The following is a 142,886-nucleotide window of genomic DNA, read 5'->3' as shown; positions in this document are numbered from 1 at the left end:
TTTTGCTATATAGGTGATTCTTGATTCTGATCCTAGTTCCTTTGTCTTCCAGAATATCATATTCCAAGCCTTCTGCTCCTTTAATGTGGAAACTATTAAATCTTCTGTGATCCTGCCAGTGTCTCCACAATATTTGAATTGTTTCTTTCTGGCTGCTTAAAGTATTTTCCCTTTGACCTGGATGCTCTGGAATTTGGCTATAATATTGCTGAGAGTTTTCATTTGGGGATCTCTTTCAAGAGGTAATCAGTGGATTCTTTCAATTTCTATTTTACCCTCTGGATCTAAGATATCAAATTTTCCTTGATAATTTTTAAAAATATGATGTCTAGGCTCTTTCTTTGATCATGGCTTTTAGGTAGTCCAATAATTCTTAAATGAACTCTCCTTCACCTATTTTCCAAGTAAGTTGTTTCTCCAATGAAATATTTCATGCTTTCTTTTATTTTTTTCATTCTTTTGACTTTGTTTTATTGTTTCCTGATATCTCATTGAGTCATGGACTTCCAGTTGCCCAATTCTAATTTTTAAGGAATTATTTTCTTCAGTAAAATTGTGTACCTCTTTTTTCTTTTGACCAATGCTGCGTTTTAAGGAGTTATTTTCTTCAGTGAACTTTTGTACCTCTTTTACCATTAGGCCAAATCTGTTTTTTAACCTGTTATTTCCTTCAGTGCATTTCTGTGCCTCTTTTACCAAGCTATAATTCTCTTCATAATTTTCTTACATCACTTTCATTTCTTTCCCCAATTTTTCCTCTATCTTTTTTAACTTCTTTGAGGAATTCTTGTTGGGCTTGGGTCCACTTAAACATTTTTCTTTGAGGCTTTGTTTGAGGCTGTTTTCACAGTGTTGTCTTTTGAGTTTATGTCTTGGTTTTCCTTGCCATGGTAGTAGCTTTTTATGATCAAATTCTTTCTTTGTTATTTTCTCATTTTTCCAGCTTATCTCTTGACTATGAACATTATGTTTAAGTTGGGCTTTGCTTGCCTGAGGGTGGGTAGGCACTATCTCAAGCTTCAGGTTTTCTTCATGATGTTGTTTTCAAAGCTAGTTCTGGTGTGTGGTAAAAATTATTTGTGGTAAAGATATATAATCAATGACAATTCGGAAACCCCTGCCACTTTGGCATGCAGAGAATCGGAAGTTCTAGCTGAATCATTTGAGAGATTACACATGCTACTGAAACAGCTTTTGAAGGACCTCTTTTTTGTGGGAGGAGAATTCGAGGAACTTCCGGTATGCAGACTTAAAAGTGAGGGCAGGAATGGAAATTCTCTCTCTCTGGCGACGGAGTGGGATTGAAAAGAGTGCACATGGTTTGGTGTTCAGTCTTTTCAGAGATTCATGGTCTGGCAGGCAGTTTGGGATTCGGTAAGTTTTATAAAGGAATAGACTGGGGCAGCTAGATGGCGCAGTGGATAGAGGCCAGCCCTGGAGTCAGGAGTACCTGAGTTCAAATCCGGCCTCAGACACTTAATACTTACTAGCTGTGTGACCCTGGGCAAGTCATTTAACCCCAATTGCCTCACTAAAAAAATAAAAAATAAATAAATAAAGGAATAGACTAAGCTTAGATCTAAGATTATTCATTTGTATTTCTCCTTCCTTATTTCCCTAATTGGTTTCAACTCTTATTGTCTAATTAATTCCCAAGCAATAAAATAAAAAAACTGATCCATCATAGATTAAAGCTCAGTGGCTCCTTTTTCTTTTTCTTTTTTTTTTTTAGTGAGGCAATTGGGGTTAAGTGACTTGCCCAGGGTCACACAGCTAGTAAGTGTTAAGTGTCTGAGACCGGATTTGAACTCAGGTACTCCTGAATCCAGGGCCAGTGCTTTATCCACTGCGCCACCTAGCTGCCCCGGCTCCTTTTTCTTAAGGAAAGTTAAAGAGGGAGATTAATGCTCCGTATATCTAATTTGGCTTTCACAGGGGATATGCAAGTTTTTGGTGCTTCCAAGGTGGTGTGATCCTGGGAAATATATGGTCTGTTGTGTTTTGTTTTTTTTTTAAGATCCCCTGCAACCATAGATTCAGACATTCTCTTTGCCTTGGAACTGTGACCAGAGCCTCTGCTCCCTTGTGACTGACCCCACAGTGTTCCTCTCTGCCCTGGAACTCTGACTTAGAACTATGTATGGACAATAGAGTTGCCAATCAGTGCCAGCTGTACCCAGTGACAGTAAAGGATCACCTGAAATTTCTCTGACTGCCCCCAGGGAGTTTAGGAGATTGAAAAGTATCAACCAAATAGCAGCTTGAGAGATGGCTTCTGAACGTGGGAGAACTGAATGCAAGGTCCACCTTTGAAACATACTAGTTGTGAGACCCTGGACAAGTCACTTAAACATTCAATGGTAGGTGAAATTCTTTAAGACTTTAAATTGCAGGAAAAGTGGCAGCCTAATTGGTAAAGGAAATCTCCTCATTTGGGAGATCCATATATCAATGCCAGGCTTACTATTCTACAGTCAAGCTGTAATTTGTTTAACTATTTGCTAGAACATGTTTAACTATTTGTTTCCTGTTTATTGTTACCACAACAAATACTTTAATGAATATTTTACTGTGGTGATTATCTTTCTGTTTGATGGATGTTTGCCTAATAATGATATCACTGAATTAAAGAAGATATAACCTCAAAAAGGGAAACTATCAACTGACAAGTAAATACTTGCATTGATTAAAAATTAATTTATAAATTGAACATCTACTATGTGCTTAACTCTATACTAGGTTAAGCTGTGGGGGATACAGGGTAAGAAAACATGGTCTCTTCCATCCAGGAGTTTGTAGCATGCTTGGAGAGGAGAGGGATAGGACTGCACCTGTGATTTCATTACAATAAGGAACTCCCACATGAAGAATCTTGGAACCTATCAATGCACATTGGTGGTGTCTCTGCAACTTTGTAGTCTTAGAGAGTTGCCTAGAGCCCTAAGAAGTTAAATGACTTGCTTAGGGTCACGAAGCCAAGATGTGTCAGAGGCAGCATTTGAACTCAGGTCTTCCTAGCTCTGGGGTTAGCTCTACTCCATCATGCTCCCTCATTGGGAGGACACACAGTCAGAAAACACAGGGGTTAAACTGAAGCTCAATCAATAAATAAGCATTTAAGTACCTACTAGGGCCAGGTATTTGTGTTAGTTTCATTATAAGGAACTACTAATGGACTCAAGGGGCTGGTGGCATTACCTCCGCTCTGTCTCCCTCAGCATCCCTCATTTCAGTGGCCCAAGAATCTAGTATGAATAGGCTGCAGTACTGAGGAAGTCTATTTCTTTTTCTTTTCTTTTCTTTTCTTTTTTTTGCGGGGCAATGGGGGTTAAGTGACTTGCCCAGGGTCACACAGCTAGTAAGTGTTAAGTGTCTGAGGCCGGATTTGAACTCAAGTACTCCTAAATCCAGGGCCGGTGCTTTAACCACTGTGCCATCTAGCTGCCCCAGGAAGTCTATTTCTAATAAGGAGATGGGCTCCCTTTTCTCACACTTCTTCACCTCGTTAACAACCACCCCAGAATCCTAGAGATGATTTACATATAGCTTAGGTTTAGGCTCATGTCTAAGGTTTTTCCAAAAGGTGAAGAAGATAATCAATGTATAATATGAATCAGATATGGGACAGATATTTATTTGCAACACACACAAGAAATTTCAAAATTAGAAAAGCTCTCATAAGCACTCATTAACAATAAAACTAAAGCTAATGACAGTGTTCTTATACCCATGCAGAAGAATCATACTTAAAACCCACATTTGCAGGACTGCTATTTAGGCATTTTAGATTTCACCTGGACTCAGTATTATTGTCCTCAAAGTCCAGGTCTTTTATCAAGTCAGGTCAGAAACATTCTTGTCAATGGTTTATTTCTCCAATGGGGAAGCTTCCTTTGCTGTTAGTCATCTCCACTCCTTGAACCCAGTACCTCCAGGCCTCACAATCCCTGAAACGGCCCCCATGTGTCCATTGAACCTCTACTACATCAGGAACTGGGAAACCAGAGACAAAAGTGAAATAACCCCTGCTGTCAGGGAGCTTATATTCTATTGGGGGAAACAACATGTATATATTAAATGCAAGAGGAGTATCCTATACCCCTATCCTAATTAATATAACTAATGAGATTCTATATGTCCTGATGCTGTTATCAAATGAGAGGACTCTGAGTAAGCTGAAGAATTCATTGAAGGTGTCAAATTGGTATGAATGATTCCTAAACACTTTTACTGAATCAACTGTTTAATCAAGGATATAAACCAGGTGTAAATATATTGTGATTGGTTGGAGAATCAGCTTGGGTCCTAAGTATCTTAGAGAATAAGATTCCAATAGCTCTAGAGAGTTGAGCTTTGGGGCTACTTATTGCCTGTAAATGCAGGGCAGCAAAGGGATGGAAAAGTAGAGGGTGGAAGAGAGGTGGAAAGTGACTCCAGAGGGAGTGTCATATGGGGAATTTGTTGTTTAGTTGTTTTCAGTCATGTTCGACTCTTCATATGTGACCTCTTTTGGGGCTGTCTTGGCAGAGATGCTGGAGTGGTTCACCATTTCCATCTCCAGCTCATTTTACAGATGAGAAAACTGAGGCAAACAGGGTTAAGTGACTTGCCCAGAGTCGCTAGTAAGTGTCTGAGGCTGGATCTGAACTAAGGTCTTCCTGACTCCAGGACCCACTGTGCCACCTATAACCTCACCCCCCCCTCCAACCCCTTCCCTGAATTGCTTATGTCTTTGGAATGACAGCACCATTAACAAGCCAATAACAGCAACCTTTTGGGAGCTGAAAGGGGACAAATTAAACACAATGAGAAAAGGTAGTGTGACCTCATTAAATGTAGAGAGAAGTTCAGCCTCAGGACAATGGTCCATCAGAGGCATATCCACACCTCAGGATAATTTTGTGAGAAATCTAGTGTTATGGGCTCAGAGCACCCAAAAAGTTCTCTGGGGTACATCAAAGAACCTTCTCCTTGAGAAACTAAACCAAAGGACAGACACACCTAAAGAGAGAAGTGGAACCAGATCATACTGAGCTAGCTCTGAGACCCCCACCCTTCATTCTAGTCTCCCTCAACCCTGGGGAGATAAGTTTGGGTGTGGCTGCTGCCTTGTGCCAAAAGTGGCGATGGTCCTCCCTCAATAGGGGAACTTTCCACAGTCAGATGATCACCTCATTGGACCACCATCAGACCTCTATAAAAGTATCTGCCTGTCTCCTACTTGAGGAGATTGGTATCTCAGAGCCATGCTCTGTGCCATGCCTTTCTCCCCATGAGAAGAAGTCCAAGGATTTCTCTCTTGGTTTCCCTTCCCCAGCCCCTAAATAAATTACTATCTTATTCTATTGGTTTTGTGTGCAAGAGGGTGCAATTCTTTTATTTATTTATTTTGGGGGGGGGTGAGGCAATTGGGGTTAAGTGACTTGCCCAGGGTCACACAGCTAGTAAGTGTCAAGTGTCTGAGGCCGGATTTGAACTCAGGTACTCCTGAATCCAGGGCCAGTGCTTTATCCACTGTGCCATCTAGCTGCCCCTAAGAGGGTGTAATTCTTTAAAGAGGAATTCCTAAGGACCCCAAACCCCTACCTCTATCCCAAACCCCCTACCCCATTTTCCCCACATCATAACTGGCGCCCGATGTTGAAGGGTACAGGAAATTTCCTCTTTCCTCTTGGCACACAAAACCTGGAGGTAGGAACCTCCCTTCTGGGTTTCTTTTCTCCCTCTCCCACCTGCCTTGCCCTCCCATTTGAGTCACGGAGAGGTAGAGATGGTCAGCTTTTGTACTCAACAGTGGATGGGCAGCCTGGGTCTCCCTCCCTCACCAAAAGTTCAGCCAGACATCTGAACCATGCTTGGACCCATGGACTTCATGTTTCTGGGTAAGAACTTTTGTGTTTATGTGTCTATCCCTTGCCAGCGCTCTGCTCTTCCACAAGATGGGCAGCCAGCATCTCCCTCCCTTGAGAAAGCTCACCCTAATGTCTGAACCATGTTCAGACCGTTCTCCTTAGACAGGATGATATCTGGGTACAGCCATGGGACAGAAAGGGAGTGTTCCGAAAGGTTCACCACTGGGGTGCATCCTAAGACAGTGGACTAAATTAGAACTTACAAACTTGAGAAACAAATGCATGATCTACTATTGTAACACTCTTTGGCCAAAATATCAGTTGGGATCCCAAGAGAACTGGTCTTTACATAGAACTCCTAACTATAACGCCATTTTGCAATTGGGCAAGTTTTGCAGGCATGAAGGGAAATGGACAGAGATTCCACACATACTGGCCTTTATGGCTTTAAGCCAGAAGTCAAAAGGAAAGGAACAGAACAGAATGTGGCCAACAAAACCAACTAAATCTAAGGAGGCTCAGGCTGGCACACCCTCCTCCTCTGGGACCCCAACCCCTCCTGCTCCTAGGCCTCATTCCCTACCTGTTCCTAGCTTCACTCCTTCTTCCCTGCCTGCTTCCACACCCATGGGTCAACCACTGTCATACCACTCCATGACTGAGACCGCTCTTTGCCCACCGGCTGATCTCAGAACCAATCCCGGGTGTCCTCCACAGCCGAGCTCCGGCCACATTGGGAGTAGATGTTAATATTTTTCTATTTGCCCCACCACCTATCCAGCTGTACCCCTGTCACAATCTGGGGGAGCTCCAATACATTCCCTACTCTATTTTTTTCCATTCAGCAGCCGCTCTCATCTGTATTCCATAACCTGCAGTTGCCTATGCCCATTCCTCCAGTCTCCTTTACCCCCTCCACCACCCACTCCACAGCCAAAGACTGCTACCCCTCCCTCACCCACTTCACAGACTAACCTGGCTCTTACCTGCCTGGTTGAGGGAATAAGAAAGGGATTGGGGGGGATCAAGAAACAGGTTAATTATGAGAAAGTAAAAGAGATCACACAGGGCCCTGAGGAAAATCCTGCTCTTTTCTTGAGTCGCCTTGTGGACTCTATGAAAAGATATACAGGGGCAGCTAGGTGGCGCAGTGGATAGACCACTGGCCTTGGATTCAGGAGGACCTGAGTTCAAATCTGGCCTCAGACACACCACTTACTAGCTGTGTGACCCTGAGCAAGTCACTTAACCCCAATTGCCTCACCAAAAAAAAAAAAAGAAAAGAAAAGATATACAAACCTAGACCCAGAGAAAGAAGTAGGAATTAAGGTCCTCAATATGCATTTTATAAGTCAATCTTCTCCTGACATTAGGAGAAAACTCCAGAAATTGTAATTGGGTTCCTAAACCCCACCCTCACAGCTCCTTGATGCTACTTTTAAGATTTTTAATAACAGTGACCTTGCAGTAGTCAAAGAAAGAGAAAAGATGGCTCATGCCCACTCCATGGAACAAGCCTCACTAATAGCAGCAGCCATCACGTCTGCTACCAGCAGATCTACAGGTGGCAGAGATTCTGGCAGCTGCAGTAAACTGGGACGCAGGAGTAGGGGATGTTCCTCAAAGATGAGGCCACCTCCCCTACCTCCTTGTTCTCAGTGCAGTCCCCAAGAGGTTGGCCTAGGGAAAACCAAGCTCCCTGCAGTCCAGTCTCCTGGCCAGCCCCTTGTTACTGACATCTCCAGGGCCAAGCCCAGGGTCAAGCTGGACATAGGAGGTAAATCTATAGATGACTCAGGGGCGACCCCTGTTTTACTCTCTCATTCAGGTTCTACTATTCCATCAAAGCCACAGGTTGTGAGGAGTTTAAGGGGAACACCCCTTAAGCGTAGGCCGACGTTGCCTTTAATGGGTGTACATGGAGATCTCAAATTCCTTCATCCCTCCCTGGTTTTGCCCTCTTCACCCTGGCCCTTATTAGGGTGTGATGTCAAGAAAAAGTGAGCTCAATAAGACGTTCCTAGCTTATGGGGTCTTAGTTCACTGCATAGACCGGAAGAAATAACCTGTAGCCATCTTACAGTTGTTGATCTGTTTACTGCTACTCTTAAAATCTTTCATGGTAGAATAGTTTAAATTGGGAATTATTTGTAATGTGTAAAAGTTGCAAAGAAAAAAATTTTTTGTCTAACTATTGAACTGCACAGAATTAAGCTTTGATCTGATTACTATTCTACCTTCTTTAAAGAGGAATTCAGAAGGACCCCAAACTCCTATCTCAAACCGCCTATCCTATTTTCCCCATGACACTAGGAAGAGGGGAAAAAGATTCTCTTTCAAGCAGGAACTGTGAGTTACCCCTTTACCACGTGTTCTTCCCTAAGCCTGAGCCCTCTTCAGTGTTCTTGTGGGGGGCATATGTCCCAGGCTTTTGGGGGGATGCATTTGTACCAGGTGTTACTGCTACACTATCTCAGTAAATACCTCTAACTAAAAGAGAATTAAGTTCGACTGGTAATCAATAAGAACACAACAGATGGAGGCTTATGAGAAATTGTACTAGAAAAAAAAAATCACCAACATAGTTTTACCCTCTAGAATGTAAGGGTAGAAGCAGCTGTTGCTCTTTAGAGACCCAACCTGCCCCTCTGCTACAAATGAGGAGAATTAGCCCAGAGTGTATGCTAGGGGCAGCTAGGTGGTACAGTGGATAGAGCACCAGCCCTGGAGTCAGGAGGACCTGAGTTCAAATCTGGCCTCGGACACTTAACACCTACTAGCTGTGTGACCCTGGGCAAGTCACTTAACCCCAATTGCCTCACACACACAAAATTACAAAGTGTATGCTATATAAAGATATGCAATATACGTACAAATTAGATAAATGGACATTTTGTGGGTGAAAGCACTAAGGGAATCTAGAAAGGCTTCATGTGGTGCTTGATTTAAGTCTTGAAAGAAAGTGGAGGCTCTGGTGAGGAGGGAACATATTCCAGGTGTTTAGATTGCCTCAGGAGACCTGTTCCCTCAAGGGGTTTTAACAGAACACCCGTTCAAGGTCAGGCTTGCTCTCTGGCTGTTGCTTCCCTCCCAGGCTAAAACTCTAGGGGAATCTCTTTTAAAAGCTTGGAGAGGGGCAGCTGGGTGGTGCAGTGGATAGAGCACTGGCCCTGGAGTCAGGAGGACCTGAGTTCAAATCCGGCCTCAGACACTTAACACTTATTGGCTGTGTGACCCTAGGCAAGTCACTTAACCCCGATTGCCTCACTAAAAAAAAAAAAAAACTTGGAGAAGGTAAGAGTCCAGGGTCACTCCAAAATGTCAGTGACAGGAACCCCACTGAAAAAATTTAACATGAATGTTAGGCATAGGACAGTTGTTTATTTCCTCCACAACAGATAATACTTATGACTCAGAGATAACAAGTGATTTTTCTTTGGCTAGGAGAAATTGAAAGTATAATTTCCTCCTGTCCTGACCCCATCCTCAAGGAAGGCTCTGGCCTCAGTAAATTCCATTCAACAATATCTTGATCAATCACCTATTGCACGTAGGTCCCTGAAAAAAAGAACAATCCTAGGGCCCATTCTATGGATCACCGAAGCTGTGGCCAGAAGTTTGCACCCAAGAGGAAACAGAAACCCCAAATCAGATAGGTAGGCAGGGAAAGTCTTTGTAATGAATCACCCTAACGCTTTTTGGGTGGAGCAGAAATCATGGGGCAATAGAGCAAATCTAGGGGATCCAAAAGAGAAACCAAGTGCTCTGTCCGCTGCACCACCTAGCTGCCCCTGGAAACACATTTTTTAAAAAAATGTTTTTTCTCTTTGACAATTCCTCAGTCTGAAGTTTTGGGAGTTTTTTGACTGTTTTTTCCTCACAACCTGGCTAATGTGGGAATGTTTTCCATGACTACTCATGTATAATTTATTTTGAAATGCTTGAGTTCTAGTGGGTGGGGGTGGGAATAGAGGAGGAAGAGAAGTTAGAACAATTTTTTTTAAAAACTGATGTTAAAATTTGTTTTTACATATATTTTGGAAAATAAAATTCTATTCTAAAAAAAATTTAAAAAAAAGAGTGAAGGTTTCAAAAAAAAATAAATAAAAAATAAAAAATAAAAAAACAAAAGAGAAACCAAGGAGGAGTCAGGATAGCTGGGGTGGGGGTGAGGGTGAGGGCATGTGGAAATGCCACAAGGACTGTGGGAAACATCTGCGGAAAGCCCCTGGCACCCACCCAATCCCAGAGCCTTCACCAGCCAGCCTGTGGGGCATTTTTTCTCCTCCTTTCCCTGCTCCTATATACCACAAGCCCTGTCCAGAGGTCTAGTGTGAGTGATAATATCATCACTGTGCTCCAGAAACTACTCCAGGAATCTAGGACAGGGTAGCGATTGGGCTTTAGGAAGTAAGAAAGAGATCTGGTATAAAGGGGCACAGGAAGTCCACAGATTTGTATTTCGAATTCTATAGTCTTGGTTGTTAAGGCCCATCACCTCAGCATCCCATGCTTCAGACCCTTGCTGACTTCAGAGACCAGATGAGACCCTAATAATGGTGGGAATCTGCCCAATGCTGGTGAGTAGATACCACCCAGGCAGCTGGGTAAATAGGGCTGACCTTGAGCCCACAGAGGAGAGATATGTCCTGGCTGAGGGAATGTCTCCCAGGCAGGGCTGGATCTTGGCAAAATTGTGACATCGGGACCTTCTCTTCCCTGCCCCTGGTTTCCCCTTTCTGTGCTTTATAGGGCTGTGAGGGATGTCATCAATGTCTCCTTCTTTGGGGTATGGTGATTTCTCTCCCTACCAATCCAAGAGTCAGGAAAAGATCTGAGAAACTTCTTTATGGGAAGAAAAGTCCTGACGTGCTGTCTCTTTCAGGAGATTTTTTTATTTTCACAGAGCAAAGCCTTAAACCAAAGGAAGGGTTCTCTAATTGTGTATTTTCAAATATCTGCAAGTGTACAGGGAAAAGATTTGGGAGTTGGGCAGAGGCCACTTTATTCTTGGTTTTCATTATATAAAATATGTTTATATGATATAAAGTCATATAAACATCATATGAAATATGTAACCAGCCCTGTCTAGAAAGCTACACAAATTACATGACGTATTCAGGATCTCTGTCTTCAGTGAACACACGCGTCTAAGACACAAGCATACCAACAGAGAGTTTGGCTTTTAGGCCAAATGTCAGATTGACCTCAAGGGATCCCCAGATGGAGAAGGCTCACAGTTGGTCATGTGGAAACTTGGCTTCTGGTCTCCCACTGACCTAGTGCTGAATGGGCTTGGGATTTTGGTATGATATGGCCGTCCCCGAGGGGTCCCATGGTCCTCCCCTGCTCTAGAAGAGAGGCAGGGGGCTGCATCAATTGAAAGAAGAGGCTGCTTTTGTATCTCTTTCCTCTGATTTTCCAGATAACTTCATGTAACTCCAAGACTTCTGTGAGGAATGGGAAAGAGCGGGAACCACTCACTGCCTCTGGTGACTGGGTCCACACAGCAGCTAGGGCAGGGGCAAGTGGGCTCCTGGGCCCCTGCCTGCCTTTTTTGTTCTTCTGTCTGTTTTTTCATGAACATGAGCGAATAAGCATCTATCCTAAGATGGACTTTTCCAGGCTTCATGGTGACTTGGTGAGAGGTTTAGTTGTTTTGGGTCCCATTGTCTTAGAGTGAATAGCAGCAGGGGAGGAATTCCTGGCAACTACCCCCGAGCTCTTAGATAGGATAGACACCAACCAGAGAACTGGTACAGGAGGCTTGGGTATTTTCCCAGCAGGAACTGTTTGGACAAGTACAGAGCCTAGGTGGCATCATGTAAAATGTCTTATTAACAGCCCTGCAGACTGCTTTATATTCTAATAAGGTTTAAGCATCAGCCTCCCAGAATGCTGTAATAGTAACTATAAATTCCTGAACCCTATTTTAAATTGTTCTCTTAATTTGCTCTCTCCTATGCTTAGCATTTCTTTTGCGTGTAGGGATAAATGACTTATTCCTTATCTGAGTCGTGTTGTACATGGATTACCATTTTTTCATTTCCTTCTTTAGGGAAAACCCCTAGACATGAACTATAACCTAAGCTATAATTAAATTAGTCATATGACACTGAATTGTGCACTGAACAAGAGGAAGAATGGGAAATCGGGAAGCCTACCCCTGTTCTTATTGGAGGCCAGGCTCCCCAGGACTAAACTTGGTCCAAACAGCATGCCTTTATACAGAACGGGGAGTGGAAATGGTATCCCAACCCCTGTGCATCAACAACAGTTTCTCAGAGTTAGATGACAAAAAATAAATAAGTTTATTCAACTAGTCGCCTCTATGTAAAAATGAGGGCTTTTAAATTTTTAAAAATTTTAATCTTAATTATATATTTTTCTAGTTACATGCAAAGATAGTTTTCAACATTTTTTTTTTTTGCGGGGCAATGGGGGTTAAGTGACTTGCCCAGGGTCACACAGCTAGTAAGTATCAAGTGTCTGAGGCCGGATTTGAACTCAGGTCCTCCTGAATCCAGGGCCAATGCTTTATCCACTGCGCCACCAAGCCACCCCCAACATTTATTTTTATATCATTTTGAGTTCCGAATTTTTCTCCCTCCATCCTTTCCCTTCCCCCAACCCAAAACAGAAAGAAATCTGACATAGATTACATATGTACAATCACATTAAACATATAAAAATGAGTTTTTTTTAAAGAGAAAGTTATTATTCCAGAGTCGAAGCAATGGATCATTAGGCCAAAAGCTGTATTAATCCAAGGCATGACATTTCTGTTTTACAGTGGGGGAAAATAAGGAAGAGGAATTTACCCGTCATCAAAGACTAGTTCCAGAAACTTCCAGGTGCCAAAGGCTGTGGTCAGTATCAGCCTTTAGGTTCAGGAAAATATGCCTATATAGGGAGCAGCCAGATCTGAGGGAATGATAAGAGAGGGTGGACCATGGACAGGGAGGTGAAGCACTGAATTGGTACTGATGCTGTCCATGTCTTATGGAGATCAGTAGTGGTCTGTTAATACTGGGGAGGTATGAAAGCCAAGGTAGGTAAGAGATGAATCTAGCAACTTCAGTCTCCTGTAACAGCATGAGAAGAAGGGTTGGAAACGGTGATGGGTTTATAGGGATCTTCCCACTGGAGTTATCCAGCAGGCCCTGCCCATCCCCAACATCTGCTGGTGGGTAGTACAGGAGACTCCACGGCCCACACAGTCCATCTGTGGCAGGTTAGCAGAGTAGTTTCAGCTTCTTCTAATGGGGCTGAAGCCATGAGTTTAATTCCCATAAAAGCCAGTAAATGTTCTGATGAGTCACTGAGGGATCCCCTAAGGCCAGCCAGTCGTCTTCTAAATGAAGGCCCTTCCAAAGGACACAAATAAAATAGTGTGTCTACACCAGTGCACACTCATAGCCTTTCACGGACAGGTTACTCTGAGCACAAGCCCTCATGGCTAGGCACCTAAAGGTCATCAGGAACTCACAACTGGTGTGGTGGCGAGAGGACAGGGCTTAGTCAGAACATTTGTGCTTGAGTCCAGACTCAAAGAGTCAGACTGCTTCACTCCCTGTGTGACCTGCCCCACATCACTGCCCCTGTCCAAACATCTGTTAGTTTCTTCCTCTATAAATGGGAGGGTTGGATGAAGGGACCTCTAAGGTGTCCCCCAGCTACATCAATTGGAAAGAACACTGAATCTGGAGTCAGAAAAGCCGGGCCCAAATCCTAGCTTGGCTACCTGTGTGAAATGGGGGAAGTCGTGTGTCCTCTCTGTGCCTCAGTGTCCTCATCTGTAACATGAGATAACCTTTAATATCCCTTCCATTTCTAAATCTATTATCATGAATGCCGGAATACTAAGAACTTTAGTATATGATGGCAGGACTTGTTTTGGGTCAGGAGCAGGATGCTAGGTGTATCAAATGAGAGAATATTGTTTAGCACTTTGAATAACCTTAAAGTGCTGTGTGAATGTGAAGTATGGTTATTATTATTACACTGAGGGTCAATAATAAAAAATGATAGCAATAGCTAGGATTTAAATATATGCTGTTTGAAGGTTTGCAGAGGACTTTACAAATGCTCTCATTTGATGCTTTTTTGGGTTTTTTTGCAGGGCAATGAGGCTTAAATGACTTGCCCAGGGTCACACAGCTAGTAAGTATCAAGTATCTGAGGTCAGATTTGAACTCAGGTCCTCCTGAATCCAGGGCTGTTGCTCTATCTACTGCACCACCTAGCTGCCCCCTCTCATTTGATTCTTACAACAACTTTGGGAGGTAGGTACTATTAGGATCCCTGTTTTGCAGTTGAGGAAACTGAGGCAGGCAGAGGTTAAGTGACTTCCCCAGGGTCACACAGCTAGTGAGTATCTGAGACAGGCTAGACATAGAACAAGAAATACTCCAGAGGAGGCATTAGAGATGACCAAATTCTGTCTTTTCATTTTATGTAGAAAGAAACGGAGACTCGGGGGAATGGATGGCATTTGCCTGTGGCCACAAAGCTAATTCAAGGCAGAGTTCAGGTTAGAACCTCAGTTTTCATGATGAATACAGAGAAGCCTGGAAAGACCTACTGGAACCGATGCAGAGGAAAGTGAATTTTGCCAAGGAAACAATTTAAGCAATGACCACGACAATATAAACAGAAAGAACCACAGCCCACAAAATCAACAAAAGTGAATGTGGCAAAATTACTGAGAACAAACAGGGCCCCAAAGAAGAGATAAGACAAGATTCCCCCCTCCCTCACTCCTTTGCGGGCAGGGGTCCACAGGTGTAGAACATTGCATACATATATAATCAGATTCCACCCCCCCACCCCCCCACCCTTGATGTTTAAATGTTTTGCTGGGGCTTTTTCTTCCTTTTTTTTCTTTAAAAAAAAAATCTTTGCTTTACAAGTGGACTCTCCAGAAGGAGGGGGAGGGATCCTGGGGAGAAATTTAAATGATACAAAAGCAAAAGCTATCCATAAAATTTTATTTTAGAAAAATTTTTAAAATGTAAAAGAAACAAACCAAAAAAAAATAAAATAAAATACTTTGAGTTTCCTGACTTCTGGCTTTTCTGATTCTAGGGGTGGAAAGAACACTGTGGTTAGAGCCACAAAACTTGGTTTCAATTCTGACTCTGCAGGGGACAGCTAGGTGGCACAGTGGATAAAGAAAGCACCAGCCCTGGATTCAGGAGGACCTGAGTTCAAATCCAGCCTCAGACACTTGACACTTACTAGCTGTGTGACCCTGGACAAGTCATTTAACCATCATTGCCCCACCAAAAAAAAAAAATCTATAGCTGTCAATTCTGACTCTGCCAGAAATCAGCCGTGTGACCCTGGGTGAAGCTACTTTTCTCAGAGCTTCAGTTTCCTCCTCTGTAAAATGGGGCAGTTGGTTCTGGGATCCTATCCTTTCCACTCCAGATTCGATCTTCTAACAAGAGGTTTAGAAAGATATCAAAAGGCCAGAGGGTGATGGCTGGGAATTCCTTTCTCGTTGCCTTCATCTTCTTCTCCCTGGAGTCTGGCATTGCTTTTGTGTGTGAGAGATGCAGCTCTCCACACAGACCGTGTCCCTGAATGACTCAGAATGGTCTCATCAAGCTGCAGGAACTGGAGGGACAGGGGGAATGCCGGAGCATCTTTGCTGACTGTAAACGCCCCCATTCTAGCTCTCTTTCAAGGCCTGTTTCCTCTGAAAAACCCTCCCTGACCACCCCAGGCCCATCAGTTTTGACTTTTGTTCATTTTTTCTCTTGATACATTAGTGATATGGGGGGAATGGGGTATGGGTTGGATCAGGGGTTGGGGTTCTTGGGAATTCCTTTTACACCCTCGTGCACACAAAAGTAGTTAGAATAAGGTGGTAGTTTATTTAGGAGCAAGGGAAGGAAAGGGTGGGGGGAGGGAAACCATGAAAGAAATCCTTGGACTTTTCATGGGGAGATTGGCATAAAGCACATAGCTCAGAGGTACCAAATCTCCCCGAACAGGAGACTGGAAGGTACTTTTATAGAGGCCTGATGGGAGTGGACCATCTGCCCGTGAAAAGTTCCTTTAGTCAGAGAGGACCATCCCCCACTGGTGGTAGCTGGGGGGATTGGGTGAGGGGTGGAGGACCATTCCCCCACTGGTAGTGACTGGAGGAATTCGGTGAGGGGTGGCTACAGATCCCTCTTCAGAACGCAAAGGCCGCAGCCACACCCAAGGGAGACCAGAATGAAGGGTAGGAATCCGAAGCTAGCTCAGTCCGATTTGGTTCAGCTTAGCTCTCTAGGCATTATCTGTCCTCTGGTTTAGTTTCTCAAGGAGAAGGTTCCTTGATGTGCCCCAGAGAACTTCTGGGGTGCTCTGCACCCCATGACATTAGCACAACAGAAATTTCCTAATAAAGGAAAAACAGAGTCCCTGATTTAATGAAGCTTACATACTAATGGAGAAGGCATCACGAATAAATCAGCCCACCCATTGATAAATTCAGAGTTGAAAGAAAGTGGCCTTAGCGGCAAAGGGGATGGTAGCTGGGGAGGGGGAGGGGGGGTTAGGAGGGAAGGGCGGAGACCAGAAAAGGCCTCCTGGAGGAGGTGGAGCTTGAGCACTCAGGAGTCTTAAAAGGAAGCCTGAGGGGCAGTAGTAAAGCAGTGGCCCTGGATTCAGGAGTACCTGAGTTCAAATCTGGCCTCGGACACTCGATACTTACTAGCTGTGTGACCCTGGGCAAGTCACTTAACCCTCATTGCCCTGCAAAAAAACAACAAAAAAAGGAAGCCTGAAATTCTGAGAGTCAGAGGTTGGGAGGGACCCGGTGTTCCAGGTATAGGGCAGAGCCAATGCAAAGGCCTGGAGATGGAAGATGATGGAAGATGGACTGTCAAGGGAGGGAGAGCAAAGAGGCTGGCATGTCTTGAGCATAAAGTGTGGAGAGCAGTAAAGTGTGAGAAGATGGGAAAGGGGCTGAGGGATGAAGGGTTTTTAATGTCAAACAGGGAAGTCTGTTTGATCCTGTGAGTAACAGAGAGCCCCTGAAGCTCCCAACAAAGTCATAAATGGCTCACACTTACCGCATATTTTAAGGTTTATAAACTCCAATACGTTATTTCAGTCCCCTAAAGCCCACTTCCTCTAAGCTAGCTTCTTAACTTTTCTGGCCTCCATCTCTTCCTTTAGAAAGTGAAGGGTACAGACTGGATGATCCCTATAGTTCCTTCTAGCTCTAAATTTGTGACCCTATAAAAACAGTTAAGCAAACACACCTAGGGGGGTGGGTGAAGGTGGTCGTACGCATGAGCTTCCATTTTGGTAATTTACGTACATATCGTTAGAGAAAAGATGTCTTCTGTGACTTGGGTAGTATGGCGTCATCACTCACCATTGCAGTGCACTTGACTCTGAGACATTTAATTTCCCTTTAGTCACCTCGTGGTCATCACTGTGCATTCTTTGGGCTAGGCTCTCTTCACTCTGAGGCAGTTCACCCAAGTCATTCTACGTTTCTCTAAATTCTTGAAAGTCACCATTCCTTACAGATATATTGCATTACATTTATACCTCAGTTCATCTAGTCGTTCACCAATTGTTGGACAGGTACCTTGTTTCCAGACTACCTTTATCTCCATCGCTCAGGTTCCTTTTCCCATTTGAGATCCACTCAAAATGTTTTTACCCAGTCCAAATTAGGGTGGTTGTAATATACTGATTCCAGGTCATTCATTCTCTCTCCTCTCTCAGGGAGTTTAGCATACAATTTGCCAACTTCCTTTCCTCCTCAATGCCTGCCGTTATAGAGGGGAACTTTAGCATTCAAATAAATGTTCCCTCAACTACCTAACCTTCCAATTTCCCAGTTTCCTTAAACCCCATAAGCTCTCCTTCTTTACCTCAACCACGCATAGGGTTGGCACACACTAGATCTCACCATTACCTCTAAGTGTTCCATACCCCTAATTAGAGACTCTGGTATCCCTTCATCTGACCATAACCTCCTATGATTCTGCTTCTCCCTGTGCCTCAACCATCCTAAACCTATTGAGAGAAATGATTATAACCAATGATTTGGGGAGATTCCGATTTCCCCTTTTTTCTATCCTCATTTTAAGACCTCAGTCTGAAGATTCAGTCTAACCTCCTCAATCTAGACCCCACCCAGGTAGGGAAGCCATTGTGCTCTCTTCAGATTTGGGTGGGGATAAATTGAATGGATTGCCCAAGGCTGGGGGGAGGTAATTTAAGAAGTAAATGACACATTCAAAGTTCAGCCCCTAGTGGTAATATTCATTCTCTCATTATTTGTTAACCAATCAGAGTTGATTACCGCCCTTAGGAAAACCCTTCTTCCAATGGGCATATGAGCCATGAGCCTATCACCATGATTGCCTTTGGTCTAAAAGAGTCATCTAAATGACCATCCTTTGATTAATAGACATGTTGGCATTATTAATAAAATGATCAAATTACACAGAAATTATGTCTCTTGAACCTGTTTAAATCTCCCCCACCCTTTCCCCTACCTGTACCTATCCTTTAATCCTTTTTCTTTTGTTGTTTTGGCTTTTGAAGCATCTCGAATCTGCTCGGGCTGCTCCACATGTCAATCTTATAATCAGCATGCTTTTAAGGCCAAAGCTTATGGAGGACGCCCTCTAGCATATACACCCTTTGAGCACTTGCAAATTGACTATATTACAATGCCAAAAGCAGGACATTATAAAATTTGCCTTGTTATAGTTGATCAAATCACGAACCACAGCTGCCTTTGTTGCCAAAATTCTTCTTAAAGAGATGGTACCTCATTTTGGCCCACCAGCCCACACTGATTCTGACAAAGGCACACATTTTACTGATTTGATTTTATCCCAAATCTACTCTTTCTTGGGAGTAACTCCAAAATTCCACACGCCCTACCACCCACAAAGTTCAGGCCAGGTTGAACATATGAATAAAGAGCTTAAGAGTGTGATTGGCAAATTATATACTGAAACCCATTTGAAATGGCCTGATGTTCTACCATTGGCATTATTCTATCTACACAGTAGACCAAGAGAAGAACTTCATATATCTCCTTATGAAATGCTTTTTGGTCACCCTCCTATCCAAGCTAAAACTTTTCCCCCAGTTTATACATCACTGGTGGGAGGTGATACTTCTGTTGCCTCCTATATACAGGAATTACAGACTAGGCTACGTGAACTCCATGAGGCAGGAGCTGTGGTCCAGGCAGGACCCTTAGACTTTTCATTGCATAACTTAAATCCAGGAGATAAAATATATGTAAAGAATTTTCAGAGAACCAGTGGAACCCAGCCCGCTTGGGAGGGACCTTTTCAGGTATTATTGACAACTCCTACTGCCATTAAAATTGGTGAAAAAGACTCTTGGATTCATTGCTCTCATGTAAAGCCTGCACCATTTATAGGTAAAGAGATTTCAGATAAACCTGAGGTAGACGCTAAAGAGCTAAAAACCCTAACAAAAGCAACTGTTAAAGAGCAAAGAGAGCCCAGCAGCAATGGTAGTTCCCATTTGATAGTCCCACTGATCAGTTAAATGCTTTGGGACTCAGTCTTTGTAAAGTATTGGGAGATGGAAATTGCCTCTTTAGGGCCTTAGCAGATCAGCTAGAAGGTCACTGTAGGAATCATTTCAGACACAGACAAGAATCTGCTTCTTATATGATTAACCATGGAACTGAGTTTGAGTCTTTTAGAATAAATGACTCCCCTTTTGAAGACTATGTTGACGAATTAAAGAAACTTGGAAAGTGGAGAGGAAATGATATGATTGTAGCGTTTGCTAGACAGCATCAGCTGAATGTGGTAGTTCATCAGTTGAATCAGCCCCTACTGAAAATCAGTGGCACAGACAAAGCTGATGCTAGAGAACTCCACATTTTCTACCATAAAGAACATTATGACAGCATTAGAAAAATCAATGACAATTCAGAAACCCCTGCCACTTTGGCATGCAGAGAATTGGGGAACCAGTTAAAACAATGTGGCATACCCCAAATTCTAGCAGCTTAAATACCTTTAAATTTAACAAGTATTTCCTTCTACAGGCAAACCACTGAAGCATATGGCCTGGTTTTCTGGCCCGCCTCAATCAGCACAAAAGAGTGCTTAGCAAATCTTTTGCTTTTTGTTTGTGTTTTTGGCTTTTCTTTGTTTTTTGACTTTTGTTTCTTTTGCTTTTTTTTTAAACTCAATTTTGTAAACTAAGTGACTTTTCAAAGACATTTTAAGTATATGCTGTGGGTGGGGCCATTGGGCCTCAGAAGCTACCAGAATTCTTTCTTTTTTCTCTTTCTTTTTGAGAGAACCATGAGTTCTAATGAGTTTTTTTCTCTTTTATGGGATTCTATTTAAAAAAGAGGGTTATTGAACCCTATTGCTTGATCTATCAATGAACATATTGAATATTGAATCTTGCTGATTGAAGCCTTATTCCTTTTTTTTTTTTTAGTGAGGCAATTGGGGTTAAGTGACTTGCCCAGGGTCACACAGCTAGTAAGTGTTAAGTATCTGAGGCCGGATTTGAACTCAGGTCCTCCTGACTCCAGGGCCGGTGCTCTATCCACTGCTCCATCTAGCTGCCCCCTTATTCCTTTTTGATAAATTGATCACCACTTTAAGTATCTGCTCTTAGTTTAAAAACTGAGGATGGAACAAGTTCGGGCTCTCTCTCTCTGGCTTTGCAGCTTAGCCTGGTGGCACACGCATTTGGTGGTCAGCTCTGGTTCTTGGTCTGGCAGGCAGTTTGGGATTCGGTGAGTTTTATAAAAGAATATAGACTAAGCTTAGATCTAAGATTATTCATTTGTATTTCTACTTTCCTATTTCCCTAACTGGTATCACCTTTTTGTTATCTAATTAATCCCCAAACAATAAAAACTAATCCCTCACTGATTAAAGCTCAGAGGCTTCTTGTTCTTATTGGTCTGGAAGATATATAAGGGAAAAGTTAAAGGGGGAGTCTAATGCTCGTATATCCAATTTTAAATCTCACATGCCACACTATTCCTCAGCCCAATCACAGCCCCCAATCCCTCTACCCCCTATTTTCTCAGGCTATTAGCCCTGTTTTAAGTTCACTTTCCTCCCTTTTCAATCCAATAATTAGTCATTTCAACTCAACCCTGTCCTCTGCTCTCAAATCCCTTGCCCCCTTGTCCTGTTGCTGCTTATCTCTTGCCAGACCTCAGCTCTCAATTACTCCCACCATCAGCCTCCTCCACTCTTTATCTCAGCTGTTTAATGCAGCTGGAGGAAGTCTCACAAATATGCTGACAGGGTACATTACAATTTCATGTTATGCAACCTCAACTGGGCCCTCATTGTAGCAAGGTAACAAAAAACAAAACTGAGCCCATTCGAAATCATCTCCTTCTTCTTGAGTTGGGAGATGGAACAGTAGGAAGGCGAGGGGAGTAGAGCAAAGGTGGGACTGGTGGGATGTTGCCAGGCTGTGAAGGCCTTAGATGCCAAACAGAAGACTTTATGTTTGATCCTGGAGATAAAAGGGAGTCATTGGTGTTTACTGAGTAGGGAGGTATCATGGGGAGATTACTTTTTTTTTTGCAGGGCAATGAGGGTTAAGTGACTTGCCCAGGGTCACACAGCTAGTAAGTGTCAAGTGTCTGAGGCTGGAAGGGAGATTACTTTGACAGCTGAGGGGAAAATGGACTGGGGTAGGGGTGGGGGGGAGGTGTGAGGCAGAGACACCACAGTGTGGGGGTGAAGAGATAAGGGCTTGTCCCAGGGTTCTGGCAGTGTGAATGGAGATAATGTAAGGGAGCCTAGATCCTCCACAAATGCCCCACCCACTAAAGTTCCAAAATTGGACCAGAAGGAAGAAAACCAGAGAGGACAGCTCCAAGCATTTCCAACCTGTTCAGGACTCCAGAAGACTTCCATAAATCTGCAAAGGCTGTAAGAAGACCCAAGCTAACAGAGGCAGAAGGCACAGGAAGAAGACAGGGCACAAGCAGGGCCAGACAAGAGTGGGGTTATTTAACAGCTCTGCAAACAGGAAATGAGCATTCCTGGCTTCTCATGGACTCTCTAGGACTGAATTTTCCTGTCTTTTGCCAGATGCACCAGAAGTATCATATTAGCTGTTTTGGGTGACTATGAGGTGATACATCATAATTGTTTCCATTTGTATTTCTCTGATTACTTACACCTAGGCAGTGGGGCACTCAGGCAATCACCCCCAGTCATAACAAGACACAGGGACAGATCAGCACTTAGAGACAAAATAGGAAACAGGGCCACGCTAGTGCCCAGGCAACCCATGCCCACTCCAGTGTCGAGGAGCCCATGTCCAAGAAGGAGATGTGGCCAGCCTGGCACCCAAGTAATTCAGTGCTCAGGTAGAAGGCACCCAAACCATGTTGGAAAGAAGACTAGACCAATGGCTATGCAGTCTATGCTGGAACTACATCAGGACCCAAGGCAGCACCATGGAAAGAAAGTACTTAAGGTTTTATAGGATACTTTCTACTAGCATAGTCAGCAACGTTGAATTTGGGCCTGTTAGCATCCGGGGAAAGGACAAACCAGTGTTGGGTCTGGTGCTACACAAGGAAAAGGAGATAAAGAAAACAAAATATCCAAACTAAAACTCTGTGCTGAGCCACGAGCAAAACCCAGCCTTTCCTGCAGGTGGTAGGGCCTGGTCTTTGCCACCATCTTTGGAACAAGTAGGGTTTGCTGACAGCATCTGAGAGGATAGGGAAGAAAAGACTCTGACCAAGTACAAAGTCTCAGTCCAGAAGCTGAGGTTGGAGATATGAGTAAGCAAAAGAAAATGCCCAGTAGCTTGAAAGAAACCCAAGTGGTAAACCCAGAGGAAAGAGAAAGAGAAGGAAGGAAGGAAGGAAGGATTAAGGACCAGAATAAAATATTTTAAAAGTTAGATATGATAAATTTCTGGCAATTAATGAATGGAAACAGAAAGGAGTGTATGTATTTCTCTATTGTGCATGGCACCTTTACAAAAATTAATTGTATTTAACTATTTTGTGTATATTCGTATGTATTCATTTTATATTTATAATGTATGTATTGTCTCTCCCATTAGAATGTAAATTCCTTGCAAATAGGATTTGGTTCACTCTTTGTACTTGTATTCCAGGCAACTAGAACAGTGGCTGTCACATAACAAGTGTTTAACAAATACTTGTCGATTAATTAATAAAACCTCACAAAAAGTGCAGAAAAGCAAAAGTATTAAACAAATTTTATTTTTATTTTTTTGTTTGTTTGCTTGTTTTTGTGGGTCAATGAAGGTTAAATGACTTGCCCAAGGTCACACAGCTAGTAAGTGTCAAGTATCTGAGGCCAGATTTGAAATCAGGTTCTCTTGAATCCAGGGCTGGTGCTTTATCCACTGCACCACCTAGCTGCCCCTTTAAACACATTTTAAAGACTTTACTGAACGCAATGCAATAAAAATTATATTCAATAAATAACTGTTGAAGAAAGTATTAAATATCAGAGACTAAACTTGATCCTAAGGAAAAGGTCTATTAAAGAACAAATCACAGAAATAATAGGAAAGTAGAGGAGCTTAAAGGTTGAACAGGCATCCAGCTGGTTTAGTAGAGAAAACGTGTTCAGTTTTAGACATCTGACAGGCACCTGGAAATTTGAGACTGGAGCACTGGAGAAGTGGGAAATATATTTTGCACGTGCATAAAGATAATAGAAAATATGGGGGCGGGGCAGCTAGGTGGTGCAGTTGGATAAAGCACTGGCCCTGGATTCAGGAGGACCTGAGTTCAAATCCGGCCTCAGATACTTAACACTTACTGGCTGTGTGACCTTGGGCAAGTCACTTAACCCTCATTGCCCACCAAAAAAAAAAAAAGTAGGTTTATGTGGAAAATATGGGGGCAGCTAGGTGGTGCAGTAGATAGAGCACCAGCCCTGGAATCAGGACTTGCTGAGTTCAAATCTGGCCTCAGACACCTACTAGCTATGTGACCCTGGGCAAATCACTTTACCCCGACTGCCTCCCCAAAAAGAAAAGAAAAAATAAATAATGGAAAATATGGGAGTGGATGAAGGAAGAAGCAAAAGGAGGTGAGTGATGGAGATGAATTTAGGACATGGTTGGAAGGAGGAGGGGAAGATGAAGAGTTAGCAAAAGATAGCGAGGAGTGGTCAGAGAGGTAGGTGAACCACAAGTCATGGACAATATCATGGAAGCCAAGGGAAAGAGAAAATACCAAGGACGGGGCAGTTCAAAAGAGCCAAGCGCTCTAGAGAGGCCAAGGAGGATGAGCACTGAGAAAAGACCACAGGAGCTGGTGTGAAAGGGGTTGCCGCCGGTGACCTTGGAGAGAATGTCTCAGCAGATTGACAGGGACAGCAGCGAGACTGCAAAGGCTTAGAGAGTTCCAAGGTGATGAGGCCATGGGTATAGACCACTCCTTGTAGGATTTTGACAGTGAAAGGGAAAGAAAGATGATCACTTCAAGGGATGCAGGAGAAAAGGATTGTAAGTGGTTTTTTTTGGTTAGGGGAGAACTGCCCTGGGTTCTATGTGTGAACAGATTTTTTTTTTTTTTGGTGAGGCAATTGGGGTTAAGTGATTTACCCAGGGTCATACAGCTAGTAAGTGTCAAGTGTCTGAGGCTGGATTTGAACTCAGGTCCTCCTGACTCCAGGACTGGTGCTCTATCCACTGCGCCACCTAGCTGCCTGAACAGATTTTAAAATATTTATTGTTGTTTGTTTTTCATTTAATATTTATTGTTTGTTGTTGTATTGAGACTTTGCATTGATTCAGTAATTCCTTAGCTCAAATCAAAGTCCTAAATTGTTTCTGGGTGAGTTAATTCCCACATCTTTGATGTCTTTTTCCCTTGGTTTTTTTTTTTAATTGATTATCTCTTTTTAACCTTTTTTAAAATTGAGTTCCAAGTCTCCCTCTCTCCCACCCCACCCCCATCCATTGGTGATACAATTATACATGTGAAAGCATGCAAAACATGTTTCCCTGTTAGCCATGTTGCAACGTGAACAGGTTTTTAAAAGTAACAAGACACAGTGCTTGCCCTGAAGGGCCTTTTGATCTAGTTGAGGAAATCAGAGACAGATTAAATAATCCCATTTATAAAGTGAAGTAAATTTACGTTCTGGATTTCTAAGCAAACATTTTAGAAAAAGCCTTCTTTCTCTAGCTCTTGCCAAAATAAACTTGGTCCACCTTGTCTTGGCTCTATCCATCTTGCCTCAATCCAGAGACTGCTTGGGGAGTAGTTTAAAAATTGCAAGCACAGGAGCAGCTGGGTGGCACAGTGGATAAAGCACCGGCCCTGGATTCAGGAGGACCTGAGTTCAAATCCGACTTGACACTTACTAGCTGTGTGACCCTGGGCAAGTCACTTAACCCTCATCGAGCCACCAAAACCAAACAAAAACAAAAATAAATTGCAAGCACAAGGAACAGCTAAGTGGCACAGTGGATAGAGCACTGACCCTGGAGTCAGGAGGACCTGAGCTCAAATATGACCTCAGACACTTACAAACTGTGTGACCCTGGGCAAATCACATAATCCCTATTGCCTCAAAAAAAAAATTGTAAGCACAATAATAGTGTATAAAAAGTACATTTAGGCCTTGGGGTCCCAGAGTAAAGGGGCCCAGGGGGCCAACAAAGAAAGGCAATTAAGGATTCAGTTGACTCTGGAGGCAGAAGACCTGGGGTGCTGACTATGTGACTTTGGGCAAGTCACCTAATCTGCTTCAGCATCAGTTTCCTCATCCATAAAATGAATAGGTTGGACTAGATGACTTTTTTTTTTTTTTTTGGTGAGGCAATTGGGGTTAAGTGACTTGCCCAGGGTCACACAGCTAGTCAGTGTTAAGTGTCTGAGGCCGGATTTGAACTCAGGTACTCCTGACTCCAGGGCCGGTGCTCTATCCACTTCGCCACCTAGCTGCCCCAGGACTAGATGACTTTTGAGGTTCCTTTCAGCACCATAATATATGATCGACACATTGCTTGCCTTTTCATTGATGGGGGAGGGGAGGGAGGAAGGGAGAGAATCTGCAACTCAACATTTTAAAAAAATGAATGTTAAAAATTGTTTTTACATGAAGTTGGAAAATAAATGAAAGATGGAAAAAAAATGACACTGCCTGGTTGCTGGCACCCTTGGCAAAAATTCAGAAGTGGGTTTTGGTCCTGCTTCTTGCTGTTAATTAGCTGTGTGACCTAAGTAAATCACAGCATTTCTCTGGATCTCTGTAGCTGTTAAAATAAGGGGACTTAGACTTGATGATACCCAAGGTCCCTTATGATCTCTGCAGTGGTTGCTGGGAGCTGAGGTGTCCTCTGGTGTTATTTACAGTCGGACAGATGGGATGGTTCCCACCCCAGCTCATCTTCAGAGATAGGAGGGGGAGGTGAGGAAGAAAGAACTGGTTCCTAAAACAGCTATAAGTGAGACAAAGAAAACAGAGAAGGGGGAGAGAGCGAGGCAGAGAGACCAAAAGAAACAGAACGAGAGTGGAGAGAGATAAAGAGAGAGGAAGGGAGGAGGACAGAGACAGACACAGAGAGAAGAAAGAGAGGAGAGGGAAAGAGAAAGAGAGACAGAGAGAGGAGAGAGGGAGAGGAGCGGGGAGAGGGAGGAAGACAGACTAAAAGAGACAGAATGAGAGTGGAGAGGCAGAGAGAATAAGAGAAAGGAAGGGAGGGGGACAGACAGACAGACAGAGACTGGAGGAGTCATGCTACTTTCTGGTCTGTAGGATCATCATGAGCATAGGATCATGGGATTTTAGAGGTAGGACCTCAAAAGTCTAGTCCCCCATTATACAGATTTGTATATGCTACACCAAGGACCAGAGAGGTTTGAGTGGCTTCCCTGTGAAGGAATCCACCAGATTCCATGACCCCTGGCAAGGTACCAGATTATTCTCCTCTTTCTGGCTGAAGGATCTGCCAGGAGCTAGTCTCAGCAATAATTACTAACATCCCTCCCATCTAGTATCATAGCAACAGAAGGGATTTTAAGAGATCCTCTAACCTATTTTCCAAAGGAAATTGAGTCCCTGAGAGCTGATGTGGAGGATTCCATGGGAAGGACCCGCGTACCCTCAGAGGCTGGCTGATGCTCATGCCCCAGAATTCCCTCCCCCCTCCCAGTGGGGCATCCCTAGTACAGCAGCCATTTAGGGGATGTGGCTCAAACTTCCGTTCTCTCCCCAAGCTCTCCTGGGTTTCCCTACAGGCTGGCTCTCTTGGCCTTCCACCCAAGGGAGATCAGCATCAGTGGGCTTAGTGGTTCTCCCCCGCCTGGGAAGGAACTAAGCTAAAATAGACTAAACTCAGCTCCGGCTGTGAGCCCTCAGTACTTCCCCTCACATTCCAAGGTAGGGGAAGAGGAGGAGGAGGAGGAGGGAGTACCTGAAGATAATTTTCTCATGTGATTCTGAAAATAACTCTAAAGCCAACTATGGAAATAAGAATCTTTAACAATGGCAGCATCAGGGGAATAGGTGACCAGACCTCTAAGGGGATTACTTGGACACTTTGGGTCCAATAAGCAATGAGAATGTTTTCTGTTTTAAACAAAACAGCCTCACTTTATGTTATAACCTCTTTGGACTTATTTTTCTTTCTTGGGTTAGGTTGGTTATGTGATAAAATAACGGGATCTGGCAGACACCCAGGGGCCCCACCTGAAGATTGATTTGGAATTGATTGAATTGGGTGATACTGAGAACCTACTTAAAAATGATTAAATTGAAACCACATCTGGCCCTGAGTGGCATGTTGTTCTCAGAGGCTGTGGACTACTACAGGAGACCACCTTCAAGCAATCAGCTTGAAGGACCTCCCCTTTCAGGGAGGGAGACAGGAAGTAGAAAGGTGAGGCTCGCTCCCTGGATCTTGCTCTTTTTCCTTCGGACTTCGACTTGAGGGCAGAGAGACAGAGAAAAAGAGAGGGCCTCTTTTCACGTGGTGGCAGAACTTCACGTGGGCTGCTAGGGCTATCCCGCATGGATCTAAGCTAGGGTTTTCCATTCTTTCTCTTCACTAATTTCTAATACACTTTAATAAATATTTAAAAGCCTAAACTCTTGCTGAATTTATCAGTAATCTTAGCCAGTTTCCCCTCCAAAACTGGGGGGGGGGTGAGGAGGCAGGCAAGGACCCACATTAGATTTTAAACATCACAGGCTCCCCCTTGGCCTTTGACAGGAGGAAAACCTTGAAGTTTCAAGAATTCCAACCCCAACCCCACCCCCAACCCCCATCTCCATGGCAGAGAGACACTGGATTTGGAGTATGAAAGCTTGGGTTCCAGTTCCAGCTTCCCCATTTGGGGGGAGGAGCATGGAACAGCATGGAACCCCAGTTTCCTTAGCTATAAAAGGCAATATTAATAGGGGCAGCTAGGTGGCACAGTGGATAGAGCACTGGTCCTGGATTCAGGAAAACCTGAATTCAAATCCGGCCTCAGACACTTGACACTTACTAGCTGTGTGACCCTGGGCAAGTCACTTAACCCCAATCGCCTCACCCCCCCCCCAAAAAAAAAGAAAGAAAAGAAAAGAAAGAAGGCAATATTAATACTTGCTCTACCTTCTAGGATGGCTGACAGAATGCATTATAACCACGTGGTATTGTGCATCACTATCAGCTAAAGCAACTGTTGGGAGTTGGCGGGGGAGAAGACTCAGGGGACTGTCTGATCCTCTGAAAGCTTTCCTCCCCCATCCTCCCATCCCTCTGAGGCCCCCTTATGCTGCCTTCCAGGGTCTGCCTGGCTTTGAGAAGGTCGTAGGGGGTACCTGGCTCATCTCAGGGTGAAACAAGGCTGGGTCCTGAAGGGACAGCACAGGCTGCAACCCCAATCAAAGAAATCCCCTGGAGCCAAAGGTGCTGGGAGTGGACTTGAGCACACAAGCTTTTCCCTTTATTCTCAAAGAGGACCATGACATGGTGGGTGGGGGATGTCATGACTTGCACTGAATTGGAGTTAAGTGAGGAAGGGCTGTGCAGGGTCACCAACCTCACTCTCTCCTCCAGAGCCATCTGGGTCCAGGGGCAAGGTATACAACTAGGACAACTGGAGATGGCCCTGGATGTTTAGGGTAATTGGGGTTAAGTGACTTGTCCAGGGTCACATAGCTAGTTTAGTGTCAAGTGTCTGAAGCTGGATTTGAACTCAGGTCCTCCTGGTGCTTTATCCACTGTGTCACCTAGTGGCCCCTTGTGTTGGGAGTGGAAGGGGACTGACACCCTCCTTTTGGAAGCTTGAGGAGCTGTCCCCATCCACCTCCCAATGACTCACCTGGTGGGATTTGTGGTGGTGGGAGGCAGGGCACCTCATGCATCCTACAAACCTCCATGCAGCCTAGGCAATGCCAACTGGGAGGGACTTGAAGCGTGATCTGGTCTAATCCCCTCATCTTACAGAGGAAGAAACTGAGGCAGAGTGGAGAACTAATCTACCCAAGGCCAGATAGTTAAGTAGTACAGCTGGGATTGGGATCCAGTGTTCTTGTAATTATACTGAGGCTAAAGAAGTGAGTAATGCAAAACACATTTCCTTATTAGCTATGTATGTTGCAAAAGAAGACAGATCAAAAAAAAAAAAAAGGTAAAAAAAGCATACTTCAATCTGCATTCTGACTTCACTAGTTCTTCTCTGGAGGTGGGTGGCATCTTTTATCATGAGTCTTTCCAAACTGTCTTGGATCGTTGCATTGCTGAAAATAGCCGAGTCATTCACAGTTGATCATCACAGAATGTTGTTACTGTGTACAATGACTTCCTGGCTCTGCTTGCTTCACTCAGCATTAGTTTATGTAAATCTTTCCAGGTTTCTCTGAAATCTGCCTGCTCATCATTTCTTACAGCACAATAGAATCCCATCACATTCATAGACAATTGACGGGCATCCCCTTGACTTCCAATTCTTTCCCACCACAAAAAGAGCCGCTATAAATATTTTTGTACAAATAGGTCTTTTTCATCTCTTTGGGACACAGGCCTAGTAGTGGTATTTCTGGGTTAAAGGGTAGCACAGGTTTGTTGTTGTTTTTAATCGTAAAACCATTTTATTACTCTCCAGCTACATGCAGATAGTTCTCAACATCCATTTCCATAAGATTTCTAGTTCCAAATTTTTCTCCCTCCCTCCCCTCTCCCCAAGACAGTAATATGATATAGGTTATATATGTACAATCACATCAAACATAACTCTGCATTAGTCGCAGTAGTACAATTTTACAGTCCTTTGGGAATGGTTCCGAATTGCTCTTCAGAATGGTTAGATTGGTCCACAGCTCCATCAACAATGCATTAATGGCCTTATTTTCCCACATCCCCTCCAAACATGCCATTTTCCTTTTCTGTCCTATTAGCTGATCTGATAGGTATGAAATGGCATCTCAGAATTGTTTTAATTTCCATTTCTCTAACAAATACTGATTTAGAGCATTTTTTTTCATGACTACTGATAATTTTAATTTCTTCTTCTTAAAACTGCCTGTTCATATCCTTTGACCATTTATTGATTGGGGAATGATGCATGTTCTTCTAAATGTGACTCTATACATTTGAGGAGACCTTTGTTAGAAACTTGCTTTAAATTCCCCCTCTTTTCCTTCTAATCTTGGTTGCATGGGTTGTTTGTGCAATTTTTTTTTTTTTTGCAGGGCAATGAGGGTTAAGTGACTTGCCCAGGGTCACACAGCTAGTTAAGTGTCAAGTGACTGAGGCCGAATTTGAACTCAGGTCCTCCTGAATCCGGGGCCGGTGCTTTATCCTAGCTGCCCCCGCAAAAGCTTTTTAATTTAATGTAATCAAAATTATTGCTTCTATGCCCCATATTGCTCTTTATCTCGTTTGGTCGTAAATTCTTCCCTTATCCACAGATCTGACAGGTAAAATTTTCCATGCTCCCTTAATTTGCTTATGACATCACCCTCTACGTCTAAATCATGTACCCATTTTGACCCTATCTTGATATATGGTGAGATGTCTGTTCTAGTTTCTTCCAAACTACCTTCCCGTCTTCCCATTAATTACTAATGGACATTTCCTTGTACATCTGTAACCCTTTACTCTCCAAGTCACAGAGCTCTCCCTGACCAGGCTCCACTTAACTTATGACAGGGGACACACTAACCCTTAGCATGATCTGCTGCCAAATATTCCAAAGAAAGCAGTTCATACCAGCCTGGCTGTGGAGGTATGCTCATTTTTTTTGGGGGGGGGGCAGGGGTCAAGGTGAGGCCAGTAGAATTTCAGAGTGGTCCAGTAAGTTCCTTCACTGTTATACTACATACCAGCCTTCAAATCAATTTGAAATTTTTTCTTTTTATTCCCCAGCCAAAGTCAGGGCCATACTATCTTGATTTACCTTGCCTCTGCTTGTGGGAAGAAGGTAAGAAACAACTTACCCTGAAAACTATGAGTATACTTCCCAAGAGTCCTCCCAAGTATTTCGGGCCTCTAGTTAATGTCAGCCCTTAAGGAGTGATCCCTTTCTTTAAAAAAATCAGGGATTCTAAATTTTCTTTGGTATGCCCCTCTTTGGCAATTTGGTGAAGCCTATCTAAGGCATTGAAGAATACTAGTTTTAAGTGTTTAAATAAAACACTTAGAATTACAAAGGAAACCAATGATGTTGAACTACAAGTAAAAAAAAATCAGTTGTAGTCATTGAGCTAAGAATGGTTTTTACATTTTCAAACGTAAACTTTAAAGTGTAAAAGCCAAAGCAAGCTGCGGCCAGTGGGCTATCATAGTTAGCCAACCCCTGCTTCATATACCATTGCTTTCAGGGGCCAGTGTTAAAGGCATATATTCCTACAGGCCTAGGATGAAAATACCTTAGCTTTAAAAAAAAAATTATTTATTTTTTGCAGGACAATGAGGGTTAAATGACTTGCTCTGGGTCACACAGCTAGTGTCAAGTGTCTGAGGTTGGATTTGAACTCAGGTCCTCCTGAATCCAAGGCCGGTGCTTTATCCACTGCGCCACCTAGCTGCCCTGGTACCTTAGCTTTTATTCAAAGAACAGATCATTTGGCCCCAATTAGGTCTCGTCAAAAGAAAATTATCCTTAGGGGCAGCTAGGTGGCGCAGTGGATAAAGCATCGACCCTGGATTCAGAAGTACCGGAGTTCAAATCTGCCCTCAGATACTTGACACTTACTAGCTGTGTGACCCTGGGCAAGTCACTTAACCCCCATTGCCTAAAAAAAAAAAAGGCAAATTATCCTAATGCATGAACTGTGAAATGGTCCAACTAGTCTGGATATTGATACAGAATTAGAGAAAACAATTGTCCGTATCCTTCGATTCAACAGGAGTGAAAGACAGAAACAAAGATCCAATAAATACCAGCATATTCATAGCAGCTGGTTTCCAGTTCTCTGTTGCCACAAAAAGTGGGTAACCAACCTTCAATTGGTGAATGGTGGAAAAACTAGGGTGGATGAATGGGTTACTGTGCAGTGAGAAATGACAATTTGGAAAATTTACAAAATAATATAAGAATGAAGGGAATACACACGATGACCATGTGAATGGAAAGATCACTAATAGAAAATCAAAGTAACTGAAATCCCAAATCAAGTCCCTGACAATAGATAATGAATAGAGCTGATCACTTGCTCATGGCTGAAACAGAATATCCTATAAATTATCAGATGTCCTTGCATCTTTTTCCTTGTCATTGTGAAAGGCTCATTCAATCTGAAAGTTTATTATTTTTTTAAAAGCCCCTGTGATCTGGCACAGGATTCTTCTCAATAGTTGTGACAGTGGAAATGTGTCCCCTGGCTCATAGCACAGTGAAGTGAAAGTAAGGCATTGGGAAAGGAAAAAAAAGGAGCTTCAAGTTGCTCACCTGAGCAGAAATAGATGGACTGGGACTGGGACTGGGACCTGGAAGCTTATCTAGCTAAGCTGCAGCTGAATCCAGCAGAGTCCCAGTTTATTAGGAGCAATGCCTACAAGGACAAGGGAAAGGTCCCTTTCTCGGGTCATTTAGAGGCCATTAGCCTTTCCCAGTTATCATAGTCCCCAAACCGCAGTCTGCACATGAGTGACAGGTCTGCTTTTCCCATCCAACCAGTGTGTGGCACCTCTGGGGGGCAGGTGTGTCCACCCCGCCCCCCCACACCCTTCTCTAGGTCTGCCTCCCCTTCGCCTCATACCCCTGCAGGCCCACCTTCCTCGGTTTGCTCATCACTTTTCTCCCACTCCCAGGATATAGGCAGCTCCTTTCCTGTCTCTCGACTATAAAGGCAGGACCTGATGAGGTAGTTGGAGAACATGCCTCTCCAGCAGGCACAGGGCACCCTGCCAACTTGCAGCTGGGCTGACTGGTTTGTTTCCAAGGTGGCACCTATGGTTAAAGGTGAGACCCAGATGATCAGATTTCCCTCAGACTTCTTTGACCAGCTGTGCAGACCCACACGGGGCCTGGCGGCATGTTACGGCTCTTGGTTCCAGTTTGCCTGGAAGGAGGGCACAAACAGGCTTAGCTCTGGCCGTGGGGTGGTCCCCGGCCTCTTACTGCCCAGCAGCACATACCACCTGTAAATCTGGAGCCAGGCCGTGTCATGTCTCTTCTGACAAGAGGTCCCAACCTTCCTTCTCATCCTTACTTAAGACCTTCTCACTAGGAAACTGCCTCAAGTTGTTCATACCAGGTCCCCGAAGGCTCCATCCTTGAACGGTGTCTCTTGACTTCCAAGAAGCCCAGAAATGGAAGGAAGGCCCAGAGTAGAAGTCGGAATGGACCTTCAAGGTCATCTAGTCCAACCAGGGTATGACCAAGAACATCTTCTTCCAGTGATCATTTCGCCTGTATTTTCCTACAGAAACCATTGCTCACTGTTCCTAGCTCTGCCCACTGGAGCCAAGCACCTGACCTCTGGAGCCCTGTGGCAGTTGCTCCAAGATCAACCCAAACTAAGATAAGCAACGTAGCAGCCACGGTTCCAGCTTAAATCTCAATTTGTGGAGGAATGTGTTTTTAGAAGAACTTCAAAAGGAAACAGTATCTGAAGAACCCCAGCTCAGGAAAAACCAAGAAAGTGATTTTGATCCTCCCTTTGTGCACTGTTACACGACTGACTGGAAGAACGGAACAGGAAAAAACAGACGAGGATACTTCCAGATACCAAGATGAGGGAAGCTTCAGTTTCCTACATCACTGGGAGACCATGAAGTTGCTCACTTATGCTAGATCCCACGTGTAACAGAGACAAGACCCTTAGCAATCCAGAGCTTCCTTTAGAAGAGAACAGGATGCATGAGTAATGGAAAGATTTGGGGCTGAATCACAGCTCCTGCTTTGGCTATTAGACAACTGTTTCCTTGCTCAACGGAATCCAGAGCTGGATGGAACATTCATATTGAAAAATTCCTTACAGCTGTTAAGCATGGGTTGAAGACAGGGCTACAATCTGCTCTTGTGAATGGGTGTATGGCTGGGCCCTCAGCTGAAGGAATAGCATTGCTGAAGCAGGACCCATCCCTTATATTTCCATTTTCCCAGATAGCTTCTAGTGATGTTAGCAGTACAGGCTGAAAGAACTGTTTATGTTTTTAGGCTGAAGTCATAAACTTAAAATAATTCATACAAACCAAATTCTCAAGTGAGGAAACGGTCTCCCCAAGGAGAGGAAGGGAACGATGGGGTGGTATTTCAAGCTCCTTAGGTCAAAGCAGAGGCAATGTGTTCCCTTGCTGCCTACACAGCTAATAAAACAAACATGGGGGAATGACCCCCTTGACAGAAGGAAAAATGAAATGAGGACCAAGGTCAAACCTTTAGTTAGCAAAGAGGCTGGAGTGACCCGAGACAGCGCTCAAGCATCCAAGCCAAATGCTTAAGTGGAGGTGGGTAACAGAGGTCAGAGGAAGACAATTTGTCTCTGCTTTCCTTCCTAGCTATAAATACTATTGGTCATGATGAGAAACCACCAACCAAGGAGAATGATGGGAAGGTATGTTAAAACACAAGGCAGTAACAGCACTGGGTTTTTTGGGGATGTAAAACTGAGGCAGGCTCCCTTAACTAATTCTGAAATCAAGACAGCCTGCCAGCAGAGTGGCAACAGTCACATAATGGCTCGGGGGCAATGCTGGTGTGGGCCATTCCACCGAATCAGAAAAGGTAAAGAGGATGGCCATCAGCAAATCTCCAGAGTCTATTTCTCAAAGGCCATTTCCCATTGCACCTGAAAACTGTACTGGCTGATAACTGGTTCTCATTACTTTTAACAGAGGCCCCTTTGTTTTGTTTTATTGTTCGGCGTCAGGTAACTGAAGTGGTGTGACTTCCAGAGCTTACCGCCACACTGAGAGCCAGTCACCGGCTTTCTTGAGAGCAATGCAATCTGAAGCTACCGTGCAGTGTGTGTGCAATTTCCTTCAAAGGGGAGCCATTGTAGAATCCAGGGAATGAGGAGTAGGGGGCAGGGGAGAGGGGGCGTATTCTCAAAAAGGGACCCAATGTCTCACTATGGGACCAAGGGAAGAGGTTGGTTTTGTCTCACCAAATAGAAAAATCAGAAGGAAATTAGGCTGAGAAAGAAGACAAGAAATCCACTTAGCTTATTGGATAACTTGGAACTCAATAAACCAGGGAAGAAGTCAAGTGTTGCTGCCCGATCTGCCTTACAATGATAAGCATGTTATAACCTCTGATCAATTTGCATTTTGAATTTGAGGGCTAGAAAGTAGTTTGTGGCCTATGTTAGACACAAAGGGCAGAAAAGTATGGAAAAAACTTAGAGAAGGGAACAAAACTGTTCATTCCAATTCCTGTAACCGAGATCTTGCTGATGGATCTCAGCCTTAAGCCACAAGGAAGACAATGCTTTTAAAAAGAATGGGCTTGTATTTCTTATGATCCAGAGTGGTACAATTCATGGTGTTCACACTATGCAACCAGGCCCACTTCAGCTCTCCCCAACAGCCCCCATTCACCCCCTTCTAAAGTCAACATTGTACAAAACTATATTTACAAGAAAACCAGTTAAAAATGAAGGGTGTGTACAAAAATGAAGGGCACAGTTGGGAGGGAAAAGCAATCCAAGCAGGGAATATATCTGGGACCGAGGGGATGTCCCAGGCTGGGCCAGGGCCACGCATCACCTCTCAGCTTAAATGTTTCAAGATCTTAATAACTGCCCCTTCCTCCTGTCCCATGGGATCAAATCAAAGTGATCACAAAGAAAAAAAGGAGGGAAGAGGGGGTGGTAAACAACAACCTGCATGTCCTCAGAACGCTCTTTAGAACACAGTCTTTGACATGCCTGGGGGCAAGTCCACTGTTGGGCTCAGAAGGCATAGCGGGTACGGATGTCTTCTAGCTTCTTTGAGACTTCAGGTGGCGTCCTGTCCAATTCTTCGGATACATTCTTCTGTTTGTTGGGCTCCATTGAGTTGAACTGTTCACAAAGGTCACCATCAATCACATTCTAAGAAAGAAGGAAGAGAAGATCAGCACCCTAATGCTGAATTTGAACAACTGCTATGAGCAAATGAAGACATGGTAAACAAGAAAGGCCTTTTCCCTCATGGAGCCCTTAATCCAAGACAGTTGGAGGACCCGGGTTCAAATTCCACCTCTGATGCTTACTACTTGTGTGTGCTTTAAAATTTAGCCTTTCTAGGCCTCCCTCAGTTTCCTCCCCTGTAAACCGAGGGGATCAGATTAGATGCTCTTTAAGGCTGCTCCTAGCTTGGGGGCGGGGGAAGACCAGCTAGGTCATACAGTAGATAGAGCACTGGCCCTGGAGTCAGGAGGACCTGAGTTCAAATCCAGCCTCAGACACTTGAAACGTACTAGCCACAGGACCCTGAGCAAGTCACTTAATCCTGATTGCCTCAAACATCCAGGGCCATTTCCAGTTTGCCCTTATATATATCTTGCCGCTGGACCCAGAGGGCTCTGGAAGAGAATGAGAAGGACGACTTTGCACAGCCCTTCTTCACTTAAATCCAATTCACCAGCTCTGCAGGCGTGATCCCATTACTAAGGATAGGGCTGCACGTTGGCCTTTTAACGCCCAGTCTGGATCAGTGTCTCTTGGGGTTCAACATAATTGTTTCTGGGCATGGGACAGAGAAGAGAAAAAGCAGCTCACAACTCTTGAGCTTTAGCTCGGGGGAGTAGATGTTGTAAACACATACGGATGTAGGCTTGTGTGCCCACAGCAGGACTACCTCTAACCACATCTGTTGATTCGGTTATTCAGCATTACTTTGATTCCTAAGGAAGGAGCATTCAGGAGGAAGAAGTCAAGTTATTTTGGTGACAGAATCAGAAGATGAGTGGTAAAGAGGGACTTCCCTCTCAGTGCAGACCCACCTTCACAGGGAAATAATAGGAACGGAAGCTGAGATGATCCCTTCCACAGAGAGGAGGATGCTCAGACCGCAGGTGCATCTCCACATGCTGGAAGAAGTCATGATCCTGAGAAAGAAACAAAGACTAGAAAAGCAAGTCCCAGGATTTGGCGTCCCAGCGGGGAGCCCGATTTCTTTTTGTCCCCCATCTCCGAGACTACAGAATAGTTGAACTCTGGCTTCAAAGAGCAACATGTTTCTCTTGGGTATTCCAAGACAGAGGAGCACAAACTTAGGGAGTACCAAGGTCAGCTGACTAATGTTACCTCTCAATAATGTGTGTGGGGGGGCCTAGGGTTCAGGTCTAGTGACTCTTTTCTACCCTAGAGGAAGTCAAACTGAACAGAAACCTACACCCACACAAGAGCTCACCCTTCAAACACCCAGATTAGGAGGTGTTTGACCCTACCTGCCAGAGCATCTTACCCACCCTACTTAATACTCCAGTGAAGATTCTGGGGCTGCTACCTTTGTCTTCCTGAAATGAACAGGAGGCCTAATACCCACCCGGACCTGCTCTCCTAGACAACAGCTTCACTGAAGACTCAGGAAATCCCTCAAAAAGAGAGAGAGATCAAGGAATAATGTGCTCTCACCTCATGGGATGTGAAAGGTACGAGGATCCCAATTCCGCCTGACAAGGTGGTGTAGACAAGGGATTCTGAGCCTCCTGGGATCAGTGTGGTCTTCTGTAAGGAAAGCACTGTCTCCCCTACATGATAATTCATGATTACTTCAGCCTGCAAAGAGAACCACACCAATTCATGTCCTTTTATTACAGTCTGCTCTGGCTTACTAAGAAGGTGGATTTTATACTTTACAGTTCTTCAAGATGAACAATGCACATGCCAAAGTCAAATGGCAAGACAAAAAGAAACCAAAAAACCACATGGAAAGATGTTCAAATCCCCCTCATTATCAGAAAAATGCAATTCCAGAAAACTGTAAGCCACCTTAGGCTTAGGCCTGCGTCATCACCTTCTGGTTGGTCTCTTCCTACTTGAGTTCATCCTCTACTCAACATGTCAGATTTATCTTCCTCAAGTGCAGGTCTGACTGTATCTCACCCCCCCCCCCCCCCCGTCCTTCTCGTCCGGGCTCACCAGGCTTCGTTCATTCCCTGCCCTCACAAGACCCTCCATCAGCTGACCCTGTGCATGGGATTCTCTGCCTCCCCCTGCCTTCCTTCAGGTTCCAGCTACAGTCCCACCTTCTGCAAGAAGCCCTTCCTGACTCCCTTCAATGCCAGTGCTTCCCTCAGGGGCTTCTCCCCAGCTTGGCCTGTCTATAGTGATTTGATGTTCTCTCCCCCATCAGACTGGGAGCTGCTGCAGAACAGGGACTAGTTCTTTCATCGATGCCTGGCATATATAGGTACTCAATGAAGGCTTAGTGACTTGAACTGTTATGGAATGCTTTAAAGTTTATGTGGGGGGGGCAGCTAGGTGGTGCTGGATTCAGGAGGACCTGAGTTCAAATCTAGTCTCAGACACTTGACACTTACTAGCCATGTGACCCTGGGCAAGTCACTTAACCCTCATTGCCCTGCAAAAAAAAAAAAAACAAACAAACCCAAAACTAAAAAAAAACCCAAACAAATAAAGTTTACATGTGCAAATACTCATGGCAGCTCCATTTGTATACTCTTTCCCCCACAGGGCAATGGGGGTTAAGTGACTTGCCCAGGGTCACACAGCCAGTAAGTGTCAAGTATCTGAGGTCAGATTTGAACTCAGGTCCTCCTGACTCCAGGGCTAGTGCTTCATCTACCGTACCACCTAGCTACCCCGGCAGCTCCATTTGTAAATGCCAAAAATAGCCGTCCAACAATTTGAGAATGGCTAATTAAACTGTGGCATTTTAATGTAATGGTTATCGGTGCCAAGGTTATAACAAAAACCTGTACTGGGTGGGACGAAAGCCACAGAAACAACTGTATTAGACACTGACTACAACTAGATATATCTATTTTAAAGGGGAAAAAAAAAAAAAGCAGGCAGGGAAAATAGCCAGAGGTAAAAGTGGCAGAATTTCAAGTAAGCATGTAAGGGGACCCAGGGAAGGAGAGGCAGCAAAGGCAGACTCAAGGCTGACTCACTCAGACCTGGATTCGAGTTCTACCTCAGAAACACACTAAACTGTGTGGCCTTAGGCAACTGCTTACCCTTCCAGAGCCCCACACAACTTGCCAAAACTCCAAGCTGGAAGACAGTTGGCTCACTGAATCACAGAAGAACCATGCCTGGGAATTCCCTACACTAACAAGACCACAGTTCTGGACCAAAAAAAGGGCCAGTACAGTATTATGCAAGAGAAGGAAATAAAGGTCACCATGCGGCATTCTGAAGGGCCCTCTCTAAGAAACTATACTCCCCTTTCCTTGGGAACTTGGATGACAGAGATTATTTCACTGACCCCTATAACCAAATCCATTTTCTGTCAAGAGACAGAAAAAAAAGCAGCCCAGGAGCTCAAAAATTAAAGGTCTACGTAGCCCATGGCTCTAGTGGCATGGAGGAGCAGGTGGCTGTGGACAGCTCCTAAGGTTTTACTACCAGAGGAAAGAAGGGCAGAAACATTACCTTTTGTGAGGCACCGTTCAGAAGTCCCCGGTCCCACAGGGCCTTATTTCCTGTCGGGTCTTCATCCACTTCATCATTGGTGTTGGGTGGGAGCCTCACCTACCAGGAAATAGGAGACACACAAAAAAGGGTCTCTTCTCTGCCCTGCAAACCGTGGCACTATCCTGAGCAGCTCCTCTAAGCAGGTACCTGGCCAGAAGGCTCCAGCAGCTAGATGAAGTCTGTTTCCAGAGTTTTCATATTCTTGAGAGATTGAGGGGCTCAGAGCTATTAGGGCTACAACAGTCTTAACATGGAGAACAGGCTCTAAGGTCACCGGGAATTTGAGCACCCACCCACCTTAAAGAAACCAGGCTGTAGACAAAGCAACAAAATGAGCCCAGTCAGTAATAACTCCATGAGAGTATAAATGACACTGGTGTGCAACGGGAGGTGACAAGAATGTCTCTGAACTACAATGCATTTTGAAGTCCGATTACAAGCCTGCTTTAAAGGTAACAGATCTCTCTTCTACTGTCTTGTCCTCCACCCTCCTGATGGTTCTCTTCTTCCTGGCTCAAGCCCTCAGGCAAAGGGACTCACCACACAAATGTTGCCAAACTTGTCGGCCCCAGCCACAGTATCGTAGTCCAAGAGGCTGGCCGTTGTGACCCAACGGGGATAGGTGTCATCGGCGAAAATGATGAGCTGGTTTTCGTTGCGCTTGTATCTGACCCAGATGAAACTCTCCTGAACATCGGACACAATGACCCGATGTCCAATCGTCTGAATCCCTGAGATGTAGTTTGCAATGTGCTGTGAGGAGACAGTGGTTTGAGTGAATTCCAAGAACTTGGGCAGAGCCCACTGCATTCCACCTTTCCCTGACCAGAGAACATAGACAGGGCCCCAAAGTTGGTAGCCAGGGACACTACCAGCCACGACACCTGGCAACATCTTGGAACAAAAGTTTTAAGCAAACAGTGAGTGACCAGAGCTCAGGAGCTCTTTTTGCAGCTTTAGGAAGGGTACCAATTATGATGCCACAGGCAAAGAGTCTTCCTGGTCTTTCTAGCACCCCATCTCTATCCAATCAGGGCCCAACACAGTGCCAGGCACATCACACCAAAGGCATGTATGGAACAGGACATTTGTATGTTGACAGACTGATTGCTTTTTTGCAGCTAGAAATACCACATTTGCATCTTAAACCCCATTACTAAGATCCTGAGCAATAGATTCCTAAGTATTTCCTCCTGGGATAGCAAACCACCTTGCTAACTTCCCCCTAAATGTCCTTTACCCTGCTGTCCCTGGGACTGCCTTTCAACAGAACCCTGGACTACTGCTTACACCCAGCACCCCACATTAGCCTCTCTATCATTCCTTACCCATTGCCCCAGTTTGATCCCCTCTACTCTGATCCCCCACATTACCTTATTCTCACATTTCCGGAGTAACTTCTTTTTCCCCAGGTCATAGACCCGCAACAGCTTTCCCACACCAATCAGCACCCTGCCCTGGAATGGGGCAATGGCTGCAGGGACTTCTTCCACTGGGGTCTGAATAAGACAGAGGGAGAAAACCCATTTCAAACACTACCTCCTGCAGGAACCCTTTCCGCCCTCCCTCCTCAAATACCTGGCATTCAGCTCCCTTGCATTTATTCACTAACCCCCCCCCCACTCTCTCCCTCCTTATGAGTAGAGAAGCCTTCTTTCTTTTCTCTGTCTTGTCAGTACCCAGCACAATGCCTGGCAGTGCCGACCACTTACTTAATGCCTGTGAACTAAGTGATGGCTGTTGTCAGATGTCCAGTTCCAGCTCTGAGCTCTGGCTTAATGTCCTCCTATGCATCCCAGGCACAGGGCACTAAGATGCACTGCCAACTATCATTTTTGCTCATTTGAGAAATAGGTCATTATACTTTCATGCTTTTGTCAAAAGGGGAATTTGCTTAATAGTCTTATTCTGCTTTAAGTCACATAGAAGGGAAGTGGACTTAACTTCTATTTTGCAAATGGGAAACAAAGATACTGAAGTTTCATACTTTGTGTGAGTCATCAAGGAAATTGATGGCCTAACTAGGAACAGAATCTGGGAATTCTGACCTCAATTTCAAAGGCCTCTTCTAGAGAGGAAATGCCAACTTAGCTGGGTTCAGCTGCTGCCTCCAAAGAACAGCCAGGACTAGGCTGAGCACATCTGGAATGGGGAGGAGGGTACTGATGAAGATAATCAGTTGGACGCCAGACAACCTAGAGGGGATCACGGACTTTTACTGCTCCATTTGGGCCTGGCCTTTTCTATCTGAGAATGAAATTCACTGAATCTTATTATAAAAGGGGTTAATATCACATATAGGAGAAAACACAAGATAAATAATTTCACCTAAGAATGGAACTAGAAGAAATAGGATTAATGTTATTATGTGTGTGTGTATATATATATATATATATATATATATATATATATATATATATATATATATATATATATATAAAAAAATAACCTATATCAGATTACCTGCTGTCTAGGGGAGGGGGGAGAAAAATCTGAAATTGTAAAGCTTGTATAAACAAAAGTTGAGAACTATCTTTACATGTAATGGAAAAAAAATAAAATACTTTATTAATTAAAAAAAAAAAAAGAATGGAGCCAGAGGCACCACATTCATTAAGTCTAGGCAAGTCTGATGATACCATTTCTTTGGAAATGCCGGACTTGGATCATGCATTGTTCCTGAAACAAGTCAGACTGGTAAACAAGGGACCAATTCAAACTGTCTCTCCCTGGCGTGGGCAGCTAACACCCAGCAGCTTCGGGTAGGACTTCCTGTAGAGGAATGGTGTTTGTGGGGGGGGTTGGTGAGAGGGTGAGTGAGTGAGTGAGTGAGTGAGTGAGTGAGAGAGAGAGAACGAGAGAGCGAGAGAGCGAGAGAGCGCCCAAGTGTGTGCTACAGTAGGAAAACCCCAGTATTCTTAAAAGTGCCACTGTTTTATCAGGAGAGGGCTTTGGTCAGTCACTGAAATAGTCCTAGAGTAACAGCAATGAGGCGTCAGCTTGGGAAAAAGTGTCATTAGTGGGGCTCTTTCTTACCTTGTGCAAGAACTCCAATTTCTCTCCACTGTTCACAAGTTTATAGGTATAGACAAAGCCTCCAGCCACAGATCGGGGGTTCAGAATGAGGTCTTTAGCTACTCCCACCAGCACATACCAATCGTCACCAGTATTTGAAAACCGGCACACTGCCACACTGTAGGACAGAGAAGAAGGTCTCAGTAATAATCTCCAGCCCCACCCTATACAATTCTACAGTTGCACAGGCTCCTTACCTAAAAGCAGCCTCATTCTGTTCCAGCTGGACAAGATCCAGTGTGTTCCCTTGTATGGGATTCATTACCCGGACCACAGAAGCCCACTGTCCATTTCCTGCTTTGGGGGCTCCAAAGATGGATTCTGGGAGATTTTCATTCAGGAAGGCAGCAGCCATCTCAGCTGCCAATTCTCTCTCATCTTCCCCTGCTGCTTCTACCATTTCCTATAGCACAGAATGGAAGGTAAGAGCCAGAAAGGTCAGTGGATTGATTTTTTTTGGGGGGTGGGGGGGAGAATCTGTTCAGGCACTATGATCTCCCTCAACGAGAGGCTTTTGCCTCCTTATTCCAGGGCACAGTATGGTTCTACTAGGCTGTTTGGAATTCTTGCCTGTGGAGAAAGACCCAGTCCTGAGGAAAATGAAAGCTGTCTGTCTTGATCAGGCCAGGATCCGACCTTCCCCCAAAGAGCAATAGCTTTCGCCTGCATGGGGGAAACTGTTGTGCTGAGGCCCCAGCCCCCTGCTCTACTCTATTCTTGGGTGATCTTCGACAAGTCACTTAAACTCTCTGTGGGCCTGTCATTAGGGGGCTGGTCCAGATCACATCTAAGACCTCTTCTGGTCCCAAGCCCTTTAGTGATTTGTTTATGAAGGCAACTGGCCTGAGGATGCCCCTCCATCTTGAGTCCAGCCATATCTAGCTGTCAGTGCTCCATTGCAGGGAGGGACCATTACCTCTGCCATTTGCTGTTTCCGCTGTGCTTTTGTGGCCTCGGTATAGGCATTGTGATCAGTCTCAATGATGATAAGGTTGTTGCTCTCAGGGTGGATGACAAACTTCCTTGGAGTGTACTGCAGGGGGAAGGCCACCTGGTTGAAGACAGCACCGAGCTTCTCCAAAGCCAAAATTCTAGAGGGAAAATACAGGGTAGCTAATGAACAGGTGACCTACTGAGGAGAAACACATGCCCAGAAACTAGGGTTGGATAGACCGAGATCTGCAGTCAAGGCCCAGACATTTATAGCTACCTCTAGTGCTTGCAATAAAAGTAACAAAGGATCCTGAATTGGGGAGTCACATGAGGCTATCCTGGGGATCCCAGACACCCCTGCAGTGCAGCCATCTTGTCTCTAGCAGTCCTCTCTTCAGTCCCTCTGCCCCATGGGAATCTTTCTTGAACAAGGCCATGATAACTGTCTCTAAGTTGGAATACTTTCTGTACCACTATGAACAAACACTGAAATTCAAAAAAACATTTTGAAACTGACCTTAACCATTAAGGTGACCTGAGAACACTTTGGCATTTGTGCTGACCGCTAACTCCTTGTACAATTAGAGCGGCTCTTTTGCTGAACACAAACTACTGCAGCTTTGGGACATCAGCCACCAATGCCACAGGGACCCACCAATTTCTAGTGAAGAAACATGGTGGTGTGTGACCCTGACCATCTCTTTGACAAGTAAGAGGACAAAGGGACACACTTTTTAACAGTGAGCATTTGTTCTAGCACTCAAGAATCAGCCCAAGGGAAGCACAGACCTAATTCTCCATTAACATTCTGTATTCCCTAAAGACAAGGCACTTGCCTCTTGGGCAAGTTGTCCAATCACTCTGATGCACAAGGACACTAACTGGGCTGATTCCCTATCCTTAAGTCATCTCAACATTCCCTGTCAGCCTAATGGGCCTCAATCCAGGCTTGATGACTCATCTATCACCTCAAACAGTCCTGGAATCTTACCATTCCAAACATCTAAACTGTTGCTCTATGCTCAAACTGGAAACACACAGATACTAACAAAGCTCAAATAGGACTATGGAATCCTGTTTCTGAGAGTTACCTCTGTGTGCGAGCGCGCTCGCGCGCGCACACACACACACACACACACCCCCGCCCTGACCTGGCATGTAGACATATAACCCTGTAGAATGAAAAAGTATCTATTTAGCCTCACCTGGGTGAAGAGCATCTTGCAAAAATAAAATACACAATTTCTGCCCCCCCCCAACAATGAAGAAGAAATCTCTTCAGATTAAGCCAGTGAGCTTTTCTTTAGTCAAAGGGCTCTTTAAAGAGACAAATCAAAAGACTCTATCCCCATGTTCCTTCTAGTACACTTACAAATTCAGTGAACCACACAGAATCCAGTGAATTTCCGAACTTGTGCTACCCACCCCGCCACCTGTTCCAATGGCCTAATAAAGGTTAATTCCTCAACCACCATAGACATAAGAACAGGACAAAAAAAAATAGCACTGACAACCAATTTCAGAAGCCACCTTATTACTTGTTCTTACAGTCTTTGGCATGGCTCCTCTACATCCACTAAGGAATGGGAGCAAGAGGAATGGAAATAATTTGTCAGCTCAGTCCTTCAGAAAGCACTTAAGAGAAAACCAATGAGGAAGACCAAGACTTGAAAGAACAATCCCAAGGCTCATTCTCTCTTTTAATTCTGTTGCTGTCAGTTTCTTTTTTTTTAAACAGTAAATAGTTGTGAGTTCCAATTTTTATCCTTCCTTGCTGTCAGTTTCTAATGACAAGTTCCCTCGTGTCCCAGGTAAAAGACAATGATCCCAATGTACACGAACTATTTGTGGACCTTTTGATTCAATAAAATCTGTATCAAGTGCTTTGGGGATATAAATAATGTGCAAGAAATTGTTCTCCTCAAAGAGCTTAGGATCCAATGGAGAAAAGACATGTAAATATATAACTAAGGGAGAAATACACCAAGTGCTATATGATTGGTTTCAGGAATTCAGGATGGAGAGATGCTTTCTGGCTAGAGAAATCCAGAAAGGCTGGAGGAAGAAGTTTGAGCTGGGCCTTTAGAGATAGATAGAATTTCACTAAGTGAAGTCAGGCAAATTCCTAGTAGAGAGGACAGGATGAGCAAAAATACTGAAGGCTAGAAAGCATGACATGTACAAGAGACAGTAATTAGACGTTACCTTTGGTGGTCAGTGTTTACACAGGAAAACAATGACAGATGTACTTGAAACGATGAGTAAGAGCTAGATTGTAAAATGGCTTCAATGCAAGCTAATGAGTTTGGTATTTAATTCAGCAGGCCATGGGAAACCATTATTAGATCCCAGAAGGAATGGACTGCCTCGTTAAACACTTGGCTCCAGGCTGCTAAATAAAAGCTGAAACTCCAAACACTGAAAGTTGGCTCCATGACAGTAGAATTTCTGAAGAGCCAAGGCTCTTAGGGTTTCAGCTACATCACTGGACCCTGGGAAACCAAGACCCCTTCTGACACTTTGAATGTACCAACATTCTGCTCAGCACTCTACTGGGTTGCAAAACTCACCTTAAAGTGTTCGTGGAGATGGCCACAATGCCCTCAGGACACTGCTCAGATGCGAATCCAGATGCAAACTCCAGGGTCTCATAGGACAGGGGGGTCAGGTGAAAGCGAGACTGGTAAGAATAGCTTAGCCATGAGCGGCTCGACATAGCCAAAACCTGAATCAAGAAAGCAATCGCTTTGAGCATCGGTCAGACTTAAAGCCAGGGAAGTTGCTGTAACTTCACTGTCAATATTCAAGCAGCTCATGCAGAAGATGGCAGAATTTAACTACTCAGATAAGACTTTTGAAGAATGTCCAAGAAAGCTAAGAGACCTATGGAAGGTACCCAGGCCTACCAGCTCTGTGTCCTCATATTGCTGAAGGAGCCCACTGAAGACAAGATATGCCACCCCACTAGAGCTGGTGCTCTAGGATAGTAAAGCAGGGTATGGGGAGCTCTCAGGAGTGCTCCCTCCTGGTGCTCCTTTCCCCTATTGGGCTGGATTTCTGCTTCACTTACCGCCTCTTGGCCCTGCATCCGGACTCGGAAAAGCTTCACAGGGCGAGAGCCCAAGTATCTTGTACGGGTGTCAGACAGATCACCAGTGACAGGGTCTAGGACAGTCCTTAACAGCACACCGTTCTGAGCAGAAGAGCAAAGGGAAAAGAGTACTTTGTAGTTATAGAGAGAAAAAAAATCAAATGATTTAAGGTAACAAGAAAACTTCTTTCAGAAAAGTCCCTCTGCAGACCCTGGCCCACCTTGGGGCTTATTTGCGTAGCTATTTCTCTGAGAGAAAAAAGCCTGGCAGGGAGGTGAAGACACAGGCTGTTCTTCTTGCTCATTGACATCCATGCCCAGCTAACAGACCAGATCCCTGGGTAAGGTAGCATGGACCCAACAAATGAATTTTTAAACATTTGAGCAATTTAATAAAAATGGAGAATCCAACTAACGTTGGCACAGCACCATCGTCCTTTCTGGAGCTTTGCTGCTCCCTGTGGGTAGGGAGGTCTGCTACATATTCTGGGAACTGCTAGTTAACAACCCAGCCACAAGGTAACCTGTTCTATGAGCCCACCCACAACCTAGGGGTCCTGGCCCCAAATGCCAGTGTGGGAACTCTGGAAGGGTCCCTGGGTCCCTTTACTCCAACCTGAACAGCCACCCCAAAACATTTCCAGTAGATGCTTTAAAACAGCCTTCTTTTAAAGGCGTGCCAAAGTTCATGAATACAAGCCTGCACCAGAATAGGGAACAAGTTATGACCTAAGTTTCTCCAGCCTCTTCAGCTGGGTCACTACTCCTAGTGATGGGTTACTGGAGACATAGAATAAAGAGGACACGTGCAACATTCACTTAGACGAGTGCTCAAGAACATGCATTCTGACCCCTCAAGCCCCTTACCTGCAGCCCGATGTTTAGGTAGAGGAAGCCAATGGATCCCCTTTCCCCCAGCTCATCTTGCTTCTCTGCTCCACCCATCTCAACGATACAGAGCGATTCTGGCTGGGCTGGGAGGGCCTGCATGCTCAGTGGTTGGAGGCAGTCCTACAGGAGATGGAAAGGATAGGTTGAGTCCAGATGTCAGGGAAAAGATGACACCAAGAGGGACTGTGTCTAGAGAAAGACTGGGGCTCTCTGGCACCCTGAGGAGCCTTCCAAGCAAAGACCAGAGAGAATCATGAGCAGTGGTCAAGCTAATCAACACGAGGGTGCTATGGACATGCAACTTTCCCAGTTCACTTGAAAGACAAAGGTTCCGTGCTACCTCTAAGAAGCAATCAGAACAAAGATAGGCTAACAGAAGCCATAAACTCTTTTTCACTCTACCTTGTATCACTGTCACTGATTGGTCCACCCCAGACTGGACCCTAGGGAGGTCTGTACCCTTAAGGGAAATTCAGATTTGGGGTGACCCCTTCAGTCAAGCTCCAATCGACTCTGGAGACAGGGGAGTCACTCACCGAAGGGTCCAAAGAGATGATTCGAACAGTGTTGTCTACCAGCCCCACAGCCAGGAAACGAGAGCGCTGTTCTCCGGGAGGCACGTTGGCCAAGCTCATGCACACCACGTCTGCAGACATCTCCTTTCGCTCGGTGTACTCATTCAGCTGTCCTGACTGTAGACATAAGGATAAGGGAATATCACTACCTTTATACGGGGATGGGAGAGCCATTCTAGCCATAACTACACCTAACAAGCTTGGTATCATTGGTACTCACAAACATTAGGTTCAGGCCCTTTGAAAGCCATTCATTTTCCCATAAATTACATTGACCAAAATTGGACACTGACTAAAAATGTTCTGAGTCTCAACAGTTATACAAGTGTGGGTACCTAAAACAAAAAAATCTCAACCTCGGCACGACTGCCAACAACTGGTTTCATTAAAAAAAAAAAAAATTAGCCAGAGTTATAAGCAAGGGGCAGCTAGGTGGCGCAGTGGATAAAGCACCAGCCCTGGATTCAGGAGGACCTGAGTTCAAATTTGGCCTCAGACACTTGACACTTACTAGCTGTATGACCCTGGGCAAGTCACTTAAACCCTCATTGCCCCACCAAAGAGTTATAAGCAAACAAAACAGTATGCACTGTGATGTAGCCATACCCACAGACCAACTTCCTTTCTTTGGGGAAAGGCAAGTGATTGTGAGAAGTGGGCCAAGTATACAGAAATTAACTGTGTGTCATTACAAAAGGCACACATACCTCAAGGTGCTGACTTCTCTAAAGTGGACAATTCACATTTTATTTCGGATTAATTCCTGAAATCTGTAGAAATTTTACTTCCAGGAGGAGTTCAGGGAGAGGGGTTTTCCAGCTACTCACCCTCCTGATTTCTCTTGTGCCACCCTGACATCAGATCTCCTACACTAAGCCCTATTTGGGGAAGTGGACGGCAGTGTTAAAGTGACCTACGGGATCCATCTCGAAGTAGACGAGCTCTCCTCCTGTCAGGGCAATCACCACCTGCCGCTGGTTGACTGCACACTTCACAATGGTTTTCTTCCCTGGGGTCTTCCACTCATTTACTCTCTTATCTGCTCGGATGTGTCGGATACCATCTGGATATACCTAGAGGCAAGAGCAAATGGAAAACACGTTTTAGAGTTACTCTGGCCACTGCCCAAAATAATCCCCAAGCCCAGGACTGCCAACTCAGGCCAATTACTTCTAAAGGTTATAACAACAGGGCTCATGGGCCCCAAGTGAAGACAACATCAAGTAACAGTTTATATTCTGCATTCCCAAGCTGAGATATTAAAATCTAATTATCTAATTTGAAGACAGCTTAACAGATAAGAATAATTGAGGCCTAGAGAAAAATTCCTGGTTCAAACTCTGCATACGAATGACTAAAATCTCAGTTTAAATTGTGATACAGTATCCTCTCTTGGGCTACTCTATTCTCCAGCAAGACCTCTATCCCAAGCCCATATCCCAAATCAGAGTGACAAAGGGACAGAGTAAACTGATTCCTAAAGGTTCCAAGTTTCCTCACCTGCACCAAAGCATCATCTCCCAACAAGGAACAGGACAAGGTTGGAGTGGTACCCAGGAAGCCAGAGTCTGTCACTTCTTCTACAGTCTCTCCAATAGAAAGTACCAGGGTGGCATTCACGAAAGACACGATGATGTAGGCATCAAATTCATCTAAGGAAGGAAGGAGAAGGAAGAGGGCAGCTGGTTAATTTGGTGCAAATAAGATTGGTAACCCCAAAAGAACACATATACAAGGTAAAGAGCTCCTCTTCCAGCAACCTGTCAAGAGCACAGCTCTTAGTATCTGTGGTCACCAGCACACAATTAAAATATTAAATAGCACAAAATGAACCAGGAGCAAATCAACAAAATGATGGAGACTGCCTGAACACTCAAGTTTCTAGGGGAAACTGCTTCTAACGTGACCGGACTTTCTCAATCTGAGCAGAGGCATCCCAAGCAAAGGAGATTTATTGCTATTTGCCTCTAATGCCACTGGAAACTAACACATCTCTCCCCAGGTATGGCTGCTTAATGTTGGGGAGAAAAAAGGCAACAGTGGCTTAAAGGAACCATAAAACATCCCACTTTCCATATAAGGTACATGTATCGTGTCTTTTTATTGGCTACAAGTAACGGCTCATTCCATAGGAGAAACTCTTAGAGATCCAGAAAGGATTCCAAATCACTTCTCCTGCTAGAAGCTAAGAATCTTTCATGAGAACACAAGCTCCAAAGGGCAGGAGAGAACAAGTAATTCAGTAATGGAAAGACTACCAGTCTCTTCCAGTAGGAATGACATGGCAACACTGACTGGGGTCACGGAAGGAGTTTGTACTGTTAGTCCTTGACCTCTCTGGGAAATAAAATCAGTATTTTTCACTATTTAAAAAATAATGACCTATTGGCCCAGACCAAGCCTACCAGGATAGTTTTCCTTTAACGAAACACAGTTGGATAAACAAACTCTAATGAGACTCTTTAGGAGGTCAGAGACCTTTAGGTACACATACACTCTAAAGGAATGCTCCTTCATGCAATCCAGTAAATTACAGGCCATTGGTTTCCCACATATTCAGCTCTTCTAACTTAAAACATAGAAGGCCTAAGCAATTCTGTACAAAGATTTTTCTTTTTCATAAGTAAATTTTGGACCTTATCCAAGCACTGAGGCAGAGGGATAGTATAAAACAGAAGGGTCTTCTGCTGAACTCTGTGATTAGAATGGCTACTTAATAACTAAAGCAGAAATTGGTCAAGGAATTTTTACCTGAGCACTTTTCAAACTACATTGATCAACTGTTTTTCTTATTTGAAGATGACCCTCTTAACAACAGTGCACATACTTACAATAGTTTCTCCATCAATGATGAAGGACTGCACTGAGCCCATCCACATTCCTGGCCAATCTACTTTGTAACTAACAACAAACACTTGTGGGATGGACAGGTAGGAAAAGCAGACTGTGCCTAAAAGACTATTTTTCTCTATGAGCATGTAGGTATCAAACCCACAAGTCTGGTCTCTGTGGCATTGTTCATGTCACCTGAGCTAAGATTATTCCAAAGACAGTCTAGTGCACCCATTAGAGCACTGGAACCTAGGATAGTTTCTTGGTTCTACTACTTCCTACCTGTGGGAAGTCAAACCATCTCTACCTTCTCTGAGCTTTGGCTTCCTCGTCTGTAAAATTAGGAAACTGGACTATACGCTTGCTAGGGTTCTCGATGCTATGAACACAACCAAAGTTTTATATTTGGCAGACAAATAGGAAAAAATGACAAAGCTTTTGTTATACACACACATAAGTATATAGAGGGGAAATCATTCAGTCAAGAAATCTATGAATATTACATCAGATGACTCAGTATCATCAGCTACAGTTGAAGGGAAAATTCTGAAGTCTCTTTCCCAGAGGGTATTGTCTGTGGTTAAATCAGGAACCTATAGGATTAATTTCTAACAGGACAATTAAGAATGAATGGCCTTGGACAAATAACTGCATTTCAGTACCTCTGATGTAAGTAGAGACAGATGCCAGATGCTTTGAGAGCTTCAAATGGCGCTTCATAAGAGCAAACTATTCCAAGTATTAAATGTCTTATAAATAAGGATGGGAATTTTCTCTATTCTGTTTTTAAAAGCAAAGGACACATTCAAAACCCTATTTATTATTAGCACATGCTTGAGGAACCTGGATACATGTAAACCTTAAAATTTCTTCCTTGGTCAGAGCTTCCTGGCACACTTTTAAAAGCTCTGGTATATACTTGGAATGGCTTAATTAAAAACAAGATTGACATTTTCTTTTTGCTAGTTAATGGCAGTTAATCCTAAAGGAGCAGTGTGTACAAGTAAATGAAAGACATTAAAGGGCTCTAATTGGGTAGGATTTCGAATCATGTGACTGGGCTTAGTAAAAGTCCATTCCGTGAAAGTAAAAGGAACTGCATCTTTGTTGCAGAGGGGACAAAGCACATTCAGGGCACAAAGCGGCCAAGCACAGGCTCAGAAGGCCTGGCTCCATGACCGAGGTCTCATGCTGCAGGAGGATCAGGATGAGATGGATGCTGCTGCTGCTGCTGCCAAGCCTTTACACCCCCACATTCAGTGAGCTTGAGACATTTAATTGGTATGGAAACAGAGACCACTGCTTCCCCCACTACTTCCAAAGAAGCCCCCATTACATTCCTTAAACTGAATGCCATAAGGAACAGTCCCACACCCTGAACTACAGCCAAGAGGAGCCAGTCTAGCCCCCATCCTCAGCTACTCCAAAGTAACAGTTAAAAGTTGTTAAAAGAGCAGGCTTCATTCACAATGGCTGACCAAGAAGGCATGAATATTTATGTTACCCTGCTTGGTGGGATTACTATTAACCAACCAATCAAGGCTGTTTATCTGTAGAGTTCAGGGCTCAGTTAAACTTCTAACTCCAGCAGCAAAACTTACTAAAAGCCCAGTCAGTGACCCCAAGGGGGTCAACTCTTAAGCACAAGAAGGGACTTGGAACTATCCGCCAATTCCCTGTTCAGATTCTGGTTGAAGGAAAAGACCTTGTCACACAGGCCAATGGAAAAGACTCGGTTTGGGTTGGTCTCTGAGCTATAAGAGCAACTAACCATTGTGGAAACACTTCCAACAGGAAATGTTCACGACTGCCCCCTGCCTAGCTGCTGAGGCTGAGCACTGAGCAATCAAGAATGGAAATAACCTTCTAGATGGTCCAATACCCAAACCCCTCTCACTCTTAGACAACTGCATTAACTGCACATTTTGCTTTTCAATTCAATAATCTGTGATAATGCTCTTTCTTCCTTTGCCTCAACCAAGTCCCTAATATATTCAACAAGTCTCCCCTGGGGACAAGTCTCAGCCTGTGCACCTGATGTTTTTTAGGGTTGATGAGAGAGCCAGATGAGTCATGGTCCCTAAAATCTGTGGGAGAAGAGGGGGCAGTAGAAGGCCGCTAATTTCTGCCTCTGACCACTGAAGATCTGGGCAGGTGGGTTCACAGTATCATTACAATACATGGATGTCCAGCTGCAAAGTCACTCTCTGGGAGTTGCTCTGCTGGCAGGGCAGCCCCAATACTTTTTGCATGTTCCTCTCCCTGGGGAACCTGTGAGACCCCACAGTAGACCCTAGCCGTAGGTACACACCTGTGGTGATCAGCACCTCCACCAGCCACCTGTGGAAGAGAAAAAAAGGCTTGGTATTGGTAGTGTGTATCACCAAGTACCAGCCGAGGTTAGTATTTGCCATGAAGACTGCAGCATGTGGCAACAGAAGGAAAGGTCACTCAACAGCAACACAACCATAACCTGGGGATTTCAGGAGAAAAAGAGCCTATGTGGATAAAACGGTTTCATTTCTGGTTTTCAGCCAAAAGAGAGCAGAAGGATGATGCCCACACCTTGGTCTTATCTCTTCAGCCTCTGAATCCTCAGAGCCCTCAGGACTCCTCCTATGAGGTATCACACATGGCCCTGTGTTATGCATCGTCTTATTTTCCCCCAGTGGATTCTGGGTTCTGTAAGAGTAGGGTCTAAGTCTCGTTCACGTTTCTAACTTCCACGGTGCCTACTAGAGAGCACTGTACACACTATGTATTCATGAATAAACAGGGTCTGGCCTTGTCACAGGCAGGAAGGAACGAGTACATCCCAAGTAATATATTGGAGGAAGGCTCGGGACCCACAGTGTTGTCCAAATTTACCATCACTAATACCCTTCTTCCATCAATTCCCACATCTTAGTGATCTGGGTCAGGTCAAGATGGTACAGACTCACATAGTACTTTTCAAAAAACCTGCAACACCAGAAAGTCACCATGTCAAAGGAATGGATTTTGTTTTTGCCTCGAGTTCTCTCCTAGGGACATCACAGACAGCATGAAAATGGCTTTAGAAATTCCTAGAAACTTTGAAAATTAGTAGAATTCCACCAGGTCCTGCTGCTTTCTGTGTTTCAAGCCATTTCTTGTCATCTACATTAAGTAGCCAAGAGAGCAGTGTAACAACAATACTCTGAAACCAGACATCAAAGATGGACGTGTCCTCCCTCCTGGCTAATAGCATGTCAGTATTTTCCTTGTGACAACCCAGTGAGGTAGACAGAGTGCAAGCAGCATTATCCCTCGTGCAGAGATGAAGAGACAAGCTCAGAGAGGCTGTGATTTGCCCCCTCCAAGAGTGACAAAGGGGCAAAGCTGAGGCTCCTACACCCATTCTTGTGACGCTCTTCTCTCACCTAGCACCTCTAAGTTCTCCCTCCACAAGAGGAGGGAACAACCTCAGAAAGAGTTCTCCCTCACTTATCCCCTAGGATGTTTTTCCCATGAGGGGGTCCACAGGGAAAGCCTGACAAGAATAGGTGGGCGACAAAGGAAACCAGGCAGGTTTGGGCTTGAGTGTGCAGGGCTAGAAACTCCCAGGAATGCTACTGCCTCTTCCTTCATATAAGACCTCTAGGCAAATAGTAATGATGAAGAATGTCTTCTGGAAGAGGTCTATTTTCAGTCAAACCATCAGCTCTCTACTCAGCCTCAGCAGAATGTTCTGCTCAGGCTCTTGCTTCCTCAACTAGAATCATCCCTGCTGAGCAGAAAAGACTCTTAGAAGCTCTGCCTACTTGCCATGTCACCAACGTCTATCAGGCACATTTTGGTTTTATGGCCAAATAAAGGCTATCAAACAGGCAGTGAGCAGGAGATGCAACGACTGCCTTGGAGCTGAAATTCTGTTAAAGGGAACTAGACTGTGGTGCATCTCACTGGAACCCTGGGGGATCCAACCCTACAGGGAAAGTAGGCCAGCGCAATGAGTAACATCCTGCACACCACAGCGTGAACAGGTGGCCATTCCCTTCTGAGCCACTAGAGAGCATCTGGTCTAAGAAATCCTCAATTACAATGGGAGCTGCCTCGAGACAAAAGTCAGAGCAAGTGATAATGAGAAGCATCATAACTGCAGCCTTCTAGGGTTGTGGCCTTTGCACAAGGGACCATTCATATTTGGCTGTTGGGAAAAAATCACCTACCTTCAATGTGCCGCCGGACAGTCCAGACAGCATTGGGGTTACCGGGCAGCTCAGAGACAGCCATTTCTGACACCTAGCAGGAAGAGAGACAGAAGACTGAATCTGGCCAGAAGGACAGCAAACAGCTCAGGTCAACTCTCAAGGATATTCTCTGTAATGACCAGGAGTGTTTCTGAGTGCAGACAAAGGAGGACACACAGAGCATGATCTGGTGTGGTTAAAAGCCGCATTCACGCTTTATTAACCCTTTTCCCTGCCAGGCTGCTCCAAAGTAACACAGATTAACAGTACCATAATGCTTTTTCTCCTTATCCTGAGGTAGAGGGAGCCCTGGCTTCTCAAAGGCCATTAAGAGCATGTTTTGTTTTGTTTGTTTGTTTTTTTTGCGGGGCAATGAGGGTTAAGTGACTTGCCCAGGGTCACACAGCTAGTAAGTGTCAAGTGTCTAAGGCTGGATTTGAACTCAGATAATCCAGAATCCAGGGTCGGTGCTTTATCCACTGCCACCTAGCTGCCCCAACAGCATGTTCTTGAAGGCCAACTTAGGTAGAAAGCTTTTGAGTCCAGTCCTAACCATGGATTTTGTCAACCAGATGAAAACCAAAGTAGCTACATTCAGAGGTTCATCACCATCAGCTCAGCTAGCAGGGAAGAGACTATCTGGGGCTAAAGTAACTCACAAAGAATATCTAGAAGAGCTGTGACCTGTTAGAAGGAGGAGCATCCTTAGAGCAATGACATATGCTTGGTAGAGGTTCTTTTAAAAATTAAATATAGAAAATAAATAGTTTTAAACTGTACTCTTCACCAGAGGTATCGAACACTATTTGGACAACATCATTGCCCAGCGCAGCCCCAACTAGATAAAATGTAGTTCCTATCTGGTTTTTTGTTTGTTTGTTTTTGCAGGGCAACGGGGGTTAAGTGACTTGCCCAGAGTCACACAGCTAGTGTCAAGTGTCTGAGGCCGGATTTGAACTCAGGTACTCCTGAATCCAGGGCCATTGCTCTATCCACTGCGCCACCTAGCTGCCCCCCCTCCTATCTGGTTTTAATGGATTAATGTATTAATTTTAAAAAATATATATATATAAATAAAAATAAAAACATGTAGTTTTCTAAGTTAAAGGGCAAACTCTTAGAATCCTTATGTATATTTCTGCAGCTCCCATTTCTATCTGGGCTTGATACCACAGCTCCACAGTAACTTCTACAACCAAGGGGTTCCCTAAGGCCTGCAAGAAAAAGAAAAAAAGGCCTGGGGGTCATTAAGACAGTGGTAAGAAAATGTACTAAGTCCATTTTGAATGCTATAAGGAAGAATTCCAACCTGCATCCTTATATATAATATCTAGCAAGAGGGGTGGCTCATGGTCCTCGAGATGATGATGCTGGAAAAATTCATCAAGAGCAATAAATCAATGGACCAGATTTCATTACAAAGTCAGTGACTCAGCCCAACAGAATAATGACCTCATTACAGACAATACAAAAGAGGCTAAAATTGAGTTTAAAATTTAGGGGAAGAATAGAAGGATAACAGGACTGGATATAAGCTCAAGTGACAAAGTGAGGGATGAAACTAAAGATAAACATGGACTTAAATGGTAGGAAAGTGTTACGGACAGAAAAATGTGCACGAGACCAATGAAAGTCAGCAGACTACTGAAGGGTTTTACAAATTCAAAGAATATTTCAATTTCTCTGAGACTAAAACCCAAAACTCGACAGAAGTACTATTCTAATGGAATCAATTCAAGTAACCCTTTCTAAAACCAACAAAAGAATGACTTAGGGCTCTTGATGACATTTTCCAGTGTCATCGTCTTGTGGACCCCGAGCTGCTGCTCTCCCTGCACTCTATGTATGTAGATATCATATGTAAGGACAGAGGTTGGCGTTCTTTCTGCAGCACTCCGAACAGACTTAGTCACGTTAGTGTTTAGTCATCAATACATAACATTTTCATCCCACTGTATCACTGACCCCAGGCCTAGGGAACCCCCCTAGTTTGGCAGAAGTTAGGCTAGAGCATTGGTGTCAAACAGAGATAGAAATGAAATAAGATAGATAGAAGAATTCATTCACCTGGAAAGTAGCATTTTTTTTCCTACACTCAACAGACCGATTCCTAACTCCCTTGACTATCACCAGAATAGAAGTGTATCCTATCATATCAGTGTTATCCCATTATCCCATCAAATAACCTGGCAACCCACCTTACCTCTAGTCCATGCCTCAAAACCCTTAGAGAAGATCGTGGTCCCCTGCCACAAGCTACATACAGCTGTGGGGTGTCTTCATTGGCGAGATCAGCAATCTGCACAGAGTAAGACGGTTAGGACACACTTCTCTATCACCCCAAACCAAACAGGGCCAAAGCTGATTCAGCTGGAGCTAAACGGACACTTTACTCAACCTTTCATTAAAAATGTCTTCAATTTCTGTGACCAGCACAAAATTCTTCAGTCAGTTAACACACAGGATGAAACTGAAGACAGTCTCATGTAGGGAAATTCCCTCCAATCTAGGGTGTGTTTAACTTTACTAAGGTAATTTTCCCTTCCTTTATTAAGTCTTCATTCATTTCCTTCAACTAGGAAAGTCTCTAAAGTGGATTTGGAACAATTATTTTGTCCAAGTCACTGAAGAAAAAGAACCAAGCCAATCAGCTAAATAGGAACGATGGTCCTTGGTCTGAATAAACCCCCAAACCCCGGAACTGTTTTGCACGTCTCTTCTTAGAAAAGAGACATGAAAAAGAAATCAAGCTTCTGGACCAAACACTAGCCATGTCCCGATTCTCTTGGTAGAGCCTGACTCAGATCTTGTAACTTTCATTTCAAATGCTAAAAAACCCCATTTCTGAAACATTCCTATGACAACCAAAACTCTCCATCTATTGTCTGTGTCCCTCCCTATGGAGTTGATTATTTTTAAGGAATAACATTCAATTTTTAAAATTTATAGATTAACTTTACAAATTAAGTGCAAGATACTGGCTGTAAGAATAAAAACAAATCTGCTCTCAAGAAATTTCTATACAATCAGAAGCAATGAATCCTATATACATACTCTCCCCACTCCAAGTAGTTTAAACCTAGGTAAGCCCCTCAAAGAAACCCTGCCACACCCTCCCCAGAAGAGTATCCCGTGGTTCTCTTCCCTTAACAAAGCCTCATCAAAGACCTGTATATCCCAGCCTGGCCAGGGAAAAAACAAGCCCATCTCCACCTGAGCTGCTGGCGCTTTCCCCATCACACTTAGGACAGAAGAGGACTGAGCTGTACCTGACAAAACAGGATAGGGGAGAGACTGTCCAGTTCATCCACCAACACTAAATTCTTGAGAGGCCGAGGCTGGAAGAAGAATGTGTCTCCTTCTTCCAGGGGCATGGCAGATGAGAACTCAGGTTCTTCATCATCATCGCCAAGATGGGCAATCTGATAGAGGTAACTGGAGGAAGGAGAAATGAAACTTTGGTTAGGGCATTTGTCAGAAAATCCCAAGAAGAATCTTGTCATGAAAGAACAACAACAACAAAACACTTTCTTGCTCCATAAATATTGTATATGAATTTTAGCAGAGATTATTACTCTGTGGAATCAGCATTTTTTCAAAAGTTTTGCTTATTAGTATTTGATTTTCTTCTTTATTATGAAGCAGAGGGAAGGACTGAAGGAATTTATTGAATATACACCAGCACAGTACAGTAAAATCAAAGAAGGAAATCATTTTAAACGCTATATACATAAGTATATGCAGGTTGCATAAATGTGACTGTACACAATTTTCATGAAATAGAACATTGCTAATAAGCAACAAACACAATTGATTTACCCAGACTCAGGCAGGCAAATTAATAGTGTATTGGTTTAAGGGAAAACCAACAAAAGGAAGAGAAAGCAATGACAATGGTAACTAGAATTGCCAATCACAACATTCTCTAACTCCATTCTACAAAGATGAAGTGTGCACTGAGAATTCACAGAGAGGTCAACTAAGTCAAATATCAAGCCCCCAAATCAAACAGATAATTAGGAAGCAAAACTTGGACTAAATCCCAGGCTCCTGAATCCTTGGATTGTGTAACAGAAAAAGCTCCCAGCTAACTCACATATAGGATGCATTCAGAACAGGCTGGATCTTCAATAACTCTACTTGTTAAGCAATAAGTCACAGGAAGAATTCTGAACTCCCTGAGTAGAATGATTTAATGAAAAGCTTCATTTTGGGAAGATTAATCTCAAGTCTGTGTTCATAATGGATTAGAGATGAGAAAAAGGTAAGAGGGTACACTGCAATGGTCTAGGAAAGAGACACTACAAAGAATTGGCGGGTACTGACCAATTTCTCTTATTCTTAATACCAAATGTTTGTTTTTTTTTTTGGTTTGGCAGGGCTATGAGGGTTAAGTGACTTGCCCAGGGTCACACAGCCTCAAGGGTCTGAGGACAGATTTGAACTCAGGTCCTCCTGAATCCAGGGCTGGTGCTTTATCCACTGCACCACCTAGCTGCCCACCAAATGCATTTTGGTAGCAATTTGGAAACTGGGTCACTACTGGGAGAGAATTGGCATGTTATTCACAGAAATGGGAAAATTAGGAGGAATTTATCTGGAGGGAAAACTCACTGCAACGTAGATCTAGAGCTCAAAAAGACCATTAGAAGTCACGCTCATTTTACAAATGAGAAAAACTGAGAACTGGAGAAGATAATTAACTTGGACATGGTCATATACAAGAGATAACTGGTTTAGTCGTATAACGTATGAGATGCCAACAAGACATTCTAGAAAATGTATTTCAATGACTAAGGATTGAAGGAATGACATTTAGGATTAAAGGTGATAGAGAACTAGGAACTGTTTGCATAGAGGCTAAAGGTGTGGGAGTAGATGAAATCATAGAAAAAATATAGACAGAGGTTAAAGGCCAGAACCCTGAAGGAGGCCCATAGTTAAAGAGATTCAGATGAAGAGGAAGCCATTAAGGACAAGCGAGAGTAAGCAGCAACACCACAAGGCAAAGTAGTGCCTCAGAAGCCAAGGGACAAGGGCTTCAAAGGGGAGCCTGTAATAAAGATTAAATGCTACAAAGATAAGGACTGAGAAAAGGCCACTGGAATTAGTGGAGTAGAAGCTAATGACTTAAAACTGAAGTCAAGGGTTACCCACCGATATGCTTTGCAACCCTCTGACTATACTTTTCTCTAGTAACACTAAACAAGGATAAGAATTACTCACTGATTTCCAAATTCTGATGCCACAAAGAGGAAGCCTGTTTTGAGCACACACATAGCAGCAGCCACAGGAACGGTATCAAAATACTTCAGCCGGATCTCAGTAACCTGAAAAGAGAAAACAGAAATGTGGCCATGCAGACAATGGATCAATGGCACAGCCCATTAGGGGACCACGGGGTTTTATGTTAAGTGTATTTCATGAAAGAACTCTCCATCCACTGCACCCAAAAACCGGGAGGTTGAAGTAAAGATCAGACAATTCTTCTAGTTGTTACATGGTACATCCATAAAGATAAAAGTAGGTAACATGTCATCACCCTCTTTCTGCCCAACGTAAAATGAAGTAGGGGTAGTCCTCTACTTCAATTTACTTCCATAAATCTGACAATTTCCACCCAGAAACAGATGGCTAGACATCCCACCTAAATACACAAAGAACTAGCTATATGAGCTTCAATGAAGTGAAAGATATAACCAGAATGTAGGGGGGGCGGCTAGATAGCACAGTGGATGGAGCACCAGCCCTGGATTCAGGAGTACCTGAGTTCAAGTCTGGCCTTGGACACTTGACACTTGCTGGCTGTGTGACCCTGGGCAGGTCACTTAACCCCCATTGCCCCACAAAAAAAAAAACCAAACAAAACAAAAAACAAACAAACAAAAAAACCAGAATGTAGGAAGACATGACAAGAAACACCCCAGCAAAGCACTTTCATCATGAACATTTATTTCAAGAGATGAGTTATTTCACTCCTTTCTTGATTTACTTACCATGTCTTCATCTGTCTCCAAAGTGATTTTGAAAATGTCTCCTTGCTCGGTTTGTGCCAAAAAGAAGAACATAGACTTGGTCTTATGGGTGGCAGAGCAGACAAAAATCATTCCTCTCTCAGGGTCATCCAAGTCATTCTAACAAAGGGAAACATAAACAACCAAGATCTTAGAAATGGTACTTTTCCTCTCTGAAGCAGAGACCAGAGCAAATACTACTTTGGATGGAAGAAAAACAAAGTAGCTACCTTTCCAAAAGACAACTGGACATTTCCTAGAAAAGGGGCCAAATTCTAACTCCATCTGCCCCATGTCACCAATAGCTGCCTCAACAATGATACTGATGAAGACGGTGGCCACCAGTGTGGCCTTATCTAACAACCTGGCCATATTTGGGCCTCAGAGCCTGATCAGATTCAGAGAGGTAAGTTGTTGTCTCCAGGGAAAAAAAATTCAGAGAAGAATCATGAAATGATCATCATTTCAGGCACCGGGCAAAGTCTTCATATACAATTCCCTTATGACACAAGGCCTCACTATCTAGGAATCACTTTTGCTTTTTGCTTGCCCTAGTTCTGGATATTATTACTGAGAACTTATGTCTCATTCAATTTTTTTTCAAATTTCTCCCACTAAGTTCCATTCACCACCCCCCCCCAATCCAGAGACCACTTTTCAAGAGCTTACTAAACAAAATCTCTTTTTTCCCAAAATGCAGGAAATACTCTTACTACAGGGGAATTAACCATATGAGGGTTCAATATGTAGTAATGAAGGGAAGACCTAGCAAGTGCTATCAATTTATTGTTATCTTCTGGTAACAAAAAATAAGTCCTCTTAACACATACAGTAAACTGTTTCCTTCCATGTTCTTTCTCTATTGCTATTCTCAAAGACCCCTGCCCCTCCCCTTGGTCCCAAAAGGCCTCACCCGCCTCCTAGGAATGGGACATCTGATATCAGGCTGATCACCAAAGTTCTTATAGGTGATGTAGTTTTCAGAACAGATCAATACACCACTTGGACCATCTGAGCCTCCTGGCACTGTGGGATGAAGCAAAACATGTTAATGAAGCCAAATAATGTCAAAATTATAACAATTCCCTCTCCCAAAGGCATTGAGGCTTGATGGACACAGTATGGTTGAAATGGAGAAACTTGCTGCTGAGTTATGCTCTGAAATTCAACCATAATGGTCTGTCTTGTTGACATACAAGTGCAACTTTCTTAAGGGTGGATAAGGACAGAGTCAAGCACAATGTTTGTGGACCTATGAAAAATGTGGCAGAACAAAACCTTCACAATCATAAAGGAGATGGTAACATGCTGAAGCATATAATGTGGATGTGTGAAATCCTTAACCTCATGCCAAGTTTTTATCTGTCCTACTTTCTAGGACAGTTCCCTCCCTTGTTTTTAAAAGAAAAAAAAAGAGCTTTGGGCTAAAGGACCTCTAAAGACTCTTTTCTAGCTCAAAATCTATGATTCTACATCTTATATTTTCAAATCAAAGCTAGAGACCATTTCTCATGACATGTACCTGAATCCCAAACTCTCTCCTCAATGCAGTACCTGGTCTACAAATTGTTCTGAGACCATTGAAACGCTCCAAATGAATTTAAATTAGTTCTTGCCTAATTCAAAAGAGATGGCAAGCTCCAAGGTTGAGTCACAGGACTGCACCATACTTCTTTGTATCCCTTATGGTACTTAGCAGAGTCTTACATACAGAAGGTATTTAAAAAATCATTGTTGTGGATAATGTAGATTTTCAAAGTATAATAACTTAATCCCAAAGAAAAGGTTCCTTTCTTATCTTCTTAAATATCTAATTCCTGCCTTCCCTTCCCTAATAGTTTCCTTACCTTTTTAAAAAATGAGGGAGAAATGATGATCTTTAAGGTCTCTGCAGCTCTAAAATGCTCATTTTAGCACCATTCCTTTTCACTCTCACTAATTTTCTCCTCTAATGCTGAACCTTCTACTTATACCCTAAGACTACAGCTCTTATCATCTACCTGACACATGAACATGGAAGTGAATTCCTCTTCCCTAACAGTTTCAAAGACCTTCCCTATGTTAACATACACACATTCATTCCTTCCACCCAACCTACCAACTACTTCCCAATTTCTCTCCTTTCACTCAATCACTCAAAATCTTTCTACCCATTCATTCCCCTTCTAGACTTTAATCTAGCTTCCATTTTACTGAAATCCCGACATCTCTGTGCTTGTTTCCTCCTCTAATATGAAGCAGTTGGGTTCAATAACCTCCAACTGTTGATCTAGGATACCGTGTTCTTCCAAGTGATCTTATTTTAAATTCAAAGGCCTCATCCCAGCCCTAATTTTCTGCTTTCTGCCCCACCCCCCATCTCATATGGTTAATTACTTCTTGAAAAGCTTCCCACATGGGTTTTGATGACACTGAACCTCCTGGTTCTCCTCTGTGGGCATCTTTTTTCCTTGGTCTCCCTCCTACCCTAAAACTATCTTTAACCCTCTGCTGTGCTTTCTTCATACTCACAACTTCAGGGAACTCACCTGCCAGGAATACTCCCACATGGAGGACTCCTACATCTAATTTCATTTACTTGACACTAGCCTGCCTGAGGCCAGGACAAGATATGAGCAATAAGCTGAGGAAGGTGATACCTGTGATGAGGAAGTTGCCGTGTTCCTCCAAGGGCTCGCTGTATTTTCTGACCACGTGGTTTAACCCTAAATCTAACTCATAGAAAGTGAGTGTCTGTTGGGTATTGGCTGCTGCTTCTCCTGTTGGATCATTGTCTGCTTCCTACAAAGAAGAAAACACACAGGAGCAAAATCAGGTTAGAACCACTTTGTACAATTCCCATGCAGAATGATGGTGAGCCTTTCTTCTACATCTCAGGGCTTACAATGAGTTTCTCCCCTCCACTGACTGCATTCTGAGGTAACGAAATCACCTTTCCTCTCAATGATGATCTCTAATCTCTTCTATCTATAGTCTGTACAGGTTGTTTACCTGTTGTCTCTCCTGTTAGACTGTAAACTCCCTGAAGGCAGGGACATCTTTTGTTTTCAGTGTGCAGAATATTGACTGATTTGGGTAGAACACTCAAATCAGAGCCTTTATATTAAAAGGCAAATCAATTCCTAAACATTTCAGGCTAAAAGGCAGCAACCCCCCTTGCAAAAGTAGGAATGGAGAGAGGGCATGACACTGGAGAGGCAAGTAGCAGGAGGCACACTTTTTAAAACATTGACCCAATCTGAAGCAAAGTAACATCAGGGAACCTAATTTACAGTGCCCTTTACCTCATAATCCATCTCCAGACAGGCAAACATGGGATTTTCAAATCCAACATCTACTCCCACCACGTGATAAACCAAAGTATTCGCCTTGTGAGCTTCCAAAGGAGAGGAAATGGTAAGCCGGGCAGCAGCATCTCTGTTCAGAATGTAAACCAGTTTCTGTTTCTCGATGGCACCTGAAGAGGAAGACAAAACACAAACGTGAGGTCCTCATATCATGAAAAAAGCAATTAAAGCACCAGAGAGCTCATGTATCATGAAGATTATAGGATCACAAGATTTAAAGCTGGACGGGATCTCATTTACAAATGGCCTACCACTATATCATGTTGCCATTCAAGTTCAAGAGCCAGTGAATATCACTTCAACCGTGTCTCTCCCACAACAGATTTACACCACCATACTTTCTGTTTGTACTAATCAAGCCCTTTGAAAAACTGGCTTTTGTGTTCCCACACATTTAAGGTCATTGGACCCCAAGTGAAAAGGTATCTTCAGTCTGAGATCAAATGTTTCCATTATTCCAGGAATACTCAGTGACAGTTCCCCTCTCAAAGCCTGATCAGTTATACACTCTATTTTCTCCAGAAGAAATCTCAGAGAAGAGACATGAATGTAAATCATCATTTCAGGCTGATAAGAACATCTATCTCCAAGGTCAAACGAGCCAACCTCTTCCCCATTCATCCCCCCTTCCTACCACATCTAAAATAAAAAACAAGTTTGTTCTAGAGGAGGGAGGATGACTATGAAAAATATAGAAGGAAAGGTTTACTATTGACTCTACTATTTAAAAAGACACTTTCAATCTACCCCACTGTTTGGCTATGATACATTTTACCCATCAGTAAGTGTAGACGTGAGACAGTAATTGTACAGTAGGGCAGCTAGGTGGCACAGTGAACAAAGTGCCAGGCCTGAAGCCAGAAAGACTCAGCTTCCTGAATTTAAATTGGACACTTACTAGCTGTGCAACCTTGAGCATGTCACTAAACCCTGTTTGCCTCAGTTTCCTCATCTGTAAAATGAGCTACAGAAGGAAATGAAATGGCAAACCACTTTAGTATCCTTGCCAAGAAAACCCCAAAATGGGGCTACAAAGAGTTGCACACCACTCACATACCACCCTGTAGAGTTGCATGACATCTTGTCAAAAGAAACCTCTCTAAACAGGTTAACTTAGCGTGAGAAACTAGAGAGCACAACACACAGCAACCTCACCTTGTACTAAGCCATCGGTACAAGCAGAGCTATATAGAACCCAGATGCAAGAATCACTTACTAATCATGACAGCTCGGCCTTTGGGATCAACAGCTAAGAACTGTCCAGGTACAATTCGGCGGCAGCCACTTTTGCCAAAAGTCTCCTGATGGATCTTCTCAAACATGTTCTTGGATGGTTGATACTCCAGGATGACAATTCGGCCTGAGTCACTGCCAACCACAATGTAATCTTTTGTACCACCTGTCAACCTGAAGGCCATGAGAGATCTGATAACACCAAACACCTCCACAGTCAATAGGGTGTGCACCTTCCCAGTGTTGGGGTCAGGGCGGAGCAGCTCCAAGATCTTCCCTCGAGAAACAACAATCTCCTGTTGTTTAGTTCCTAGATTACCAAAGAGGGGAGAAGATGATCATGAACAACCAATACAATCTATCTGAAAATGTAACACAGAAATGCTGACAGACCAAGGCAAATCATCTCTAGATGAAGATGCAAGTAACAAACTACATCAAAAATAGAATTTTATACCCACTCTCTTGAAGAGGTCTCTATGCCATTGCACTGAGTGTCCCCCAACCCATCTCATCTCCTGGAACTCCCTTCAAGACTCATTTCCACCTTCTACACAAATCCCCAGGGATGCAAGTGTCCTCCCTCCCCAAACTACCAAATTTCCACTCTAGATCTATTCTGTGTACACTATGCTATGCCACCCCCCCATCCCGATTCAACACATAGTAAGCTCTGAATTCTTATCATCTGACTTGTACATCTTATTTCCTTCAGCAAAGGCACTGGATTTTTCTTTCTCCCACAGCATGTTGGGGATCAATTCATCTCTGCTGAATTTCTGATGACTTTTGCGTTATAAAGGGAGACAGGAAAATACAACCTTGAGGTGACCTGGTACTACACCAGCCGTAGGGGTTATGAGATGTTTCAGACTAATTCACATTTGCAATGTGTTGGCTCTAACTAATCCTACAAAATGACTGAAAACTTTGCTAGTTAAACAAAAAGACAACTGTTTCTTTGTTTTTAAACTGGAAATAAATGCCATGGCTAGAGAACTTGCCTGAGAAGTTGCCATGAATGGCAAAGCTGATACCAGTGGCTCGCTGCAAGGTCAAGTTGTACAGGAACATGGTGGCAAAACAACAGGGTCACCCAGTACCTCCGAATTCAAGTTTTGGTATAGACCTGCTCCAGGATGCACTAAAGAATACACAAAAGTATAAATAAAACATAAGCCGTTATTTTCAAACCTTCAAAAATCTGAAGGGGAGGATGAATGAATGTAAACTGTTCCAAGCTCCCCACGTTTCCTCCCCAGAACATTAAGCCAAGCCTGCAGCTGTAAGGTGTTCCCAGGAGGAAGCACTTCCTCCTCAAGAGAGGATTAACAAATGAGTTCTAATTAAGAGTATGGCTGAGCTGGATCAAATATGAGCCAGAGAGAGGGAGAGCTCACTAGCAGCCATGTAGACCTGGGCGAGTCCAAGAACCGCCTCCGGCCTCGGTTTCCCCGTCTGCAAAACGGGGACAACAGCACCAATCTCCAGGGCTGTTTCAATGATGAAGGCAGGAAACAGGCCCTTCTCCCCCGCTTTTTGCGGGGCAATGGGGGTTAAGTGACTCTCCCAGGGTCACACAGCTAGTCCCCCTGACTCCAGGGCCGGTGCCCTCTCCCCCGCACCACCTGGTTGCCCCGAAAAAGGCCTTTTTAAAGTGGCTCTCAGCCCGTCCCCACAGCCCCGGGGAGCAGGAGCTATGGTGCTGCCCGCTTACAGAGGAGGAAGCTGGGGCCGGCCGGGGTGACGAGACGCGCCCAGTCCCCGCGCCCGACGCGGACCACTTTCGAGGCCACAGAGAAGGGCTTGGTTGGGGGATGCTGGAGAGCGGCCTTAGACCGGAGTCTCCGCCGCCCCACCCCCAGCCCACCCGAATGCAGGCCGACCCTGATGACCAGGTGCCGAGGCTGGGTCATCGCCGGGCCTCCTTCTCACGCGGCGCCGAAGGAGCCCGCCTCTCGCCCCGGGAAGCTCCGAGGCCTCCCGCCCCCCGCAGGCCCGCGGCCTCCGCCTCGCCCGGCCCTTGGCCCCAGGCCCACTCAAAAGAAAGCCCCCGAGGAGAGCGCAGGGATTTACCGCCACACGTGCCGTCCCCTCCCCACTGCCGCGAAGAAGGCCCAGGGCCCGCGGCCTAGGCCCAGCTGCCTCCCCCCCAATCCCCGCCGCCGATCTGGCCCGCCAGGCCCTCGAAGCGTCGGCAGGGACCGGCTCCACTTCATCCCTCCTGTCCCCCGGGGTGCACAGGACTCGAGAAGCCGCTCCTTACCCCGCGGGCAGGCAGGATGGCACGGATATACGACGGATAGAGATTTCCCCTCCGCCACAGGGTCTAAGCAGCGACCAGCGCCATTCCGCCGGCTTCTTAAATTCGCTGTCCAAAAGAGCCAAGTGCGCAGGCGCCGCGCGAGGCCCTTTCGGTCTCGCGCCAGAGGGAAAGAGGTAGCAGACACTGCGCCTTATCAAAAATCCACCCCAATCCCTTCCCCCAGCCCCCGGTTTATTCCATTTTGAAAACTATTTAAGCCAATCTGAAATTCCTCCTCCCCTCTCGGCAGGGGAACAGATATTCAGGAATCAACGTGCATCATTTTCCATGTCAGTAACGAAAGTGCCTGGCATTTACACCGAGTGAAATTATGCAAAGCATTATGCCGACCTTGAAGCGCTATAAAATGACAGTTGCTGTTCTTGTTGTCATTATACAGGATGTCCCAAAAGTCTTAGTACAGATCTCTGTCACCAAAAGCTTAAAACTGCAGAAGGACTTTGGAGAGTGTCATTTTTTTCCATTGCTATTTTTACAGGCACCTCCCGGGGCAGCCACGCTCGTGGGGGAGGGGAGAGGGGAAGGGGTCCTCCCTTGCGCAGCCGGAAATGCGGTGTCGGCACCAAGATGGCGGACAGCAGCTCACCTGTCAAACTGTCCGGAGGGGCGGCGGTGGCGGCTGAGGGGATGGGAGGCGGCTGCTACTCGGAGCTCTCTGCCGACCTCATCCGCTCCCTGACCGAGCTGCAGGAGCTGGAGGCAGTGTATGAGCGTCTTTGCAGTGAGGAGGTGGGGGTCCCACCTCCCCTTCTCCCCCAGAGGCTTGGGCCTCCCTCACGCCCCCGGGCCCAGGGACAGCTCCGGGAGGCGCCACTGGAAGGGGGCGAGGCCTGGCGGGGTGTGGGGAGGGGAGTCAGGGAGCCCGGGGGTCCGGGGGTCCGGGGCGGCCTCGGACTCTGCTTGCGGCGTCTCTCACTCGATCTCAGTTTCCCTCCATGTAAAAGGGGGAGGAGAATCGCTGCCGCATCCGGCGGGCTAATCCATACAAAGCGCTTTCTGGTATTTAAAGCGCTACCAATAAGTCAGATTTATTGTCATTGTTAGGGGCTGGCCTGGGGGGGGGGGCCTCAGCTGCTTCCATCCACCGCGATGTGTTCTGGGGCCCCCCCACTCTGAGGACCAACCAGGGAGTGACCATAGGGCGGCCACCGGGGTGAGGACCCTGGAGGCCTGGTCATTCTCTGCATCCCAAGCGCTGACCCCACAGTAGGCACTTAAATGCTGATCGATCGATTGATTAGTGTCAGGGACCCCTTTGGCGGTGTGGCGAATCAAGCCCCTGGACCCTTTCTCAGATCCATGGTTTTAAATGCATAAAATAAAGTGCAAAGAGATTGTCAAGGAAAGCAATTATATTGAACGTTATCGAAATATTTAAAAAAAAAAAAGAGGAAAAAAGTTCAGACACCCCTCCTCCCCCCGCCCCCCAGCCTAAGAACTGGCCACTAGACACACCATATGGGCTTGTTAAGACTAAAGAAAAGAAAATGATAGAACTTCAAATATTTGAAAGTTTATTAGGTGAAAAAGCAAACCATTCAATTAAATAAACATTTATTAAGCGCCTACTATGTTCTAAGCAGGTACTAAACACTAGCAGCTGTGTCTTTGACCCTCCCCCATTCTTCCTCCATCCCCCCCCCCCTCAAGCTTTCACCTTGGGTTTACTCTTCTTGGTAATTAGCTTTTCCTAAGCTCTGACTTAGACAGGGATACTGTCACCTGACTGAGAGGCCTCTGTTTCAAGTCTTTTAGGAGTGGAAGGGAGTGAATCTGCACATTCGTTTGATTTTATTTTTATTTTTTTATTTTGTTTTTATTTGTATGATTTTAAAATAGCAATATGCACTTTAAACAGCAAAACTTCATCAATATGTTCACGGTTATTTACACTTGAAATTAGTTTCCATACACAATAATGTCATTTAGTGTCCCTGTATCTATCCATTTGTCTTTGTGTATGTTTTTCCTTTCATATAGCCCCCTGATAGACATATATTCTACTCTTGTTCTTTTTTCACTAATACTTCTTCACAAAAATTTTTCCAAATTTCTATATATTCCTCCATACTTAAATGACATCATTGCAGTCCATTACATTGATATTCCATAGTCTGTTCATGGACTGAGTGACTGATATACCATAGTGTATTCAACCATTCACCAACTGTTGGACATATTTACAATTCTTTGCGATTATAAATAATAATGTTATATGTGTAGTCTGTATTCATGTATGATACATTTACACTTACCATATGTACATGCATGTATACATGCATTATATTTAAACAGCTATAACTTTATTATAACACTTTTAGTCTATATTCCTAATCATTGGATAATTGAGTTAAAAATTATGATTTTGTCATTGTTGCTGTGTACTGCCAGATTATCTTCCAAAAAGTTCAAATGTTCTATGAAACTCTTGACAGGAAAGGGTGATTTAGGTCTCTGTTAAATGCCAGAGCTTATTATTTGGAACCCTGAGACCTCTCAAGCTGAACCAGCCCCTTACATTCTCATCACACGCTCCAAATTGACTATTTACTGCCTGTCAGTCAGTTTTTTTACAGAACAGAGGAATCCTATACTTTGATGCAGTAGTGGGGGGGGGGCATAGGAAACAATGAAAAGGTCTTGAGGTCATAGATCTGGAGCTGGAAAGGACTTTAAAGACCATCTAGTACAATCTCCTTAATTTATAGAGGAAGAAACCAAGTTCCAGAGATGTTCAGTGATTTGCCTGAGGTCACACAGGTAGTGAGATGAAAACCCAGGTCTCCTGGTTCCAAGATTACCACCAAGCCAAAGCTTCTGTTTAAAATTAGTTATAAAGGGCTAGTTTAAGCATACTCCAACTATCATCTTCTCTTGATATCTTTGGGGATGATCAAACATTAATGAGTGCTAACGAGCAGTCAAGTGCACTCTACACAAGGTTTTGTTTTTTTTTTAAGTCTTCTGTTTTTGTGTGTGCGTGCTTTTTGGGGGGGGGGAGGGTGCAGGGCAATGAGAGTTAAGTAACTTGCCCAGGGTCACACAGCTAATATCAAGTGTCTGAGGCTGGATTTGAACTCAGATCCTCCTGAATCCAAGGCCAATGCTTTATCCACTGTGCCACCTAGCTGTTTTTTAAAGTAATGACTTGCTTTTTCAAGTTTGATACTTTTGACCTAGCATTTAATCACCATCTAAGTTGCTTATTCATTGATTTGTCAAGGAATTTCTAGGGGCTATTACATAGAGTATTATTTTATATATACCAAGTATACTTCCCTATTGGTCATGATTAGTTTTCCCTTGAAACCAGACTGAGCTACTTCATTGGAATTGGATGGGACTGTACTTTTTGACTATAAGAAAATATTGTTAAAAAAAAAAAAGAAAAGAATGTTTGCAGTTGCTGTGCATTTCTGTACCCTCCTCTCCCCCCTCTGCCCTTGATGCATGACCCAGTGTTGAAGAACTGAGCTTGTCTCTTCAGAAACAGTATAGGGGCAGCTAGTTGGCCCAGTGTATAGAACACCAGCCCTGGAATCAGGAGGACCCGAGTTCAAATCTGACCTCAGACACTTGACACTTACTAGCTGTGTGACCTTGGAAAAGTCACTTGACCCCAATTGCCACAACAAAAAAAGAAATAGCATAAACCCTAGAAATGACATGAGATTTGCTGTTTGTTTCAGAAAGTGGTAGAAGAAGAGCTGGATGCCCTTTTGGAGCAGCAAAGCTCAATCGAGAGCAAAATGATCACCCTGCACCGGATGGGGTGAGTCCCTTTGCCTTGTCAGGGATTGTTCTCCTATCACAATGGAGTAGAATGGGAAGAGCAATGCATTTTGAGTCAGAGCAGCTGCTTTGTGGCATCCCTGTCCCTACTTCGCTCCTTAGTCCCTGTGTGACCTTGGACAAGTCCCTTCATCTCTGTGGGCCTCTGTGTTCTCATCTGTAAAGTGAAGGAGTTAGATGAGATCAGCAGTTCTTAGCCTTTTTAGTATCATAGACTTCTTTGGCAGTCTGGTGGAACCTATGAACTCCTCAGAATTTTTAAAAATATGTAAGATTAAAAAGCAAACCAATTTTATTCAACTAAAAATGTAAAGGGCAGTTAAGAGGTACAGTGGATAGGACCTGAAGTTCAAAACTGGCCTCAGGTACTTAATAAGCTGTGTGATCTTGGGCAAGTCACTTAACCCTATTGGCCTCAATTTTCTAATTTGTCTAATGAGCCTTTGAAGGAAATGGTAAACCGCTCCAGTATCTTTGGCAAGAAAACTCCAAATGGGGTCATGAAGAATCAGACATGACTAAAAAATGATTAAACAATAATAAAAAAGATGTAAACCTAATAGTTTCCATTGGATAAATTAGCAATTCTATTGGTTTCTTTTTATAAATTTCTGGTTGCGTTTGGGTTTGTTTATTATCTCTATGCAGATGACTCAGATTTATACACTAGATGTAGTCTGTCTTCTGAGCTCCATTCCCACTTCACTCACTTCTTCCTCATTATTTCAAATTGGATGTCTCAGAGACATCTCAAAATTCAACCTGTCCAAAACAATTCATTCAATCCCCACCCAAGTTCCCTTTACCAGAATTCTCTATTTCTGACAGACACCATTTTTTCAGTCTCATTTTTTTGTTTGTTTTTTTGGCTGGGCAATTGGGGTTAAGTGACTTGCCCAGGGTCACACAGCTAGTAAGTGCTAAGTGTCTGAATCCAGATTTGAACTCAGGTCCTCCTGAATCCAGGGCTGGTGCTCTATCCACTGCACCACCTAGCTGCCCCAGTCTCATTTTTTAAAATTTAATTAAAAATTTTTTTTTCCAATTACATGTAAGGATATTTGAGTTCCAAATTTTTCTCCCACCCTCCCTTCCCTCCCCACTCCCGAAGCCCATAATCAATCTGATATAGGTTATACATAACAATCATGTTAAACATATTTCCACATTAGTCATGTTATAAGAGAAGAATCAGAACAAAAGGAAAGAATAAACAACAACAAAAGTGAAAACAATATGCTTGAGTCTGCATTCAGACTCTGTAGTTCTTTTTCTGAATGTGGAGAGCATTTTTCACCATAAGTCTTTGGCATTGTCTTGGATCATCCTATTGCTGAGAAGAGTTAAGTCTATCACCACTGATCATCACACAATGTTGATACTGTGTAGGATGTTCTCTTGGTTCTGCTCATTTCACTCAGCATCAATTCATGTAAGTCTTTCCAGCTTTTAGGGAAATCCATCTGCTTATCATTTCTTAAAGCACAATGGTATTGCATTACATTCATATACTACAACTTGTTTAGCCATTCTCCAATTGTTGGGCATCCCCTCAATTTCTAATTCTTTGCCACCACAAAAAGAGCAGCTATAAATATTTTTGTACATGTGGTTCTTTTTCCCTTTTTTATGATATCCTTGGGATATAGACCTAGTAGTGGTATTGCTGGGTCAGAGGGTATACACAGTTTTATAGCCTTTTGGGCATGGCTCCAAATTGCTCTCCAGAATGTTTGGTTCAGTTCATAGCTCCACCAACAGTGCATTAGTATTCCAGTTTTCCCATATCTTCTCCAACATTGATCATTTTCCTTTTTTGTCATACTAGCAAATTGGATAGGTATAAGGTGGTACATCAGAGTAGTTTTAATTTGCATTTTTCTAATCAGTAGTGATTGAGAAGATTTTTTCATCTGACTGTAGATAGCTTTAATTTCTTCATCTGAAAGGTGATTGGTGGATTCTTTCATCGACTAATTTTTCCTCTGGTTCTAAGACATTGGGGCAGTTCTTGATGTCATGAAATATGCTGTCTAAGCTTTTTTTTTTTATCGTGGTCCTCAGGTAGTCCAATTATTCTTAGGCTGTCCCTTCTAGATCCATTTCCCAGGTCTGTTGTTTTTCTGAAGAGGTATTTTACATTTTCTTCTACTTTTATATTCTTTTGATTCTGCTTTACTTCTTCCTGTTGTCTCATTGAGTCATTAGCTTCCATCTGCCCAATTCTGTTTCTTTTTTTTTTTTTTGTGGGGCAATGAGGGTTAAGTGACTTGCTCAGGATCACACAGCTAGTAAGTGTCAAGTGTCTGAGGCCGGATTTGAACTCAGGTCCTCCTGAATCCAGGGCCGGTGCTTTATCCACTGCACCACCTACCTACCCCCCAATTCTGATTCTTAAGGAATTATTTTCCCCAGTCAGCTTTTACACCTCCTTTTCCACTTGTCCAATTGTATTTTTTGTTTGTTTGTTTGTTTTTAGTGAGGCGATTGGGGTTAAGTGACTTGCCCAGGGTCACACAGCTAGTAAGTGTTAAGTGTCTGAGGCCGGATTTGAACTCAGGTACTCCTGACTCCAGGGCCAGTGCTCTATCCACTGCGCCACCTAGCTGCCCCTCCAATTGTATTTTTAAGGTATTTTCTTTTTCCAAGCTATTGACTATCTTGTATAACTCTCATTTCTTTGCCCAGTTTTTCTTCTACCTCTTTTGTTTGGTTTATAAAATCCTTTTTGAGCTCTTCCAAGAGGGCTTTTTGGTCTAGAGATCAATTCTTCCTCCCCTTTAAGGCTTCACATGTAGACATTTTATCATTGTTGTCCTCCTCTAAGTTTATGTTTTGATCCTCTGTGTTGCCATAGTAATTTTCATTGGTGATGGTTCTTTTCTGTTTTTTATTCATATTTTAACCTCTTTTGTGCCTTTTTAGTTTGAGTTCTGCTCCTGGGGTACAACATGCACTGTTCCAAGCTTCTTTTGCTAGGGGCCAGGAGCCCAGTCACTGGATTTCTGCTGTGAGGCCTCAGCAGATTGCAGATTGATTATTGCACTGGAATGGCCCAGCCTTGTTGGGCCTGTTGGGTAGAAGATACCCCAGCTGGAAGATTATCTTTTGCGTTGGGACCAGAGGCCTCACAACTGGCCTGTTGTGCCACTAGCTTGATGACCTAGGACCTCGGGTCCTCAGCTGCTGATCTGTGCTGTGACTAAGAGCCTTTTGCTTGGCTTGCCCAGACACTCTCTGCGCTGAGCTGAACTCCCCTTTTACTCAGATGAAACAGACCTTTCCTGAAAATCTTCTAGGTTATCTTAAGTCAGAAGATTGTTTCACTCTGGGTTTTTTTTGCAGGTTTTTCAGCTCCAGAATCTGTTGAGAGGCTTAATTTAACATTGTTTCTGTGGGAAATTTGGGAGAGCTCAGGCAGCTTCCTGGTTTCACTCTGTCATCTTGGCTCTGCCTCTGGAACTCTGTCTCATTTTTAACCCTGAACTCCTCACTCCCTCTCTGCTCATATCCATTCAGTTTGCAGATCTCACCATCTCTCCACATTTTCTCTTGTGTCCATTCCCTCCTATCTACCTTCACAGCCACCACCTTATTTCACTTCTCTCAGTCTCTGGCAGTGGTCTTTCAGTCAGTGTTCTTGGCTCTTGTCTCACCAGACCAGGCCATCTTCCACACAGTTACCAGAGTGATTTTTCCCTTAAGCACAAGTCTGACCATATCACTTTCTTCTTCTATAAACTCCTGTGGCTCCCTATCACCTCAGGGATCAGATTTTAGTTTAGGTCTTTTATACCCTGTCTTTCCCGCCTCATTCTACTTTATTGTCTTTCCCACATTATGTAGTCCAGCCACAACAGCCTTCTCTGTCTTCCTCACACACAGCATTCCTTCCCTACCCAGGCACTGACCATCCTCCATGCTTCTAGGGTTCCCCTTCCTCACCTCTGCCTCATAGACTCCTTCCCTCCTTCAAAACTCAGCCCATGCACCTCCTTCTAAACAGTCTTTCAGCCAGAGCCCGCCCTCCGTTTGTATTTTTTGTCACATAATCATACATACTTATATTTGCATATCAGTGGTGTCAGACTCAGAAGCAGGGCCCACTGAACCATACATGGGGATTCCTGTGGACCGCAGATTGACACAGAAAGCCACAGATTAGGATCATCTGTGTTCAGTTGTATTTTTTGTATTTTGTTCAGCATTTCCCAATGACATTTTACTCTGGTTTGGGCCATGCTCAGTGGTGTTGCAGGCACAGCTCAGCCTTGAGCCACATGTTTGACACCTCTGATGTACCTGTTGTCCCCTCCAGTAGAATATCAGCTCCTTGAGAGGAGAGAGAGAATTTTTCTGTCTTTGTGTCCTTAGTGCCTTGCACGGGGCCTGGTTCCTGTTAGGCACTTAAAAAGGGCTTGTTGATTGATTGATTGCAATGCAGAGGAGCATTACTTCCGGGCAAAGTCAGTTATGTTTAGAACACTTAAAGGAGCCAGCGCTGCATTTGGCTGTTTGCTAACATCACTGGAAATTGCTCTTTCCCAGCATAATTTTCTTAAACCTCTTTGTTGCTTAGTTAGTTTGGAAACTTAACTGTCTAATTTTTTTGGTCATATCTTTTAGGTAGCTTTGGTAGTCAGAGAACTTTTCTATTAAGCTTGAACCTTCCAATCGAAGGCCTAGGAGAAGCAGCTTGGTACGGTGCTGATTGTGCTGCCAAAAGCTATGCTGGGGATGACCAGGGATTACAGAAGACACAACAAATCTCCCCTGAAACTTAAATGTTATGGCTCTTGTACATATCTGCTGCTCATCTGTGTTTGTAGCCCCAACTTGCAGCTGATCGAGGGAGACGCCAAGCAGCTGGCTGGAATGATCACCTTCACTTGCAGCTTGGCAGAAAATGTCTCCAGCAAAGTCCGTCAACTTGACCTGGCCAAGGTAATAAAACCAAGTTTTATTGTTGGAGGTAGTACTGCCTAGAACAAAGGCTGGAGGGTCAGGAGATGTCAGGGCTCTCAGTCTCAGTTTCCCCACCTGTAAATGACATAATAACTCTTCTCAACTCTTACTTTCAAATTCCATGTTACTTTTTCAAACATGGTTGATTGCCTTCAGCCATTATAATTGAAGGTCCATCTAAGGAAAAACTATTTAATAATTAGAGTTATCTAAAAATGGAATGGACTGCCTCCGGAGTGGTCACTTCCCTTTCACCGCAGTTCTCCAAATTGAGGCAGACTGGCTGTTATGAATAGAGTGGATTCCTGTTGAGGTGGTGACTGAACCAGATGACCTGTGATTTTTACCTCTGGGTATCTGACCTAGTTCATCTTTTCTCTACCTCCATACTTCATAGTGATGTCATTACTTTGTTTGAAATTTTATTCATTTCCAGGCTATTAATTATCCTCAGATACTGTTCCTACATAAATATAGACATATTTTAGTGTAAATACAAAATTTTATGTCAAATGTAAACTATTTACTCTTGTGTTATCTTTGTTGTTAGATTCTGTTAAAATGGGTGGTTGAGCTGACCATATAAATATAATATGTTATTCCTTGTACTGATATTGACCATTACCAATATTAATTTGAATTCTCAATCTGTGACTGGATAAAACAATAGTTGTTGAGCTCCCCCCACATGTTTAACATTGGGAACTGAAGGTGACTTCAGATTCATCCAAGCCAGACCCCCAAACCTTATCTTTTGGAGAAATTTGTTTTCACAGACATGGAAGATGGTTTCTAAACCCTAGGTTTCTTTATAGAATCGCCTCTACCAAGCCATCCAGAGAGCTGATGACATCTTGGACTTGAAGTTTTGTATGGATGGGGTTCAGACAGCCCTAAGGAATGAAGACTATGAGCAAGCAGCTGCTCACATCCACCGCTACCTCTCTTTGGACAAATCAGTCATCGAGCTTAGCCGGCAAGGCAAAGAAGGTGAGTTTTCCCTGCAATTGGTTTTGTAGCATCTGTGACTGGATTTCCAATTCAGCTATTAGTACTGAACAAAGCAAGCATTTGTGAGCTTTGGGTGGCATTAGGTGGGAGACCATAGGCAGAAGTCATACAATTATATGCTTTAGAGCTAGGAAGAGCTTTTGAGCTCCTGTGGTTCAATTCCCTCATTGACAAATAGCAGCCCAGAGACGCTATGTCCTAGGCAAGGTCACCCAGCTGGTAAGTAGCAAAGCTGGGATGCAGATTCAGGCCCTTTGGCCTCAAGCTAAAAACTAAAGTGATCCTTGTAGAGCAAGGCCACTAAGCTCCTATCAGTGCCATTTAAACTGTCTGCAGGCACAAGACCATTGTGTATGCCAATAAAAGATCTTTTGGACCAAGCCTCCAGTGCCCTTTCTTTTCTTTCTTTCTTTCTTTTTTTTTTTTGTGGGGCAATGAGGATTAGGTGACTTGCTCAGGGTCACACAGCTAGCAAATATCAAGTGTCTGAGGCTGGATTTGAACTCAGGGCCTCCTGAATCCAGGGCTGGTTCTTTATCTACTGTACCACCTAGCTGCCCCTCTTTTTTAAATTAAAAAAAAAATTTTTTTCTCAATTACATGTAAAGATATTTTTTGAGTTCCAAATTTTTCTTCTCCCCTCCCTGCTCCTGAGGCTAGTAAGCAATTTGATATAGGTTATACGTTACAATTGTGTTAAAAAATTTCCACATTAATCAGAACAAAAGGAAAAAAATGCAAGAAAGAATAAGCAAGAACAATAACAAAAAAAGCAACAACAAAAGTGAAAATAGTCTGCTTGAGTCTGCATTCAGACTCCATAGTTCTTTTTCTGCATGTGGAGAGCATTTTCCACCATAAGTCTTTTGGCATTGTTGTGGATCATTGTCCAATGCCTTTTCTTACCAGGTTAATTGTGTAGCTTTTCTGGTGTTTTTATTAAGAGGTGACTTGAAGGCAATTTAATATGGAAGTCACACAGTCTTACGGAGAATAGAGATGAAACTGAGAATGGCCCCTAACCCTTCTGCCTACCTCCCACTTAGGAATCCTGTAAATCCCTAATTATAGTGCAGGGAGATCAAGCTTAGACTCTTAAGGGCCTTGGACTGGATAGTGAGATATTTATGTATGTTCATTCTCCCATTTCTCCTCTTTCTTCCCACCCTCTACCCAGGCAGTATGATCGATGCCAACCTGAAGTTGCTTCAGGAAGCTGAGCAGCGTCTTAAGGCTGTTGTGACAGACAAGTTTGACATAGCCACCAAGGAAGGGGACCTGCCCCAAGTGGAGCGATTCTTCAAGATCTTCCCTTTGCTGGGCTTACATGAGGATGGATTAAGCAGATTTTCAGAATACCTGTGCAAGCAGGTATGAACTCCAGCAGGGCAGGATGGGAGCTCTAGGCTAGGAGGGGCTGAGATTAGTGTTGGAGGCATTTCTATCTCCCACCCTTCTTTCACTTCTGCCTCACTCCCCAAGATGCCCACTTCTTCCCATAGGCCAATAAGAAGTAGGGGCAGCTAGATGGTGCAGTGGATAGAGCACTGGTCCTGGATTCAGGAGTACCTGGGTTCAAATCCGGCCTCAGACACTTAACACTTACTAGCTGTGTGACCTTGGGCAAGTCACTTAACCCCAATTGCCTCCAAAAAAAAAAAAAAAGAAGTAGTGGAAAACTTAGGAGACAGACCACCCTACCATAATGTTAGCACATCCTCAGCACAGCCAATCTTTGCCTTCTGCTCTCTGGTTTTCCTAGGGCCAACAGAGCTCCTGAGGAGTTCAAGGTTATATAAAGGACACACACACACACACACACACACACACACACACACACATTCGTGCACGCACGTGCGTGCACACCACATTTCGGGAAAGCAAACAGGTCCTGTGGCTTTTGGGTGGTAAACAAGGCAAAGTTTTCAAATATAGGAGAAATATCTCCCTCCCTTTCCCCCCTTCTTCCACCTCACTGATAAGAGATGAAGCAGAGCATACCAGATGTTCCAGAGGTAGTTTCTTAAGCCACCCAAGAAAGAGCACTGACTCTGGAATTAAAGGACCTGAATTTATATCCCACCTCTACCCTTTACTGCCTTTGTGACCTTGGGCTGATAATTTAAGTTTTCTGAGGCTCAGTTTCCTCATTTCTAAATTGCAGGGGTTGGACTAGATAAACCTACAAAGTTTATCTATAACCTTATAATTCTAGGTCTGTGATTCTATGATCCTGTGTAAATAATTACCAAGAATAGCCCTTCTTACCGGAAATTCTCCTTCGTGATCCTGGATTTGGTGCCAGCTGTGATTTAAGGAGTTTCTCCTGCCCCTGATCGGTTACAATACGTTTCCTAATATTAAAGATGCCCTGACTGGCTTGTTCATTCTTGAGTAGAATTAACAAGTTAGACTTAACAAGACAACTGATGCGTTTTGCCTGGCAGTAACTATAAGGCATCTTTTCAGAACATAGTAGAACTCAGAAAACTAATTAAAGGTTAAAATGAATGTCAGCTTAGAAGTAGGACAAAAGGCGAGGAGACACCACTTAGAGTTTCGGCAGCTCCAACTTTACGTATTAAGAGAAGCCATTGATGCTGAAAAACAGGAAATAGAAAAAAAGAGAAGATACTGGCTTTGAGTGTAACTCTTTCCTACAATAGGTTAGTTGTCATAAAGTAACTGCCACAGTGAGGAGGCCCAAAGGCATAGAAACTGTTTCAACAAACACTTGATTTCTTTGTGGAGCAGGGATAGGACAGCCAAATGCCGCGAGTTTAGAACACAAACTAATTAGGAAAGATTTGGGGGGTGGTTTGCAGAAGGTTAGAAGGCTCAGCATTTCATAAAGTAGTGAACAGCAGGAGAGGCAAAAACAAGTCTGCAGAACACTTGGCATAAGCCACATCATCCTAAGAGTATTCATAGGTAAAATTGGCAGGCAGCAAATAGGCATAAAATGGAAAAGATTTGTCAGCATTTCTATAATCTATTTTCATCATCACGGGTAGCAACACCACATTTGGAGAGGCACTGCAGATAGACGGTGAGTTGGGCCCAGAATCAAGTAGGAGGAAGAGAGCAGGATGAATTATATATAGGAAATTGTGTGGTGCTCCTAACAATCCCAGGCTGTTCTCCAGCAGAAAAATCCCCCTTTAATACCAATGTTCTCCCAGTGATACTGTCTGATGTATGAATATATACATGCCCTATATATGAGTCTTGGACCACCATAATCTTTGAAGTGTCAAAGTCATAAGTGACTCAGAGAGTGATGGAGAAGTGAATGATAGGTGCAAGTCATTTCAAAGAGGAACAAGACATATTGTCAGGGAAATAAAAGTCTGAGGAGGAGAGGAAGCGATGCAGTCCCATCAAATGGACATGCTGAGGGTTTCATTTGTACCCCAGATGAATAAAGGTCTAGGGAAAGGCCTCCACTGCATCACACAGAGGGAGAAAGCACGAAGGGACTGTGATCTGTGCTGCTAGAAGGAAGACCCACACGGACAGATCAATTGATACATGCATATGTACATGTGCACTCAAGCGGGCACAGAAAATGCTAACCTCTGTAAACTGATGATGAGGTGCTTCTGTGGTCTAGACTCTTCTTTCCCTTGAGTATTTTAAGCAATCCAGAATGTGGTAAAGGCATATATGTGCACTACATTGGCCATTGGAGAAATGGCCAGGGAGAACAGGAGTAGTAGTGCAGGCAAAGACCTGGCATCAGGCTGGTTACTGGCCCTAGCAAACTACCAGATTTATTTTGGATTTTGTTTTTCTTTAGGTAGCGAGCAAAGCAGAAGAAAACCTGCTTCTCGTGCTAGAGACAGACATGAGTGACAGAAGAGCAGCGGTCATTTTTGCAGATACCCTGACACTTCTCTTTGAAGGTAACCCTTTCTTTCCACCTTCCTGAAAAATTGGAGACATTCCTGTTGTCCTATTGAAGACCTGCATTTTGGGATTTCTTCTCTTCCCTCTTTGTTTTTCCAGTAGAACTACTCCTATTTTTAACCTAATCTGCATAACTTGCTCTGTGCCAAGCAGGAAGGAAGGAATTTATATATTGACTTTTTGAGAAAATTATTCCTTCCTGGTGTATAGTTTTTTATTTCCCATCAGTCAGGTCCTGGGGCCCATCTAATGTTTTGACCTTTTGTAATTAGTGAAAACGAATGCCGAGGCAATTTAATCCTGCGATAAATTATTAGAAGGAAAGTAGTAAAGCGCCAGCCCTGGATTCAGGAGGACCTGAGTTCAAATCCGGACTCAGACACTTGACACTTACTAGCTGTGTGACCCTGGGCAAGTCACTTAATCCCCATTGCCCTGCAAAAAAAAAAAAAGAAGGAAAGTAGTGTTGTTCAACAAAGAACTTTGACCAGGGAACCAGAACTGAGTTATTGCCGGGTTTGTAGACAAGTTCAACTTTGGGTGAAGAGTTCAGAGTTCCAGTGGACGAGAGGAAAACAGGCGTTGTTTTGGTCCTATGAGCTTATTAATCCAGTCTCTCGTTTTCTGTCACCCAGGAATTGCTCGGATTGTTGAGACGCACCAACCTATTGTGGAGACCTATTATGGTCCAGGCCGCCTCTACACCCTGATCAAACACCTGCAGCTGGAGTGTGACCGGCAGGTGGAGAAGGTGGTGGACAAATTTGTCAAACAGAGGGACTATCACCGACAGGTAAAGGGCAAGAGCCAAGCAAAGCACACTGAAGGGGTAGCTCATCCCCATCTGGGGCAGGCTTAGAGTTAACAGTGTGGTGGGGACAGAAGGAGAGCCCAGCACTTCTGTACAACTCTGGTAGAATTAAAACTTTTCACTTGTCTGTTGTGCCGAAATTTTGTTCCCTAGCTGAGGTCTGAGAAGGTAAGACATGAAAAGTATTAAGTCATTAGTGTGGTCTCACTAGAGAATGACTTCTAGACCTGACTCTTAACTGTTATATGACTTGGGAAAGTCACCTGACCCTCATTCTCAAACAGAAAAAATGCCCCTTGCCTAAGCTGCCTCTCAAGGTTCTTGAAATAAGATCATATATACAGAGGCACCATGCAGATGCTATGGATGATAGCACAGATCCTGTCAAAAACCACCCTCTCATTTGGGAGCGACTATGATGGAAGGTCATGGAAATGGTTCCATTTATGCCAGAATTTGCTGTGAGCAGCACCTGGAGCAGAGAATCCTGGACTTTGGGATTCACCACTCAAATCAGTTGCTGGTCCAGCTGTCATTTTGAGAGTAAGATTTATCTGAGAGGGGGCGCAGCTAGGTGGCGCAGTGGATAAAGCACCGGCCCTGGATTCAGGAGCTCCTGAGTTCAAATCCGGCCTCAGACACTTGACACTTACTAGCTGTGTGACCCTGGGCAAGTCACTTAATCTCCATTGCCCTGCAAAAAAAAAAAAAAAGATTTATCCGAGAATTCATGGATATTGCCAAGAGCCACAATTAGCCAGCTTGTTGGTTATTTCAGAAAGGAAGAGAAAGGCGGGCAGACAGGGTTTACCCAAGGAGTGGCATGATGAAGACTCCCGTTAAGAGGTAGCCTGGTGGGAGCTGGGTAATGGTGGCTTCACCTCTCTCCTTGTGATTGTAGTTCCAGCTTGTCCAGAATAGCATGATGAGGAGTTCAGCAGCAGAGAAGATTGAAGCAAGGTAACAAACCTCACCTTCTTTAACCTGCAGGAACTGTAGCAGGCAGCAGGAAGATACAAAACCTTTTCCAGGACAATTCGATCTTTCTCTTTTCAAAGCCATCTTTTAGAAGTGTTTCGGGGACAGCTAGGTGGCGCAATGGATAAGGCGCCAGCCCTGGATTCAGGAGGACCTGAGTTCAAATTCGGCTTCAGACACTTGGCACCTACTAGCTGTGTGACCCTGGGCAAGTCACTTAACCCCAATTGCCTCGCCAAAAAAAAAAGTGTTTCTTATTCTTAGTATTGTTGTTGTTTTATGCATATGGAGTTATTTTTCATAGTGAAGGTGAGCATAATATTTCTCTCTTCATGTCTTCTTCCAAATGTAGCATATTAATCTCTTCCTGTTGAGCTATACTTATTTGAATTCTTGAGATTATACAATATATCCTTGTTTTTTATTTATTTGAACATACATTTTAATAGAAAAATTATTTGCTATATTTTTTTTTCATGAGATGCCACTTTTATCAGTGTGAGGGAAACCTTTTTCTACTTTCTAAGTCGCATTTGGAAGAGAAAAGGTTAGCTATGAAATGTCAGGGATTATTGGCATGTAGCAAATGAAAATTTCTCAGTTTCCTGATGCCCTCTGTTCTGATTTGCTGTCACTGAAAGTTGGGGCCTGGGAACTCTGTGGAAGGCACTGGAAGTGTAGGGGGATGTGTATGGGAAACAGGTTTTTCATGGTATATGAAAAAGATGGGATTCTTCTGCTGCCTTGTGGCTTAGAATCATAGGCTGTTGGGATAGAAGGGGCTTTAAAGATCATCTGATTCAGCCCCTTCATTTAACAAGGCAAGAACTAAAGCCTGTGGAGGTTTAGCAGTCTGCCCCCTGAAACAAAACTGAGTATGGAGGATGGGGGGGCCTAGGGTGGTAGGGAAACTAGTCCAGACTTTAGGTGTCGTCAGTGCAGGGAACTCCTGGTGTGCAGACAACCTCCCCTGATGTAGACCAGCAACTCATCTGTGCATTACAGTCTTAGATGAATAAAAAAGGCATTTATTAATAAATTAGAGAATTTCCCGAGGCACTGAAAGGTTAAAGGATAGTCACGTGTTTCATTTGTATCAGAGATAGAACCTGAGCCCCTGTCTTCCTTGCTTCAAAACCAGTCCTCCACTCACTGTATCAGAAGTGCCTGCATGAAGCCCTCACACTCCTGGAAGCCCCAGATGAAAACATAATTGGGAAATATGGAACAAAACTTAAAGAAATACAGCAGAACATAGATAATGTTAAGATATGATTTTCTAAGTCCATATGTGGCCCATGCTGCCTCTCCTCCTACACAGCACAAATTTCACTTTAATGTTCAATGTACTCCTGAAGGGAGGTATGCAAGAAATGTAGCTATACTGTCAAAGAGCTCTGCTTTTTTGAAAATGGGGAAAAGACGTTTGCCAGGTGAGCAAAGGCCTCCCTAATCATGCTACCCCTTATAGCTGTGGTTTATCCCTAAGGCCAAGACACTTGATGATGCTCCCTTGAGAAGCCCAACAAAATCCTGCCTAGTAGAGGGGAGGTAAGCTAAGGTGCCTCAGGTTCTACAAGCTTGGAAGTCTTCTGTTTGAGACCTGCTGGTTCAGGCAGAAAGCACTGAACTGAGTCAGGAGGCCTGAGTTCTCCCTGCCTTTGGCTCTGCCACTGTCAAACCGTCATCTTCTATGAGTCACTCTGACCCCTCTGTCCCTCCTGGCCTGTGCTGTGTCCCTCCCATGGTCCTGGGGAGCATCAGAGGAGATAATGGGGCAGGGAAAGATCTGTACAAATGCAAAGTGGCCTGACATAGTATCTCCTGCCATACAATTTAGAACCCAAACAAGCCAAGTCTAGATTGATTTCAAGACAATAACAGTTGAGGTCATTTTTTTTGTCTCAATGACTTAAGTAAAGGTGATTTGTCTGGTTCTGCTAAGTGCCCTATTGGGATCCGAGGCTGTTGGGGCCGGGAACCCTGCAGATAGATTATAGTTGATTGTTGCCCCACCAGAGGTTCCTGTGAGAGGTAGCAGCTGTCTGACCCATTCCTGGCTCTAGGGGCCCTGTGCAGGGTTGGGGTCAGGCTATATTTTTCTCTCTTGTTTGTCCTGCTGCCATCACGTTTGCCCCTGCTTCCCAGGGAACTGGATCCTATTCTGACAGAGGTCACCTTGATGAATGCACGCAGTGAGCTCTACCTGCGCTTCCTCAAAAAAAGGATCAGCTCTGATTTTGAGGTGGGCGACTCCATGGCCTCAGAAGAAGTAAAGCAAGGTAAGACTCCCTGAGATGGCTGGGCAATGCCTCTGATCCAGGCCCTGTGCTTTACAGGGGAGGAAACTCAGGCTTCCAGAAGTCACAAGGTTGGCCCAAGGGCACAGAGGGAGTGAGCAGAGGAACCAGAATGTATGAGTCTGATATCTTTTACCCCATATCACACTCTATGCATCAGTGTCTTGACTAAAGGTGTAGATGACATGCCTATCAGATTTGTAGGCTGGGAGGATTGAAGCTGGAAGGGACTCCAGAGGAAAGAAGATTCAAAAATATATTGACAGGGGGGCAGCTGGGTGGCGCAGTGGATAGAGCCCCAGCCCTGGAGTCAGGAGGACCTGAGTTCAAATCTGGGCTCAGACACTTGACACTTACTAGCTGTGTGACCCTGGGCAAGTCACTTAACCCCCATTGCCCCGCAAAAAAAAAGCACTATTGAAATGTGAGATCTATCATTGTAATGGTTGCCTCAAATCGTCCAGTAGCTTTGTTTTCCTGCTCTGGCCAATGGTGTGGATCTGCAGGTTTTTCTTAGAGGAAAATGCTCCCTTTGCCCCTCCTTGGAAGGCCTATAGCTACTCCTTTGGCTCCCATTACTAAGTGGGGAGGGATCACTGGCAGGGTCTTAGAGGCCCTTGTGCCTTTCAGAATCAGAGTAGAAACTGGGCCTGTTAGTTTCCAAATAGCAGTTAGTCCACAGTCCTTGGCTACGTCCCCAGCTTTAATCATTGGGTGTTGGTTCTTCTCTTACTTTGGGGGGATTCTGGGAGGACTAGCATCTCCAATGTGAGGACTCGAACCCTTTTCAGGGCTCTCCTTACAACTCTTCAGTCTTTGGTGTCCCCCGGTTCTCACCTCTAGCTCCAAGAAGCTGTAACTGCAGGGGCAGCCACGCCCTGTGAAATTATCTTGGGAGACAGGCTAATCCAGGTTGAGGGTGACCCTTCATACCCCTCAGTGAGCAAGGGGCATGTCTACCCCAAGCATGTGAAGACTTTTCCTGGTAGAACGTGCGGATGAAAACAGTTTGTTCCAGAGGCCATGAAGGCATTTGAAGCAGGCACTGTGAAGTTCTCAGCCATCAAAGAGGCCATGGGTATCCACTGAGTCCTGGGCCATCCCCAGTCATCCTGACTTTTGTCCTGCCATTGGACTTCAGTGACTCTGGAAGAGAGAGTGAGGCTGAGGACTCTGTGCAAGTCCAATTCACCCACGATGTCATTGGTCCTCTTGGAAAAGGAAGGACAGGCATCTTCTGTACAGTCTTTTTCCTAGAGAGCCCCAGGGTTTCTTCTGATTTGAAGTTTTAGAAAATTAGTGCAGCTAAAAGGTGGAAGCTGCCCTGTCAGCCATAGAAAGGCGATCAATCGTGTTCCCCCTTTCTCCCCTCACTTTTCTTTCTCTCCCTACTACTCTTCAGTCTTCCGTCTCTCACCATTATGCTCCATCCTGCAGTGCAGGGAGCCTGTCTCTGCCGGTCTCCATGTCCCATTCTTTCTCAGGTTTTATATATAAATGATGAGCAAGCTAACCAGGAAGAGAACGACTTGAGCACACTAAGCCAGAATGCTCACCATGCAAGTTAGGGCGCATCCTCAAGCGTGGGGCCTGGCCAAGCCTGAGTGGGAATCCAATCAAATGCCGGGTGGCATTTCAGTACAGCCCCCTTCACCAGCTGAAAAGTTTGGGAAGAGGGGGGATTTTCTTTGTTTCTTTTTGCAATGGCAAAGCCCCCAAACCTTTTTTATTTATCGTGGCCTTACTGATTGTCTCCGTAGAGCATCGGAAGCGCCTGGATAAACTCCTCAACAACTGTCTCTTAAGCTGTACCATGCAGGAGCTGATCGGCTCTTATATCACCATGGAAGAGTATTTCATGCGGGAGACTGTCAACAAGGTAGGCCACGGTGCCGTAACAAGCTCGCCCTCCCTTTCTGCGCAGCCAAGACCAAAGCAATCATCGGGCGGCTGTGGAAGCATGCTGCACATGCCTGGGAGTCGGTGTCCCCACCATACGCATGTTCCTCTAGCTTATAGGAAAGGGGCAGACCTAAGGGTTTCATTGGTATCAGAAATTCCTGTTGGGGAAATCCAGATCAGCCCTCATTCCATAACTTTATAGTTGTATCAAGTTGTCTTAAACATGACCGATTGTGCAGAGGATCAGCTTAAATGACCCCTTGGTCATTGTCTGGATGAGGGAGGACAGAAGGAGAGAAGAGCCCCACGTGTCCTACTGGCTAGAACGGAATTGTCTCCTCGCCTCAAATCTCTTCCCCTTCCCGTGCACCCTCCAAACAGCGGCCACAGTGGTTTCCCTTAAGTGCAGCTCTATTATGTCGGTTCCCAATCAGTAAATGCCCATTGCTTCTAGAATCAAATTTAGACTCCTGTGTTTAGGTTTTTAAAGGCCTTCACAGCCTGGCCTCCACCAGTCTCATTCTATAGCACTCCCTCCCACATTCTAGAATTGAGCCAAATTGGCTGCATCTCTGTTCCTCACACACAATACTCCATATCCCATATGTGCCTTTGCACCAGCTGTCCCTCATGCCTGGGCAGTACTCCCTCTTTTCCTTCACAATGCAGGTCAGGTACTCCCTTCTACCTAAATTTTCCTAATCTCTCCAAATTATACCATCCACCTTTCTCTACCTCATATATATGTGTACACATATACACATACATGCATGCATGTGTGCATACATGTGTGTTGTCTCCCCTGAATGCAAGCTCCTTAAGAGTAGGAATTGTTTCATAGCAGGCACTGGCATATAGTAGGTACTTAATAAATGCCCATTGATTGGTTGGTGTTTGTTGGTAGAAAAATCTATAGTGTGCTGTGAGACCCCAGTTATAGTCAGAAGCACGATTAGTTTCCTGGTATGTTAATAAATGTAAAAATGACTAAATCTGAGAGGGAAAGATGTAGGCTAGGCCCAGGGCCCGAGTGTCCAGGCCCGGGTAGCACAGAAGACCTTGAACAAGCCATAGAGAAGAGTCACAGTTCATTGTGGTCGTCAGGCTCTGTTGGTTCCTAACGAGTCCTTTCACCTTGATCCCTTGCTTTTTAGGCAGTAGCTCTGGATACCTATGAGAAGGGCCAGCTGACTTCCAGCATGGTAGATGATGTGTTCTACATTGTCAAAAAGTGCATTGGCCGGGCCTTGTCCAGCTCTAGCATTGACTGCCTCTGTGCCATGATCAACCTCTCCACCACAGAGCTGGAATCAGATTTCAGGTATCGTCAGACTCCTTGGGGGGATGGTGGGCTCTTCTGAGACAAAGGGTAGCTCACGAGGCCTAGAGGGCAGGCCTAGCACATGGGCCAGCGTGTCCTTTTTGTGTGCCTAAGCCATCATTTTGGATGTGGATCTTGTCAAGATCTAAGTTCTTGGTTTATTCCTGATCCATTCCCCTTCTTCGTTTTTTCAAATGCCTTCAGTTCAGTTCTGCAGTGTGACTGGAAGGCCAGGGAGCCCTTGACCACAGGCCTGTCTTTGGCACTGGATGGCTCATGAGCAGCCTTATGTCCTTAAGTCAGCACTGTGTGACGGGGCACTCCAAGCAGGGGAGAGAAGAGAATAGTGCTTCCAACTGAAGGCACAACCTCAAACATCACTTAGGAGAACTCTCGTTCCAGGAAGTCAGCTAGCAAGAGAAGAAGGGCTGGGAAAGACCGGCCATTCTCTGTCATGGCCGCCCCTGCCATCTCTTCTGTCTCTGGGAAGAGATTTGTACCACTAACTCCCAGGAGTGCTCATACAAACAGTCAGAACCAGGAGACTGGCTGTTGGGGGCAGAGGACACAGGGAAAGGGATGGCCACAGCAAGATGTTAGGACTAGCAGGGAGGGTCCTTCAACAGGAGCAGCTCAGTGGCTGGTCATTGGGCAAGGCCAAGCTCGGGGTAGCCAGGCTGCTGGGAACCAGCAGGGAGGCTGGGCAGACATTGAGGACCAGACGGCTGAGGAGCTGTTTCAGAGAGGGCTTGGTCTCCTTTGACACCTTTTCCCCTTATTTGGTGCCTTAGATTGGGCCTTTGCTCTCCCTTGGCCATTACAGATCAGTAACTATTCTGTGACTTAAGGGCCAAGCTCGCAGGAGACAGACCTGAGTTGGTACTGGATGCCTCTGCATCTGTGGGAGAGAAGTTCTCAGTGTGGTCAGGGACATCAAGAGCAGGGGAGGGGAGGAAGGGGCACTCCCTTGGTGCCACGGGCCCCTCGCTCCCTGCTCTGACCCCATGTACCCTTCTGCCCACCAGGGAAGTTCTGTGTAACAAGCTGCGGATGGGTTTCCCAGCCACCACTTTCCAAGACTTCCAGCGCGGGGTGACGAGTGCAGTGAACATCATGCACAGCAGCCTCCAGCAGGGCAAGTTTGATACCAAAGGCATTGAGAGCACAGATGAGGCCAAGCTGTCCTTCCTGGTGGGTGTGACTCCTTGGGGTTGGTTCAGAGTAGACAGGGTAGAAGGGAAATAAAGCCAGATGACCCCTAGCAAAAGAAATGTTGTTTGGAGAGGCTGAAAGCCAAGACTTTGTTCTTATAAAATTCTGCAAAATGACATGGAGGAATCTTCCTTCTAAGGCTACATCCCGCAGCCTCCCCCAAGGTTCTTAGAGCCTCCCTTACCCACAAACATGTCCTCAAATTGCCGGGACCGTGACAGTAGAGCCTTTACTTGGCAGTGTTTTCTCTCTGAATGCTGAGCCCAGAGCTTCCTTCTGAACTCTTCAGGGGGCCTGTGAACAGTCTCCACCTCCCCTCAGCCCACAGAAACTAAGTGTGCCACCTGTGCCAAGACACCCGGCCAGATCTCTGCTAGGAGAGCCTAGCACAGTGGGCATGCTCTCAAATCCCTTTGGACGTAACAGCACTGTTTCTAGAACACCCTATTAAAACAGTAGCCTCAGTGGCAAAGGTGGCATTTTAGAAAGGGATTTATATAAAGTAACTGCTGACCTGCAGCTGAAAAAAGAACCAGAGTCCTAATTCCTCACTCAACTCACTGAGCCCTTTCTCTGAGTCCATGTTAAGCTGGCATGGCCCATCTGTTAGCAGAACTTTCCTTTCTGGAGGTGCCTGCATGTGTAAAGCGTATGCTGTAGCGTACATATGTGGTCAGAAGCTGGCTTACACTTCAGCTTCAGGGCCCCCCTATCTTTGCACAAAGGCTTAATGAGACAGAAGCCAGAAGACAAGCAAATGAGGAAGATCGAGGCCATTTGTTTTATTGTGTTAAATGCTTAGTGACAGGCCTCCACTTATCCTGAAGCTAAATACTTAAACTGTCTTCTCTCCCACTGCAGCTCTCCATTTTTCTTGTCTCCTTGTCTCATTTGGCTGTCAAGATGAAATCCCGCAATTGTCCTGACATATCATTCATTGTGAGCAAAGTGATAATAAGCCCAGTGAGTGGACCCTTAGCAGGGATTCTCACTGCAAAAGAAATTTTGAAGTCAAGATCATATGAACACAATTCCATTCCTCCTTCATAGCAAGTTCAAAAAAAAAATTAATAGCATTTAAAACGGGAATTTATCCATATTTTCCCAGATTATTTGCAGCCATTTAAAAAAACTGAATGATTTTAGGGGAAATTTTTTTTTAATTATAAATTTTTTTTTTTTTTTTGCAGGGCAATGGGGGTTAAGTGACTTGCCCAGAGTCACACAGCCAGTAAGTGTCAAGTGTCTGAGGCCGGATTTGAACTCAGGAACTCCTGAATCCAGGGCCGGTGCTTTATCCACTGCGCCACCTAGCCGCCCCCTAAATTATAAATTTAATAACCATCAACAAAAAAAAATTGTATAAACATATAAAACAAGGGGCAAAATCTTACCCAAAGGGGGCAACTAGGTGGCTCAGTGGATAAAGCACCAGCCCTGGAGTCAGGAGTACCTGAGTTCAAATACGGCCTCGGACACTTAACACTTACTAGCTGTGTGACCCTAGGCAAGTCACTTAACCCCAATTGTCTCACTAAAAAAATAAAAAATAAGAGAGAACCAAAATTATTAACAAGCAAATAAGATGCTTTGTGTGTCCCTCCCAGCCCTGTCCAAAATCCACTACCTTTGGCACTGTTTTCTCTTTTTTCCCCTTTCTTTTTTATCTTTTAAAAATGTAATTGTAATCATTGCATACACTGTTCTGATTCTGCATCATTCCACAAAGATTTTCTTCCATCTTTCCTCATATGTTTCATATTTATTGTTTTCATGACACCATCGTGTTCCATTGTATTAGTCTGCTGTAGTTTATCAAGCCTTTCTCTAATTGTTAGAAAATGTCCTCTTGGAAACAGAGGAAACAGACTAGATAGGTAGATCTTTTCTATTTATATAATGTTGGGGGGACAGGGAATAGAGCCCTGACAGGGGAGTCACTGTGCAAAAGCTTTGATGAGTTTTGTGGCTCTTATAGACAAACCGTTCTCCAAAATGTTTGTACCAGTCTGCAGTCCCACTGACAGGCTCCCTTGGGCACATAACCCTGAATGTGTTTCCCTGTCCTGAAGAATTCTTGTGCTTGTTTTCCTTCAGTCATCATGACCGACGTCCCCTAGGAGGTCCCAGCCTGCCTATCAGTGTTCCCCCAAGGGGGCCTCAGGAATCACAGAAGGTGATTCACCCGTCCCCCGCACCAAGCATGAGGATTCACGTAGTCCGAGCAGTGCCAGAGGTCTGGGTCATCAAAGTTGGTTTTCATTTTTGACAGACAGGAACAAGGAGGTCCTGTGGGAAAGGCTTCTGGGTGTCCCTTTCCCTCTGCTGCTCAGACCTGGGATCCCCCTTGAGCTGCCCCAAGCCTCCTCCATCTCACGATCCTGCTTCAGGCCTTTCAGGCTTCCCTTCCCAGTCCCTTTTCTTCCCCTTATTCCTCTTGTCTCAATCCATCCTGTCTAGTCACCAGCTTAATCTTCTTAAAGTATAACTCCAGTCTTATCATTCTGACTCAAACACATTCAGAATCACCTCAGACCATGTTCATGTCGCTCTGCCATCCAGCCACGACTCGTATTTCCAGCCTCAGCTCTCCCTGCTCCCCTGACCATGCCACCATCGCACCAGCCCCCCTCCACACACCTTGTGCTCATCGGATCCTCCTCTCCCTGTGTGCATGCTCTTTCTCTGCGGGGGATGCCCTGACTTCTCCCTCCATCCAACATCATCCTAGCCTTCCTTCAAGGGGCTGCCCAGCTGGCCTCTTTTTCTGTGGAGCCTTACCTGGGCCACCCTACCTAAAAGTGATCTCCTCCTCTGAATCCCTATAGAAGTTTGTACCTTTTTGCATCATTTTACCACCTACTGACTTCCTGTTGGGCTTCCCTTGGCTCTCATCTTCAAAATGAAAACTTCTTCCTGGTGCTATGGTGATTTGTACCCAAGCCGTGTCTGTCTCCCATGTGGATGGTGAACTTCAGGAGGACAAGAGTGGTGTCTTAGTGATCCTTTTGGTCCCTTCTAGGGTCCTGTATTAGCCCTTGTGTGTAGTGGGTAGTCATTAGGTCTCAAATGATGGAATGGAGCAACAAAAACCCTGAACCAGGATGGGTGGCCTGGACCTCCAGGGCTTACCCAGCCCGTTTGCATCCCGGCTAGTTTGTAAAGACACGGTTAAACATCATTCCTCAGAGATGGGAGCGTTTTGCCTTCGCTACACACTTTGCTATGAGAATGGAACTTATTTCCTGACTAACTTAGCTTTCTGGCACAAAGTTCCCCCGATGTAGGTGAGGCAAATAACGGGATCTTCTTAGTCTTATTCTAAATTCTCATTTGTTGCACCAAGGAGACGTCTTCCCTGCCACTTATAATTTGTAGGCTGCCCATTCCTGGGGTAAAGTGAGATGTGTTCCCTGATACCCAGGTAGTTGTGCTCATCTTCTTCACTTTCCAGGTGACCTTGAACAATGTGGAAGTCTGTAGTGAGAACATCTCCACTCTGAAGACCACCCTGCAGGTATGTTGGAATTGCCAACTTTCAATAACTGATGCTACCATGTTAGGGACTGACTTTCTCTGGCACCAAGCAGGCTGCGAGGTTCATTGGTGAGGAAGATTTTCTATTAATGATGGCTGATAATCACAGGATCGTAGATTCAGAGCTGAAAGGGATCTTAAACGTCATCAAATCCAACCCTTTCATTTTGTTGGTGAAGAAATTGAGGATGGGGTCGGTAAGTGACTTGTCCAGGGTCATCCAGCCAGCGAATGCTCCAACCCCCCATTCTGTCTGCCACACCATGCTTCTTTTCACCAAACCCTGTAAAAAACTGGTGGCTGGGGCAGCTAGGTGGCGCAGTGGATAGAGTACCGGCCCTGGATTCAGGAGGACCTGAGTTCAAATCCAGCCTCAGACACTTGACACTTACTAGTTGTGTGACCCTGGGCAAGTCACTTAATCCCCATTGCTCCACACACACACACACAAAAACTGGTGGCTAACATTTTATTAGCCAGCCAAGTGTCATGTAGTGGTTGCTTTGTCAAGGATCAGTAAAGGAGAATCACCCAAACGACCTCATGCCCCTGTCCTGAATGGAAAAACTTAGTGGTGTCTGGCATGAGGCTAATAAAAGGAAGGCTGCTTTGCAGCCCCGAGACAGTGCTGGACCAGGAAAAGACGGCGGCAAGTGATTCAATCTCCATGTCAGGCAGAGCAAGCCAGAGGGTATTGATAGACCGAGTCAGGAGGGCCTTGGGGCCCCTGAGAGGAAGCACAGAAAGGAGGCTTGGGTCTAGATTTAAAATCCATCACAAAGTACTGATTTAAGCACCTACTATGTGCCAAGCACTGTGCACCGGGCACTGGGTCTACAGAGACAAAAGTGAAGCAGTCGTTGTCCTCATTGTTAGCTTACAGTCTGACAGGGGAGACAGCCTAAATGTATACATAATATCTAAGTCAAAGGTGGTTTGCAGACTGCACTGACAGGAAGCTCTTGAGCTGAGTCTGAACAAAACCAAGGATTACCAGAAGGAGAATGAGGAGAGAGAGTCATCCAGGCCAGGGGGCTGGGGGAAGGGGGTGCAACCAGTGCAAAGGCACAGACACTGAGAGTCCTTTGTCCAGAAGAGAGATGCCCGGACCCCAGAGTCAGAGAGGAGAGTCATGTGCATGAAAGTCGGCAAAGTGGGGAGGCACCACGTGGAGAAGAGTTTTAAATACCCAACAGATTTCTGTTTCATCTTGAAGATAAGAGTTCATCACCACTAGAGTTTATCAAGTAGGGGCTGACACGCTCAGGCTTATGCTTTAGGAGTCCAGGTGAGAGATGACGCGGGACTGTATGAGGTGGTGGATGAATAAGTGGATAGGAGGGAGTCCAGGGAGCATGTGCTAGAGATGTCGTGGAGGTAAAAAATGGCACGTGGCCTAGCGCAGATGATGACTCATGGTTAACACCAAGGCTGCAAACCTGCCAGACCTGAGGGTGATGGTGCCCTCAGCACTAATCAGAAAGTTTGTTAGAGTGGAGGGCTTGGGGGGAGGATAATGAGTCAGAGAGAACTACCGGAGTTCTGGAATGTGGACCCGGAGCTTGGGAGAGACGCTAGAGCCGGATGTGCTGATCTGGGAGTCGTCATCTATGGGCAGCTCGTACGAGCTCATGGAAGCTAATCAGGTCACTGAGTGAAGGAGTGTAGAGACCCGAATAGGCTCAGGATCCAGCTGTGGGGGGAGAGCTACAGGGAGTGGGTGTGACCTGGATGACGAATCAGCAGAGGAGACTGGGAAGGAGCGGGCATAACAGTAGAAGGAGAGCCAGGGAGGAGAGGGTGCTCAGCGAAACAAAGTGTCACCTTGGCAGCTCTAACCCCAGCGCAATTTCAAAGACCTTTAATGGCTCCATTTTAGAACTCATCTGCTCTGTTCTAAGAATTCCTGGCTTTTCCTAGTATGTTGATGACAAACCCATTTAGGAAAGCATCTAAACTGCGATTTACAGGTTGGTTAGCCTGGTGCCACCAGAGAGAGGAGAAAATGAAAGAAGTTTCATGGCTAGAACCAGAACATAACGGAGTCTCCCAAAAGGCCCTTCAAAGGCTGAAGGCACAGAGTCCTGGTGCAGGAAGGTCCTCAGAGGTCATCTAGCCATAGGTCAGACTTGTGTTCAGAGCCTAAAGGGCTAGAGAGCGTCCTATCAGGCCCACTCCCTCAGCTTTACAAATGATGACAGAAGCCCAGAGGTGTGACGTGACTTATCCATGTCACGCAGTGGCAGAGGCAGGTCTGCTACCCCTTCCCTAGGGAATCAGCCAGTAAAAGGACTCTAGATTCATTTCCTGTCTGCAGACCAGTCACAGGACCCTCTGAACCTCACCAGGGATGATAATACTTAGACTGTGTATCTCACAGGGTTGTTGGGAATGTCTGGAAGTAAAATGCTTTGTAAATCTTAACTTATTAAGTAGTGAGGGCACCCTGGGACAGTAGGCCTGTCATGCAGCTCTCTACCCCCTCTCTATCATGCAGCCAAGACCAGAAGCTTTCAGCCCTGCTAGCACCAGATAGGAATACAAATGTGGCTTCTTTTCCTAGCACACTTTTTCTTCACTAAAGTACTGAGATCAATAGGCCCATTTCCCATTGTGAGAAATGGAGGCACTGAGGCCAGGAATGGTGGGGAGTGGGGAAAAGAAGAGGAAAGTCTCTTGGGTCCCATTTCAGTCCCTTTCTACCACATTCCATCCACTCCAAGAGCCACTGGGGAGGAGAGAAATGGTTGGTGCCACCCTCATCTGTCAGAGATGGGCCTTCTCTTTGCTTTTGCTTTTTAAATCATAAAAGTATTTTGTTATTTTCCAGTGATATTGTTTTTATAAGATTTCACGTTCTAAATTTTTCTCTCTCCCTTTCCTCCCCACTCCCCAAGACGGAAAGCAATCTGATATGGGTTATATATGTACAATTACATTAAACATGTTTCTTCATTAGTCATGTTGTGAAAGAAGAATTAGAACAAAAGGGAAAAACCTCAAGAAGCAAAACAAAGTAGAAACAGTATGGTTCAATCTGCATCCAGATTCCACAGTTCTTTTTTCTGGATGTGGAGAACATTTTCCATCATGCTTCTCTTTGCTTCTTACTTAAATATGTGCAATCTATAGTCTTTAAGCTTGTTTTTCTCTCCCAGAGTGACTGTACCAAGCTGTTCAGCCAAGGGATTGGAGGGGAGCAGGCCCAGGCCAAGTTTGATAGCTGCCTCTCTGATTTGGCTGCTGTATCCAACAAATTCCGAGATCTCCTACAGGTAAGTTCCTGGCCAGGCTTCATCACCCTCCGTACCAGAGCGGAAGGCTCCCATATGTTGCCTGGAACAAGCTGTTACTGGCAAACACTCAAACTCAGGTGCCTCATTCCACACAGCTTAGAAAAGAAGTCATGGTGGCAAGAGGTGCTATGCACAGCTCCTGATGGCTGTCCCCCATCCCTCCTCGTCTCCACCTGCTGGCTTCAAGTCCCAGCTACCATTTCACCTTCTACAATATGCCTTTCCCAGTCCCCCTTCATTCTAGTGCCTTCTCTGTTGATTATCCAGCACTTTATCCTGTTCACTGATGTTTGCATGTCAGCTCTCTATTAGACTATGAGCTCCTCAAGGGCAGGGACTGTCTTTTGCCCCTTTTGTATCCCTTGCACTTATCACAGTGCCTGGCACATAGTAGGTGCTTAGTAAATGTTGTTTGACTCACTGACTTATATGGTTCTTAATAGTTTGCAATACTTCTTTTGAGAATTGTGACCATTTCCTATCTATTCTAGATGTGTTGTTTTTGTTTGTCCAAAAGCTTTTTAATATCATATGATCAAAATCATTCTCTTTTGTAATTGCTTCTGTCCATTGTTTAGCTAAGAATGTATCTCATACCCATAGCTTTGAAAAGTATGATTTGCTTCTTTTCCAAATTTTTTATAGTGCTGAAAGATCTTTAATATTCAGGTTGTCTCCATTTTGAATTTGTTGGGGAATGTGTTGTGAGCTGTTCCCTCTTCCCACTTACTGTTCTTATTCTCTTGTGGGGAAAGGCTATTCCAGCTTGGCAGGAAAGGCACATGGCAGCAGGAAGCTCAGAAATGTCCATGTGGAACCAAAGCAGAAGCCCAGTCAGGCTTGCTGTTTGCCTAGTGCTTTGCCTCATCAGACATCCAGAAGTCTACAGCTTCTGTAAATGCGATACCTAGTTAGAGCACAGACAGGCTTAGAAATCCCACAAGCTTTCTGTGGTCCCCTTCATCGCCATTCCAGAGTCAGTGGAAGACGCTGGCCAGTCACCTACAGCAGAGCACTGTGTCCCCTGGATCATAGGCTTGTAATCCTGGAGAAGGAGGAAGAGCACGGGCAGCAGGGGGTGGGGGTGGGAGGGAGTGAAGGGAAACTCGCAGCCTTTATCTGTCAGATACATCTCACCCTGCCTTGTCCTCCACACAGGAAGGCCTGACAGAGCTGAACAGCACCGCCATCAAACCACAGGTGAAGCCCTGGATCAACATCTTCCTCTCTGTCTCCCACAACATTGAGGAGGTAATTCTGTACTGGGGACATAGCCATGATGACAGCAATAGCTTGCATTTAGATAGTGCCTGAAGCTTTACAGAGTACTTTACATTTTATCCTTACCACCCTGGGAGGGAGGTGCAGTTATTATCCCCATTTTTACAGGTGAGGAGACTGAGGCAGGCAACAGTTAAGCGATTTGCCCAGTCACCCAGACAGTAAGTTTCTGTGGCAGCAATTAAACGCATGTCTTCTGACGTCAGGTCCACCATGTGAGGACCCCTTCTCCCCAGGATTGGGTACTAGGACCAGACTGGAAAGTATTGGAGCTGTTAAACCACTAGGACCCGTTCATGGGGCTACTTTAATCACTGTTGGTCTGCTGGCAGCTTCTTCTGCCTGCCTCATGTTCTCACATCCCCTGTCACTCCTTAGAAAGCAAGCTAACTCCTCTGCATAGACAGAGTGCTCCTATGGAGGCTTTCATTAGCAGGGCCTGTCCGAAGGGAATTCTGCAGCGGATTGAACCTTCTAATTGCCTCGTCTCATCCCCTAGTTTATAAAAAGCGTTTGCTTTCCTCTTGACCTGTTCCTGATTTACAGGTACTGAAGTCAGTAGTTTTACTCCTATAACTCATGCTATAGGAAAGGAATAAAAGCATTTGGCGCCCCAGCATCTTATGTGGCCAAGTGCTCATGAACTCCGTAAGCCGGAGGAGCAGGAGCCAAGTTCAAAGCCACGCTGCAGGGAGGAGTTGTTTCTCAGCTGTTACCTAACTATGACGTTACCGTCCTTCTATCTGAGAGCGCAAACTCTTTGTTGACAGTGTAAGTCAGGGGGCAGGGCATGATGTTGGAGAGCCCTCGAGAGGATGATGGGCTAGCCATTGGAGCAGACTTCATTGTGTCCTATGGATTGCAGAAATGACATTGAGCTTCATTTCCTTCCCAACATTAGGAAGAATTCAATGACTACGAAGCCAATGACCCGTGGGTGCAACAGTTCATCCTTAACCTCGAGCAGCAAATGGCAGAGTTCAAGGTGAGCATCACGGGCCTCAGACTTTTAGCGCTGTTCCCTGCAGTGCTGTCTGAGGGGGTGGCCTCTGCCTGCAGGGCCTGGGGCCCCAAGCTGACGTCCATCCTCTGTGTCTAGGCTGGGCTCTCCCCTGTCATCTATGATAGCCTTACTGGCCTCATGACCAGCCTCATTGCAAATGAACTGGAGAAAGTGGTTCTGAAATCTTCCTTCAACAGGGTGAGTCCTTTTAGGCATGTGGTCCTAGAGACCTGCCTACCCGCTTCCCTCCCACCCCATCAGGGTGTGGTGCACCATGCAGGCCCATGGGGACCCCCCCCCCCCCCCGCCATAGCTGCATAGAAGGTTCCTTTTCCGGCTTTCTCCAGACTTTCCAAAGCCTGATGCCTGCCTATTTTCTAGCCCTGTCTTATCTTACTCTCCTCCTGGTCTTTTCTGCCTCAGCCAAACCAGACCACTCTGGCCTTCAGATGTGAAGCAGCCTCTCCTGCCATGCCGACTCCCCCTGATCCCCAGGCCTGGAATGCCCTCCTTCCTGTTTTGTCCTGCTTAATTCCTACCCATCCTTTAAAGTATAGCCTCAAATCACCTCCTCCATAAAACTTGTCCTAATTCCTCTGGTCCATAAAGAATGCCCCTCCTGAACCTCACACAGCTCTTTGTTTGGCATGTCCCTGATGTAATATTGTTTACTCCAGCTGTCTCTGCTGGGGTGTGCTCCATGAGCATAGGAGCTATCCCTAGGACTGTCTCTACAGACTGGCCCTCCTGCATGCCCAGGACCTTGGGGTGCTCCTGCATTTATTGGATGAGAGGAATAGAGAGATGTATAGAAAACCAGGCCTCCAACGTGAAAGGGCTTCCCTGGGCTTTTCTCTTGCAGCTGGGTGGCCTGCAGTTTGACAAGGAGCTGAGGTCCCTCGTTGCTTACCTCACCACAGTGACCACCTGGACCATCCGGGACAAGTTTGCCAGGCTTTCCCAGATGGCGACCATCCTCAATCTGGAAAGGGTGAGTGGAGGCTTTGGGACTGGCAAGAGCTCCCCTCGTTTGCCAGGGAAGGAACAGAAGGGACCTAGAGCCATCCTGAGTGGCAAGCACATCCCACTAGGGAATGCCATCCATATCCTGTAGAATCCTGTAGTAGCTAAGAACCACCCAGGGGCTGGTCCTTAGTAGCAACGACTGCCTGTGGGCACACTCCTTCTGCCTGCTGATTTGCTTCTCTGCCTCTCCACTCCAGGTGACAGAAATCCTAGATTATTGGGGTGCCAACTCAGGCCCACTCACATGGCGTCTTACTCCCGCTGAAGTGCGCCAGGTATTGGCCCTCCGCATTGATTTCCGCAGTGAAGATATTAAGAGGCTCCGCTTGTAGCTGGCAGAAGTCCGTCCGACTGCATGTTGGTGGGTTTTTTTGGGTTGGGTTTTTTTGGGGGTGGGGTGTTTCTCAGTGGTTGAGGCCCAGAGAAATGTCAGCCTAAAAGTTGCAGGCAGGCCTGACTCAGGCCATCTCTTTGTCATGGCAGTCATGCCTGGGGGCCCTGCCTCTTCCCTTTCTAGATACAAGTAAATGAGCCAGACTGGTATCTCTCTCTGCCTCCTAAGTTGGACCAAAGCCACAGACAACACTCCTTCCTTCCCCCTCCCACCCCATATACATTCCCTGCAGAGGAGAGAAAAACTGCAGCTTGGGCTAGAAGTGTGGTAAGGACATAGGCCGTTGTTGTGCTTTGGTGAGAACTGGCTCCAGCCCTGAGACACTACAGAAATCTCTGCTTCCCTTCAGGCAAGGGACTTCTGGGGCAGCTGGAGAACAAGAGATCCTCCGGAAATGGAGGAAATGGTGACTGTTCTATTGTATTTAATGATCGCGCTGAATAAAGACTGAGACTTGAAAACTGCAGGCATCTAGTTCCAGAGAATGGCCAAAGAGGGGCCGCTCGCGTCCTAGAGGGAGGACAGAACGCTCTAGCTCCCTGTGGCACATGGAGATGGGTGGGCACCGATCCCGCCGCCCACCCCAGCTCGCTGCGAGCCAGAGCCCTGCAGCCTCAGTGTCCCGCGATGAAACAGGCAGGTGGGGATCAGAACCAGTGGGAAAAAGCCTCCCAGGACCAATTCAAAAGTGATTGATTTATTGCTACTAAAAATCACAACCCGAAAGGCCTAGTTCTGGCAGCAGCCTGTGCACGTGTCCCTTGTGATCCCTTTGGAACGTATGACTCAACATTCATTTGTCCAAACCTGAATTTGCAGGGACTTTGTACGGTATCCTCTCCAGCTCAGGCCCCCGGCTAGAGAGTTGGGTGTGGGTGAAGATAGCATCTCACCGTACTCATTGTGGTTGGCATGAAAGCAGTCAGCCTCATAAACGCCCCAGCCTGCCCATCCCCAAAGTGACTGCAGTTTCATTCCCTGCCCCTTCCCTTGCTGGCTGAGGCGCTACAACATTAATAGTTCTGTGAGCCTTGGTGGGACAGAAGCCTGGCTTCCTCTGGTCTACCCTGCACCCAGTACACTTTCTACAGTTGGGCCAAGGTGTAGGGAAAACTAGAATTATATCCTAGAGAGTCCCTGAGGCAGAGTCGGCCCCCCTGGGGAAGGGGCACTGGAGAAGAGGGAAAGACAAGGCCAAGATTCCTAGGGCTACCTGGTGGGGGAAATGGAGTGTGTGAGGGGCCAAGTGGTTTAATTTCTGGGTCAGCAGGGGGTGGCTAGGCATTTACCCACTTTGTAGAAATGAATTTTGACAGAATTAGCAGCAGAACCTCGTGGAGGGCTAGCTGAGTCCTTGGAAACAAGATGGCTCATTCTTACCCAGAGAGGGGCCTCCCCTGAGTTCCACATTAGCTCCCCTTCCTCATAGTGTTCCATCTGAAAGTAGCATTTAGTCAGATCGATAGCATGGTGGGATCAGAGATTGGCTCACATTGGTCAGCTAGGTGGGCCCTGGGCCTCTGAGCCTTCAGGCCGTGGTGAAGGGAGGATGAGGTGAGGCCCTTCAGTCTCAGTATGGCCGAGAGCGAGGCTGTGCTGACGCCTGCTTCCCAGCCCTAGCTCCAGGAGGCCCTTCCTCAAAGAGGGGCCTTTCTTGTCATCTCAAGTCCCCAGAGAGAAACAAGAGAATCTTCCTCCTCTATGAGGAAAGCAACAAAGCCAGGGTTCACGGGGCACAAAGTGCAGGCTCTTCCCCTCCTGGCATTACAACCAAGTCTGGCTGGAGCAGGGCTTGGAAGTCCAGGATCCGTCAGGCGGAAGGGTCACTGTCCAGCAACTGCAGGCTGAAGCCCTGGGTGTCCACTTCCACCAAGTGGATGCTGCAGTTCTCTAAGCCCTAGGAGGGAAGCACAGCAAGTGAAAGAGGTTCTAGGGGATGGAGAGGCCCCAGCAGAAAAGGGCCCCCATCACCTGTCACTCCAGCTGGGTGACTGAGGGAAGCCTTGACCCCCAGCTAAGCCAGCAAGCCCCGCTCACTGCCTTTCCCCACTGCATGCCCCCACTCTGAGCCAGTGGGTACCTCTGTCTTGGCCAGCACTCTCTCTAGGACCTCCTTCTGCCGGGCCTCTTTAGTCAACAAGTAGAGGAAGCCGCCACCGCCGGCCCCTGCCAGGCTCTGGCCATACGCATAGGGCTTCAGGATGTCCATCATGCGCCGCACAGCCTGGGGCTCACAGCCAGGAGCCATGCACTTCTTCTGCCCCCAGTACCGAGTCAGACACTGGCCCAGAAGGGGCAGGCTCCCTGCAACAGGCACATGGTCAACATAAGTAGCCCTGGGCAGTCCCAAAATGTCTGTCTACTGCAGGAAGCAGTCCCCAGGGCCAACAATAACTATGAGAGGCCCAGAATCTCTTCTGAGTCTTCTTCTGCCACCTCCCCTCTCTAAGGGCATGGCAGCCCATGACTCCTGGTAGCAGCCCCTAAAAAGGTGCACAGGATGGGTTAAGGAAGTGGAAGGGTTGAGACTCAGTAGCTTGTCGACCAAGGGAAGACCAGCAGGGCTTGATTCAAGCTGAAGCCCAACTATAACTACACCCAGGGATCTATTCAGTCCTGTTTCTCTCAGCTCCTCCTACCCCTGCTTGCGATTCCCCCTTCCTGTGCCTAAGGAGCCTTTTGGGTGGTTGGCACATTGAGCCTCAGCCATCAGACTGGCCTGCCTGGGGAAATGTGAATGACAGTGATGGTGGCCAACATGTCACCCCCTGACAGTCTCCTTAGTCCCGCTGAAGTTTGGTCAGTTGGGCAAAGGTTGTTGGGTACCCCCCTGCCCCCGCTGAGACCAATGGGTCAGATGCCTTTCCAAGAGCTCCCGTGACCTTCCTCGAGTGAGGCACCCATTCCTCAAAGAGAACTTACCTTGGCAGAAGGCCTGAGCACATTCCTCCGCATTTTCTATCAGAGCCTGGGCATTGTCCACTACAGCAGGCAGCCGGGCATACCAGTTCCTCAGTACATCCTACAACAGGTGATGGAGGCAAAAAAAGGAAAAGGAATGAGAAATGTCAGGTGTGGACACAGAGAACATGCTAACAGGCCCTAAATGAGGCATCATGCCACCATCCGTCCTTCTCAGCCCACTGAGGGGATCAGGGAGAAGTCGACAGACAGGGGAAGAACTTACCTGCAGCATGTTTCGTGCCAAGCGTGTCTTGCCTGTGTACACGAGGAGCAGGTGATCATTGAGGGTCTGTATGAAGTCTGTAGGCACCGAAATCTCCTCCACTTCCACCTTCAATGGCAGCTGAGCCCTCGATCGCCCTATCTTTATGCCGGGTACAAGGCCACCCACCTGGTCTTGCCAGCCACCTCCTGCAAGTCCCAAGGCCTTATCATTGGTGAAACATTTTGGATATTTCTCCCAAGCCTCATCACTGACTCCATATTGTCATCCTCTGACTCATCCATTCAATAAATATTAAGTGCCTACTATGTGCCAGGCACAGTGTGCTAAGTGCTAGGGATACGGGGCAGCTAGGTGGCACAGTGGATAGAGCACCGGCCCTGGAGTCAGGAGTACCTGAGTTCAAATCCGGCCTCAGACACTCAACACTTACTAGCTGCATGACCCTGGGCAAGTCACTTAACCCCAATTGACTCACCAAAAAGAAAAAAGTGCTAGGGATACAAAAAGAGGCAACCCCCCCCCAAAAAAAAACCAAAAACCAAACCTATGGCTAATACGGAAGCCTATTGCTTGCCTTCTCAGTGGGTGAGGGAGAAGCAGGAGGGAGGGATAGAATTTAGAACTCAACATTTTCCTTTTCCTGAGCTCCCATTCCCCAGCCCCTCTCCCTCCGTTCCCCCATCATACCTGTGGTAAGCATCTGCTCCAAATGTAGCACAGCGTGGATCAAGGCTTGAGTGCCCACTGCTCTCCCTGCTGCCCGATGCAAGGCTGCCAGCACTGCTCCTGCCAAGATGCTGCTTGTGCCTATGGTGTTAGGGGAAAGCAGCAGCTACCTTAGCACCTCACTGGGCAGAAGGGGCTAGAGCCAAGAAGAGACCAGAAGAGACACCAAAGGCCATGACCAAGAGCCTTGGGTGGAAGGGTGGACAGCTTAGGACCAGAGCATGGACCAGGGGCAGCACTGCTAACAGAGGGGCCACTCACCCAAGCCAGAGCCGTGAGGCAGGTCAGACCAAGTGTGCAGCTCGAAGCCTCCCCCAAAGCCATGGCAAAGCTGGGTCTGCAGGGACTTTGAGGAGGGAAGCTGCACAATCTGGGCACAGATGAAAGCTGCCTTCAGCAGGGCCCCTGAAAAATTGAGGAGGGGGAGAGAGCTAAGCCCCCATATCCCCACTCCAACCCCTGCCAAGCTAAACCAAGACATTCAACCCAATCCAACACACATTTCTTTCTTTCTTTCTTTTGGTTTTTATTTTTTTGTCGTGGGCAATGAGGGTTAAGTGACTTGCCCAGGGTCACACAGCTGGTGAGTGTCAAGTGTCTGAGGTCAGATTTGAACTCAGGTCCTCCTGACTCCAGGGTCGGTGCTTTATCCACTGCACCACCTAACTGCCCCAAAAAGTATCTTTAAAAAAAAGAAATGTGGGGGCAGTTAGGTGGCACAGTGGATAAAGCACCGACCCTGGAGTCAGGAGGACCTGAGTTCAAATCTGACCTCAGACACTTGACACTCACCAGCTGTGTGACCCTGGGCAAGTCACTTAACCCTCATTGCCCACGACAAAAAAAAAGAAAGAAAGAAAAAAGAAAAAAAAAAGTAAGGATACTTTTTTAAACCTGTCTTCTATTTCTTACATTACCACAGTATCCCATGGATCCCTCACCCTCGCCAAGAGGTATCCCATAGGACAAACAGAATTGTTTTAGAGAGGAATAAAATGTCAGCATAACTGATGGATACGTTGAGAAAGTCCAAAAAGATGTACAAACCTGCCAACACACCTTCTGTGTTCTCAAGTGCCACTTGACAAGTATCCTCATCCTTAAAAACAATACTCACTAGAAACTCATCCCCCCCACAAGCTTTTATCCCGTATCTTAGCCAAACTCCTAGAAAAAGCTGCCTACATTCCTTCCTTACAGTGCTTCTCCTTTTAGTCTCTTCTAACCCCTCTGAAACCTGGCCTCCATCCTCCTTACTCGACTGAAACTACTCCCTCCAAAGGGACCAAAATGATGGAGAAAAGGCAGGAAGTTGCTTAAGCTCTCCCCAGTTTCCTTTTTTTTTTTTTCAGGGCAATGGGGGTTAAGTGACTTGCCCAGGGTCACACAGCTAGTAAGTGTCAAGTGTCTGAGGCCAGATTTGAACTCAGGTCCTCCTAAATCCAGGTCCAGTGCTTTATCCACTGTGCCATCTAGATGCCCCACCCCGTCCAGTTTCCTTTAAAGGGACTGATGATCTCTCTTTTCTTTTTATTTTAAATTTATCCAATGATCTCTTAATTGCCAAATCTCATAGCCTCTTCTCAATTGTCATCCTTCCTCTTTCTCTGCACCATTTGACACTGCTGACCAATCTCTCCTCCTAGAAACTCCTCCCTGGGTTTTCATAATACTGCTTTCTTGGTCTCCTACTTGTTTATATGATCCCTCTGTCTTCTTTGATAGGTCCCCTAAGCCTCTGGCCCCGGCCCTCTCCTCTTCTCATTCTATAGTCTCTGATGTGGTGATCTCATCAGCTCCCATGTTTTAATTACTATTCTATTTAGAGGACTCCCAGATATATCCAGACCTAGTCTCTCTCCTGAGATCTAGTAACAGCCATTACCAAAGAGCAAATTGAATGTCCCATAGCTATCTCAAAATTAATGTATCCAAAACCAAACTCATTATCTTTCCCCCAAATCCTCCCCTCTTCTAAAATTTTCTATTTATATGTTGCTGAGACCTGGGAAAGACCTTAACTTTAAAAGACCAGGGTTTGCCACTACATCTGGGATCATCTCCAGTTGTCTTGATGAATATCTTGCCAACTGACTTGACACTTACTAGCTGTGTGACCCTGTGCAAGTCACTTAACCCTCATTGCCCCGCCAAAAAAAAAAAAATCTTGCCTCTTGCCAACTGGACCCAGGCTCTGCAAGACAGAGTGAGGTTGGTGACCTTGCAGAGCCCTCCCTCACTTAAATCCAATTCAGTGCAAGTCATGACATCACCTCCTGATGTCATGGTCCTCTTTGAGAATGGACAACACCATTTTTGTCAAGGGAACTACCATCCTCCCAAGTCACCCAAGTTCAACTCCTCAATCTCACTCAGCACATATCCAATCGGTTACCAAATCTTGTTGTTTCTGCCTTCAGAATATCTCTGGGGGCAGCCAAGTGGCACAGTGGATAAAGCACCAGCCCTGGAGTCAGGAGTACCTGAGTTCAAATCCAGCCTCAGACACTGAACGCTTACTAGCTGTGTGACCCTGGGAAAGTCACTTAACCCCAATTGCCTCACTAAAAAAAAAAATATATCTCTGGTGCACCTCCTCTCCACTCACAAAGCCACCACTCAGCACAGTGGTCCCTCATCATCCCTTGACTGGACTATGGCAGTAGACTCCTATTAAGTCGCCCTGCTTCAAGTCTCTCTCCAACTTGAATCCATCCTCTGGTCATTCCTGAAAATGATCTTCCTAAAGTATGTCTTCTCTCAATTCAAGAAATTCCAGAGGCTCCTTCTTGCCTCTAGGATCACATTCAAAGTCCTCCATTTGGCTTTTAAAGCTGCTAATCCCTTGGCTTCTTCCTCCCTCCCCCACCTGATTACCCCTTACTCTCCCTTCTCTGCTGACCAGGCAGGTGAGTACATTAGCTCTATGCATGCCACAGCCTACTATAGTTCTTGAAGTTTCTCATCCATGACATTCTATCTCCCACCTCCATGCCTTTGCCCTGGCAAAACCCTTTGCCTGGAATGAACTCTCTCCTCATTCCTGCCCCCTTGGAACCCTGGGCTTCCTTTAAGACTCAGCACAGGGGCAGCTAGGTGGCACAGCAGATTCAGGAGGACCTGAGTTCAGATCCGACCTCAGACACTTGACACTTACTAGCTGTGTGACCCTGGGCAAGTCACTTAACCCCAATTGCCTCACCCCTCCCCCCCAAAAAAAAGACTCAGCACAGACGCTAACACTGTATGACCGACTTCCTCTCTGAGACCCTCTCTCTGTTTTGTCTGTGTTCTCTCTCTTATTAGAATGATGTCTCCCTTGGAGAAGCTGTGGGAAAATTGGAACACTAATGCATTGTTGGTGGAGCTGTAAACTGATCCCACCATTCTGGAGAGCAATCTGGAATTATGCCCAAAGGGCTATAAAGCTGTGCATACCCTTTGACCCAGCAATACCACTTTTGAGTCTTTTCCCCAAAGAGATCATAAAAAAGGGAAAAGGACCCACATGTACAAAAATATTTATAGCTGCTCTTTTTGTGGTGGCAAGGAATTGGAAATTGAGGGGTTGCCCATCACTTGGGGAATGGCTGAACAAGTCGTGTTATATGAATGTAATGGAATTCTATTGTGCTGTAAGAAACGATGAGCAGGAGGAGTTCAGAGAAACCTGGAAGGACTTGCATGAACTGATGATGAGTGAGATGAGCAGAACCAGAAGAACATTGTACACAGTATCATCAACATTGTGTATTGATCTACTGTGATGGACTGGATTCTTCTCACCAATGCAATGGTACAGAAGAGTTCCAGGGGAATCATGATGGAGGAGGATCTCCAAATCCAGAAAAAAAAAAGAACTGTGGAGTAGAGATGCTGATTGAACCATACTATTTCTTATGCTTTTGGTGCTGTTGTTTTTCTATTTTGAGGTTTTTCCTCATTGCTCTGATTCTTCTCTTATAACATGACTGATGCCTAAATATGTTTAATGTTATATATATATATATATATATATATATATATATATATAAAACCTATGTCAGATTTCCTGCTGTCTGGGGGAGGGGGGAGGGAGAAAAATCTGAAATTGGAAAGCTTGTATAAGCAAACGTTGAGAACTGTTTTTGCATGTAACTGGAAAAAAAATACTTTTATCAGAAAAAAAAAAGAATGATGTCTCCTTGAGAATAAAAAAGCTTTGTATACCCAGTACCTAATGCAGCATCTGAAATACAGCAGGTGTTTAATGAATGCTTGTTGATAGATCTACACTGGTTAATAAGGGGAAAGGAAAGGGCAGGAAAAGGAATTAGCATTTATTAAGCACTTACTATATGCCAGCCCCTATCCTAAACCCTTTACAAATGTTATCTGAATTTGTCCTCACAATAACCCTTACAGCACGTAGGCGCTATTATGATCCCATTTTACAGTTGAAGAAACTGAGGCAGACAGAAGTCACATAGCTATTAACTGTTGAGCCTGGATCTGAATTTTCTTAACTCCAGGCTCTGTGAGCCACCTAGCTGCCTCTTAACATCTAGTCTGATCACCAAAGTTTATAGAGGATGACACTCAGGGTCAGAGGAAGGAGGAGACCTGGGTCATGTCTCTGTGCACATTGTGGAGAGTTCTTACCTGGTGCATGAGGCTGACAGTAATCCTGCAGGTCCTCTAGGCTCTGGCACACGAGGTCTGTGAACACCTCACCTGAATGGGTCCCTATTGACAGCCGCAGCTCGGGCTCAGGGATTCGACGTGCCCTCGCCCCGATGGGCCTCCGCCCATCCACCAGGATGGCCAGGTCCACCACAGCTCCTCCATGCTCATAGGTGATGGGTGGAGTATCACTCCAACCACCTGCAGCGGAGAATCCCTGGACTCAATGAGGCCCAGGGATCCAACCCCCCGAGGTGGGGCAAAGGGAGAACTGCCCCGTCCCCTACACCCCCAGCAGCAGCCCCTGGGACACAGGACATGGTTCTTACCAGAGAAGTCCACCCGGGCTGGACACTCCACCACCACCCAGTGCCCATGAGGTGGGGGTTCAACCTTCCCCATGGTGACAAAGCGGCAGGCAGACATCACCGCCTGGCGGATGAGGATCTGCTCAGCCCCTTCATAATGCCGGGCAGCTCTCACCTGCAGGGCCGGCCTAGAAACACCAGACAGGAGGAAAAGATCATAGAATCCTGAAGCCATAAGGGACCTCAGAGGTGGCCTAGCATCAGTCCTCCTCCCATTACACAGATGAGGATGTCGCTGGCCCAAGGTCAGGCCCAGGCCCAGGCCCAAGACACTTTGGGTTCTACTGCCCACCCTTTTCTTCCATCATATGGTAGGAAGTTTGATACAGTGAAAAAAAGCACTGGGCCATATCACTTGGGAAATGGCATATAAATGTAATAGAATACTATTGCGCCCTAAAACATGATAAAAGAGATGAATTCAGAAGCCTGGGAAGACTTGTGTGAAGGGACGCAAAGTGAAGTCAGCAGAACCAAGAGAACAATTTATTCTGGAACAACAGCACTAGAAAGACAAACCATTCGAAAGGTTTAAGAACTCTGATCGATGCAATGACCAACCACCACTCCAGAGGACCAATGATGAAACAAGCTACCTGCCTGCTGGCAGAGAGGGAATGGGTTCAGCATTCAAAATCAGACATGATTTCTGGATGTGGTCAGTGAAGGAATTTGTTTTGCTTGAACTGCAAATAATTGTTATTTAGGGTTTTTATTTTTTCCTTTTTTTTAATGGGGTGGAGAGATAGATGGGAGGGGAAAAAAACAGATTTTAGTTAATTAGAAAAAAATCCACATTAAAAAAAAGAGGACTGGGGGGCAGCTAGGTGGTGCAGTGGATAAAGCACCAGCCCTGAATTCAGGAGTACCTGAGTTCAAATCCAGCCTCAGACACTTGCCTCATTGCCCGGCAAAAAAAAACCCCAAAACAAAACTGTAGCTCAGATAGAAACATCTAATCATGCACTCAATCAAAAAAAGAGGACTGGGCGAGAAATTGTGACCCGGGCTCTACTCAGGGCCATGTGCCCAACTAGCTGAGTGATGAGGTAAGTTAATTGACAGGCCAGAGAAATTGTTTCATCATCTTTCACACAGAAAAATGTTTGGAAAAATACAAAATGGAAGATAGACTGAGAATGGAGAGAGAGCAAGAGAAAGGATAGAAGACAGAGGAGGGAGACAGAAAACAAGAGAGAGGGAGATAGATGATAGAGAAAAAGACAGACAGAAAACATATTAAGTGCTTACAATGCACCAGGCTCTGTCTAGAGATACAAAGAGAAAACAAGACAGCTCCTGCCCTTGAGGTGCTTACATTTCAATGGGGAAATCATTATCACCATTATTACTATTATGACCAATCCCCATTTTCCATCGCCACGAATGGCTTTCCCCTTCCTCATCCCCAGCATTACCCCAAGTTTACCTGCCCAGCCACTTGGTCCTCTCACGGGCTAGTTCTTCCACACCCCTAGCCACATCCCCATTCTCCAGGTACTGAAAGGCCAGGGCCCACTCCTGGTTGGCTGCTGGTCCACTTCGAAGACCTCCATGGCCTCCAGCCATGCAACCCAGTACATCAGCTATACAGGCCAAGGCCCGGGCTGCCACACCGGGATCTTCAGCCTGGGCTGCCACTGCAAGATGGAAACAAGAGTTGAGGGAGGGCCAACAGGACCCCATATCCACCTTCCTTTTGGCTTACCTTCCTCCTACTCCCACCAAGGCAGAGTGAGTGGGAGTCTATCCACAGGATTTGAAGAGAACCCCAGGACTTCCCCCAAAATATCACCTCTACCTGCTAGAAATTCCCATTATTTTAGTGACTGATGGGTTAAACTAAGCTAGGGATGCTGTCTCCAGGAGGCATCGATTAAAATACACATATGCAAAGGGGCAGCTAGGTGGCACAGTGGATAGAGCACTGGCCCTGGAGTCAGGAGGACCTGAGTTCAAATCTGGCCTCAGACACTTAACACTTACTAGCTGTGTGACCCTGGGCAAATCACTTAACCCCAATTGTCTCACTTAAAAAAAAATACACATATGCAAAATAAACAAAAGTGGCATTTTATTTCAAAACCAGAAAACAAAGCAAAATAAACCATAAATCCATAAATTCAATTAATCAAGGCATATTTATTGGCACTTTGTACCAGTCACTGGGGATTTAGAAAGGCAAAGCATGAAACAATCCCTGCTCTCTGGAAAGGCATATTTCCCACCCTGTCTATTATTCTAGATATGAATCAGTCCATCAGATTGGCATCTTAAGTTCAAAGGGGGAGGATGCTGGGACAGTCAGGGTTCAAATGAGTGAAGAAGACATGTAAGTGTCCGAATGACAAGAGGGTCTAGGGAAGGGGATCTTAACCCTTGTTTTGTCATGGACCCATTGGGCAGCCAAGTAAATGAGAAAAAGATGGGTCCCTTTTCAGAATAAGGTTTTTAAATGCATAAAATAAAATATATAGGATGACAAAGGAAACCAATTACATAGGCAGTTGGGTAATTCAATGAATAGAGTGTTGGACTTGGAGTCTAGAGGATCAGAGTTCAAATCTACCCTTGGACACTTACAAGCTATATGGCCCTGGGCAAGTCATTTAATCTCTCTTGGCCTCAGTTTCCTCATTTTCAAAATTAGGATAATAGTCCCTACTTCCCAGGGTTATTATGAGGTTCAAAGGAGATAATATGTGAAAGTGCTTTGCAAACCTTTAGGTATTAGACAAATGTTAGCTATGTCATTATCATTATAATTATTATTACTGCTGCTGCTATTACAATTATTATTATTACAATTCCTACAGGCATATCTCATTTTATTGCACTTTTGCAGATATTGTGGTTTGTTGGTTTGTTTTCCTAACAAATTGAAGGTTTGTGAAAGTCTTCCATCAAGCAAGTCAATTGGTGCCATTTTTCCAATAGCATGTGCTCACATCATGTCTCTGTGTCCCCTTTGGGTAATAATTGCAATATTTCAAACTTTTTCATTATTACTCTATCTATTATGGTGATCTGTGATCAGTGATCTTTGGTGTTATTATTGCAACTGTCTTGGGGTGACAAGAACCATGCCCATATAAGACTGCAAACTTAATTGATAAATATTGTTGTCCATTGACCTGCTGTTCCTGTCTCTCTCCCTCTCCTCAAGCTTCCTTATTCCTTGAGAAGCAACAATATTGAAATAAGACCAATTAATAACCCTACAATGGCCTCTAAGTGTTCAAGTGAAAGGAAGAGTCCATCGATGTGGCAAACTTCATTGTTGTCTTATTTTAAGAAACTGCTGCAGCCACCCCAAACTTCAGGCAACCAACTACCCTGATTGGTCATCAGCCTCAACACTGAGGCAAGACTCTCCACCAGCAAAAAGGTGGAGGCTTTCGATGAAGGCTCAGATGGTGGGTAGCATTTTTCTGCCACAAAGCATTTTTTTGTTTGTTTGTTTTCAGGGCAATGAGGGTTAAGTGACTTGCCCAAGGTCACACAGCTAGTAAGTGTCAAGTGTCTGAGGCTGAATTTGAACTCAGGTCCTCCTGAATCCAGGGCCAGTGCTTTATCCACTGCACCACCTAGCTGTCCCACAAAGCATTTTTTAATTAAGGTATCTACAATTTTTTAAACATAATTCTATCACGCACTTGTATGGTATAAACATAACTTTTATATGCACTGGGAAACCAAACAATTCATGTGATGCACTTTATTGTGATATTTGCTTTATTGTGGTGGCCTGGAAGCAAACCTGCCACATTCTGAGGCGCGCTGTACTAGTACTGTTGTGAGGTGTGTGAGTGCAGTAGGCAAGCCACTGAAGTTTTCTCAACCTCGGTTTCCTCCATAAAATGAGGATAACAATAGAACCCACCTCACAGGGCTGTTGTGAGGATCCAATGAGATCATATTTGTAGAGTGTTTTGCAAATCTTAAAGTTCTAGTGCAGCAATTCTATTGAAATAAGGTTATCAAAATTAAAAAAAAACAAAATTTAAAAGGCCATGAATCCTAGGACCAGGGTGATAGAGCCCTGGGGATGATAGAGCCCTGAGGGGGTGTGATAGAGTCCTGGGGGAGGGGGGGAGGGGAATTGAGCCTTGGGGGATAAATGCCAGGTATTCTTACAAGGCAATTTCAGCCCTTTCTGAGCTGAGTGGCCCACTTCCTAGACAGGATCTGCCCATAGGCTAACAGAGCAGACACTTCAAGTCTCCTCACTCCAGAACCCTGTGGCTCTTTGCCTTGGGGCACATGCTTCTCTGCTGATAACCAGATAGGGAGATAACCCGGTAGATAGAAAGGACCTTCTCAAGGGAGCTCTAGGAAGTGGAGACTGGGGCCAGGGACCACCCTCAGCTGATGCCTTACTCCCTCCCTTCCCCCTCTTTTCCTCGATCCTCCACATCCCTACCCCATTCTGTGACTCATCCTTTTTGGGACCTTAGTTCTCCTTCCTCCTCCCCAGCTTATCAGGTATTCACAGAGAAGCTTTAAAATGTTCTCATCCTTCCCAGAAATAGTTGGGTTTTAATGGGAGACTAGAAAAGCTTCTAGCACAGTAGAAATAGATTTCCAGCGATGGGGTTTTGGGCACTGTGACAGGTGAGGGGGAAGATATGTTTGGGAAGAAAGACCCCTTTTTAGTATACTAAAAATACATGCGTATGGCCTCACACATCCTGAGTTACATGTGCAAAGCCCCATCTCGAGGCCTTCTCCTTCCTAGGTGGCCTCACCCAGGACAAGAAATGGTCAGGAAGAGGCAACAGGCTGTGTGCCCAGGAGCCTGGGAGGAGGGAGGGAGAAAAGGACACATCCAGACTGGGCATTCCTAACGTTCTGGGTGTCTCGGACCCCACTGACAGTCTGATTACGTCTCCAAATCCCTTCTCAGAATCATTTTTTAAGTGTATGAAATAAAATACAGGTTACCAAGGAAACCAATTACATTGAAGTAATAGCGGGATACTTCCCCGCCCCCCTAAGTTCCCCATGGTCCCCACCCCTGGAAATCACCCGTCAACCCTGAGTCCTCATTTATACTTTTCCAGAAGGGGAAGGAGTAGCTGGGGTCTGAGTTCCCATAAGCCCTATCTAAAGGAGCCGTCACTCAGGGGCCTGTCATTTCCCCGGGCGCTCTCCTTCCTCATCTCCACCTCCTGACTTCCTTCAAGTCTCACCCTCTACAGGATGGCTTTCCCAATCCTCCTTAGTGCTAGTGCCTGCCCTCTGTGGATCATTTCCAATTCTCTCTCTCTCTCTCTATATATATATATACACACACACACACACATACACACACACACACACACACACACACACCTGGTTTGTTTGCATGTTGTCTCTCCCATTAGACTGAGAGCTCTCGGAGGGCAGGCACTTTTCTGCCTTTCTTTGTATTCCCAGCTCTTAGCACAGGGTATGGCACATAGTAGGTGCTTAATAAAGGTGCATGGACTGACGAGCTGGCCTATGGAGGGGAGTGTAATGATGGGGGAGAGGAAATTCTCACTCACCCTGGTCCAGCGTGGTCAGCAGCAGCCCGTGGTGGCCCTCATGGGTGGCAGCCCTGATCAGTGGAAGCAGGCTGTGGTCTTGATGCCCCTGCAGCACACGCCGCACCTTTCCCTGGGCCTGTTGGAAGAAGAGGGCCCGGCGAGAGGCCAGCGTGGCAGCCTGGTCCAGATGCAGCTGAAGCTGCTTCCAGGACATGCGGCAGGCGGCTCTCCAGGCTTGCAGGGAGTCTCCGCCCATGGAGCCCAGCAGCCACAGCACATCCTGGGGGCCCGGGGACCGGGAGGCAAAGAAGACCGGGAAGAGCCGAGCGGTGAGAAGGCAGCGCTCTGCTGATGGGGTATTCAGGTCCCATATGTCGCCATCCCTGATACAGGGTGAAGATGAGGATCACAAGAAGGCAAGGGGCCCCCCTCTACCAAAGCCAGGGTGACTGGGGGGAGTTAGAAGGTCCTTGGCATAGAAGGTCAACAGGGGAACCTTATTCCATTTGACGGGATGTCACTAGGGGTGCAGGGTCACAGGCTTAGGGTTAACCACTTTCGGCCCACCTTGGCAGAGGGGCACATCACCACCCCCCCAGCCAAGGGGAAAATGTTTACATCTATCCCTGGGCCAGATGGCAGAGACAAGGGGAGGACACCAGGCCTGTGCAGACAACATGGAATGGTCCACACAGCAGAGGACCTGGCTAAGGTTTCAGGAACCTGTAGTTCATGGCATAGGATGGGGAGGGGGTAGGTAGCACCCTGAGATGGGAAGATTCTCCAGTAGGGAGTGGTCCTACACCCCCACTAGGGTCACCCAGGCCTTATGGCTGCCTCAGTGGATCCAATGGCCCTTACCGGATGCCTGTCCTCTGGAAGAACTCTGTCCAGGGCACATTGAGATATGTGCCCTTTCCTGACGCTGGGCTCTGGAGAGAACAGAGATGAGAAGAGTCAAAAGAACATGATTAGGAAGTGGTGGTGGGAGGAGGGAGGCAGAGGGGGCAAAGGCAGGAAGGGGATGGAGATGAGTATCCAATTAGCCCCAGGCTGGGGACGAAAGGAGCCGGGGGTAGGAGGCAGGGCTCAAACAAGCCAGGGGTGAAAAGGTCCAAAAAAGGTGCACAGCATTTCTTTCTTTCTTTATTGATTTTTTTTTTTTTTGGTGAGGCTATTGGGGTTAAGTGACTTGCCCAGGGTCACACAGCTAGTAAGTGTGAAGTGTCTGAGGCCGGATTTGAACTCAGGTCCTCCTGAATCCAGGGCCGGTGCTTTATTCACTGCACCATCTAGCTGCCCTACACAGCATTTCTTAAAAAACCCTCCAAGCAAATCAGCCCCAAACTGTTTCCTCCCCACAAGTCCCCTCCAAAGAATCTGCCACTTGAGAGTTCACAAGACTGGGTTTTACTCAAGAGTCACCTCTCTTCTCTAGGGCTCAGTTTCTTCCTCTATAAAATGAAAGGCCCTCGCTCAAAATCCTCTAACTAGCAACGCTTCCAGGCCAACATTCCATGATGACATCCAATGTTCCGTGTGCACGTCAGCCAAGGACGAGGAGATCCTGGGCAAGCCCTCCCGTGGTCCTGGACTCCGTCTGGCTCCATGTGTGCTTAGCTCTGCAGGGCTGGTCGCTGTTGGGCCTGCTGTTTGAATGAGGGGAAGGAGAGGCAGCCTTCCCCTTTGACTAGAAGCAACTTGAGAGCAGGACCTAGGTCTTCTCTGGTCTACAGAGACAGCACCTCAGACCCACGGGGCTGGGACTGGTATCCCCATTGTTCAGATGAGGAAAGCCTAATTCAGAGATGTCCTGTGACTTCCCTAGGCTCACACAGCATCTGGGAGAAACAGTGATCATAGCGTTTATCTCGTGCTTTCAGCTTTGCAGAGCACTTTATAAAAATCACTTCATCTGAGCCTCACGACAACCCTGAGATGGAGGTGCTGTTATTATCCCCATTTCACAGCGGAGTAAATTCAGGCAAACAGAGGTTGAGTGGCTTGCCTAGGGTCACACAGCTAGTGAATATCTAAGGGAGGATTCTAATTCAGGTCTTATTGACTCCAAGTCCACCACTCTATCTATTGCACCTCACTGCAGCTTCAATACCTGCCTTTGATAAAAGGTGGGTTCCCTGGCCAATCTCCGTGATAGTGATGGCCTCTAATAGGTAGAGGGATAAAATTTTTAGGTTATAATAAAGAAAGGGTCTTGGAGAGGAAAGAACTGGATTAAAGTGAGAGGACCTGAGTTCAAGTCTCAGCTCTGAGAGTCACTAACAACATAGGCTTAGGCAGGTAATGAAACTTCTCTGGGTCAGTTTCTTCATTTATAGAATGCAGGGGTTGGCGCACACGATCTCTAAGATTCCTTTTGGCGCTAATGCTCTATGATCCTTCAGGTCTAAGACAGTGGCAGTACCAGGCAAGACCCTACCTGCCTACCTGCCAGTCGTCTTGGCGCCCAATGAGAGTGAACACCCGGACAGAGGTGTCCTGCAGCTGGATATGATGTCCTTGGAGGATGAGGTCATGCAGTTCCAAGCCACGGAGGGCACTGGAGGAAGCTCCATCCAGGCCGAGCAGGAGGCACCCAGGGCCAATGTGGATGGGACCCTGGTTGGGAGAGAAAGGCCTAGAATGTGGCTGCTGGGAGCTCTCCTCACCCAGGACTGCCTCTAGGTCTAGGAAGAAATGAGGTCAGAGACACCGGGCCATTGCTGGGAGGGATTACTGCAGTAGCCTCTGAACACCTGGTCTTCTGACCTCACCTTGCCCCTCTGCAATCCCTCCTCAACAAATGCCAACATTGTATCCCTAAAGCATGAACCCAATCATGTCGCGCCCCTGCTCAGGAAGCTCCAGTGGCCCCCAACTACTTCTTTTTTGTTGTTTTTTTGGTTTTTTAATTTTTTGCAGGGCAATGGGGGTTAAGTGACTTGCCCAGGGTCACACAGCTAGTAAGTGTTTGAGGCCGGATTTGAACTCAGGTACTCCTGAATCCAGGGCCGGTGCTTTATCCACTGCGCCACCTAGCTGCCCCCCCCAACTACTTCTAAGATAAAATGCCAGCACGTCTGTTTCACAATACATAGTTATCCCTTCCACATCGCAACTTTCCCCACATGGTTTCCAAATCTCATGGACTGGCTTAAGGAATTACATGGAAATTCGGGGGGAATTTTGCAGAAGCCACAGATGACTCACAAAGGTCAGCAGATGACACAGAAGAAGGTTTGGAAACTCAGAAATGCATAAAATATATTGTAGTATTGTATAATATCAACATATTTTATCTTTTAATACTATAATGATTCAGACTTCTCTGGTGTGAAGGGAGGGCTAACAAATTTTAGGTGGATTTTCCATATAGGCCCCCCTCCCCTTAACCGCACCATGTGGAAAGGATAACTGTACATGACTCTCACATATTCTGAGTGAATACAATAGTCCACCTCCCCCCATCTGCCTTCCCACCTTCCCCTACCAGAATCCCTCACTTCTTTCAAGGTTGAGCCCAAGCTTCATCGCCCTACTAGAGAGCACTCCGGATCCCCCAGATGCCACCATTTTTTCTCTTTCTCTTCCTCCCACACTTTGGATATGTGGCATTTACTTATCCACATATATGTGGTTTCCTTCTAACAGTATCCAAGCTCCTTGGGGGAAGGGGCTTGCAGCTTTTGGCTTTGGATCCCAAGTGCCTAGCACCCAGCAAGCACTTAATAAATGCTTGCTGAAGAAATAGTATGCCAAAGGCCAGGGATATTCAGAGGTACCGATCTCAGCCTTTAGGACCCAGAGTATCTGATGCTCAGGCTGTCTGAAAAGCCTTTATATACAGTAAGCACTAGTTAATTGTTTGATGAGTAAGTAGCTTTCCAATTGAATTTGGCTGCCCCATGGAGTCCTCTCTTAGGTCCCTCTGTTTGCCCACAGACCTCCCTCCTTTTCCCTCCAAGGTGGGGGTGGCAGGGAGAGGACTCCCCTTCCTCAATCCCCTCTCCCATCCTGGATGAACCTGTTCAATGGGTGGAGCATGAGACAGACAGGAGGTACCCGCAGGGTCCGGGGTGAAGAGAGGTGGGGTAAAGAACAGCTTTTACCTGGAGGTGGCAATGACGAATCACACTCCCAGGGCCCAGGTGAACCTCTCCCTCCAGCAGACTATTGACCACAGAGCAGCCGGCTTCCAAGAACTGAGGCTTCTGCAAAGGCAGGAGGGAAGGAAACAAACCTGGGCTTGGGAAGGTTATTTTCACCAAATCCCTCTCCTGCTCAAAAGCCTCTCCTGGCTCCCTAGTGCCTTCAGGGTCAGGTCCAAGATCTGCACCTACCTCATTCTCCAAAGTTCTTTCCTATTGCTCCTGGCACACAATACCCCCTCCTCCAATCAGGCCTGTCTCATTGCCCACACCCTCCCAGACACACAGACAGACACACACACACATACATCCACCCATGCTCTCATCTCAGAGCTTCTGTTCATGCTCTTATCCCAGCCCAGAGTGCTCTGCCCACTCCTCTCCAAATGTTTCAACCCTATCTATCCATCCTTCAAAGCTTATTTCAAGTCCTATCTTCAGGGAAGCTTTTTCTGATGACTATCATAGGATGACTATCAATAGGAGATTTGAGAGCTCATCTAAGCCGAATCTCTTGTTTTACAGAAAAGGAAACTGAGGCCCAAAGGGGGAAATGACTTGTCCAAGGTCATACAGCTAGTTAAAAGGCAGTCTACCATGAACTCCTCTGAATTCCAATAATATTCAGAGTCTATCACTCATTCAACATTGCAATATAATATGTCTTATAAGGGCCATATGTTTGTGTAAGCTGTGAGCTCTCTGGGGACAGGGACTATGTCTCTTTTCTGCCCCACACTGGGCACAAGGTGGTTGTTGCTGTTGTTCATCCTTAGTTTCCTAAGAAGACCAATCACATCATTGGGGTGATGTCTTGACTCCTGTATAAATCAGATTTAAGGGAAGCAGAGCTGCACTCTTTCTTCCAGTCACTGAAGTCCAGTGTTAGGACCAAAGTCAAGATGACTGGTAATGGCCCAGGATGCAGCGGAAGACCTTGCTGTTTTCCATGTCTGACCAAGCTCTAAACAGCTGTCCATTCCACAGGTAGGTCTTCACATGCTTGGGGTAGCCATCCCCCTAGGTCGTCAAAGGGTCTGAGGCCTGTGGGTTACCTTCATCCTGGTTTAGCCCATTTGCTGAGAAAGTTTTATGGGGGTGTGGCCTCTGCATGTGCTACAGCTTCTTGGAGCCACAGGTGAGACCAAAGGTGGGTGAGCAGCCCTGAAAAGGGCCCAGAAGCCCTCATACTAGAACACCCCCTACACTCCACGTGCAGAGCGCACACTCACTAAATACCTGACCAGTCACTTTGTCTTGTCAGGACTGAGCAAGGAAGGAAGGCACACTCACCTCCACCTGGGAGTGCACAATCTGAGCAAAGAGGTTCCGGGGGAGGGTCAGGCTGCGGAGGTGGGCACTTGCTGATGAGGTCATATAATCGTAGGCACCATCGGGGATGTATGCTGTGGACACACAGGGGTATATGGGTAGGGGGAGAGTGAGGTGGAAATGACACAGCCTTTACCCAGAACAGCTGCCCCCAAAGGACCCAAACCAGCCCCCTAGGCCAATGCAGAAGCCAAGGCTAGATGAGCAGACCCCATAAATGAGAAGCAAACAGTACTTTATAAACCTTAAAGCACTCTAAAAATTATCATTATCTTGGGCCACAGGATGCCACCTTCCCCATTCTACCAGCTGCCTCTGCTTAGACCAGGGGTTCTATTTTTTTGTGTATCCTAGATCCCTTTGGCAAAGGTCCGGAGAAGCTTGTGCACCCCTTCAGAATCATTTTCCAAAACCCACAAATTAAAATGTGCAGGATTCTGAAGGAAACCCAAGGCTAGTGAAAATAAAATTCCCAGGGGCAGCTAGGTGGTGCAGTGGATAGAGCACTGGCCCTGGAGTCAGGAGGACCTGAGTTCAAATCCAACCTCAGACACTTGACACTTACTAGCTGTGTGACCCTGGGCAAGTCACTTAACCCCCATTGCCCCGCAAAAAGAAAGAAAAGAAAAGAAAGCTCCCATCTAAGTTTGTGCACCCCCAGAAATCCATCTCAGGTTAAAGACCCCTGACTTGGCCCCTGGGCTGTTTCAGAGGGCCCTGGGGAAATACAGTTCCCCCTCCACAAAGGCAAAAAGATGATGATGTCACTAAGGAAGGAAAGAATGGGGCCAATTCTTTGGCTCCCAGGGACAGGAGAGAAATGGGGGGTTTTATTTGGGGGTACATCCTGGGAGAGCCAGGGTAGGGCAGCAGAAATTTACAGAGTCAATTTGTAGGTTTGTAGAGCACTTCATCCCACTGACAACTCATAGCCACTCACTGAGGTAGGTCCTCTAAATCTTATCATGCCCATTTCACAAGTGGGAAACTGAGGCTCAGAGACAAAAGGGTTTGTCTGTATTCACCCCATAAAGGGAGGCGTGTGAACCCCTCTTTGTGGCCTTTATGACACCAAACACAGCGCTCTTCCCACTACAGCCCAGAAAGCTCTGCCCTCTGAGCACCGTCTGCCCACTCAGTTCCTAAGTTGGTGGTTTCTGATGGAGGGTAACCAAGTGCACGCAGCAGGCACTTAATAAAATGCCTCTTAGCTGTTTTAACCAAGAGACTAAGGACAAAGGATGGTGGAGACTTCATTCCTGAGGAAGTCTCCTTATCAGGCTAAAGGTGATGGATGTGGTTTCTTCTAGCTCACATATCCCAGTCACTCAACTAGCATTTATTAAGCACCTACTGCATGCCAGGTACTGGACTGGGCAATGGGGCTCTAATAAAACCCTCAAGTAGCTCACAGTCTAAGGGGGGAGACAACATGCAAATAACAAGGGTATATTCAGAAGAGGTGGAGGGTAAGGCACTAACAGCTGCCGGGAATGGACAAGTTCTCCCACAGTGGATGGGGTTTGAGCTGAGTCTTGAAAGAAGCCAGGGAAACTAACAGGGGGAGGTGAGGAGAGACAGCATTGCAGGCAAGAGGGACAGCCCCTGCAAAGGCATGAAGACTAGAGATGGAAGGTCATGTGTCAGCAAAAAGTCTGGTGTAGCTGGTGTAGAGTGTGTGAAGGAGGGTAGAAGACGGGAAAGAAAGGGAGTCCCCTAAAGGGGCTATGCTTTCCTGCAGCCCCATTTTACCCCGTAGCCCATCCCAGCCCTTCCAGTGCTCCCCATCCCCAGGAATGAGCAGAGCAGAGCGAGGTCACACCCACCAAAGCTAAGAGGCTGGTCCCGGAGCTTCTTCCACAGCATGGCCCGCGCGCTCCGTCGGCCCCCTGTTTGGTCCATGTCACCCTGACCCATCTCAGGGTGACAACCAGCCAGAAAGCTCTCACGGTTTATATCCCGTGCCATGCACAGCAAAATGTCAAAGAATAGGGACAGCTATGGGCAAGGGTTGGAGTTAGAGAAGTCATGAGCCAGTCAGGGGACCCCAGAAAGACTGGCATCCCAAAGCCCCCATTGTCAGCCTAGAATCAGCCACAGACCAAGGTGGGAGTGGGAAAGGCTGCTGAGGACTAGCAGTGTTTACAGCCCTATCTACCCATGTCTACCCATCTTGGTTTCCCAGTAAGCAGGAACAGTCAGGTCAGCGTCTGGTCATATTGAGGATGAGATGAAAATAGTGCTGCCATATTCCCAATACTAAGCCTCCTCTACTGAGTTCTTCCATTCAGTAATCTCCTCAGTAACATCCCTGAATGGGCACAGGGAGCTTGGAGGAAGGATAAACTACATGAGGGCAGCTTTTGTGATATCATTGCCTCATCACCCAAAAAAGAGAGACAGACAGGGACAAAAAAAAGAAGAAAAAAAAGGGGCAAAGAAGGTAGAGGAAGGAGGAGAAAAGAAGAGAGACAGAAACAGAGAAAGAGAAAGAGAAAAAAGAAGAGAGGAGAAAGAGAAAGAAAGAAGGAAGTGGAGAGTGAGAGAGAGAAAGAAAGAGATGGACAAAAAAGACAGAAAGAAAAGAGAGCAGGGAAGAAGGGAAAGAGAGAGAAAGAAAGATGAAGAGAAAAAGAGAGGAGGAAGAGAGAAAAGAAAAGGGATGGGGAAGACAGATACAGAGAAAGAACGAGATGGTGACAAAAGAGAGAAGGAGGGGGAAGAGAGACAGAGAGAGAGGAGAAGATGGAAGAACAGGACCATGGGGGCTTCACCTGGATAGGCCGGGCACCAGAGTCCAGGCCCATATAGGTGCAGGCGTCCAAAGGTGGTGAGACATGAGTGGCCAGGAGTCGCTCAGCAATTTCCACAGAGAAGAAGACAATCCCAGAGACCTGGAGGGAAATGGATGAGGGGAATAGAATCTGAGCGCGGATAAAGGTAGAGAGGATGGCACTGCCTCGCGGCCAGCCTGCACGGGCTCCTAATGATCTCTCCTCTACTATGACACAGGAACAGTGATCCCTCCCGGGGTCATTGTGAGGGGTAAAGGAGCTGTTCTGTTCAGCTGTTTTTTACTCATCTCTGACTCTCTGTGACCCCATTGAGGGGTCTTCTTGGCAGAGACACTAAAGCGGTTTGCCATTTCCTTCTCCGGCTCATTTTATAGATGAAGAAACCGAGGGTTGGGGCTGTTGGGACTGTGAAGTAGTTTGCCAAGGGTCACGCTGCTCATGAGGGTCAGAGCTGAGATGCCAAGCCCAGGTCCCTCCAGACCTCCAAGCCCGATGGTCCTGTCTCATACCAGCGGTACTTTGCCGTCGGGCCTCACACACTGCCGTATCTGGGCCTCTGAGCCCCGGTAGAAAATGTTCCGCACCAGGCCCTATGTCAAAGGAAGAGGGAGCAGCATCATGACTGGGAAGAGCTGGGACATCAGACCCCTCCCCGGCCTCCAGCTGAGCAGATGGAACGCTGGGCAAGGTGGGGAATCCCTCTCCCTGCCAACCATGCTTGGGGGGAGAGGAGCTTGGAATGAGGACAAAGGGTCTCTCAGAATTCCCCCAAAGGGGCTGACATCAAGGGTGTACAGGAGCGGCTAGTGGGAAAGGAGAGAATCCTGCAAAAAGAAGGGGACTGGGGGACCCACCATACCCCCTGTGGGCAGGGGCCTACCTGGGAGTCAACGAGATAGACCCCGTGGTCCCGGGCATAGGTCACACTCCCAGGCAGCGAGAATACTCTGGCTCCTCGGAAGTCATCCCAGCCAATCTCTGAAGGGAAGGGAAGCCGGTTACTCAGTAACAGCAAGGGTTCAAAAGAATATTCACAGATCTTTTCTGTAGCAACCATCAGTCAACTCTGATTCATTAAGCACCTACTATGTGCCGAGAGCTGGGGGTACAAAGAAAGGCCAAAAAACCCCACAAAATCCCTGCTCTTAAAGAGCTTCCAGTCTAGTAGTAATAATGGGAAGCAAAAACCTGGAAACTCAAAGGTTCCCATCTATTGGGGAGTGGCTGAAAGAACTATGGGAGATGGATGTAATTATTGTGCTGTAAGAAACAACCAAAAGGACAGTTTCAGAGAAATCTGAGAAGACTCGCATGAACTGATACAGAGTGAAGTGAGCCAGACCTGAGAACGTTATGGAGGACCAGTGACACAGCCCCTCACCCACCTCCTGGTAGCGAGGGGATGGACTCCAGATGCAAGCTGTCAGACATGATCAAGCGTGGGAATTTGCTTTGCTTGATTATGTGTATTGGATGTAAGAGTCTAATTCTTTAGTGGTGGGTGTTTAGTTTTCTTTGTTTTTTCTTTTTTTTAAAGGGAGTGGGAGGGAAAGAGTAAATTCTTATTGATTAAAAAAATAATAAAGTGATGTTTGATATAGAGCTCTCTGGGAGGGCAGAGGAGATATAGGGGGAAATTGAGGTAATATAAAAACAACCCAAAAAATCAATAATAAAATTAATTTTAAAAATCTTTTAAAAAGTGAGGGTCTCCATAGGTGGGGGAGGGGTATAACTGGAGGGAGAAAATTAGGAACTGAAAATGAAACTTTAAAATGAAAATAAATAAATAAGGAAAAAAAGTGATAGGGCACTTGGGCTCAGGCGGAGATTCTCAGTAAAAGAAGACACCCAAACATTGATGGATGAGGTGACGTCACCAGGTATTTTTCAGAAAGAAAAGGACATTTCCTCCATAGGGATCTGGTAATGAGGCTGAGAATGTGGGGAGTAAGGAAAGAAGAGGGGAAGAAAACCTTAGAGCCAGAGCCTGGGGTGGGGGCGACATGCTCTCCCTGGCTCTGCAAAAGACCCCTGGTCAATCTCAGCCTGAGAGTCCACTCACCTGGGCTTGCAGGAACAGAGAGAATCATGTCTGTGCTGCAGACCCACACGCCTGGCGGGGAGCCGCGGCCCAGCTGGAAGAGAGAGCACAGGACACCCCCAATGGATCTATTTCCGGATGACTGTGGCTCCCTCTGGGACTCTGGCCCACTCTAGCTAGCCCTTGGCCTCAGAGAAGGCCTAGGGACAGAAAAGATCTTCCAATTCGACTTGCCCAAGGGAATCCATCACCACAATAAAGGAAACTGGTTGATTCCAGTCCAGCTGCCCTGGCTTTCATATAGATGTGATGAAAGATAGGGAAGGCATATGAATGATCTATTCAACCACCTCCTGACCCTAGTGTCCTCTAGCAATGAAGGCCTCCTCATGGAAGGGGAAGAGAGCCGGCATTTATTGACATGGGCATTGCCCTTTACAAATATGGTGCATGCCTGGAGCCGTCCCCATGGCCCCACTGCAATCTGAGCTGAGGTGAGGTAGGTGTGCAGGGAAATCTCAGGGAGGGAGACAGCCCTTGTGGTGAGCACTCAGGTGAGACCGAGGAGAGTTCGACACCAAGTCACGGCCTCACCTTGTGGGTCATGATGTAGAGCAGCTCGTCCAGGTTACAGGTGAGGGACTCCACTGGGGCTGCAGGGTCCACCAGGGGAAGGCAGGTGAAAGCTCGGCCGCAGTCATCAAAGGGGAAGTCTCGGCCCTGGAAAAGGAATGAGGTCAGCCTGAGAGAGGCTGTCCTGGGGAAGCAGGACTGAGCCCTTTGGGTAGAGGGAAGGCAGAAGGGAGGACGAAAAGGCCCCACTCACCTCCCAATGTGGGCCATTTCTCTTCATGGGAGAGGGAATTCCTTACCTCCATTATCCCCCTCCTCAGACCCAGACTCCTGGGGGGGATGTCAAGAGCTTTCCTAGGGTGGGTGAAGAGCCTCTTCTCTCTCCTCCTTTCTGGGCAGAATTCTTTGGGATCATTTACCTGCAACCCTTGTCTCTAACTCCCTGTATTGGCCTTTTCCCATCTATCCCCTTACTCCTTCACCAGTGGGGTCTTCTCCCCAATGGAAGGCAGGCCAGACCAGCCTGTTACATCAGTCCTGAAGCCCCTCACAATATCTGTCTTGATCAAAAAATCTACCCCCAGGGGCAGCTAGGTGGCACAGTGGATAAATCACTGGCCCTGAATTCAGGAGGACCTGAGTTCAAATCTGACCTCAGCCACTTGACACTTACTAGCTGTGTGACCCTGGGCAAGTCATTTAACCCTCATTGCCCTGCAAAAAAAAAAAATGTACCCCCACCTGACAGGTGCTGCCCAGACCCATTCAGAGAAGCAACTAAAGCTGGGGGAACAACAGGGGCCCTGTCCCTTCTGTCCCTACCTCCAAAGAGCCTTCACCTGACTATGAGCAAAGTGACGTTCAGATGAATCAAGTACTAGAGCACCAGAATGCGGATCCCTACCCTTTCCAGCTAATCAAGGTTGGTGCCTTTATTCTCATGAATATATCTGACTCTTGGTTCTCTGGATGGAGGACAGAAATAGGCTGGATAACAAAGGACCATAAATAAACCAAAAATCTTTTGTGCTTGGCATTGAAAATGTTGCCCATTTTCCCCCCTTGGAAGACAGAAGACTTTACTCTGGTTTATTTGAGTGGATATTAAATTGAATCTGGACTGTTCAGTTGTTCAAAAGCCCTCTACCCAAGAGGTCTATGAGGACAGCAGTGTATGACATGGCAGGGGAAGCCAAGCTGGGACAAGGCATTTTATCCAACACATCTAAGACTCCTGAATTACCCGAGAGGGGTGTGTGTGTGTGCTTCAGCGAGATCCTCAGCCAAGAAGGTGACTCTTTCCGGATGGGGAAACAAAAGAGGCAGGGGCTGCCTTGGGAAAAAGGGGGGGCTAGAAGCCAAAGTTCCCAATTCCCTGTCTCTTTTTCTCCTCTTCCTCGTTCTCTCAGTCCCTTCATCTCTCTCCTTCCTCTCCCTCTCTCTCCTCTTTCCCTCTCCTCTCTCCTCTTTCTCTTCTCTCTCCCCTTCCTCTCTCCTCTCTCCCCTCTTTCTCTTTCCTTTCTCTCCCTCTCCTCTTTCATCTCTCTCCCCTCTCCCTCCCTCCTCTCTTTCCCTCTCCTCTCTCTTTTTCCTCTTTCCTCTCTCCCTCTCCTCTTTCACTTCTCTCCCCCTCTCTCTTTTCTCTCCCTCTCTTCTCTCTCCTCTTTCCCTTTCCTCTTGCCTCTCTTGCCTCTCTCCTTCCTCTCTCTCCCTCTCCTCTTTCATCTCTCTCCCTCTCCTCTCTTCTCATCTTTCTCTTTCCTCTCTCTCTCCTCTTTCATCTCTCTCCCCTCTCTTTTCTCTCTCTCCTCTCTTCTCTCCCCTTTCTCTCTTTCCTCTCTCCCCCCTCCTTTCATCTCTCTCTCCCCTCTCTTGCCTCTCTCTCTTTCCTCTCTCCCCACTCTCCTTTCTTTGTCTCTCTTCTCTATCTTTCCTCTCTCTGTCTCTGTCTCTCCATCTCTGTCATCTGGCTCTCACCCACACCACTGAGCCTTCTCCTGATGAAGCCAATGAGCCCCTTCTCACAATAATGTTTTAAAATCCATACAATGAAGTACACAGGATTATAAAGGAAACCAATTACACTGAATTAGGATGTAATTTTTTCACACCTGAGTTCATGTACCCCCTGAAGCTGATCCACAAACATGGACCCCTAATCTAGGGGCTCCTCCCTCTCCCTTACCCAACTCACCATGTGCATGATAAGGATGTGGGCTGAGTGCAGGACGTCAGAAGTGACCACCTATGGGGAAATATAATGACAAAGACTCTCAGACCCAGGCTTTGCCTTATAACTGCTTCCCACTTCCACCTGACAGCCCACAGTAAGAGTGAGGAAGAGGCCCCGACTACCCACCCCAGGAGGCTCCCAAACACAAGGGAGGCAGGAGACCAGAGCAGTTACATGGGGACTCTGGCCACTTCCTGGCTTCTGGGACACTGCTCCTTCCTTATCCTTCTCAGTCTTTCCTGCTGGATTCCCCTCCTCATACTGCTGCTCAAGGGTGGGTTTCTCCCAGGTGGCTTCTGTTCTGTTCTCTTGCTACGCTCTCCCCCTTGGTGGTATCACCAGCTCCCATGGGCTCCATTGTCATCTCCAGGCAACTTGGTGCCACCATGGATAGAGTGCTGGCCTTTGGGTCAGGCACATCTAAAGTCAAACCTTACTTTAATTCCTCTCTAGCTGTGTGAGCCTGGCCAAATAATTTCATTTTCTCAGCCTCAGTTTCACCTTCTGTAAGATGGGGATAATTACACTTACCTCAGAGGATTGTTGTGAGATTTAAATGAGATAACAGATGTAAAAGTGCTCTGCAAACCTTAAAACGTTCTATAAATGCCACTATGACTCCCAAATATCCAGTCCTAATCTCTCTCCTGAACTCCAGCCCCATATTATCAGCTGTCTGCTGATCACCACCTAAATATCCAAAAGGCAGCTCATATTCACCCCAACATTTCCATCTCAAAATGATTCTTCTTCCCCCATCCTTCTTCCAAAGCCCTCCACTTTTCTGCCGATAACCCCACCATAAGTTTCACAATCTCGGAATCATTCTTGACTCTCCACTGTCCCTCATCTCCCCCCACCCCCCAAGACACAATCATATCCAGTCATTATCTGGGTCTCATCCATTCTACCCCCACAATTTCTCATATCCTGTCTTTCTCTACCCTTCACATAGTCTCCACCCTAGTTCATGCTCTCATCTTTCACCTAGACCAATTCATCTTCCCACCTCTACCTTTTCCCTCTCTGATTCATCCTTTACACAATAGCCAAATGAATAGTCTTCTAATGGATTCAATAGTGTCGTCCTTATTCAGAAATATTCAATGGGGCAGCTAGGTGACTCAGTGCCCATTTCACAGGTGAGGAAGCCGAGTCCAGCACTGGCGAACTGGTCTTGTTCAAGGTCTCATACAGACTCCGTGGAAGGTACCAGGATTATAACCCATTTCTCTGAACCTGAGCCCGAGATTTCTTCCACCAGACCAGCCGTGGTGGGGGGTGGGGGTGGAGGGGTAGCATTGAACTCACTGTGTAGCCCGCCTGGGCACTCAGGTGCTCTGCAGCCACCAGGAGGGCATTTAGAGTGGCTCCTCCACTGCCCACCTGAGCCTCCGGATCCTCCACCGTGAGCAGGATGGTCCCTCGGGGCACCTGCTCCCGCTTCTGCCGCACCTCCAGCTCTGTGACCAAAGCAAAGCATCGTCACATCCTTCTCCCTCACCCCACCCCCAGCTCCCCAGCTCTTCTCCCCGGAGCCTCCTCCAGCTGCCACAAGAAGTGTGCCAAGCGTGACCGGAGCCAAAGGCTTATCAGTGTCACCACTCCACCCAAGGAGGGCGGTGTTGGTTTGGGGGGAAGATGTCCAGATTTATGACAGGGATCGGAGGGAATCTTGATGGAGAAAACTGAAGGGGTACTAGCATAAAGGATGGGATGGGATGAGATGAGATGGGATGGAGCGGGATGGGGCTGAGTTGGAGGCAAGAGGCTGGCCTGCAAGGCACCAGCACCGAGGTTGCCCCAAACACTTGGCTGCTGCTTGACTAACATCAGAGCCCACCTTCTCTTCCTGAAAGTCTTCCTGAGCCTTTGCCACCTGTTCCCAACCAGCTGACAGCAAATAGTTCTTCCAAGCAGCTGGTTAATTAGCGCCCTCCCCCCAGGCCAAAACTACTTTGTCGTGAATCTGTGCATATTTTCTATTTACTTATCTGGGTTTATATTTTGCATTTAATGATCTAAAAGGCAGCGGTGTATACTGAAGAAAGCTGGCCTCCAAACCAAATCAGGGAGACCCCAGTTAAGTTTCTCCTCTCACAAATACTGACTGTGTGACTCCCGGACAAGTCTCTCTGTGCTCTAGGCCAGTGGTTCTTGAAGAGGGGTGTATGCTAAAATGGAAATGTTGTGCATGATTGCATATGTGTAACCTATATCTGACCGTTTACCATCTCAGGGAGGGGGAAGGGAAGGGAAGATGGGAGGGATAGAATTTGAAACTCAAACTGTTTTTAAAAGTTTTAAAATTGTTTTTAACATGTAATTGGGGGAAAAATAAAATATGTTAAATCATAATAAAGGAGGAGGTCTAAAGAGGTGCAGCTATGTGATACATCAGCCCTGGAGTCAGGAAGACATTAGTTCAAATCCAGCCTCAGACCCTTACTAGCTGTGTTACCCTGGACAAGTCACTTAACCTCAATTGCCTTTTAAAAAAAAAGAAGTCTAGGGACCCATGGGGATCCCTGAGAGCTTTTCAAGGTCAAAACTATTTTCACAGTAATACTAAAAGTTTTTAAAATTTTTAATATGGCAAATATTGATAGATATAATTCATATAAACGAAAGCTCTTTGGCAATGGGGGCCCTCAATAATTTTTTTTTTTTTTGCAGGGCAATAGGGGTTGACTTGCCCAGGGTCACACAGCTAATAAGTGTCTGAGGACAGATTTGAACTCAGATCTTCCTGACTCTTAAGCCTGATGCACCACCTAGCTACCCCATATTTCCAGCCCTACCACCCAACCACAGTGACTGGCCTGAAGGAAATTCTTAATTAATGTTTAATGAGGGTGAGCCAGTGACCCAAAAGACAAGAACTAATTGGCAACAGCTGCTGGTCCCCCTCCAGGCCTGGGGCTGGGTGTGCTGGTGTCTCCTTTGACACGGAGCTGGTTAGCATTCTTGGAGGTTGGGGATGACTGGAGGGAAGTGTCCTGGGAGGTGCTAGGCTCAGCACCTAGGGGCCAGTTACCACTTCCCTGTCTCATCGATGAAGGGCATTCTTCCCCACGGGTAAATGCCAGGTGCCGTCTAAGCCTAGACTTCCTATAAAAGAAGAGGTCAGAGCGACCTAGCTCCAAAGCTGAAAAGGACGCCAGAGGCCAAGTCCAGCCCCCTTGGGTTACAAATAAGGAAACTGAGGCCCAAGGGAGGTTTAGTACATTGCCCAAGGTCACACAGCTAATGAGCCTCAGAGGTAGGATTGGAACCCAGACCCTCTCAACCTAAATCCAGGGCTCTTTCCATGTACTAGGCTGCTCCTTGTGGGATCTGTCTTTACAGAACGAAGTGTCAAACGCAATCAAGCTAGGGACAAGAGAGGATGTGCTGGCCGCCATCAGGGAGAGCAGGCCTGGGGGACTAGGCATCCTCTGGGGGCTGCTCCCCACAACATCAGGGAGAAGAGAGAAGTAACCTTATGAAAAGGCCCCCCATGAGATCCCACCCCAAGCTGGGGGGAGGGGAAGAGATGACTGCTTAGCATGCCTCCCCGCAGACCCCCCACCATGGAAGCTGCACCACAGATGGATAGATCAGAGTCAGCTGATCGGGCCAGGCAGCCCCGCTGGGGGTCTTAGGAACAGCAGAAAGATCCCACATGGTACATCTCCCAAGTCCATAGCAATACTTTATGCTGCTCTGATGGGCTCCTGCAGTTCTGTTTGTCTCCCTCGTTAGACTGTAAGTTCCTGGAGTGCAGGGCAGTCTTTTTGCCTCTTTTTATATCCCCAGTGCTTAGCACACACAGTGGCTGCACATAGTAGGTGCTTAATAATGTTTATTCATTGACTCATCCCCCTCCCAGACTGTGAAGTCCATAAGAGCATGAAGCCTGTGTCCTCTCAACCCTGTATTTCCTCCAGTGCCTAGCCCGGTGCTCTGCATGTGTGAGTATGCCCATAGCATTTATCACTGTGATGGAGCTGGTTACCCGTGATCCCTCTTTCCCTGACCTACCCATGGGCATGGAGGTGCTGGGACTGTCCCCTGGGGCCTGTTAGAAGTGGGGGAGGGGAGCCACCTACCTTCTGAAATGCATAGACACTGTTCTTGTACTGGCATGTCAGGGACAATTACTGTCCAATCGACAACCCCTCCAATGCTCCATCCAGCCAGAGGCCCCAGATTGTTTGACCTGGAAAGAGAAGAGACTCTCAGAGAGACTGCACTGAGGTAGGTACTCACTCCCTGTCTATGGGGGCTGGCTGAAAGTTTCCCAGGCTCTAGATCAAAGCTTCTTAAACTGTGGGCCACAGCCCATAGCTGAATGTGGGAGTCACAGTAAAAGGTTATCTGTAGGGGCAGCTAGGTGGATAGAGCACCAGCCCTGGATTCAGGAGGACCTGAGTTCAAATCCGGCCTCAGCCACTTGACACTTACTAGCTGTGTGACCCTGGGCAAGTCACTTAACCCCAACTGCCTCACCAAAAAAAATTAAAATAATTAAAAAAAAAAAGGTTATCTGTACCTATTTTATATACTCATATACCCGGAGTTGTATAAAAATTTCTGTCAAAAAGGGGTCATGAGTGGAAAAAGTTTAAGAAACCATGGGCTAGGGCACTATCCCTGCAGCTTCCTGGCACCAGGATTTTTAGAACTAAGGAAGGTATTTATAGGAAATAAACCAACAAAGACCAAAAAGTCTAAGTCAAGGGGCAGCTAGGTGGCACAGTGGATAAAGCACTGGCCTGGATTCCAGAGGACCTGAGTTCAAATCCAGGTTTCAAACACTTGACAATTACTAGCTGTGTGACCCTGGGCAAGTCACTTAACCCTCATTGTCCCCACACACACACACACACACACACACACACACACACACACAAAAAGTCCAAGTCAAATGATGGTTTCCTGCAGCGCAGGGACACAGGTGGACTTGGGCCTCCTCCCCAGAACCAGGTAGATGATCTTAGCACATGTATCATATACATGTCATATGTACACACAGCATCTATGTCAGACACACACCAATTAGACAACAGGTAACCTCAGTGGGGCCCTGCCCAGGCTCAAGACATCTCAGGGTACAGGACAGTAAGGAGACTGGACAAAGGACCTGGGAATGAAGGAATCCAGTGTCTGTCCCAGTGAAATCCTCCAAGGGACCAAAGTCTGGACGGAGTCCCAGGTTCAGCTCAAAGCCCACCTTCTGCAGGAGCTGCTGGGGCCTTCCTCACTGGGGTTAACCTCCACCTAACTGGTGTGTGTCTTACATGTTAGCACACACATGTTGTATATATACATACGATCTCTATAGGTATATATACACATATGATCTCTGTGTGGTGTATATATGTATATACACATATACATATATATTATAGGTGTCTATATAGGTACATGTTGCTTTTTCCATTAGAATAGGGTTCCTTCAAGGACAGGGACTGTTTTTGCCTTTCTGTTTTCAGTGTTTAGCACAGATAGTGCCTGTCACATGATAAATGTTTAATCAATGTTTGGGGATTAGATTACAGAAGCTTCATGGCACAGTGGATAGAGCTCTGGCCTGGATTCAGGAAGAACTGAGTTCAAATCCGGTCTCAGATGCCATCTAGCTGTGTGACCCTGGGCAAGTCACTTCACCCTGTGTGCCTCAGTTTCCTCATCTGTAAAATGAGCTGGAGAAGGAAATGGCAAATCACTCCAGTATCTCTGCCAAGAAGACCCCAAATGGGGCCGGACATAACCAAAAAAACCAAACAGTGCTTTGATTGACTGAAATGAGACAAATGGATGAGGCCAGCCTGAAAAGACAGTTTGTAGAGGATCCATGTTCTCTCATGACTATAGGGAAGAGTGAGGAATAATAATGATGATGGTTTACTTTATACTTTAACATTTGCTGAGCACTTTACTTATATGCATAATAATATAATGGTCATAGCAGCATTTATATAGTTTCTCAAATTTGCAACGTGATTTACCTGTTAACACATTTGATTGTCACAACCCTAGGAGGTAGATATTATAGTTGTTATTTTCTCCACTTTACAGAGGAGGAAACAGGCTGAGAGAAAGGCAACTTGCCTGGGGTACCACAGCTAGTAAGGGGCATTTGAACTCAGATCTTCGGGACTCCAATCACTGCTAGTAGTAAGGGAAAGAACGCTGAGCTAAAAATCCATGGAAGACTTGGAGTCAAGGGCTGGAAAGGACTTGAAAGAAGCCTAGCCCAGCCCCCACCCAGTTTTAAAGATAAGGAAACAGGCCCAGAGAAGGAAGTAACAAAGGTTCTAGTTTCCCTCCTTCCCCCACCCAACACAAGATGGAAGGGAATTCTTGGGTCACCTGGCACTACTCCCTCATTTTAAGGAAATTGAGACCCAGAGACGTTGTCATTTACCCAGAGTCACATAGCAATAAGTGGCAGGGAAAGAATTTGAACCCAGGTCCTGGGATTTCATGGTTTGACACTGAAATCACCTGGGGCAAGTCACCGATCCCTATTGGGTCCTGGCTTCCATTTCAGGAAAACCCAGGGGGCGGAGGTGAGCTGGACCAGGTGACTCCAAGGTCCCTTCCAGCTCTGACATCCTGTGTTAGTTACATCCTGGGCTCTAAGTAAGCAAGGTCTCTTCTTGCTCTGCACTCCATCTTCTACGGGCCCTTGTGGATCAGAGACATGGGGCTGGAAAGAAGCACCCCATCTAGTCCAACACACCCCCAGTGCAGGAACCCCTTCTTTTGCCTACTCCCTGGCTTCTGCCTGTTGCTCAAGCTTCAAAAGGTACAGGCAAATTATTTGACCCTCTGGGAAACTTTTCAAGAAAAATAACGAGCAGGCCAGGGGTCTGAGACTTTCTGTATTGGTGGCTCTCTCTGGCAATCCGATAAAACCCCTTCTCAGACAGAATAATATTTTTAAATGCAAAAATAAAATGCATAGTATTACAAAGGAACCCATTTACTGAACACCATTCAGTCATTCATTTATTTGGTGAGGCAATTGGGGTTAAGTGACTTGCCCAGGGTCACACAGCTAGTAAGTGTCAAGTGTCTGAGGCCAGATTTGAACTCAGGTCCTCCTGAATCCAGAGCTGGTGCTTTGTCACTGCACCACCTAGCTGCCCCTGAACATGATTATTTTAAAAAATAATTTTTTATTAAGACAAACTCACAGCTTCTGTTTAAGAACCCCCACCTGACGGCTTTACTCATTAGCAGCCTAACCTTCTGGTTTCCATAGGCAGAGAGGATGGTTCAGAGAAAGCCAAACCAGTCTGCCCCAGCCCTGTACCTGAATCTGCCTTCCAGGACCCAGGTTCCCTCCAACTCCTTAAATTACCCAATCATCTTTTTATTTTTGTTTTTTTGTGGGTTTTTGTGTGGCAATGAGAGTTAAGTGACTTGCCCAGGGTCACACAGCTAGTAAGTGTCAGTGTCCGAGATCACATTTGAACTCAGGTCCTCCTGAATCCAGGGCCAGTGCTTTATCCACTGTGCCACCTAACTGCCCCTCCAATCATCTTTTAAAATGGAAATCTGGATTATAAACCTTTCCTCTACTTCCTTAAACAGAGCAGAAGGAATTTAAGTCAAACTTGTTCAGTCTAAATAGTCTTTGTTCAGAGGTCCTTCCCAGGACCAGTATTCTATGATTAAATAGCTCTGAGGAGTATAGGAAACATCTGGGTCTCCCATTGATCATTAGATATGAATTCTTGAAGGGTGGAGAGGATGATGTAAGTATGTGCCTGTGCCCCTTTTGTTCCAGGGGTTCTGAAAACAGTGGCTGACTGGGAGATTCCCAGCATGACTAAGATCAGCCTGGCTGGCTCCCTCAGCTCCTCCAAGTCTGGAATGGGAGAGAAGAGCCAGGCCTGAGTTAGATTTCTGATTACAAAGAGGGTCTCTCCCAGACTTGGCCAGACCTCAGCAGGATCCTGGGAAAGGCTGAGAGCAGGCACACCTTGAGAAAAGCCTAATAAGCATTTTTAAACAAGGTGCAGGTCAAAGTGGGGCCAAGCAGCCCAGGACACAGGAGCCATTAGTTTTCTCTTCTGCAGTTTCTACCATGAGTACTTAGCCTTGGTTAGTGGCAGTCCACTAGTCACGCATCATTACCATTAATAATATATCATCATGACCTTTTCAATGGGGCTTTCCAAACATGCCTCTACATTTCTCAACATCCCCATTGGCCTTTTAAAAGGAAAAGAGTTCAAGGGATTTTACTTTTTGTTACTTCTGCCTCAGTTTCCACATTTGCAAAATGAGTAGAGGTGGAGCCTATGAGTAGACTCACAACCTGCAGTTTTTTAATAGGCAGCTAGGTAGTAAAGGGGGTATAAGACTTGGGAGTCCCAATTGACCAGAGTTCAAATCTGGTTTCACACACTTACTAGCTGTGTGACTCTAGGCAAGTCATTTCACTGCTGCTGGCCTCAGTTTCCTCAGCTGTAAAATGGAGATAATAATAGTAACTACCCCTCCAGGGTTGTTGTGATGATCAAATAAGCTCACATTTGTACAGTGTCCAAGCTTCAAAGTGCTGTATAAATCCTAGCCATTAATAAAGTGGCTGCTTTGAGCAGAGAATGCAAAACTGAATAACCCTGATGTGGAATGGATATAGGATCAAATCGATCATGAGCTGTCCCAAAAGAATTACAAGACCCAGTGACTCAGTTTCCCAAGTCATTTATATTAGGCTTTGGAAAATATTATATAGACTAATGTTCATTTTGAAGCGCAAGGTTTGGGACATATTGTATAGTTTTCTTAATTAATTTTTATATTTATTTTTACAGAAAAAGGCCAGGTGAGATCATCAGCTCATGAATGAACCTGGTAGTGATCATCTCCAGACCAACCCTTTCATTTTTTTTTTTTTTTTTGGTGAGGCAATTGGGGTTAAGTGACTTGCCCAGGGTCACACAGCTAGTAAGTGTTAAGTGTCTGAGGCCGAATTTGAACTCAGGTACTCCTGACTCCAGGGCCGGTGCTTTATCCACTGCGCCACCTAGCTGCCCCCAACCCTTTCATTTTACAGATGAGGAAACTGAGGCTCAGAGATTAAGCCTCTAGTCCAAAATCAGACAGGTAGATAGCTGAGTCAGGATTTGAACCCACGTGCTCCTCAGGGGCCAGAAGCCCAGCCCACGAAAAGCAGGAAGTGGGACGTGGGCAGACAGCTCACCCCCAATTCCCCACCCCACCAGATCGGGTGGGATTTGGGCACAGCGGTTCGGGGAGCAGAGTGAGAGGGCAGAGAAAGGAGGTGCAGATTTAAGACTTTGATCGGCACTCCCCACATCCACCCCTCCCATCTTCCAGGTGCAAACTTCTGGTCTGGAGACAGGCAGGCAGGTTCTGCCCTGGGGAGGGGGGGGTTGGTGGAGAGACGGCCTAAAAACCCCAGAACCCGAGCAATAGGTTCCCCCTGCCTCTGCCTCGCAGCTTTCAGGCACCTGTGGCATTCGCACCCCCTACCCCTCACCCCTCACCCCCGCCCCCCTCCACTAGCACACGTACCTCCCACAGCCAGGCTCCTGGGTAACATAGGTCCTTTAATTCAATCCGGCCCCTCCCCAGAAAAGGATTCACGAGGGCATCTTGGGAAAATGGAGTTCTCCTCCTCCCCTGGCTTTAACCTCGACTCCCAACGGCGTCGCGCGGCAGTCCTCCACGAAGCGGGAAGAGGAGACAAGGTGTATCTTCTCGTGTTGGTACCCTCCCCAAAAGGCTTCAGAACTTGCCCGGAGGCTAAAGGGGCAAGGGAGGACCCCTGGATCAGACAAGGAAACTACAACTCCCAGAAAGCCCTTTCGCCTCCGCCCAGAGCCTCGCCAAGAACAGGCCCCACCCCCTGGGTTGCAGCGCTCCCGGGGCTTCCACGTTTTCCCGGGTCTAAGTCAATTTTGGCAGAGTGGCTCGAGCCCCGGGGTTGTTACTGTAGCAGCTCACTGTTACAATCATGACCTTGTTTTAACCTAGGGGAACGCCCAAAGTCCACTTGGTCCCCTCTTCTTGGGCTTTAGGAAGTTTATCAAATGGGATAACTCATAAAAAGCGCTTTGCAAAACTTAAAACTGACATTAATGACTATCTCTACATAATTCCTGACCCCTTTGTGATTGAGGCAAAATCCAATTTACTGGAAATATTTCGGTCAGGAAGCATTAAACATTTAAGCTTTAAGTAGCTTAAAAACTTTTACAAGACTTTGGGGACTCCAGGTCATGCGGGCGGGAAGTTGAGGAAAGAGCCCACTTTTTCTTGAGACTTTCCTCCTTTCCAAGATGTCTATTGAGCCGATGATTCCTCAATGTGTCCCTCCACTGCCACAGCTCAGTCTTCCTAAAAAGTGGGCTGGAAATGCTCAGAACTTTTCTCCCCTAGGTTCGGAGAGAGCGTTTTTTCTAAAAATCGCTTTGGGCGTGACCCGGATCCTAATCGCTAACAAATCTCACTATTGCATAGATTTTTTCAAGGAAGCAGGAAACTCCTGTTCATTCTCAGGAGTGATTCGGTTAAATTCTTGGCCAGTGCTGGTGGTTTAAACTCTGTCTGCACACTATAAACCCCAAAAAACACCTCTTTTAACTCTGACTCTGCTTCCTCTTAACGTATTTACATAAGAGGAAACTGAGGCAACAGGGTAAAGTGACTTGCCCAGGGTCACACAGGCTGGTAAATGTCTGAGGTCAAATTTGAACTCAAGAAGATGAGGCTTCCTGACTGACTCCAAGCCTGGTGCTTTGGGCTACCTAGCTGCCTATTTTGGTTGCACAGAATTGCCCTAATGTAAAATTGTTTAACTGTGGTTGTTCAGTCCTGTCTAACTCTTGATCCCATTTGAGGTTTTCCTTGGTAAACATACTGAAATGGTTTGTCATTTCCTTCTCCAGCTCCTTTTATCAGTGAGGAAGCTGAGACAAACAGGGCTAAGTGATTTGCCCAGCGTCACACAGTTAGTAAGTGTCTGAGGCCAAATTTGAACTCCTGTCTTCCTAACTCCAGGCTGGGTGTTCCATCCCCTGCAGCACCCTCGATGCCCAGAACTTGTTAAAGCTATTCTTTCTAATTTGATTAGATTTAGACAATAAACGCTTGCTTGATGCCAGGCACTGTGCTCTATTTTGGAAATATAAAGACAATGTGGAAAAAGTCCCTGGAAAAACCAAAGGAATGCCCATCCATTGGGGAATGGCTAAACAAGCTGTAGTATATGATGGTGATAGAATATTATTTGTGCTATAAAAAAAAATGACAAGCCGGATGATTTCAGAAAGGTCTGGAAAGACTTGTATGACCTGATGTATAGTGAAGTAAGCAGAACCAAGAGAACATGTGCATAGTGACAGCAATATTGTTTGATGAAGAACTGTGAAAGACTTAGCTGTTCTCAACAATATCATGATCCAAGACGATCCCAAAGGAGTAGTGATGAAACATACTATCCACCTCCAAAGAAAGAATTGATATTGATGGAACACAGCCTGGAGCATGCAACTGTTCACTTTCTTTCATTTTTTTCTTGTATTCAAGTTTTCTATACAAAATGACAAATATGATAATGTTTTACATAATTGCACATGTATAATCCATATATGATTGCTTACTGCTTCAGGGGAGGAGGAGGGGAGGGAAGGAACAAGGGATACAAATTGGAACCCAAAACTATAAATAAAAATGTTTATTAGTAGGGGCACCTAGATGGCACAGTGGATGGAGCACCGGCCCTGGAGTCAGGAGGACTGAAAGAAAAAAATGGAAATCATGACGAGAGGTGTAAGGAAATTGGGTACAAGGCAGGAGTTTGTGGAGTCCTATGGTGAGACTGGAGCAAGAAACAGAAAAAGGAATGCATAAGGCATTGGAGGAAGGGTAGAACAGTGCCAATAGTCTGCTGCTGGGATAAAACAATTTATGTCAAGGGGAGGAATTCCTTTTTTTATTCCCCTACCTTGTCTACTTTTCACTCTACACAGAATGGGATGGATGCAGTGCTAGGATAGATAGAATTTGTCCACAGACATGTTGAAGTGGCTCCAATTTATCCTTTGGTTTCCACCTACCTAGGTGGCAAAGTGGATAACACTTTGGGCCTGGAGTCAGGAAGACTTGTCTTTGTGAGTTCAAATACAGCCTCAGATACTTATTGGTTTTTGTTTTTTGGGGGTGGGACAATGCGGGTTAAGTGACTTACCCAGGGTCACCAAGCTAGTAAGTGTCAAATGTCTGAGGCCAGATTTGAACTGAATCCAGGGCCAGTGCTTTATCCACTTTGCCACCTAGCTGCCTCTTCTCAGAGACTTATTAACTGTGTGACCCTTTGCAAGTTACTTATCCCTGTTGGCCTCAGTTTCCTCATTTGTCAAGTGAGCCAGAGGAGGAAATGGCAACCCACTCCAGTCTCTTTGCCAAGTGAATCCCAGATGTCGTCATGAAGAGTCAGATATGACTGAAGAACAACAATTAATCATAGTGAAGATCAAATGAGAGAATATGTATAAAGTGCTTGGCACATAGTAGGTGCTTGTTCTTCCCCACTCTTTCCTTTTCCCTTGGTCACTCCCCAACTCCCCAAGTGAGCTCACCATGGGTCAGCTTGTACCTGGGGATGAGGGGAATCCTTCTAGGTAGATAGCAGGGAGGAGGAACTAAGAGTGGGTGGTTGAGAGCTATATGTGGGTGATCAATGGATATCTGCAAAGGCTATGCAGGGAACAATCGTTGGTAACAGATCCCAGGGTAGCTGAATTATAGTATGAAATCCTTTTTGGGGGTGGATAAACTGCATGTCTTTATTGCTTAGGTCCTAGAGGAGGGGGGCTCCTAACCTGAGGGCTGTGAACTTGGTTTTAAAAATAGGGAGGGAGGAAGATATAAACTATATTTCAGTAAACTTGATTTTCTTTGTAATCCTCTGTATTTTGTGTGTTTATAAATATTATTCTGAGAAAGGTTCCGTAGGCTTCAGCAGACTGCCAAAGGGGTCTCTGGCCAAAATAAAGGACCCTTGGACTACAGGGGGCCCCTCTTCCTTCTCAGAGCACCACCTTTCCCTCCTAGACCTCCCTCTGCTTTGAGTTTATTTCAGCTACTCTATACTCTTACCTCAAACCCCAGCCCATCTGTCTCCCACCTACCTGAATTTCCTTTTCCTTCCCTTCCCTTTGCCCTTTCTTTACCCAGAGGCTCCCAAATTAGAATCCCAGGGGCTCTTGGGAAACAAGAGCTGTCACTTGGGGTGCTGACTGCCAACAATGCAGCTGGAGACAGGGAAGAAAAGTCTGCAGATGCCAATCTGGATGTGGGTCAAGGAAGCATCTGCACTCGTGGTTTCTGAGTGCATCTAAGTCAGAATAGCTTCCCCCTGATCCTCGCTCATTCCTATTATTGCCATGGGGGAGATGGTCCAGATGACCTCTCAGGGTCTTTGACCACCTGAGGAATCTGTGATTCATAGTAGTTTTCCAGAAGGCATGATCTGGCAGGGACCTCAGAAGCCACCTATGCCCACCTTTTTATTTTTACAGGGGAGGAAACTGAGGCCCAGGGAGAATGTGACTTGCCCACAGTGACACAGGTAGTAAATATCAAGGACAGATTTGAACCCAAGTCTTCTTGGGACAGTGGGTTTTACCCCCCATCATGCCTTGCTGCTCCCAGAGAGGTGGGGTATTGGCAAAAGGTCATTGGGGCGGCGGCCCCCCCCCCTCGCAAGAAGCAATGTAAGAATTCTTAGAGGGGGGTGGGATAAACTAGGAAAGCCGACTCCCTCATATTTAAGGACGTCATGAGATCATAAAGGAATAAAAGAAACCTCAGCCTTGTAAAGGGGATTTCCCTCACAGAGGGGATTTCTCATTCATAAGGGAATGTTGGAGAGGGGATTTCTGGTGCCGCTTGTTTACAAGTTGGATCAGGCAACTTCTAAGGCCCTTTTAAACTCTGTGGTTTCATGAGATTATAAATCAACTTATTTAGCTTTAAACAACTGAAATGCAGGCTTAAGAAACTAGGGCAGCTAGGTGGCAAAGTAGATAGAGCACTGCCCCTGGATTCAGGAGGACCTGAGTTCAAATCCAACCTCAGACACTTGATACTTACTAGCTGTGTGACCCTTGGCAAGTCAC

At 45.7% G+C, this 142,886-nt stretch overlaps 3 protein-coding genes and 2 non-coding genes across 9 annotated transcripts; 1 reads left to right on the top strand and 4 right to left on the bottom strand.

Annotated features, from left to right (window-relative positions):
- Positions 1-30,303: 30,303 nt before the first annotated feature.
- Positions 30,304-68,470, bottom strand: SF3B3 (splicing factor 3b subunit 3). Its single transcript, XM_043984220.1, has 26 exons — positions 68,355-68,470; positions 67,093-67,232; positions 66,072-66,398; positions 64,793-64,965; positions 64,148-64,289; positions 62,422-62,534; positions 61,491-61,628; positions 60,721-60,824; positions 58,764-58,929; positions 57,698-57,793; positions 55,474-55,546; positions 49,952-50,103; positions 49,369-49,524; positions 48,413-48,568; positions 47,853-47,996; positions 46,965-47,087; positions 46,465-46,619; positions 43,878-44,052; positions 43,159-43,364; positions 42,923-43,079; positions 41,260-41,385; positions 40,427-40,639; positions 39,845-39,943; positions 37,859-38,002; positions 37,225-37,329; positions 30,304-36,331 (listed from the first exon to the last, which is right to left on the bottom strand). The coding sequence occupies exons 2-26, from the start codon at positions 67,160-67,162 to the stop codon at positions 36,191-36,193; spliced, it is 3,654 nt and encodes a 1,217-aa protein (XP_043840155.1). The 5' UTR covers positions 67,163-67,232; positions 68,355-68,470; the 3' UTR covers positions 30,304-36,190.
- LOC122745119 lies at positions 61,893-61,981 on the bottom strand. The gene has a single exon (XR_006355406.1). It is a non-coding gene; the product is annotated as a small nucleolar RNA SNORD111 (small nucleolar RNA).
- Positions 65,344-65,425, bottom strand: LOC122745118. The gene has a single exon (XR_006355405.1). It is a non-coding gene; the product is annotated as a small nucleolar RNA SNORD111 (small nucleolar RNA).
- A 498-nt stretch (positions 68,471-68,968) lies between the features above and the next one.
- Positions 68,969-108,433, top strand: COG4 (component of oligomeric golgi complex 4). 5 transcript variants are annotated; one of them, XR_006354745.1, is made up of 21 exons: positions 68,969-69,143; positions 72,104-72,186; positions 77,036-77,150; positions 77,987-78,161; positions 79,360-79,553; positions 81,982-82,087; positions 82,727-82,884; positions 83,804-83,862; positions 86,029-86,162; positions 87,941-88,059; positions 89,237-89,403; positions 90,429-90,594; positions 94,070-94,132; positions 97,311-97,427; positions 98,607-98,699; positions 99,631-99,714; positions 99,829-99,930; positions 100,595-100,723; positions 100,956-101,119; positions 101,502-101,560; positions 101,598-101,842. XR_006354745.1 is itself a non-coding variant. In XM_043982649.1 (20 exons), exons 1-19 carry the CDS (start codon positions 68,982-68,984, stop codon positions 101,088-101,090), a joined length of 2,361 nt encoding a protein of 786 aa, XP_043838584.1. In that variant the 5' UTR covers positions 68,969-68,981; the 3' UTR covers positions 101,091-101,119; positions 108,375-108,433. The 5 variants fall into 5 exon arrangements, 4 of the variants coding, with proteins under 4 accessions (XP_043838584.1, XP_043838583.1, XP_043838582.1 ...); XM_043982649.1 differs by lacking the exons at positions 101,502-101,560; positions 101,598-101,842 and adding an exon at positions 108,375-108,433; XM_043982648.1 differs by having other exon boundaries at positions 101,385-101,613.
- On the bottom strand, positions 101,834-138,221 carry FCSK (fucose kinase). The gene is given in 25 exon segments (XM_043981228.1): positions 101,834-103,049; positions 103,233-103,456; positions 104,075-104,174; positions 104,340-104,527; positions 105,030-105,149; positions 105,330-105,473; positions 109,710-109,931; positions 110,060-110,226; positions 111,528-111,738; positions 115,627-115,991; positions 116,470-116,540; positions 118,057-118,227; positions 119,718-119,819; positions 121,050-121,162; positions 122,915-123,086; positions 123,863-123,982; positions 124,393-124,473; positions 124,764-124,861; positions 125,949-126,021; positions 126,522-126,647; positions 128,695-128,745; positions 130,045-130,196; positions 132,821-132,866; positions 132,868-132,934; positions 137,875-138,221. Coding segments are annotated over 25 exon segments (3,618 nt in total). The 3' UTR covers positions 101,834-102,962.
- Positions 138,222-142,886: the final 4,665 nt, after the last annotated feature.

This window comes from Dromiciops gliroides, chromosome 2, assembly GCF_019393635.1.
Source record: "Dromiciops gliroides isolate mDroGli1 chromosome 2, mDroGli1.pri, whole genome shotgun sequence".
In the NCBI taxonomy this organism is placed as follows: domain Eukaryota; kingdom Metazoa; phylum Chordata; class Mammalia; order Microbiotheria; family Microbiotheriidae; genus Dromiciops; species Dromiciops gliroides.
This window is presented reverse-complemented; position numbering and strand designations above follow the sequence as displayed.

Excerpts from the sequence above, each read along its gene's own strand:
- SF3B3 (XM_043984220.1), bottom strand. The coding sequence starts at position 67,162 with ATGTTCCTGTACAACTTGACCTTGCAGCGAGCCACTGGTATCAGCTTT. Across the intron at positions 48,569-49,368 it reads TCTACTTCGAGATGGATCCC|TCAGGACAGCTGAATGAGTA; the intron begins GTAGGTCACTTT and ends TTATGTCTACAG. Across the intron at positions 43,365-43,877 it reads GGAAACAGCAAATGGCAGAG|GAAATGGTAGAAGCAGCAGG; the intron begins GTAATGGTCCCT and ends TCTGTGCTATAG.
- COG4 (XM_043982649.1), top strand. The coding sequence starts at position 68,982 with ATGGCGGACAGCAGCTCACCTGTCAAACTGTCCGGAGGGGCGGCGGTG. Across the intron at positions 72,187-77,035 it reads ATCACCCTGCACCGGATGGG|CCCCAACTTGCAGCTGATCG; the intron begins GTGAGTCCCTTT and ends CTGTGTTTGTAG. Across the intron at positions 99,931-100,594 it reads TGAAATCTTCCTTCAACAGG|CTGGGTGGCCTGCAGTTTGA; the intron begins GTGAGTCCTTTT and ends TTTCTCTTGCAG.